The sequence below is a fragment of the Amphiprion ocellaris genome, chromosome 21 (genome assembly GCF_022539595.1).
Source record: "Amphiprion ocellaris isolate individual 3 ecotype Okinawa chromosome 21, ASM2253959v1, whole genome shotgun sequence".
Taxonomy (NCBI): Eukaryota; Metazoa; Chordata; class Actinopteri; family Pomacentridae; genus Amphiprion; species Amphiprion ocellaris.
In genome coordinates this window covers 2,092,798-2,236,976 of record NC_072786.1, presented here as the reverse complement: position 1 = coordinate 2,236,976, position 144,179 = coordinate 2,092,798, and the positions used below count along the sequence as shown (strand labels likewise).

The 144,179-nt window shown below is 36.9% G+C and overlaps 8 protein-coding genes and 1 long non-coding RNA gene across 12 annotated transcripts in view; 7 read left to right on the top strand and 2 right to left on the bottom strand.

The window, feature by feature from the left end:
- Positions 1-2,645, bottom strand: part of grip1 (glutamate receptor interacting protein 1) — a 74,564-nt gene extending 71,919 nt beyond the window's left edge. The window contains exon 1 of one of the 2 annotated variants that reach the window (XM_055006766.1): positions 2,420-2,645. In XM_055006766.1, the coding sequence (XP_054862741.1) occupies positions 2,420-2,474 (55 nt within the window). In that variant the 5' untranslated portion in view covers positions 2,475-2,645. Of the gene's footprint in view, positions 1-1,747; positions 1,781-2,419 lie in introns of those variants that run through there. The other variant, XM_055006768.1, reaches the window with a different exon arrangement.
- A 1,810-nt stretch (positions 2,646-4,455) lies between these two features.
- On the bottom strand, positions 4,456-15,818 carry LOC129347920 (uncharacterized). Its single transcript, XR_008600266.1, has 3 exons — positions 15,764-15,818; positions 15,482-15,589; positions 4,456-7,759 (listed from the first exon to the last, which is right to left on the bottom strand). It is a non-coding gene; the product is annotated as an uncharacterized LOC129347920 (long non-coding RNA).
- cand1 (cullin-associated and neddylation-dissociated 1) lies at positions 13,239-37,474 on the top strand. The gene is made up of 26 exons (XM_055006763.1): positions 13,239-13,575; positions 16,967-17,042; positions 17,123-17,190; positions 17,321-17,475; positions 18,724-18,847; positions 20,405-20,492; positions 20,590-20,758; positions 21,893-21,998; positions 22,079-22,224; positions 23,120-23,271; positions 23,371-23,511; positions 24,758-24,899; positions 25,046-25,254; positions 25,335-25,503; positions 25,595-25,684; positions 25,768-25,921; positions 27,971-28,208; positions 29,813-30,001; positions 31,781-31,924; positions 33,551-33,686; positions 33,770-33,946; positions 34,080-34,175; positions 34,586-34,755; positions 35,320-35,484; positions 36,042-36,149; positions 36,325-37,474. Exons 1-26 carry the CDS (start codon positions 13,508-13,510, stop codon positions 36,547-36,549), a joined length of 3,705 nt encoding a protein of 1,234 aa, XP_054862738.1. The 5' UTR covers positions 13,239-13,507; the 3' UTR covers positions 36,550-37,474.
- Positions 37,475-46,089: 8,615 nt separating this feature from the next.
- Positions 46,090-63,563, top strand: LOC111586839 (ras-related protein Rap-1b). 2 transcript variants are annotated; one of them, XM_055006518.1, is made up of 8 exons: positions 46,090-46,191; positions 55,979-56,048; positions 58,957-59,025; positions 60,589-60,645; positions 60,735-60,875; positions 62,206-62,349; positions 62,437-62,529; positions 62,924-63,563. In XM_055006518.1, the coding sequence occupies exons 2-7, from the start codon at positions 55,992-55,994 to the stop codon at positions 62,521-62,523; spliced, it is 555 nt and encodes a 184-aa protein (XP_054862493.1). In that variant the 5' UTR covers positions 46,090-46,191; positions 55,979-55,991; the 3' UTR covers positions 62,524-62,529; positions 62,924-63,563. The 2 variants fall into 2 exon arrangements, with proteins under 2 accessions (XP_054862493.1, XP_054862494.1); XM_055006519.1 differs by having other exon boundaries at positions 46,139-46,191; positions 55,976-56,048.
- Positions 63,564-72,357: 8,794 nt separating this feature from the next.
- mdm1 (Mdm1 nuclear protein) lies at positions 72,358-88,563 on the top strand. 2 transcript variants are annotated; one of them, XM_055006859.1, is made up of 16 exons: positions 72,358-72,579; positions 73,641-73,740; positions 73,856-73,990; positions 74,226-74,387; positions 75,162-75,241; positions 75,318-75,434; positions 76,198-76,347; positions 77,045-77,166; positions 77,305-77,347; positions 83,579-83,805; positions 83,883-84,038; positions 85,258-85,340; positions 86,389-86,447; positions 86,527-86,785; positions 86,979-87,041; positions 87,122-88,563. In XM_055006859.1, the coding sequence occupies exons 1-16, from the start codon at positions 72,562-72,564 to the stop codon at positions 87,229-87,231; spliced, it is 1,884 nt and encodes a 627-aa protein (XP_054862834.1). In that variant the 5' UTR covers positions 72,358-72,561; the 3' UTR covers positions 87,232-88,563. The 2 variants fall into 2 exon arrangements, with proteins under 2 accessions (XP_054862834.1, XP_054862836.1); XM_055006861.1 differs by lacking the exon at positions 72,358-72,579 and adding an exon at positions 72,618-72,852.
- A 3,704-nt stretch (positions 88,564-92,267) lies between these two features.
- On the top strand, positions 92,268-97,327 carry il22 (interleukin 22). Its single transcript, XM_023293051.3, has 6 exons — positions 92,268-92,391; positions 92,474-92,703; positions 93,372-93,455; positions 93,539-93,688; positions 95,566-95,625; positions 96,889-97,327. Exons 2-6 carry the CDS (start codon positions 92,521-92,523, stop codon positions 97,015-97,017), a joined length of 606 nt encoding a protein of 201 aa, XP_023148819.1. The 5' UTR covers positions 92,268-92,391; positions 92,474-92,520; the 3' UTR covers positions 97,018-97,327.
- Positions 97,328-101,030: 3,703 nt separating this feature from the next.
- Positions 101,031-111,460, top strand: LOC111583812 (uncharacterized). Its single transcript, XM_055006342.1, has 7 exons — positions 101,031-101,157; positions 101,568-101,735; positions 103,765-105,538; positions 107,452-107,511; positions 107,793-107,933; positions 108,055-108,120; positions 110,924-111,460. Exons 3-7 carry the CDS (start codon positions 105,389-105,391, stop codon positions 111,014-111,016), a joined length of 510 nt encoding a protein of 169 aa, XP_054862317.1. The 5' UTR covers positions 101,031-101,157; positions 101,568-101,735; positions 103,765-105,388; the 3' UTR covers positions 111,017-111,460.
- Positions 111,461-122,482: 11,022 nt separating this feature from the next.
- ifng1 (interferon gamma 1) lies at positions 122,483-128,015 on the top strand. The gene is made up of 4 exons (XM_035958555.2): positions 122,483-122,821; positions 124,869-124,943; positions 125,772-126,047; positions 127,566-128,015. Exons 1-4 carry the CDS (start codon positions 122,696-122,698, stop codon positions 127,653-127,655), a joined length of 567 nt encoding a protein of 188 aa, XP_035814448.1. The 5' UTR covers positions 122,483-122,695; the 3' UTR covers positions 127,656-128,015.
- Positions 128,016-135,377: 7,362 nt separating this feature from the next.
- Positions 135,378-144,179, top strand: part of LOC118471830 (interferon gamma-like) — a 12,290-nt gene continuing 3,488 nt past the window's right edge. Inside the window, exons 1-2 of the mRNA XM_035958553.2 lie at positions 135,378-140,269; positions 141,878-141,949. Coding sequence (XP_035814446.1) covers positions 140,150-140,269; positions 141,878-141,949 — 192 coding nt within the window. The 5' untranslated portion in view covers positions 135,378-140,149. The remainder of the gene's footprint in view (positions 140,270-141,877; positions 141,950-144,179) is intronic.

The following is a 144,179-nucleotide window of genomic DNA, read 5'->3' as shown; positions in this document are numbered from 1 at the left end:
ATAAGAGGCCTAAACATGAAGGAACATACCAATTTGCAAATTATTAGCAAAGAACAAGACCTTAGACCTGTGTGGTATGTCAAAATGACAACAAAAACATCATCACTAAAACACTACACTGGGTAATCCCTCTGTGCTAAAGTGAGCTTTTTATGGCTAAATGAATCAAAATTTAATCGTAGTTGCAATTTGAGGCTGCCATTTTTGGATAAAACTCCTTTTTGGTGCTATTGAGATGACCCCGACCTATAAATCAGATTCCACGGATGTTAGGGATCGAGATTGTTGGGTACAAACTGCAGCAAACATCATACAACTACACTTAGATTTTTGGGTTTTTTTATCATTCCTACTGAAATCACAACACAATATCTATAAAACATAATTGCAATATTGCATATTGTTTATCCCTAGTTTGTTTACACCTTAAACAAGTTGCACAATAACCAAAACTACAGTCTATAAACCGTCTACTGAAGTCTCAAAATTATTAGCAACTCGTAAGCTACAAACACTAGAAATTCCAAGTTTTCTAATTTAAACAACTGTTTCCTGAATATGAGTAACAAACAGTTCCAGAAATGTATTTGGATTTACTGGATGTATGTATTATGGAACAGAGTCCTGCAGACCAGAATAGTACTATAAAAGCAACAACTATGTGTCTCAATTTGTGCCACGAGTGGTAGTGAGTTATGCTCAGGTGTAGAGTATGTATACGTGGAAACCACCTACTCCCATGTATGGAACGAAGTCATCCAAGCGGTACTACAGCAACAACTTCACATCCAAGCAAAATCAAGACTTAAGAGCCGTGTTATACTTTTCATGGCCGTGAGGGTCCATTTGACTGAGTAAATTTTGTCGTCTTGATAAGTCCATAACCATGTGTCCTTACGCAGCCCAAATTGGAAAAACTGCAAGAACAATAGCATTCAACCACTGAGCATGTAGACAAAGTTCTCCGAACAGCATAATAGTGACAACTACACATTACAGGATGCTGGAGTCTAATAAAACTCAACCAAAGTCTTTTCCTTTTCGTGTCCATGAGGGTCCATGTGATGAAGTAAGCGAAAGTCTATACGGCGACTTACGCTACACTAGCAATAGTAAATTTTATCGTCTTTCTAAGTCCGTAAGAGTCCAACAGAAATCCGCACGTAGCCCCAAAATTTCAGAATTCCGCTAGGAGAACAACAGTGTAGATGTATGGAATACGTAGACATCACCAACTGCACATGTGCAGAACGGCGCTCCAAGTGGACCAGAAAAGTGCAACAGTGTCTATTGGTGTCAACACTAAAATATAATAATAATAATACAATCTAGTGCAGCTACAGCGCCACTTTCTGGCAACATTACAGAGTTTATTACCAGTAACTACAAAACAGTTAATGGAAACAGGAGAACCTTGCACTGACATTCTTGCACTGCACATCTCTGCACTTTTAAACTTTATTTTTATTTTTATTTTTTCTGTTAAAAAATTTTGCCACCCTTGTATATATTGTAAATAAAGCTGCTGTAACAATGTAAATTTCCCCTGGAGTGGGGAGAAATAAAGAACTTTATCTTATCTTATCTTATCTTATCTTTTCCTGCTATTAGTAAAGTTTGGTGTAAATTTACTGGAGAGTTAAATGTAAACACAAACACAAAAACATCCCTTTAAACTGAACTACACCGTTACCGGACGGGCTGCACCGGATTTAACGGCAAACCGGGTGACACATTAATGCCTCACCTGTCAATATTCAGTCAAGACGTTCACGTCCACCCACCAAACCGGAGGATTTCACGGTACCGCCGGTAAACAGCGGCCGCAGTCCGGTGAAGGTGGTCGTTACACACACACACACACACACACACACACACACACACACACACACACACACGCAAGGGCAGACCCCCGGTTGACCAGCCGTTGTTCCTCCTCTCCCGATTTAACCGTTGGTTAGCCTGTTAGCAGCCCCCTGCTAGCTGCGCGGCGCCGCTCGGTAACCGGTGACCGGTGATAACAACGATAAACACACGACCGTAACGTCACCGTAACCTCAGCCGTTGCGTCAGATTAACACACACACACATACACACACGCACGCACGCACACACACGGTATCAACTTTCACTAATTTAACGGCAGCCACCGTGTGCGCGAGCTCTACCGGCGGCGCCAAAGCACGCTGCGCGCGAGAGAGAGAGATTGCACCGGCGATAATTAGTCCACGCGCTCACACACACACACGCACACACACACACACACACACACACACACACACACACACACACACACACACACACACACACACACACACAGGTATGTACAACACACACACATATACACACACACACGCACGGAGGGACGCACTCGCCGGTCGGTACGATCCTGCACGGACCGGTCCGGCTCCGCTCTTACCTCCCTCCTGGTCCGGTTGGAGGCAGGCCGGGATGTTTTTCTTCCAGCCGGGCATGATGCACCTCAGGGCGGATAGGGAGTCCAGGGCGGCCCGCTAGCAGACACACACCACCAGCAGCGGGAGGAGCAGCAGCAGCGGCGGCGACAGCAACATGGCTAGTTAGCTTTAGCCGGAGCTACGCTGGATCCACCTCCCCGTCCACCGTCTACCTCTCTCTCCCCTCTCTCTCCCCTCTCCTCTCTCTCCTCCTCCGCCGCTCTCCGCCGGTGTCTCTCGACCCCCTCCCCCCTCGGTAACTCTACCCCGGAGCCTCGCTGGTCTCTGGAGGAGGGAGGCAGGCGGAGACCGGCGGGGTGACGTGATGACAAGAGGGTCACCGGAGCCGATCACATGTATCGATCATTTTCCAATGAGGATAGTGGCGAGCACGCGCCTCCTTCATTCATTCATACATTGATTCATAGCAGAGACAGAGATAGAGATGGAGGGAGATCGATAATCTGTCAGTTTCTGCTTCGACAGCCTTTCGCAGCTCAGTCCTGCAAAGGCAGTCATGGATGCAGGCTAATGCCCAGCGGCCCCTGAGTGGTCCAGGGGCCCCATGTTGAAGAACAGTTCCAACCACACAAAGTGACAACCACACAAAACAACTGCCAACATCTAAAAGTGGCCAATAGCATGACTCTTCTTTATTAGTCTTGAATAGTGTGTAGAATGGTCTGATTGCACCTTGTTATTTTTTTAAGCAGTTATCACTAAAACGTGTCAAGCAAGAGCGCCAATGAAAACGTGTCAGAGTTGTATCAGTCCTACATAGCCATTCTCTAGCACTGTGTAGAATGGTCTGATTTTTTTAAGTGCTAGGAGACCCAGTTGTCACTGAAGTGTATACCAAGGAGAAGAGCCAGTAATAAAAAATGACCTGTTATGTACTCTGTCTTTATAACAGTGAAGTCAGATTTTTATGAAATTACTTTTGGGATTTCAAAAATTTGATGTCTCTGTGATGTCTTTGGACCAATATTGGTGGAAAATGTCTTCCGAAAAACTCTTCACAAAATTTAAAATCTGTCTTTTGAGCATTTTTATCCATTAATGTGACAGTTGAGACTCGTGTCGTGTTGGACGTGAAATGTTTCTTGGCCTGACCTTGTAGCATTGACATCACAACTTTAACAGAAAGCTGAGCAGGAACTTAATTCAAATATGAACCTGATATATTCAGATGAAGGTTTGCTTGTCTTTAATGTCATATTCTTAATAAAAAGATTAGTCAAAAGACAAAAAAAATCTAATAGTGTATTTTGTTCAGCAAAAACAAACTATTTCCTCAATTCAGCCTCTCAGATGTGAGAATTTGCAGCATTCTTCCATCGTACATGTTAGTAAATTCAACATTACCTGTTGGTTTCAATAAATAGTTCAGTTATTTTGTCTTAAAAAGCCCTGAAATAGCAAAACTTCCAAATTCAACATCGTTTAAGTCCAAAGATGTTTAATTTACAGTGAAACGGAAGACAACAAAGCAGCGTTTTGTCACATTTGAGTCGCTTGAATTGGCAAATGTTTAGCCCTTTAGCTTAATTAGACAACTAGACTAATCAGTAACTGACTAAAGGAATAGAGCCCCAGGGTGAGTCAGTTCTCTACTACAGTGCTGTACTGATCAGTCTAGAGATAAGATGAAAAAAATGGAATAATGGTGTCATTTCTTCAGCAAAAATATGACCTATGTCCTTGTTTCAGCCTCTCACATGTTAGAATTTGATGCTTTCCTTAGTCATACAAGTTGGTTAACCTTGTTTCTTTAAATATTTGAAGAAAATGTTTAGTCTTTTGCTCTCTGTGATGTTTTTTTTTTTTTTTTTGGTCAATCTTGGTACTGAAATGTGGAAAAAGTCTCCAAATCATGTCACACAATTTAAAGTATGCAAAATTGTATGAATCCTGAGAGAGCAGACAGCAGATGATTGTGCTTTTGTGAGTGATATAGATAGCTTTAGATGTCAACACTCCAGGAGGGCCACCCCGCACTGTTGTTGTTGTTGTTTTTGTTGTTGTTGTTTAAGACGACACACAGCTAAGCACCAGGAGACAAACTCGGCAAAACAGGAACTTGAGAAGAAAGAATAATGCATAATACAATATCAGCATTTCCAAAGAGTTTCACTTTTTTATGTTTACAAAAGCTGACAGATTCTATAAACTGTACGACAAAAAAACTGCGTTAATGAAACAGTTTTGAAGTTGCTGACTGTGTTATGAAAATCAGGAATCTTCCAGATTCACAAACTGAGGCCCTCTTAGTTTTTTTATACCATCTAACCTTAAATAAGTAGTGATTTATTCAACACAACGATATGTTCCAAAAGTGTTTGCAGTCTCACACAGTCAGACCATTCTATAGCACCGTGTAGAATGGTCTGACTGTACCTCATTATCATTCCGCCATAGGTGGAAGAAAACTCTGTGTAGCCTCTGTGAAAAAAATATGTTTTCACAGTGAAGCTTCTGATGTACACATTTTCAACATTTCTGGGAAATCTTTGAACATTTTTTGGTGGAAAATTCATTGGATTTTGGTTGATTTTTTCATGAATGTTCTTAAGAAACATTTTTAACATTTCTTTTTTTCAACCAAAAAATGTTCAAAAATTTCCCAAAAATGTTGAAAATGTGGACATAAAAATATTTTTTTTCCCACATTTTCAAACTTCGAAACGGGTCAATTTTGACCCGCAGAATGACTCAAGGGTTAAAGAGAAGTACAAGGGCAGTCTTGCATAGCAAGACAATTCTCTAGTGCTGCGTAGAATGGTCTAACTGCACCTCCTTATAATTCTGCTGTATGCTATAGGGGGATTTTTTTTTTTAAAAGCTGTGGCTTGTTTGTATGTCTTTAAACCGGTCACAGTTGTCTCGCATAGCCAGATCATTCTCTAGTGCTGTGTAGAATGGTCTGACTGAACTTCAGTGAAATTCTGCTGTATGCTATAGGGGGTTATAAAAAAGCTGTGATTTGTTTGTATGTTTTAACACTGACCACAGTTGTCTCACATAGTCAGACCATTCTCTAGTAGTAACACAGCTCCTTGTAGAATGGTCTGACTGCACCACATTACATTTTTTTGCCCTAGGGGGGAAAATACTCTGTTTGTATTTCTTGCTAAGAATCGGATCAGATGCTGCGACAGTGTTCACAGTAACGACTGGGGGATTGATTTGGTGGAACATTTGTGTGCAGGGAGGTAACTAATATCAGAGAAATTAACCGTAAAAGTGTGGGAATAACAGCAGGAACTAGTGGTGGTTTATTGCTGACTGGTTAAAAGTGTAGTCATACTTTCTTGGGGCTACTGGCTTCCCAAATGGAAGAATTTATTACAGGAAAATACTGTGTGACAGCGAGACCACTGCGACTTAGCAAACAGAAGTAAATACCGGCGTGTAATAAAGGCAATAAAGTGGATAAAAGACATTTAAACACCCAATAAGACACTTTGTAATTCGGTGTTGTCTCTAATAAGGCAGATATCTGTAGTATCAGCTTGTACAGAAAATATGATGAACACAGAACTGAAAGGACTCATTCTGACAGGCCACAGATGAACTACAGTAACCTGTGAGTCAAAGCGCAGGGCACAGTAGTGTTTAAAGGCTAATTCATGCCTTCTGGATCCCTGTGACGAACACATCGTCATCCACTTTGGCCCACAAAGGCCCTGCAGCCTAAAATCTGCAGCCACATAGATGGACCGTCTGGGTTACGAGCTCACATGAAAACCCTTCCAGGTCTTCTTCCTGCTGCCTTTAGAACAATAAAGTTTCCTCAAACAACCCACTGAGCTGCAGAGACGATGTAAAGAAATGAATTAAGCGCACACAAAACACACAAAATGCTTTCTGAAGATGCTTTGTTAACCTGGAGACCACACACACATAACAGCACACAGGTATTTGAAGGTTGGTTCCTGCCCCGACTCGCCTCTGAAGGTATTCAGCCCCCAACTCCACCCAGCTGCAGATTAAAGGGGCATTCTGCCAACATTCAGCCTTGAATTTTAAATTTTAAAGCAGCAACAACGACATTATGCAATAATGAAACGTATTGCTCCATTGTGTCTGGTTTTAATCAAAGTTTTGATGGGGGTCTAGATGTTGGTGTTCATGGGGGTCTAGAGTCTTTTTTTGCCTCACCAAGTGAATCCAAACATGTACTTGGTAGATACCTATGGGTGTTATAGTTCTAGAGATAATGAACCCTTAAAATAGCTTCATGTGTCAGACATTTTTTTTGGAAAATACTAAATTCTCCGGTCTGGAAACACATGAAAGTCTCAAAAGGCACACAAAATATTCTATGGAACTTAATATGGGGTATAGGATATAGGCCTCATAAAATTCCTGTAAGTGTATATATATATGGATGAATCCGTATTTCTACTAAAATACAGTCTTTGGTTGACATTTAGAGACCCTTAAAAACATTAATTTTTTTTTTTTAAAAATCAGGTTTTTCCAATGTACTGTGCTTCTTCAAGGGGTAGATGGCAGCAATTGGAGAATTAGTGCCACCATTTTCTTCTGGTAATTTGCTCAAAATTTTAGCAGAATATGTTTGCAAACTGGGCTGCACAGTGGTGTAGTGGTTAGCACTTTCGCCTTGCAGCAAGAAGGTCCCTGGTTCACGTCCCGGCTTTCCCGGGATCTTTCTGCATGGAGTTTGCATGTTCTCCCTGTGCATGCATGGGTTTTCTCCGGGTACTCCGGCTTCTTCCCACAGTCCAAAAATATGCTGAGGTTAATTGATCATTCTAAATTGCCCGTAGGTGTGAATGTGAGAGTGATTGTTTGTCTTTGTATGTGGCCCTGTGACAGACTGGTGACCTGTCTAGGGTGTCCCCTGCCTTCACCTGAGTCAGCTGGGATAGACTCCAGCCCCCCATGACCCTAGTGAGGATTAAGCGGTGTATAGATGATGGATGGATGGATGGATGGATGGATGGATGGATGGATGGATGGATGTTTGCAAACTTGGTGAAAGCATTAATATGTTGGTTAAAAATGTAAACTGCTGTGAAAACTGGTTAACAGACCGATAGGTTGGATGGCGTCTGCAGTGGACTGGATCTGATGACTTGACAGGAAGAAGGAAAACCCAGTGGGTCAAAACAAACCGGATCCAAACGGCCAACTGTCTGACAACGGCGGCGATTAACTGACAGCCTTCAGCGTGATGAGCGGCCATCTTTCATCCCCGGTGGAGTGGTGGAAGCGAGGCGTGGAGGAGGGAGTGGAGGAAAAGGAAGCAGTGAAGTGGAAGAATGAGTCTCTGCAGGCTACAAGACAAAAAGCAGAGACTGACCTCAATATGAAGACAAACAGATACAGTCAGAGAGGGACTCATGATTCCATCAGCGTGCAGCTTTACAGCTCTTCAAACCAAATGTACACTCATTTATTGCAGTTATTAATCATCATCTTCTGGTGGCTGCTGGATTCATCTTTATTAAGTTAAAGGTTCATAAAGATATTAAATGAAAGGAGTAAGAGATGTTTAAAAAGATGTGGATAAAGATAGAGAAAAGATGTATTGGGAAGCTTTTGAAGTTGATTCCAAACAACTGGACAAACTGCTGATGAAGCTCATGTGATCTGAGCAAAAGGTCCAGAACAGCTACTAAATGAGCCTCGATGAAGATTGGAACAAGCTCATACATGCTAACAAACATTATTTTCAGAGCACTTTGAGATTACAGCTGTTGAGATCTTGGTTTACAGATCATTTTCTGACACTGACAAATTGCTGTGTAGAATGACCTGCTGCACCTCATCATCATTCAGTATTTTGGTGCAGCTTTTGTCAGTGGTGTTTTCAATTGTTGTATCTTGTATTTCAAGACTACAACTTTGCTATTTTTCTGCAGTAATCTTGCGCAGACAGACCATTCTCTAATGTTGACATGAAGATCCTCACAGCTGAGTCTGGATGGAATTTTCTTTATCGCTCTTCATCTAGCCACCGCAGACGAGACAATGACGAATTTGGCAGCTGTAAGTCAAACAGAATAGCCTGTTAATGATCCTCTTCATCGCACCTTCATCACGCTCTTTCATCGTCCTCATCCTCATCATGATCGCTTCCTGAGAAATCTCTGAAGGAGGCAGCGAGTGTTTGTGATGCAGCTGCAGCCTCGTTTCATAGATTACTGTCAAATGCTGTCAATGCCTTAAAACACACACATGTGCAAATGCGCACGCACACATACACACACACACACACACACACACACACACACACACACTGGAATCCCAGCATGCATATGTCAGTGGCTGCATTATGTTTCAACAGAGAGAGAGCGCCTGGGGGTTTGTAAACATCCCACTCAACTGATCTGTGACTCATCACACACACACACACCTACACACACACACACACCTACACACACACACACACACACACACACACACACACACACACACACACACACACACACACACACCTACACACACACACACACACACACACTCGTACTTCTGTCTTTATGAGGACTCTCATTGACATCCACTTACTACAACTTCAACCCAAGGCTGCAGCATCTGGCGTGAACAGCGATAATATCAGTGATGATAATTGATAATTAATTAAATAATTAAACGACTGAAAGCCTGTCAGACCAAACTGACAGTGAAAAGAAGAAACGGAGTTAAACATGCAACATAGAGAATTTTTATATCATTAAATCAGCACAACAAAGATAAATTAATAGAAATATAATCATCAAAACACATCACATATAGAGGCTATTTAAAAAAGTCTAAGATTTGCCCAAGACAGTCTGAAACAATTCCTTAAAAGTTCTAAAACCAGGACCAAAATCAAACCTAAACCAGTCCAAAAAATGTTCAGAACCAGTCAGAATACAGTCTGAAACCAGTCCTCATCCAGGACCAGATCCAGAATAAAATAAATCCTAAACCAACTTTAAATCACATCCAAAACCAGGAGAACCAAAATGGAAACCAAGCAAAAACCAGTCCCAAGAAAGTCCAGAACCAGTCCAACATACAGTCTGAAACAGCATGATACTGCCACCACCATGCTTGATGGTAGGTTTCGTGTTCTTGGGGTTAAAGGCCTCACCTTCTCTTTAAATTTATGAAAATAACCAAAATGCATGATTGTTTGTTGTGACAAAACACATTGAAACATTTTCAATGATTCCATTATAGGAAATTAAGAGTTCTAGGGGTCAATGGAAATTCAAGACTTCCTTTGTATTTACAAATGAATGTAAACTTTAGCACACAGTTTTTAAGCCTGTAGACCAGGTAGACATGTGTTTGCGATACACTGCCCCCTGCAGTTTGGGAGCAGACGCCGCACGGAGTATAGATGCACACACGTTCTCTCGCTCGGATTTCCGTTCAGCTGATTTCCGCGTGGCTCGTTCGCGCGGAAAGTATATTCCAGCCTTTAGGCAGCGTCTCCCTCAGGTGGGTGTCGACCATGTTTACGGTCAGGTCTGTAAAGGGGGGAGGCTGCCACCCACCTCCCTGCCTACTCTCTACCCTGACTCCACCCAGACTCCGCCTTGGCTCCACCCATGTGGTCACTTTATTAACTGTGATGCCAAAGTACCCATGTTTTGTCTTTTTAAAGGTTTAATAACCTAATTAAATGTTTTGCATTTTTTAAAATGTTTAACATTCTTCTTGTTTAATTGTATTTTTTAAATGTTTAATTGTGGAAAATATTTTATCTGTAATTTTGAATATTTGTATTTTATCTCATTCAATATTTTGTCTGTTTAATAGAGTTAAACATTAAATTACATTAAATTATATTAAACAGACAAAATATTGAATGAGATAATTCAACAAGATACAATACATGTCATTATGAAATTAAACAGAATTTTTAAAATACAAATATTCAAAATTACAGATAAAATATTTTCCACAATTAAACATTTAAAAAATACAATTCAACAAGAAGAATGTTAAACATTTTTAAAAATGCAAAACATTTAATTAGGTTATTAAACCTTTAAAAAGACAAAATAATAAATTAAAAAATTAAATGTTTATTTAGAAAATTACATCTTAAATTTCTTAAATCTTTTTAATAATAAAACTTTTTAAAAGTTTTATTGTATTAAATTTTTTTCCTTTGATTTAATTGCTTTTTGTTATGTAGTTTATTTCTTTAATCTTCTTTTTCTGTCAAGATTTTAACCCCAACCTTAAAAATGAAATAAACCCTTAAATCACAATGAAAATACTTCTGTTGTCACAATCAGGAGTTAGTCAATTATTCAGTTTATCAATTCAACTTTATTTGTTTAGCACCTTCCACACAGATGACAAAACTAAACAAGCAAAGAGAAAAAACTGCTAAAACTATGATTAAAACTCAAAAACATAAAAAAAAAAAGATTTAACATGGTAATAAAATGTGTTGTGTCCAGGGGATGGAGGGAGTTTATTGAAGTCTTCTTGGGCTCACATGGTAAATCATTTAAAATATAAACTTGATATTCAGTCTAAGGAAACTGCAGAGCGACAGAAGAACCAACAATATCTCCTGTTTTCTCCTTTAATGAGTCAACTCTTCTTGTGCTTTCAGACCAAAGAACTACAGACTCTTCACAACCTGCTCAAACTCTTGGTACAGGACCTCACCACACGGGTCAAGAAGGTTTCTGTCTCATTTCTACTCTGAAGCTCACCTTCTCCTGCTCAAACTGCTGACAAATGTTTCTGCTGCTCTAAAGTCTGGTCTCCAGAACTTCCTAAAAACTCTCAAAGTCTCTTCTGCTGCAGGTTGGTTTGTAGAACTGTTCCAGAAAACCTCACTAAACCACATGGAGGAGCCTCAAGATAGTCGTCCAAATGAAACCATACAAAAACCAAACTAGCACAACCCAAACGCTAAAGTCTCCTGCAGCCTACCAGAGAACCTCTGAGAACAGAGAATCAGGACAGGAACTCTTACCTTCTGGACAATCAATGCTGGTTCACAAACAAGAATACAGAATGTGTCTGACCAGAAACCTCTGAAGACTCACTACAGCCAAGATAAAGACACAACTCAGCTGTACCAAATCCACTAATCACTGCACACATTAGCACCATGTGCTAACTGTGGCTAAAGAACCTCATTTACCAAGACAACTATCCAGTACAAAGCCCTAAAACACACCAAGAAACACATTAAAGATGATTTTACTGCTGGAAGCTGCAAGCCAACACCTAAAGAACAAACTAAAGCAACGGAACCAAACCCAGTTCACTGGTGAAGAGAAACAGAGGAAATGTTTGTCTGCAGCTAAATAAAGCAGGAAGACACTGAGCTGCTCAGGTGTTCCTGATAACACCAAGCTGCTCAGGTGTTCCTGATAACACCAAGCAGCCACCTGGACAACCAATAGGAACACAGCTTCCTGGAAGTCCAGAGGGCTGGGTTAGTGAAGGAAATTTAGTTTAAAGTTGAGGCAGAAAGTTAACAAAGAAAGTTGAAAACCACCTTCTGATACCTGAAATCTCTGAGTTTTCACACAAAGAACACCTGAACATGTCAAACTGGTTCCATAGTAGAACCATCATTGTAAAAACGTCATAGTATGGTGTGTTGCTCAAAAAACATTAGGACCCAGCTTTCAGGGGACAAACATGTAAGAAACATGAGAACAGAGAGAACCCAACCAGTAGGTCACAGTTTATCATCATCTAATCATCTCCTGAAGTCCATATGGTGAGAGACATCAGGATCTGGTTGTTCATTTACCAGAGGATGCTTATAATCATGCTGATGTGGTCTGTACTCTACAGTATTTTAGTGACTCAATAAATACCTAAGTTGTTTTTTTTAAATGCTTTTTAGTTTTTAATAAACATTTAACAGCCTATATGTAATCAATAAATGGCCTTTGCCTATCTTAAGAAAAATTCACTCAGAACTCTGATATGTTAACAGTACTAAATAAATCAATAAATACATGCATACACACAAAAATAAGTTAATACAATAACTGTGTTAAGATAAGATTTAGATTTTTAAAAAAGTTGTTTATGTTTTTGCAGAATCCAGTATTGCTCACTGGTTGGTCATTACATTTTATTAGTTTGATTTCACTGTTTAAAATGATGCCACCTCTTTTCAGACAGAACCTGTGATAATAAAACAATATAAAATGTTTAGTTCTGTGTTAATAAAGCACTTAAAGCTTTAAGTATGGCTAAATGCTTTTTTCAAAATTAAATATATCACTCCTTAGGTGGTAGTGGCCCCAAGTTCAGTAAAGTTGGAAAGATATTCACAGATTGGGACTTCCAGCATCAATAACTCATTAGATATAGGTTGTCAAAACATAAACGGTGCCTCTTTCCCATTGTTGCAAGGCAGACAATGTGCTACAAGCCCAGTTTTATCAAAAGTAGCTGTCTTTCAAGCTACAGGAATAACATTGGTGTCTATGGAGTGAACAGGGTCCGTCTGCAATTTGCAAAACCGCTGCAACAGTAAAGAGAGACAAATATTCAATAACTTCACTCTTATACATTGTAGTGTCACTAAAATCACTGCAGCCTTCAACTGGCTCCTGTTGACAAAGTGTTTTAACAGAAATGTAAATGCTGTAATTTGATTCTTTTAATGAACCATGTAACTTGAATGGATGTGATGCTGGTGTGACCACAGTGCACATGTCTGATGTTGCTCACAGTGGTCCAAGGGACGCTCAGGGAGTTTGTGTGTTTGCTCACACTCAGGAAAAATTACAGGGAACATTGCTCCCTCCGTGACCTCCGACCCCGCCGCGTCCAGCCCGCTAACCCCGCCCCTCTGCAGAGAGAACGGGAGCTCCATTCAAACACACCAAACTCGGCGGCCCGGGATGCGACAGTCGCTGTAGGAGCAGAGAAAGGCGGCAGCAGCAGCACCAGAACCCCGAACACACGCTTCAGCTCCGGAACCGGACCGACAGACGCACAGAGACCCAGAGGCAGCAGCAGCAGCTCCGCGGCCGGAACACACTCTCACCGAGCGCAGTTTGCTAGCAGGAGGCTAACGGCTAACCACCGACATGGCGAGCGCCTCGTACCACATCTCCAACCTGCTGGAGAAAATGACCTCCAGCGACAAGGATTTCAGGTAAAACGAAGCCCTTGTGGAGCCAACTCTCCGCCCGGATCTGTTTTAACCAGCTCCCGGTGTCTGTGTTTGGTGTCTGGAGCCGCCGCGGCGCCGTCAGGCCGCAGGCTGCTAAGCTAACTGCTAGCCTGCCACCTGTCTGATCATCGTCACATCGCTAGCCCGCTAGTTAGCCCGCTAGTTAGCCCGCTAGTTAGCCCGTTAGTTAGCAGACAGCATACGATGACAGCGCAGTGCTAGTTATGGGGCTAGTTAGGAGCTCGTTATGGGGCTAGTTAGGAGCTAGTTATGGGGCTAGTTAGCTACCAGTGTTGATGTTGGTTAGGTTTGACAGCGCAGGGCTAGTTAGTAGCTAGTTAGTTACCAGTATTGGTGTAGGTTCGGTTTGACAGCACGGTGCTAGTTATGGGCTAGTTAGGAGCTGTTTAGGGGCTATTTAGGTGCTAGTTAAAGGGCCAGTTAGGGGCAACTTAGGGGCTAGTTAGCATCTATTTAGGGAGTAGCTCAGAGCTGGTTAAGAGCTAGCTAGAGGTTAGTTAGGGGTTAGTTAGGAGCTAGTTAAGGGCTACTTAGCGGCCAGTTCGGAGCTAGCTGAGGCTAGTTAGGGCCTGGTTAGGAGCTAGTTAGCTACCAGCATCACTTCGGTTAGGTTTGACAGCACGGTGCTAGTTAGGGGCTAGTAAAGGGCTAGTTAGGGGTTAGGTAAGAGCTTGTTAGGGGCTAGTTAGGAGCTTGTTAGGAGCTAGTTTGGGGCTAGTTAGGAGCTAGTTAAGTTCTAGTTAGGAGCTAATTGGGGGCTATTTAGGGGCTAGTTAGCACGCCTAACTGCTGCACTGACAACTCTGTACCGCAACTAGCTGAGCAGCAGAAGGTTAGCGAGGCTAGCTAGCAGGGTGGTTGTGGGGGTGTGGTGGCCTCGTTAGCTCCGGTTCTACACACGTAAACAGTCGGAACAGGGATGCTGCTAGCAGAGATGCTAGGATTTTATCGTATTGCGGCTCTTTTTTAGTTAATAACTAAAGTCTCCATGAAGCTACTTTCAGTTTTTCATCCCAAAGAGGGTTGATTTCACCATGAGTGTGTAACTCCTGGTTCATGTGTGTATCGCTTTAAATTCAGGAAGAAAACTCCCACTGCATCTGTGATTGACAGCTAATATAAATGAGTGACGTGGGACCAGGTTGTTCTTCTAGTTTGTGCTATAAATGGTCGTTTTACTTGTAAATATCTCTAAATTCAGAGAAAATCTTTGTTTTTAACTGTTTTGTTTTTGATTTTGGTCGTGTATTAGTCATTTAATATAATTTTCAAAGTCATTTTGTGTCTCTTTGTCGTTGTTTTGTGTCTTAATGTGTTCATTTTCTAGTTTGTGCACTAAATGGTCATTTTACACGTAAATATCTCTATATTAACTGAAAATCTTTGTTTTTAGCTGCTGTGTAATATATTTATTGACGAAATAATTATCTGATTACTCGTCTAAATAAACTGCAGTAATAGAATAATTAACAGGTGTGGCTGTAACTGGAGCTGGTTGATTTTATAGTGGATTTTTTAAAAACTTATTTGTTAAAATAAATGAAACGCTGAGCTCCAGATGTTGATTTGTTCTGTTTTGAAGGTGTTGCCATCAGCTGATCGTATCTCTGTTAAATTACAGGAAGTCAGTGGTTTATCGTTATTTTCACATCTTTATGTGTTTATTTGTGGTAATTTTGTGTCTTTTTGGCTTCATTTCTGTATTTTTCTGAAGGTTTTGCGTCTCCTTGTGTTTAGTTTTTGAATAAATCGTCTTATTCTCTATATTTTATATTATAAACACACTTTAAACACGTCTGCTACTGAACATTTGAGAAGCTAACGGAGGAGAAAATGTAGAATTGTGTTGTTGTTTGTGTTTATTTACCTGAGGCCTTCATGAGCTCATAGATGAACGTTCAGCTCCACTCATCGTCCTTTTTCAGCCCAAACTCTCGGCTGACCTCAGATCAGATGTAAAGAAGAAGACAGCGGCCTCCAGGAGACAGAAAAAGAAGCATCATTTTGAGTTTTTACCACTAGAATGCAGGAAAAATAATAAAACGTTCTGGAGGTTTGATTAGTTTCAGTGAAGTTGGATTCAAAGCTAGTTTTCTTGATCAGATGTTGAGGTTTTAGTTTGTAGTACAGCTGAAAGTACATGCTGTACCTGCAGTATTTCTGGTACCGTTGTTCTCTGGGGGTCTGGAGCTTGTTAATACTTGTTACATGTGTGATGTAACCGCAAAGGATTGTGGGTGAAAAACCAGAAAAACAGGCAAAATCTCAGTGGATGTAGTTGAATATTCAGGTATTTCTGGAGTACTGCAGTTGATGTATTATTCTAACAAACAATATAGTGTGGAAGTGTGGATATTATCATGCACCGTTTGTGTGTATTTGTCGTCGTTTCTTGTCTTTTTGTGGTTGTTTTGTGTCGTCGTGTTTTTTTGTGATCATTTTAGATATTTTTGCAGTCATTTTTGTGTTTTTATGGAGCTTTACTGTGCCTTTTTGTTTTTTCTAGTTGTTTTTGTCCTTTTGTTGTTGTTTTGTGTGGTTTTGTTTTTATTTTGTGTCCTAATATGTTTATTTGTGGTTGTTTCTTGTCTTTTTTGGGCTTTTGTGGTGGTTTTGCATCCACTTGTGCTCATTTGTGATCATTTTGTGCCTTTTCAGTTTTATTTTGTGTCGTCTTCTTGGTTTTAGTGTCGTTTTGTTGTAGTTTTGTGTCCTAATGTGTTTATTTTTGGTTGTGTCATGTGCATTTGGCATCACTGTGTGTCTTTTTGTTGTTGTTTTGTGTCTTAATGTGTGTATTTGTGGTGGTTTCTTGTCTTTTTGAGGCTTCTTGTGTCATTTTAGGGTCATTGTATCATTGTGTATCTCTTTGATTTTATTTTGTGGTGCCCTCTGGGTTTTAGTGTCATTTTGTGGTTGTTTTGTTGTTGTTTTGTATCCCAATGTGTTTATTTGGGTTGCTTCTTGTCTTTTTTGAGCTTTTTGTATCATTTTGTGGTCATTTTGTCTCTTTCGGGTTTTATTTTTTGTTGTCTTCTGGGTTTTAGTGTTATTTTGTGATTGTTTTGTGTCTTTTTATGGCGCTTTGCTGTGTCTTTTTGTTTTTTATGATTGTTTTGTGTCTCTGTGGTTGGTTTTGTGGTTTTTTTTTAGGCCGTTTTGAGTGTCTTTAGCATCGTTTTGCATCTTCTTGTGTTTATTTAGGGTCTTTTGGTACCTTTGTATAAACATTTTGTGGACTTCTCTACATTTCTGTTAGATGTCTCTGAACTTTAAAGGCTCCTAATTAATTGATTAATCATCTCTAATCATTCGTCTGCAGGTTTGATTGATAAGTTTTGTGTTTTTGCAGGTTTATGGCGACAAACGACTTGATGACGGAGCTGCAGAAAGATTCGATCAAACTGGACGACGACAGCGAGAGGAAGGTTGGTTCAAACCGGTTTCACTGGATCATTGGTGCCGTTTGTGTTGGTTTCCGATCACTGATCAATACAATTATTGGCAGGTGGTGAGGATGATTCTCAAACTGTTGGAAGACAAGAACGGAGAAGTTCAGAACCTGGCCGTCAAATGGTAAAAACCCAACGACAACTGGTTTTTCTGGTTTTAAAGTGGGGGTGTTTATCTGATGGGTGCGTTTGTTTCGCCAGCCTGGGGCCTCTGGTCAGTTTTATTTGTCTGATGGGTGTGTTTGTTTCGCCAGCCTGGGGCCTCTGGTCAGTAAGGTGAAGGAGTACCAGGTGGAGACGATCGTCGACACGCTCTGCACCAACATGCTGTCGGACAAAGAGCAGCTCAGAGACATTTCATCCATCGGACTCAAAACTGTGATCGGAGAGTTACCGCCCGCCTCCAGTGGTACGAGTACTGCGGATAATACTGCAGATAATACTGCGGATAATACTGCGGATAATACTGCGGATAATACTGCGGATAATACTGCAAATAGATTCTTTCTGTGTATAAAATACTGCAAATACTTCACCTATCACCACTAATACACCACGTTATACTAACTACCAGCCACTGTAATGGTCAAATAGAATTTTATCTCCATATTATTTACTTTTTATCTCAGAGTTTCTGTTTTAGTCATAACTTTGACTTATTTCATAATTGTGACTTTTTATCTCTTAAATTTGACTTTTTGTCTCATAATTTTGTCTTTTTGTCTCATAATTTTGACTTTTTTCTAATAATTTTGACTTTATCTCATAATTTTGACTTTTTGTCTCATTTTGACTTTTTTCTATTAATTTTGACTTTTTTCTAAAAATTTTGACTTTTTATCTCATAATTTTGACTTTTAATCTTGCAAATTTCACCTGTTGTCTCTGTAAGCTGCAAAATTTTAACCTTTTATCATAATTTTTGTGTTTTACCTTTTAAAATTTGACTGTTAACATCACAATTCTGACCTTTTATCTCAGAATTTCTGTTTTGATCTGTAATTTTGACTTTTTATCACGTAATCTTTATTATTTTTACTTTTTATCTTAGAAGTTCTAAGTTTTACTTGTAATTTGACTTTTTAATCAAAAATGTCCTCTGTTATCACACAATTTTGCCTCTCCATGTAATGCATAATTTAGGCTTTCAGTTGCAAAATTTCAACCTTGTATTCCATAGTTTTGACCTTTTTTCTCAGATCTTCTATGTTTTATCTCATACTTTTGGCTGTTTATCTGCATAATATTTGCTTTTCATGTCAGAATCTTTCAGATTTACGATAATTTTGACTTTTTAGGTCATAAAGTTCACCTGTTATATCAATTTTTCCCGTAAATCACATCATTTTGACTGTTAACTGCAAAATCTTGACATCTTATCTCAGAATTTTCATCTTTTGTCTTTCAAAATTTGACTTTTAACTACAGAATTTCATCATTTTTTACCTTTTGTCTTGTCATATTTTTGACTTTTTTGCCAAAAAAACGATGCAAACGGAAACTGGAGCAGATTTCTGACAAAGAACGCAGTAAAATGTGTCTCTTAGTTGTAAAAATCTACTAATATTGGACTTAATTTTTACCTATTTGTGCTTCAGAAATGCCAGAATGTTTGCAGATTATGTCTCTGCTGATGTTCCACCGTTTCCCTCCTCAGGTTCTGCTTTAGCTGCCAGTGTTTGTAAGAAGATAACGGGTCGTCTGACCAGTGCCATCGCCAAACAGGAAGACGTGTCCGTCCAGCTGGAGGCGCTGGACATCATGGCCGACATGCTCTGCAGGTACGTTAGAGCACTGGTTCCCAACCTGGGGTCCGCGCCCCCCCAGAGGGGGCGCCAGAGATCTAAGGGGGGCTCGCGAAGCTTTGTCTGCTCTGAGGCTGTGATGTTATAAAAAATAGATTTTTACATTCTGGATAAAATCAGAGTAACAGACTCACTGTGTCATCACAAGTCTACTTCTAAAACATTTTAAAAACACATTTATTTGGTCTTTCTCCAGGTTGCCTCTAGTTCATCCAGATTCATTAGTTTGTGTTACAGTTAGAAAATTACTGACGGAAACGGTGTCTGAAAAACGCAAAACGAGTGAAGATTCATCAGTACCTAAAAACTCCAGCTAGACCTCCAGAGTTACCTTAAATTTGGTTTTATTAAAGGACAAAACAGAATTATGTTATTTTTGGTGAAATGCTCGTAAATGACAGCATGAAGCCAGCGAATTACGGCATCGTCGGGAAATAAAACACAGTTCGGTAAAGTCGGAAAGACATTCACAAATTCGGACTTCCGGCATCAATAACTCATGAGATATACGTTGTCTAAACTCTTTTCCATCGTTGTAAGGTAGACAATGTGCTACAAGCCCAGTTTAATCAAAAGTATCTGTCTTTCCAGCTGCAGAAATAACATTGGTGTCTATGAGCAGCTGGTTGTGAGACGAGTGAACAGGGACTGTCTGCAAAATGCAAAACCGCTGCAAACAGCGAAGAGACACAAATATTCAACAAATTTACTGCAGCCATAAACTCTCTCCTCCTCGTCAGAGTACAACTCTTGAACTCTTGGTTTGATATAAAATATTACTTTTTTAAAATAATTTTAGGGAATTTTCAGATTAGTAATACAATTCAATAACTTCCCTCTTAAGTTTTGTAGTGTACTTATGGGGTGTTCTTTGCTTTTTGTTTTTTTTGGGTTTTTTGGGGTTTTTTTTTGGGGGGGGGCTCCAAGCCAAACAGGTTGGGAACCACTGCGTTAGAGTGATGTCAGGTTCACAAAATTAACATCATTGTTCCAGCATTTTTACTCTTGTTTCACCATTCGTCATTTTGGACAGATTTTCTTGATATTTGAACAATTTTGTGCCCGTTTGAGTGACTGCACATGACCTCCAGGGAGATAGGAAACTCAAAGCTACTGGATGAATAAAGTAAATGCAGCACGGCTCAAAAACACTGAACGGAGGAGCAGGTTGTTGGAGATACATTCAGCATGGTGAAACATCTTTCTACTGATGAGGAGCAGAGACTTAAAACTGGACTAAAAATTGTCCAAAATTATTCAAATTGTCTGTAGAGACTCAAAGTTTTGACAAGTTTGAAGTTATTTTAGGTGAATTTTGAGTTAATTTGGACCATTTTTAGGCCATTTTTTAAAAACAATTTTATGTTACGTTGTTAAAATTTTTAATTATTTTGGACAACTTTAGACTGAGAGGAAAGTCCAACCTACTGGATGAATAAAATAAATGCAGCATGGCAGTAAAAAAGCCCAGAAACTCCATCAGTTGGAGCATTAATAGGAGCTGATTCATGAATTGTGTGTTTGTGTTTGCAGACAGGGAGGTCTGCTGGTGAACTTCCATCCCTCCATCCTCAGCTGTCTGCTTCCTCAGCTCACCTCCCCCAGACTGGCTGTCAGAAAGGTACGATCCACCTCCAGAACCTCAGACCTCCAGAACCTCCCACTCCGGCTGTAGTTCATGTAGACGAAGCTCTTGGTTCTTCTGCTTCCTCTTTCAGAGGACCATCATGGCTCTGGGCCACCTGGTGATGTCCTGCGGGAACCTGGTCTTCATCGACCTGATCGAGCACCTTCTGACGGAGCTGGGCCGCAACGACAACATGTCCACCACCAGAACCTACATCCAGTGCACGGCGGCCATCAGCAGACAGGCCGGACACAGGATCGGTGAGGTTCTTCACTGGAAAAAATGCCCCTCTCAAAACAAGAAAAAAACTTATTTCAAGCAACTTTTACCTTGAAATAAGTGAAAAAATCTGCCAGTAGAACAAGTGAAAAATGGCTTGGTAAGATTTCTAGAAATAAGATATGATATTTAGAATATTGAGATCTTAAAATTAGCTGGGAAAACTTATTTTAAGCTCTATTTTACCAGGATTGTCAAGTTTAGGTGTCTTAAAATAAGCCAGATATGCTTTTAAAAAAAAAAAAAAGGCAGTTTTTTACTCAAAAATAGATTTTGTCTTTCATGTAACCTCCTAATTTGAGATGCATTAACCCTCCTGTTGTCCTCATTTACAGGCACCAAAAAATATTGTTTCCTTGTCTGAAAAAAATCAAAAAATTCAGCAAAAAAATCCCCCAAATTTCTGAAAATTTGCAAAATCTTGAGGAAGAAAATTCCAATAATTCCTTTAAAGTTTCCCTTAAAAGTTTTATTTAAAAAAAAATCCCCAAAATTTGGCAAGAAAATTCTGGTAAATATTTTCAAAAAATGAGTAAAACCTTCAAAAAAAAAAATACTAAAAATATCTAGTGATTCCATATATATCAGTAAAACTTCTAATATTTTCTTTAACAACATTCACATAAAAATCAACCAAAATCCAGCGAAATTAGCTGGATTTTGGTTGATTTTTATGTGAATGTTATTAAGAAACGTTTCTTTTTTTCCACCAAAAAATGTTCAAAAATGTTGAAAATGTGGACATCAGAAGTTTCACTGTTAAAATACATATCATTTTCCACATTTTCAAACTTTAGAACGGGTTAATTTGACTCGCAGGATGACACGGGGTTAAAGTTATTTTGAGTTTTCTTGTAAAATTCAACTCAAAACAAGATAATTTCAAGATTGTTTGACTTAAGATATTTAAGATGCATTGTCTTAAAACAAGTCCCTCCATCTGCTGAAATGTCTCTTGTTAAGTGAATTTATCTTAAATCCAGTGGGATGAGACATTTTGACTAAAAATAAGACAAATAGGCTTGGTAAGATTTTGAGTTTTTGCAGTGTTGAGGTGTTTGAGTTTCTAGAAACCTGAAGCCCTCTCAGCTCTGACCCGCCGTTTCTCTGTTCAGGGGAGTATCTGGAGAAGATCATCCCGCTGGTCGTCAAGTTCTGCAACGTGGACGACGACGAGCTCAGAGAGTACTGCATCCAGGCCTTCGAGTCCTTCGTCAGGAGGTGAGACGTCGTAAATAAAGATCCACAGGACTGTTGAGGTGCTGCTGGTTGTTGTTTGATATTTTGGTGTTTGTTTACAGGTGTCCTAAAGAAGTTTACCCCCATGTTCCCACCGTCATCTCCATCTGCCTGCGCTACCTGACCTACGACCCCAACTACAACTTTGACGACGAAGACGAGGACGACAACGCCATGGACGCCGAGCAGAACGATGAAGACTACCAAGGTACTGAAGTAGAACCCAGAGCAGATTAGCTAGCTAGCTAACACCACGGACTAAGATAACCTGAGCTGCTGTGTTAGCTTAAACAAGATAACCTTAGCTGCTATGTTAGCCTAAACAAGATAATCTTAGTTATTATGTTAGCCTGAATGAGATAACTTTAATTTCAATGTTAGCCTGTACAAGATAGTCTTAGTTGCTATGTTTAGCCTGAACAAGGTAACCTTAGTTGCTGTTCTACCTTAAATAAGGTAACCTTAGTTTCTATGTTAGCCTAAACAAGATAGCTTTAGTTGCTGTGTTAGCCTAAACAAGATAGCTTTAGTTGCTATGTTCGCCTAAACAAGATAACCTTAGCTGCTATGTTCGCCTAAACAAGATAGCCTTAATTGTTATGTTAGCCTGAAGAAGATAACCTTCGTTACTATGTTAGCATAAACAAGATAGCTTTAGTTGCTATATTAGCCTTAACAAGATAGCCTAATTTTCTATGTTAGCTTAAAGAAGATAGTTTGTCACTATATTAGCCTTTAAAAGCTTATATTAGCTGCCGTGCTAACTTAAGCAAGATAACATTGTCTCTATATTAACCCTCACAAACTGACGTCAGCTGCTGAGTTAGTGATAACAAGACTGGATTTGTAACCTTAGACAGATAACATAAGCTGATATGTTAGCCTAAACAAGGTAGCATTAGCTACTAGGCTAGCCTGAACAAGAAAAACCTGACTATTGTTTTAGCCTCGACAAGATTAAGTTAGCCGCAATGCTAGCTTAGATGAAATGCGATTAGCCTGGACGATCTTAAAGCTGTTTTGTAAAGTTTAAGATCCTTAAATGAAATCCTTACATTTAGCTTTTGAAGGTTTAATAACATGATGTCTTTCTGTCCGTCCAGGAAGTGACGATGAGTACAGCGACGACGACGACATGAGCTGGAAGGTCCGAAGGGCGGCAGCCAAATGTCTCGACGCCGTCGTTTCGACTCGTCACGAGATGCTGCCGGAGTTTTATCGCTCAGTTTCTCCTGCACTCGTCTGTCGCTTCAAGGTAGCAACAAACTGTCGTCACGTCACTGCTTTAACTTTACTGTGAAGCTAACGTGTATAGATGGTGTATTTCTGACCGGACCTTCCTGTCTGTGTTCAGGAGAGGGAGGAGAACGTGAAGGCCGATGTTTTTCATGCCTACCTGTCGCTGCTGAAACAGACCAGACCAGCTCAGAGCTGGTTGGCTGATCCAGACGCCATGGAGCAGGGAGACACGCCGTTAACTATGCTGCAGAGCCAGGTAAAGGAAACGGGATGGATTCATTTAGAAAGGACTGCTGCATACACGGTGCACTAACTCTGCTAACACTGTTACCTCTATTATGTGCCAGGCTGAGCAGGGGTGATCGTAGCTACTAGCATTATGAGCATCACCCAACTGATGCTCTGCTACTGCTGCGCTACCCTAAAGAACATGATGTTAGCCGCTATGTTAGCCTAAATGAGATAAGGTTAGCTGATGTGTTAATTTAGACTGACAGCATTAACTGCTTTGTTTGCTCAGATAACATAGTGTTAGCCACTATGTTAGCCTCAGCGACATAACTTCAGTTGCTTTGTTAGCCAAAAGCAGATACCATTAGCTGAAACATTAGCTTGAATATGATAGCTGCTGTGTTCGCCTCGACATGGCAATTGTAACTGTTGCGTTAGCTTAAACAGCATATCATTAGCTGCTTCATAAGCCCAAACAAGATACTATTAGCCACTACATTAGCATAAACAAGGTAATTATAGCTGCTGCGTTAACTTGAACAGCATTACATTTCTAACCCTAAACAAGACACTACTAGCCACTATGTTAGCATAAACACGGTAATTTATAGCTGCTGCGTTAGCTTAAAGGGCATAACATTAGCTGATTTTTGAGCATAAACAAGATACCATTAGCCACATTAATACCATAAAAAAGTTAATTATAGCTTAAACAACATAACATTAGCTGCTTTGTAAATGTAAACAAGATAAAAATTAACCACTATATTAGCATAAACAAGCTAATTATAGCTGCTGCTTTAGCTTTAACAGCACTACATGAGCTTTTTTTTTTTTTTAAGCATAAACAATATACCATTAGCCATTATACGAAAGTTAAGGCATCAAAACAATTTTCAAGGTGTCATTTATTATTTTAAAGGTTATTATTTCTTCATGGTCCAGAATGGCAAAAATACAAAGACTGAACCCGTGTTTACTGAAGGGCAGGTGCTGCCCTGATAAAAGTAACCGTGGAGGATTTACTCCATTCTGGTGAAATGAAACATAAATAACTCTGAGGGGATAATAAAAACTCTCCAGGCGGTATTTCAGGATAGATGACTTGTAGAAACCACACCACAGAAATTATTGATCCATAAATCGGTGTGTTGCAGTTTGGTGTTTCGTCCAGCAGGTGTCACTATTGGACGGTTTTCAGAATGTTTTGATTTTATCGTCTTTACTCTCTCTTTTTGCCTCTATCTGTGGATGTCTCTCGTCCTCTGCAGGTTCCGATGATAGTTAAAGCTCTTCACAAGCAGCTGAAGGAGAAAAGCGTCAAAACCCGTCAGTGTTGCTTCAACATGTTGACTGAACTGGTGAACGTCCTGCCAGGAGCTCTGACTCAGCATATCCCAGTACTAATACCAGGTACTACTATCACTACCACTACTACTATAACTGCTACTCAAGTAAACCTAAAAAATTACAACAAACAGCCTTTCTACTGATTGTCCGATCAGATTTTTGAGGGTTTTCTGTGGTGTTTTTTTTAAGTCGTCTGGTTTGTTTTTCAGGCATCATCTTCTCTCTGAACGACAAGTCGAGCAGCTCCAACCTGAAGATTGACGCTCTGGCCTGCCTCCACGTCATCATGGTCACTCATCCCGCCCACGCCTTCCACGCCCACGTCCCCGCCCTCGTCCCGCCCGTCGTCGCCTGCGTCGGCGACCCGTTCTACAAGATCACGTCTGAAGCCCTGCTGGTCACTCAGCAGCTCGTCAAGGTGGGAATCGAACCTGAAGCCGCCTTTTCACGCTTCACTGCTGCTGGTGGTTTTATTCTGATTTGCTCCGTTTCCTCCAGGTGATCCGACCTCTGGACAACCAATCAGAAGGCTCCGACAGCTTCGACCCCTCCCCCTACATCAACGACCTGTTCACCTGCACGATCCGTCGCCTGAAAGCCGCCGACATCGACCAGGAAGTGAAAGAACGAGCCATTTCCTGTATGGGGCAGATCATCTGTAACCTAGGTAACCACCGCCTGTCCTCGGGTCACGTGATGTGATGTCATCTGTCATGTGATGCGACTTCCCTGTTCTGACTTCCTGTTTCTTGGTGCAGGTGACCGTCTGCCCAACGAACTTCCAGGAACGCTGCTGATCTTCTTAGAACGTCTGAAGAATGAGATCACAAGACTGACGACGGTCAAAGGTGAGTCCGACCAGAGAACGCCTCAGATTGGTGGCACGGTGTTTCACAGGCATGACGTTAATGACACGCGTGTTTACCCGCAGCTCTGACGCTGATCGCCGGCTCCCCGCTGAAGATCGATCTGAGGCCGGTTCTCCCCGACGCCGTTCCCATCCTCGCCTCGTTCCTCCGCAAGAACCAGCGAGCGCTGAAGCTCTGCACGCTGGCTGCCCTGGACATCCTGCTCAGAAACTACAGGTAAGAAACACCTGGATCAGTCTGGGGAGAACCAATCAGAACCTCCAACCTAAACCTCCTCACAACCATCTGAATCTTTATCTACAGTAACTTTAGTTTTACCTTCGTACTGGGAGTATTTCCAGAGTTCCAGGTCCTTGAAATCCATAGAGGTAGGTCCAGATTTATCACCAATTGACACATGACATTTTAGGGGGAATAACACATCTGAGTTCTGGTAAAAACTTCAACAAAAATAACTAAAGCTGGAAAATTACCACAAAAATGAGCAAAATTACCACAACAAGAAAAATGTCACCCAAAAAGAGCCAAAACTACCCTGAAAGCTTCAAATGTGCCAGGAAAAACACCCAAAATCAGCACAAAAAGTCCCAAAATTACCACAGAACAGGTGAAATTGAGACAAAAACTCAAGTTCGGCACAAAAAACTAAAAAAAATTGCCCCAAAAAGAGCCAAAATTACCCCCAAACGTTCAAATATGCCAGCGAAGACATGGAAAATCACCACAAAAATGGCCAAATTTCTCATGAAATGGACCAAAACTACCACTATACGGTGAAATTTCAACAAAAACTCAAATTTGTCCCAAAAACCTTGCAAAATAATCATAAAAACGGCCACGATTACCACAACAGGACACAAAATCATCTTAAACAGAGCCCAAACTACTTTGAAATGTTCAAATATGCCAGGAAAAACACCCAAAATCACCATAAAAAGGACCAAAACTACCACAAAAAACCCCAAAGAACCAAAATCACCACAATAATACATGAATATTCCACAAAAAGACCCAAAATAACCACAAAAAGATGTAAAATTACCCTAAAGAACCATCTGGTTCTTCATCTCCAGTAACTTTATCAATGATCAGAGTTCTACCTTCACACTGGGAATATTTCCAGAGTTCCAGGTCCTTGAAGTCCATAGAGGTGGATCCAGATTTATCAGTTTAATGGAGTTTTTCCATCATTTCTGAGCCTCAGAACTTCATCAGTCCAGCAGATAGAACCATGACATTTAGGAGGAGAAACACATCTGAGTTTTGGTTAAAAACTGACACCAGATCAGTTTTACATCCAGGTGTCACTAAAATCTGTTTTTTGTCGTTAGAAATCTTGAGTAATTTTTGCCACAAAAAGACTCAAAATCACCACAAAAATGGACACAAAGACACAATAAGTGATCACAAAATGACAAAATCAACACAAAAAGAGCTGAAATTGACAAAAGAAGGATTCATTTTACATCCATCCAGTTGTCACAATCTAAAGACTATATCTGAATTCTGTTGTTTTCTCTATAATCAACTTTGAGCATCAGTATTATGGGATGTATAGTAGTTTGAACAGTAAAACTGCAACAGTTTAATGTCTATGATTGTCCTCCAATCATTGGTTCCCTGGATGAGTTTATATTTGCTGATCATTCACCAGAGAAAACTTTAAAAAATGATTTTTGAACAAACTTTCAAAGGTTTTGTGTCTATTTCTGGTTATTTTGTGTATATTTCTAGTTATTTTGAGTCTATTTCTGTTTGTTTTGTGTCTATTTCTGGCTGTTTTGTGTCTATTTCTGGTTGCTTTGTGTCTATTTCTGGTTGCTTTGTGTCTATTTCTGGTTGCTTTGTGTCTTTCCTGACTACCAGTGAATGCATAGTCTTGACAGTGAAGCATGGAGGTGGGACTGTGTAGTTATGGGGCCAGAGAAAACTTTAAAAAGTGCATTCTGGGTAAACTTTAAGGCTCATATCATGATGTGTGGCTGGTCAGAACAAGTCCTAGAGAATGAAAGAAGAAACCAGGACCATCTATAGAGAGGACACTTTTTAATATTCTAACTCTGCTGAATGTTTCTTCTGGCTGTGAGATTTAGAAACAGAGATTGTTTGAGATTCTCCTCTGATAGTGTTGAGTTTTGGTTCCATTTGTTCTGTATCCATCCTCAGATTGTGATGTTTGTATCCATGATGATGCTTCGGGGACTCTAAGGGTTTTAATTCTTATCGTACGTCTAATTTACCCGTCTATCCGCCTCCCTGCTGCAGCTCTGCGGTGACTCCGGTGATGGTGGACGCCGTCCTGGCCGAGCTTCCTCCTCTGATCTCAGAGAGCGACATGCACGTCTCCCAGATGGCGCTGAGCTTCCTGTCCACGCTGGCGGTCACCCACCCGTCGTCGCTGGGTCAGCTGAGCGGTGGAAACATCCTGCAGCAGCTCATAGCGTTGGTTCGATCCCCGCTGCTGCAAGGAGGAGCGCTGGCCGCCATGCTGGACTTCTACCAGGTAGAACGCAACAATTCAGGGTTATTTTAATGATTATTGGCTGTAAAATGGTGGAAAATGTTGGTCGGTTTCTAAAAATGTCTTGTTTTGTGCAAAGATCTTCAGTTTACTGTCATAAAAGAGCAAAGAAACCAGAAAATATCCACATTTAAGAAGCTGCAATCCCAGAATTTAGACCTTTTTTTTTTTTTTTTTTTTAGACAAAACTACTTTCTAAAATTGTTGACTTATTTATAAATAATATATATCATAAATAAGTACATTTATCCATTAATCTGCTGGTGGTGACCAAAATCGGAGCTAATTAATTCATCTAATGTGCTTTAAATTGGAACTTTTTTTAGCGATTGGCTTTATAGTCTTCCTTTTATGGTTATTAATTCATTTGCTGCCAATACAAACTGGTGTGTTTGCAGCATTTTAGTTTTAATTTTTAGTTTTTCTTTAATAAAGGTAGTGCTGCGATTAACTGATTCTATTTCGGGATAAAAGTCCAGACAAAACATGCTGGAGGAGACCTAAAAATCAGGATTAATTCATCTGTCGGGCTTTAAATTGGAACTTTTTCCAAGGGACTTTGATGAAGATTAATTAATTAATCTGTCATTATTTATTCAATTAGTTAATCTGTTTTCTAACTCATCAATCAAAAGATCTTCAGTTTAGCGTCACAGAGGAGGAGAGAAACAGAAATATTCACATTTAAGGAGCTGCAATCACAGAATTTAGACTTTATTTCTTTAAGAAACTCCTCAAACTGATTATTAAAGTAGTTAAAGATTAATTTCGCAGTTGATGACTGATTGATTAATCTTTTATTCATGTTAATTTATTCATTCTCTGCTGCTACAAACTAGGAAAGAATCTTTACATGATAACTGATCTGACAAAACTAAATACTGATACAAAAATCTGCTGGTGGCGACCAAAATTGGAGCTAAAAATCAGGATTAACTCATCTATTGGGCTTTAAATTAGAACTTTTTCCAATTAAATTTGGTTTGATGAAGGTTTATTGTTGGGTTGCAGCTAATTTTTGTTATTAATCTGTCATTATTTTCTCAATTATTCAACTAATTGTTCTCTAACTCAAAAAAAAGATCTTCAGGGTTGTCACACAGAGGAGGAAAGAAACCAGAAAATATTCACATTTAAGAAGCTGCAATCACAGAATTTAGAAGTTATTTCATCTAAACATCACAACCGATCTGACAGAAATTCATCCTGATTGTGAAATTTAAAGGAGGTGACCAAAATCTGAGCTAAAAATCTCAATTAGTTCATCTTCCGGACTTTAAATTGGAGCTTTTTCCAATGGAATTTGTTTTGGTGAAGATTTATTGTTGGGCTGCAACTAATTATTTTAACTCCACAACCCAAAGTTTATTCAATTCAGTCACGTTTTATTTTGGTTGAAAGTTAAAACGTGGTTTCTGGTTCTAATAAATGGTGATTCTTAAAGATAACATCCCTTTAAACCTTATTGTTGGGTTTGTGGTTCACTAAAAAGACCATAATTCTTTATTTTGAGTCTAAGTTTTGGATTCTTGAAGTAGAATTCCCTGAACCTTGTTGCAAACGGTGTTATTGGTGTCTCTGTTCAGGCTCTGGTGGCCACAGATACTCCTGGTCTGGGCTACATGGACCTGCTGAGGATGCTAACGGGTCCCGTTTACTCCCAGAGCGCCGCTCTGCCTCACAAACAAGCCTACTGCTCCATCGCTAAATGTGTGGCCGCCCTGACCAGAGCCTGTCCAAACGAAGGCCCCGCCGTGGTCGGACAGTTCATCCAGGTGAGACACCTGTCCAACAACCTGCTGCTAGCTGCTGCACTAACGTTAGCATCCATAAACCTGCGGATAAACATAAAAATGAGACTTTCTAAGCAGATAAACGTCTTCTAAGTAGACTTTATAGCTCAGAAACAGAGAGAAACGACTTAAAAAACACTTAGAAGGCCTTAAAAACCTGGAATATTTTCAGTATTTTTTAAAGATATCAATACTTTATGGGGAAATTTAAGGTATCCTGTAGCTCACGTGTTAGATTCAAGAAAATCAGGCAACCAATGTGCAAAAGAACATCCAATTAACATTAACAAATTAACAAAAATTAACAAAATTGCAATAATATGTGATGAAAATATAACGTTACAGAAATCTGCTTGATAAGTGACGGAAACAACTAAGAAATTATCATATTTGCTGGGAAAAAAACTATAATTTTTAGCAGAATAATCCAAATTTACATATTTTTGCTGCTTATTTTGGTTTGGGTGACATTGAGGATAAATTCTGAACAGCTATAAATGCAATTTAACAGCAAATTATTTATTTATTTATTTATTTATTTATTTATTTATTTATTTTTTAAATCCTATATGGTGGTAAAAATCATCCTTTTATTAAATATACAAAACACTGATTCTTGTATGTTTATAAAAGTCTGGTTGTTTCTTTTTATGCATTTATTTTGGTTATTATAAGGACCAAACATATTTTTGTTGCTTTTCTTTATGCCGGAATAATCTCAGCTTTTCAAATTTTCCATTATTTGATTTAATAATACGTGCAGATTTTTCATATTAGGCTTTACATGAAGAAAAAATAGGTTTTATAGTAGTTTTATAGTAGATATAGAATAGAATATAGAATATTGTATTATTATATGAATTTGCAAAGATAAAAAGTAAATCCATCATTTTGTGTTTATTTTTCCCACAAACTTTGATGTAATTTCATAACTACATTGGTGACAAAGCAGAAATTAGCTCCAAAAACTTACACAAAAACAACTATCACAAAAAGCGCTGAAATTCTGCTGTTTATTTCGATTTTGCGTACATTATGAAACAAGGACTTTGTGTGAAAATGAGCAAGAAAATGAGTAAAAATGGAGGAAAATAATCTGTCTTAATATTATTACTTGAATATGTCTAAATATATCAGAAGGATCAATATAAAGGTCTATTTTGGGTTTTTTTTGTTGATATTTGTTGATATCTGTGCTAAAATGACCAAGAAAATGACTAAAAGTGCAGGAAATTGATCTGTCTTTATAGTTTTATTACTTGAGTGCATATAAATCTATGAGAAGCACCAATATAAAGCTCTATTTTGTGATATTTGTTCAATTTTTGTGCTAAAATAAGCTTATGAGCTTAAAAAAGTCATTTTAAAGACAGTGATGTCTGTGGAGATAATGCAGGTTGAAATTATAATTTAAATCTGACATTTTTCTGCACAGACAAGCGAACTGGCGTCATTAAAAAGGTGAAATCAGGCAGTTTAATGCAATTATGACTGAGTAGACGGGATGAGAATTTGCATCTCTGAGGCTCCGAGGATTAAAAGACACCAAACCTGTTGTCGTGTAATTAGATTTTCTGCTCGCTTTCTTCCTTTTAGCTCCTTTTCCGTTGGTTTTCCGGCTCATTTAACACCGGCGGAACGTTCACAGAGATGTTCACTGCAGCTGAAAGAACAAACAAACAAACCGTCTGCTTTTAATTGTCTCGGACCTCGTTTTTTTCACACCGTGTGGTTTTGTTGTTCCTCCCTCCGGGCCGGCAGGACGTGAAGAACAGCCGCTCCACTGACTCCATCCGACTGCTCGCTCTGCTCTCGCTGGGCGAAGTCGGACACCATGTGGACCTCAGCAGCCAACCGGAGCTCAAGACCGTCATCCTGGACGCCTTCTCGTCCTCCAGCGAAGAGGTAACGGCGTTTCATCCAGGAACCGATGGATCTAGATGTGGTTTTGGAAAGTTTGCAGCTTTGTTTAGTCTTTTTGTTAATCATTTAACGTCTAATTCCAGAATAAGTGAAGGCGAAACATGCAGTCGAGTGATTAAAATTAAGTTTTCAAGCTATAAATGTTAGTTTATTGCTACTTTTCTTCTTCTCACATGATGACAAATGGCAGAAACTTTGGGTTGTTTTAGCCTTGCACTGCTCTTCAGCTGTTAATCGGAAAGTTTGTATCATATTTAATACATTTATATAGTATATTCAAGTTGTGGTCAGGAACTGCACCTATAAAATGCAAGAACTATACCTGATTTAAATCTGGCACCTGTTGAAGTAGTCTTACACTGCTCCCAGTGCTCCTGCAACGCTCCAGTTCTGACCATTTGGTGCACATTTTTTATTTCACCCTAGAATCTCAAATTCACACAAAAAGCAAATGTTAAATTCTGTCAAATTTATCTGAGTTTCATGTTGGGGATCATCACTCATGATCAGAGTGACAGCAAAGAGACACAAAGTATCAAAACCAGACAATAAAATTACCCCAAAGAGACGCAAAATGACCCAAAAGATTCACAAAATGACCACAGAGAGGCACAAAATGACCATGACACAAAAAATAACCACAAAGAGGTACGAAATGACCACAAAGAGGCACAAAATGACCATAGAGACACTAAATGACCCAAAAGATTCACAAAATGACCACAGAGACACAAAATGACCACAAAGAGGTACGAAATCACCACGAAGAGACACAAAATGACCACAAAGAGACACAAAATGACCCAAAAGATTCACAAAATGACCACAAAGAGGCACAAAGTGACCACAGAGAGACACAAAATGACCCCAAAGACTCACAACATGACCACGAGGAGACACAAAATGACCACAAAGAGGCACAAACTGACCACGAAGAAGCACAAAATGACCACAGAGACCAGAAAATGACCGCAAAGAGACACAAAATGACCACAAAATGACCAGAAATTGAGACAAAATGACAACAAAGAGGCACAAAGAGACAAAAAATGACGACAACGAGACACAAAGCAAAGACCAAGAGATGCAAACCAACCACAAATTGGACTGAACAGACCAAAGAGAGGAGAAAAAAAGGGCCACAAAACATTTGGAAAGACACGCTAAATGACCACAAGGAGACACAAAACAACCACAAATAAAGACTCTAGTTGTCTGCAAGACCTGAGAAAAAACAGTAACGTGGTTGTGACACTTCTTTCTCAAAATGAAATTCCAGTTGAAGAGTTGTCGTTTTTACACCGTTTTTACACAGATTCAGCATTTATTGCAAAAAGCATTACAGGAGCACTTAGAGCAGAGTGTTGCTTTAATGGGGACGCTGGCTAAATTCAAATCAAGAACGCAATCTCTAAACTTTCTGATCGCCCCTGGTAGTTACAGTAAAAACAGAAAATGTGGGAAAGCAGTGGAGTATTCCGCCACAACAGTCTGGATGGCCGAGATTCCAACCAAGAACTCGTGAACTTTGAAGACGGTGGCGCCACACCAATATCTGTTTATTAACTGCCTGTTTGGTGGTCGTTAACTCAGCCGTTTGTGTTCCAGGTGAAGTCGGCGGCTTCATACGCTCTCGGCAGCATCGCGGTGGGGAACCTTCCGGAATATCTGCCCTTCGTCCTGCAGGAGATCTCCTCCTCCAAGAGGCAGTACCTGCTGCTGCACTCGCTCAAAGAGATCATCAGTGAGGACGGCAGCTCGCTCGCTCCATTAATGAACCAGTTTGTTGTGTTTGTCGGGTTTTAATTTGTGTGTTTCCGTGTGGAGGTTCGGCGTCGGTGTCCGGACTGAAGCCCTACGTGGAGTCGGTTTGGTCGCTGCTGCTCAAACACTGCGAGTGTCAGGAGGAAGGAACCAGGAACGTCGTGGCCGAATGTTTGGGAAAACTGACGCTGATCGACCCCGAAACCCTGCTGCCCCGCCTCAAAGGATACCTGCTGTCAGGTAAACACCTCCACCGATAGGAAGTCTTAAGAAGCTGCTCCCTTTTTTAATCAACAACACCTCTCGGCTCCTTAGTACTTCTGTTGTTTGATTGATTGATTGATTCCTGAATCTGTTTTTCTTTGTGTTGCAGGTTCATCGTACGCCAGGAGCTCCGTGGTAACGGCGGTAAAGTTCACCATCTCTGACCAACCTCAACCCATCGACCCGCTGCTGAAGAACTGCATAGGTAACCCTCCTGTTGCCCTCATTTACGGGAACCAAAAAATATTGTTTTCTTGTCTGACAAAATCCAAAAATTCAGCAAAAAAATTTCCCCAAATTTCTGAAAATTTGCAAAACCTTTGGGAAGAAAATTCCAATAATTCCTTAAAAGTTTCCCATAAAAATTTTATTTAAAAAAAAAAAAAAAAAAAAAAAAATCCCCCAAATTTGGTAAGAAAATTCTAGTAAATATTTTTTAAAAAAATAAGTAAAAATCTTCCAAAAAAAATCCAAAAAATATCCAAATGATTACATATAGATCAGTAAAACTTCTAATATTTTCTTTAAGAACAGTCACAAAAAAATCAAGTTGACTGAGATGAAGGTAATGTTTGCCCCGCTAACCATGTCTTCCGATTGGCTGTTTGTTCCCAGGTGATTTCCTGAAGACTCTGGAGGATCCGGACCTGAACGTACGACGTGTTGCCTTGGTAACGTTTAACTCTGCTGCCCACAACAAGCCCAGTCTGATCCGAGAGCTGCTGGACTCTGTTCTACCACAACTTTACAATGAGACTAAAGTCCGGAAGGAGCTGATCCGAGAGGTGAGCACTCATGCAAACGGTAACAATCAGGGAATGTTCAAGGAACCGTTCCCTAAAGGCTTGGCAAATGGTAATCTTCGGGGAACTGTAGGCGGAACGTTACCTAAAGGTTACTGGTTGCTGATTCAATGAACAAACAGTTACCATCGGGAAACATTCAGGGAGTGTTCCTTGTTGGGTTGGCAAACCTTAACCTTCAGGGATCCTTGATGGAATGTTTCCTGACATTCCAACATCAGGGAACATTCTCTGAAGATTACTCTCCGATGGTTCCCAAAACAAAAAATGCTGTAATCGTTAGGGTACCTCCAAGCCTGAAGGCCCCCTAAAGGTTACCATTTACTGGTTCTGTGAACAAACAAACAAAATAACCTTCAGGGAACATTCTCTGAAGGTTACTGTTTGGTGGTTCCCTGAACGCCTTTTGAAGGGTCTGCAAACTTGAACCTTCACAGAACTTTCACAGAATGGTCATGCACCCTGAGACAGGTGTTGGAAGATCAGGTAGATGTTGGTAAGGTGGATGTGGTTCAGGTGTGTGACTGATGTCCCGGTTCTGTACAGGTGGAGATGGGTCCATTCAAACACACAGTGGATGACGGTCTGGACTTGAGGAAGGCTGCGTTCGAGTGCATGTACACTCTGCTGGACAGCTGCCTGGACCGACTCGATATCTTCACCTTCCTCAACCACGTGGAGGACGGCCTGAAGGACCACTACGACATCAAGGTAGCCCGCAGGGGACACAGTCGAGGCCAACAAGTGGTCCTACGTTCAGTGTACATTGGGACTAACAAGGGGTCCAACAAAAGGGCCAGATAGGGACACAACAAGAGGGCGAACAAGGAGACTAACAAGGGGTTAACAAATGTACCAGAAAATGGGTCCAACATGGAATCCAATATGGAGCCGAACATGAGGCCAAATAGAGGTCCGTCAAGTGTACAAACAAGGGGGTCCTACATTAGGGCCAAAATGGGCCAGATCGGGACACAACAATTGGACCAACAAGTGGTTAACTAATGGTCCAACATGGGGCCCAACATTGTGCCAAATTGGGGTCCAACAAGTGCGGCAGCAAGGGATCCTACGTTGGTCCCTACATGTGGGCCAACAAGGGGTCCAACAAATGGCCCAGATAAGGGGCACAGCAAGGGGTTAAGAAATGGGCCAACATGGGGTCAATATCTATCTGTTCTATTTACTGAAGGAAAGAAACCCCCCATAGAAAAGCATTGAAATATTAATTAGTGTCAAAATGTGACTTGTTGTTGCTGTTCTGTTAGATGCTGACCTTCCTGATGCTGGCCAGACTGTCGTCCTTGTGTCCCAGTGCTGTTCTACAGAGACTGGACAGACTGGTGGAACCGCTGAGAGCCACCTGCACCACCAAGGTACGAATACAGAACCTCCTCCTTTCTGGTTGATGGATGTTGTTATTTGGACAAGCTTGTTTGCTCCAGTCCTGTTAGAATCACAAAACCCCTTTAACTCGTGTTTATGAACAACAGCCCTGTAGATGTTCGGTCCTCCAGCAGCGGAGTTTAAGAGTCTCTGGTGTCCCCGCAGGTGAAGGCGAACTCGGTGAAGCAGGAGTTCGAGAAGCAGGACGAGCTGAAGCGGTCGGCGATGCGAGCTGTCGTGGCGCTGCTGACAATCCCGGAGGCCGAGAAGTCACCGCTGATGTCGGAGTTCCAGTCCCAGATCTCGTCCAATCAGGAGCTGGCAGCCATCTTCGACTCCATCCAGAGAGACTCCAGCTCCGCCAACATGGAGTCCATGGACACCAGCTAAAGACATGGACTACAAACCCACGATGCAACATGGCACCACCCCGCTGCTGGAGTGCAAAACCCCGCAGCATGTTTCCATGACAACAGGACACAGACACACACACAACACACAAACACACACTCGTAGTGACACACCCTCTCCTAGCGATCGATCGTTCCATGATGCATTGCACTGAAATCAGCTGTTGGAAGAGAGAGACTGACAGTCGGCTTACACTTGGACATAACGGACAAAAACGACAAAACGAAAACAAAAAAAAATGAAGAAATTCCAGAAAAATAAGTTCCATACGAGGCTTGGAAGCTCCTCCCACCTCCTGTTTGTTTTTTCTAGCGAGGTTGCCTGATTGGCCGACCTCCCTGTTCATCATCATTCTTCTCTTTTTTCGTTCCTTTTTTTTTTTCTTTTTCGTAATTCCAGAACGTTCCACAGGTACTGTAACCTGATTGGCCACTGCAGAGTGACTGACAGTGGGCGTGTTATGAAAACTGACCAATGGGGGAATAAACGGCCTCTCCCGCCTGAGGCTGCGGTGACCAATGGGAGAAGGGCTCGCTCTGTTGTTTTTTTTTTTTCCTTTGGCGAACGATGTAGGCGACCAATAGGAGGCTTTGTGGAGTTGGCGGATGGGCGGGCTTTTACTGTTTGTGGACCAATCAGCATCTTTGTTTGCCCCCCCACCCGATTCGGTAGCTCCGTCCTCAACTCTCCTCACTGCTCGAAGGGAAGAGGACGGATCACTGGACCGGGTCCGGCCTCACCTCGCCAGACCGGACCGGCTGTTTCCATGGTAACGCATGAGTTTCCCACTCGTCTGGTTGGTTTAAGGTGGTTTAAATCCGGTCCGGTCCGATCGGGTCAGGACAATCCACTGTTGTTTATCGCCTGAGAAAAATAAAGAGGTCCATTTCTGCCTGCCTTCATACTCCGACTGCCTGCTTTCTTTGTGTGTTTGTGTCCTCGAGCTTCTCAGATCATCAAACAACTTCATGGTGAAATCAGTGTTTTTAAGATTAAATTCATTTCAGATTTAACGAGGGATGCAGCAAAACGTCTCCAGATAAACGCAAGGTGACAACCAGGAGAGGCAACGTCACGACAAAGACAATAAAGGGCGACAAAAAGATGCAAAGACACAACTACAAAAACACAAAACAACAACAGAATGATGCAAAGAGATTAAAGCAACTTCAAATTACTACTAACAGCGGTTAACACAATTAGAAACAGAAAATGACTTGGGAGAGACATGCAGCAGCTACAGAAAGATGCATGGACTACAAAGAGACGCAAAGCAACTACAAAGACACAAAATGGTGACAGAATCTGCAGACTACAAAAAGACAAAACAAAGACCCTAAGAGACACAAAATGACTAAAGAACATGCAACAGTGACTACAAATACTCAAGACGCCGATGCAAAGATACAAAAAGACAAAACAACTGCAGAAGAAAACAGACAAAAAGAAAGATGCAAAGATACAACAAAGATAAAATGGCTTCAAAACAACTATAAGAAGATGCAAAGTAGCTACAGAAATATGCAAAGATAGAAATGACTAAAAGACAAGCAGCAGCTACAAAACATGCAGTGACTACAAAGACACAAAAAGACAAAATGACTACAAAAAGATGCAAAATAGCTAGAGAAAGATGTGAAAAAACAGACAAGAATTGGTCACAAAGATGCAAAGATACAACAAAGACAAAATAATGACCAAGAAACACAAAACTACAGAAAGAAAAACTACGAGACACAAAAAGATGCAGTGACTACAAAGACACAAAATGAAGATACGCTACAGAGACACTACATGACTAAAGACACGTGGAACCGCTACAAAAAATCAGCAACTACAAAGACACAAAATAGCCAAATAAAGATGCAAGGTGGCATAAACAGCCACAGAAAGATGCAAAGACGCAAGACACAAAATGGCCACAGAAAGCTGCAAAGATACACCAAAGACAGAACAACTACAAAAAGACACAAAACGACTACAGAAAGACAAAAAAAAATTACAAGACACAAAAAGATGCAGTGACTACAAAGAGACAAAACAACAAAGAAAACAACGTCTACCCAAAGATGCATCCCAGAAGGAAGCAATGTGTCATCAAGGAGACAAAAGCAACGCTCATGAGACACAAAACCGTTGCAAAAAACTGCAGAGACAAAATTATTTGAGTCATGCAGAAACTACAGAAAGATGCAAGGATGCAATATGACTTCAGAGATACGAAACAGCTTTTATTATTCAAATTAAGTGTGTTCTGAGGATTTGCTACCTTTAATTAGAAAGATGTAAAATTATCCGTTTATTTCAAAACCTGCAATATGACTTTAACCAGCAGATGGAGCCACAGTTCAGTTTATCACTGTGGTGGAGCTGCATGAGTCCAAAAGGTGTTGATGATAGTTATAGATGAATATCTGAGGATAAATCAGAATACTGGCTGATGAGATGATGATGCCTCCTCCATGCTCAGTCTAAATTAATAATAAAGGTGGACATATAAAGTTTTGAAAAAATGTATAAACATTTGAATCTCAGAAATGAAATTTGATTTTGAGTTCCTACTGTGGCAGCTGAATTTTTATATAATAATCTAAACCAGGGGTGTCCAACATGCAGCCCGTGGGCCAAAAGCAGTCCTCCAGAGGGTCCAATCTGGCTCCCAAAGTGTAAAAATTCCAGAGAAGACATTAACTGCAGATTGTAAATTAGTAAAACTATAAATTTAAAATAAATTCTAGGCCATGACAAGTTGTTTTGATCATAAAGTAAAATACTAGATTGTTCATTGTTCTTTTGTCATTTTATGTCTCATTTTTGTAATATTTTGTCTTGTTTTTGTTATTTTTTGTCTTTTTTGTCTGACTTTTGTTGTTTGTCTCATGTTTTTGTTATTTTTTGTCTTTTTTGTCTGACTTTTGTTGTTTGTCTCATGTTTTTGCTTTTTGTTTCTCGTTTTTATCGTTTGTTTCCTTTTTGTCTCGCTTGTGTTGTTTTGTCTTATTTTTGTCATTTTGTTTTTTGCTTTATTCATAGTTTTGTGTCGTTTTTGTCTCGCTTGTGTTGTTTGTCTATTTTTTGCCATTTTGTTTCTTGCTTTTGTAATTTTTTGTCTCGTTATTGTTGTCTCATTTTTTGGTGTTTTATGTCTCGATTTTGTAATATTTTGTCTTGTTTTTGTTGCTTTTTGTCTGTTTTTGTGTCTGAATTTTGTTGTTTTTCTTATGTTTTTGTTGTTTTGTTTCTCGCTTTTGTCATTTTTTGTCTCGTTTTTGTCGTTTTGTGCGTTTTTGTGTCTGACTTTTGTCATTTGTCCATTTTTGCCGCTTTGTAGCTTTTACATTTTTTTCTTTTTTTTTGTCTTGTTTCATGTCATTTGTCTCATGTTTTTGCCATTTTGTGTCTCATTTTTGTAATGTTTTGTCTTGTTTTTGTTGTTCTTTGTCTTTTTTTGTCGTTCTGATCATAAAGTAAAATACTACATCATTCATCCACTGTTAAACTTAGAAGTAATCTGATTACTCTGAGGTGTTAGTTTAGTGTTTTAAGGTAAAAAGCAGCTTCATCCAGAGACACACAGCCGTCATTTTCTCACCTGTTCACCTCCAAAGGTAACAACTTCCTGTTCAAATGGCGACGCTGGCCTCTGATTGGCCACGTAAATGAGACAGAAAGCAAACAAACCAAATGACGCTTGCTGCTGTGGTCGCCTGGCAACAGCTGGATTGACGAGTTTGTATTAGAGTGTGTGTTTGTGTGTGTTTGATCATTGACATGCTGATGATTTTTCCACTTTGAAGTTCCGTAATTTATTCTTCTGTGGTCCTCGGCTGCTGCGATCAGATGAAGTCTGAGATTCAACCATTACATCTGTTTAAAAAGCGGTTGAAAGCTCAGGAAGATCAACAGGAGGAAACCATTTATCAGCAGCTGAGGATAAAACCTGTTTTATCTGAGGCGTTTTCCTCCTTTAACCTGATTTGTTCTGAGCTAAAAGAACCAATCAGCAGCCAGAATTTACCTGCAGGACAGAAAAATGAGCAGAACAACCACAAACATCGAAGAAACTACAGATACGTAACCTCAAAGAGACTCACAATGACTACAGAACAACACAAAATTAGCACAAAGGTACAACACAGCTACACAAAGATGCAAAGTGATGACAGAGACACACAAAACTACGACAAAAAGACACAACTTCACAGAAAGATGCACAACAGCTATTGAACGATGCAAAGTGAGTACAGACATGCAAAACAGACACACAAAGATGCAAGGAGACACAAAAATTAAAGAAACTATTTTTTAAAAAAAGGCAAAACTATTCAAAAAGATGCACAACAGCTACACAATGATGCAAAATGACTACAAAAAATACACAAAATTACAAAAAGTGACACACAATGACTACAGAACAGCACAAAGACACAACACAGCTCACAAAGATGCAAAGTGACGACTGAGACACACAAAATGATCTCAAAAAAGATGCAAGAAGACACACAACCATAAAAAGAAGACGCAAAGGGACCACAAAAGACACACAAAAGCTACAGAACAATTCAAAATGAGTACAAACACACAAAACAGATACACAAAGATGTAAAAAAGACATCAAATTCTTCAGAAGGGACGCACAACACCTACAAAGCACAACAAAGTGACTAAAAAGAGTTGCACAATGACCACAAAGAGACACACAGTAGCTACATAAAGATGCAAAGTGACTACAAAAGGACACAAAACTATTAAAAGCGACACACAACAGCTACAGAATAATCCAAAGTTGGTGTAGAGACACAAAACAACTACAGAGACACAAAACAACCACAAAAAAGACACACAAAAAGACACACAATAGCCACAGAACAATAAAAAGTGATTACAAACACACAAAACAGACACACAAAGATGCAAGGCGACACAAAAAAGATGTAAAAAAAGGACAACTATTCAAAAGAGACGCACAACTACAAAGCACAACAAAGTGACTACAAAGAGATGTACAACAGCTACACAAAGATGCAAAGTGATAAAAAAATGACAGTACTACAAAAACAAAACAAAAACACAGCTACACAACAATCCAAGGTGCGTACAGACACATAAAAAAAAACGACAGAGATGCAAGGAGACACACAACAACTACCGAGCGATGCAAAGTCAGTACAGACGCACAAAACTACCAAAAAGAGACTCACAACAGCGACAAATAATGCACAGGGACAACAAAGAGACACAAAACAGACACACAAAGATGCAAAGAGACACACAAAAGTTAAAGATGTTAAAAAGACACAACTATTCAAAAAAGACACACAACAACCACAAAGCAACACAGTTACTACAAAGAGAAGCACAACAGCTGCAAAGTGACACACAAAACTACAAAAAAAATGTCCAAGGTGCATACAGACACACAAAACAACTACAAAAAAAAAGAAACAGCCACACAGGAGACACACAACAGTTGGAGAAAGATGTAGAGGGAATAGAAAAAGACACACAACTATTAAAAAGAGACACACAACAAGAACAAAACAATGCAGAGTGAGTATAAAGCCACAAAAGAGCAACAGAACAATGCAAAGTGACAAAAAAACTACTAAAAAGACACACAACAACTACAAAAAAGCTGAAACACACAACAGTGACAGTACAAAGCAAACACACAACTTTTTAGCTTGTGTCTCTTCCTCTTTGCGGTTCTGTTGCGTCTCTGCAGTCTTTGTGTGTCTGTTTTACGTCAGCTTTTGTTCAGTTTGTGTCTCTGTTTCGTTGTTGTGTGTATTTTGTTGCTTTGTGTGTCTTTGCCGTCATCCTTTTTGTGTTTCACAACAACAGACACACAAACTGTCGATTAAAGAAAGAAGGTGATGAAACACGTCTTCACATCAATACGACAACAGACACTACACAACCCCGCCACTGTGAGTCTGTCGTTTGAAACTCAGTTCCTTTGTGTACTTGAAGAAGTACGACAACTTGGAGTGTGTTCGACGCACAACGCTCTCAGAGGAAGTGTGTGTTGGTGGAAGGGAAGCTGGTTGGGTGGAGGGCGACTCTATTCTGGGGACTCCTTCCTGTTCGGGTGTGGCTTCACAACACTAGTAAACACTGTGTGTGTCTGTGTGGCACACAACGATGTGAAGAGGCGACAAACAGACACACAACAGCTACACAAAGATGTAAGGAGGCACAAAACAGCTACATAAAGATGTGAGGAGGCACAAAACAGCTACACAAAGGTGCTAAAATGACAATAAAGAAACACAAAAAGGCTACACAAAGATGCAGAGACACAACAGCTGTAAAAAGATGCGAAGAGACACACAACATCTAAAGAAAGATGCAACAAGACACAAAAACTACACAAAGATGCAGAGACACAAAACAGCAATATAAAAATGCAAGGACACACAAAACAGCTACAGAAAGATGCAAAGAGACACAAAACAGTTCAAGAAAGATGCAGAGAGATGCAAAATAGCTGCAAAATGATGCAGACACACAAAAGTTAAAGATGCAAAGAAGCACAGAACAACTATAGCAAGATGCAAAGAGACACACAAAACCTGTAAAAGATGTGGGGACACACTACAGCTACACAAAGATGCAAAGAGACACATTACAGATGTAGAGCAGCTATAAAAAAGATGCAGAGACTCATGACAGCTACACAAAATGATGCAAAGAGACACACAGCAGCTACACAAAGATGCAAAGACACAAATTACAAATGTAGAGCAGCTATAAAAGGATGCAGAGACTCATGACAGCTACACAAAATGATGCAAAGAGACGCAAAACAGCTACACAAAGATGCAGAGACACGCAGCAGCTACACAAAGATAGCAACTGAATCCAAAGAGACAACCACATCAGAATGATGCAAACAAAAATAAAAACTAAACTTGCGTCTCTTCCTCTTTCTGCTCCTGTTGTGTTGTTGTATCTCTGTGTCTGTGTCTGTGTGTGTCTGTGTGTGTTGCTCGTGTTGTGAGGACATAAATCCGTCACGTTGTGTCAACTGGAATCATTAAACTGAGATAAACACTTGGTTTAATTGAAGTGATGCAAACACTGAGTGTGTTTTGTGTTGCTGGTGTTATGGAAACACGGCTGTGTGTGTGTGTGTGTGTGTGTGTGTGTGTGTGTGTGTGTGTGTGTGTGTGTGTGTGTGTAGGCATGTTCTCATCAACACGCTCTGAGACGCTCTGCTGTTACAGTAACACACACAGCCGAACACGCTGCTGTTTCTGCTGCTTCCTCTTTGACCTCATTAGTTCCTTTGACCTTTGACCTCCAGGGTCGCTGGAGCCAATAGGAGAGGAGAAGACGCATGACATTACGTGACATCATCTGCTCAGATCACAAGTCAAACTGGAGAAAAAAACCATGAAGGGCTAATTAGAAAAAGTCTCAAATGAACTGTAGAAGTTTGAGAGATATAAAGTTGTCGTCTGCAAAGAGACGGACTTTTAGTCAGAATAAAGGCAAAATAAAAACATTAATGGATCAAAACTAGAGCCCTGAAGAGCTCCTTTACTAAGAACTCTCTGGTATCAGCTCATCAGATGTAAATGTTTGGTAATTTCCTGTTTTTCTGTGATCGTCATCACAAAATTTAGCATCATGAACATTTGGATATTCATATTTGGACTTCAGGGAATTTTAAACATTAAAACAATAAAATCTGTCACTTATTAAAGAAACTAATCCTCAGAATGAATGTTTGTTTGAATGTTTTCACCCTAGCATGTTTAAATATTTAGATTTTATCTCAGAATATTTCTTATGTGACATGGAGCTGATTTCAGATGGTGTGATGTCATGACTGTCTGCCATTTTACATTTAATTTTACTTTTATGTTTTTAAAAACAGAATTAATATTTACTATTCACTTTACTTCAGTACAAACAGCAGTAGAAATTGTTTCTACTCTGCAGGAAGCGGGAAGCAGCTGTGTGAGGCTGCAACTTCACCCGAAGAAAAAAAAAATAAAGGTGCCGTGACTTAGTAAGTGCGGGTCGCCTTCAAAATAAAATATAAGTGTACCGACTACATCGCTGAAAGATGTCAGTGAAGGTAGTCGATGACATGTCAACCAAGCATGAATTAGATGTTGTATCTGAGGTTAAAACAGCAGCTTAGAATCTGTTATTATTTATTTATTTATTAATTCTTCTTCTTCTTCTTCTTCTTCTTCTTCTTCTTCTTCTTATTATTATTATTATTATTATTATTATTATTATTATTATTATTATTATTATTATTTTATTTTAACCTCTGTCATGTAAAACTGTGACAAAGTCCTGAAATCTAATCAATGCGTCACTTTAATTTATAAAAATTAATTGACAATGTTGAAGTAATCGGAATTTCAAGTTGAAAAGTTGTAGTACAACATTGTTGGGTCTTAATTCTAATATTTAAATTAGTTATGCATTAAAAAACTATTTATATACCTATGTAAAGTTTTAACAAAAATTAGATACCTTTTAATTTCATAGAATTGTTTGAGTCTCAAATTTAGAGTCATCAGATACATTTGCATAATCAGTAAATAAATAAATAAATAAATAAATTAGAATACAATAAATAATATTAAATAATTTCTTAATGTTTAGGTTATATTACTTTATAGGGTTTTAACCTTAATATTTAACCCACTAAGGTCAATTTTCATTTTATTTTAATTAGTCTTAACAATAATATTCTAATTTATCAGATAAATTTGAATTTCATAAAAGTTTTTGGGTCTAAAGATTAGACAAATTCATCTGTAGGTTTTCACCTTTATATTTAAATTACTCTGGTAAAATTCTATGCGTTACTATTCTGTAAGGTCCCTAAATCTATTAATTAAATTAATCAAGTAAATTTTTATAATTAACAATATTGTAATATCTTAACCTTAATGTTTACATTATATATACATTTGCACAACGTAGTATTTTTTTGTGTCAAACTTAATATTTGAATTAATCACTTAAATTTACATGATAATTCATATTGTAGGTTCTTGGCCTGAATATTAAATTTATTATGTAATATAATAAATAATGTTTATTTAATATTTAAACCCATCAAGTAAATTTGTAACATTAATTAATTAAATATCACAGTTGTTGTTTTAAATGTTCTGTATAAATAAAAGAAAAAACAGCAACTGAATTTTCTTCACATCAGCAAATTTATCTTTATATTCTAGTGTTTTGCAGTAAATGTTAGTAAAAAGTGAAATTTTAGAAAATGCTCATTTGTTTTTAAAAAAAATGGCTTTTTAATTTTTTTTAAAATTGGAAATAATGCCTTTTATTCTGGAGCTTTGAGTCACATATCATGGTCTTCATCTGTGAGAATTTTATTTATTTGTTTGTTTGTTTTACTGTTACAACCAATATTGTCATAATACTGATTTGTAATTTTAAATTTTATTTCACACTTGCTTATTGATTTGACGTTACTAGACTTTTATTTTGAAAGACGTAAGCGACGCGCTGGCGTGTGTCGCATCGAGCTTGACGTCAGACGCGGCGGCGGCGGCAGGAGGGAGCGGCAGTGGTCGAGCGACGCTCACCGACAGCGGAGGAGAGAGAGACGGACGGTGGATGACGGTGAGTCCCGCTTCTCTTCCTCACCTCCATTTTCCCTCTTTTCTCCTCTTTCCTCCCTCCATCCCGTAGCCGGACGGTAGCCCGGGACAGACCGGAGCCGGGGCAGACTCCGGGGAGGCGGGCGGGCAGCGGCGGCTGGCCGGTGTCGAGCCGTGCCGAGCTGGGTTGGGTTTGCGGAAGCAAGCGACCGGCGGACAGACAGACGGACGGACGGAGGGACGGGGAGGCAGACAGAGGGACAGCGGCTCAGTTAGTGGGGAGGTAACCGGGGATAGACAGCTGGAGGCGGCCGTGTGTCCCTCCGTGTGCCCGCTCCGGATCTGCTGATAGTTTGTGTCCGGTCCTCCAGAGCAGCGGGGCCTGCTGGCAGAGCTGGCCGGGTAGGGAGCATTCTGAGGCGGCCACTGAGCTGCGAAACCCCCGCTGCTCTTCTGGAGGAAAAAACAAAAAAAGGCTTATGACAGACTGTGGAGTTAGTAGCAGCCTGTCTGCCTGTCTGTCTGCCTCCCTGTCTGTCTGTCTGCCTGTCTGTAGACTCAGACCGGGCTCGTCTGTTGTGCTGTCAGCAGCCAGCACTGACAGGCCCCACCTAGTTCTGCTTGACTCAGGATCTTTAGTCCATCTTTCTCCTCAGACAACTTTACTTCAGCAGATTAACATCAGCACAGGTCCAGACTGAGTGCACGAAACACTCCAAAAAACACATTTACTGGGGGTCCCGAGGAGTTAGTGGTGCAGGAAGGAACAAAATCTACAGTAAAACTTCTAACTACATGTGTACATAACTCATAAGTTGATATTTATGTCATTCTTTAATGCAAGCCTGCAAGAAAAGACAATTTTCATTACAAATACCATGAATTTATTAACTATTTTGTTTATATGAAGACTAAAAATAGTTAAAAAATGGGAATATTTGGTTTTTAAACGGTTATTTGATGATCAAAAACAGTTTATTTCATGAGTCCTATAATTGTTGCAGGTTGAAAAAGAAAGATTTCTCTGTTTTAGGTGGTTCAGTGGACTGTTATTATGTGATGATCTGCGTTGGTGTGTCTGTCTGTCTGTCTGTTCGCAACATTACTCAAAAACGGATTAACGGATTTGGATGAAATTTTCAGGGAAGGTCAGAAATTACACAAGGACCAAGTGATTAGATTTTGACAGTGATGCGGCTTATAGACTGGATTCACGGAATTGTTAAAGATGTCTGTATCATTGCCAGATAGCAGCATGGCGTCACTGTAACCATGACAGCAAGTGAATGCTACATCAGCTGCCTGCTGACGATCACATGATTGTGATCCTACTACAGTCCACCACTGAGGACTTATCAGGGCTTGGAAATGATCCAAGGAACTTGTTAAATTGTGGGGGTGTTTCTGAGTCCCATCAATTCCCGCCACCCGCTACATATTTAGGCCACGTGATTCGGTATCCGTATGTAATGTACACATGCATAACACACGCCTGTGCTCAGTGCAAAATCATTTTGTTTGTGGGTACATCTATATTAAATGGACACATTCTATGTTGTTGTGATATCTGACATGACTGTCAAGATTTCATCTGTTGGAAATGATACGACTGAGCATCCTTGGAGGAGGACTGTGCTCTCTGAGTGCTTTTCTTGTTTACATTATGGATCAATCTGCGTGTTATTTTCATAATTTGAGGGAACGTTGTGCTGTTAGATTTATTGTAATTTATCTGTAGTGGACCCAGACTAGAGCCCTGTGGTACTCCATCGCCAAACAAACCAGTGAAGTAGTTGTTTTATGTAATTAAGTTGCAAGTAAAGATATTTGTCATTACTGACTAGTCTGATCATGAGTTTGCTGATTGTTTAGTTTATAAGAAGACTAAAAATAGTGAACAAATGTTTGTTTTAAAAATGATTACTTGACTATCAAAACAGTTTAATTTATCATCTAATTGTTGCAGCTGTTTGAGATGGAGTTTTTAAAAGAACAAACTGTTTCACAAAGGACTATTATTTACGTCATGGGTCAAACTGCTTATTATTTTCTTAATTGATTGGTTGAATGTTTTGTTTTTAGATTTAACCGTAGTGGACCGAGACTAGAGCCCTGTGGTACTCCATTAGCAAACGTTCTCTGGTACCATCTAATGAAGTTGCTATTTTATGTAATTAGATTATAAGTAAATATATTTGTCATTACTGACTAATATGATAATGAGTTTATTAATTATTTTGTTTATTTTTAAGATTAAAAATATAGATAAATGCCGTTCATACTCGTGTTGTGTTCTTTGCAAACCCAAAGATATTCCCTTAACAGAAAAACATCAGATCTTTACATTTGACAAGCTGGAATGAGCAGCTATCTGTTTTGTAGTTTAAAAAATGATTACTTAATTACCAAAACACTTTCTTTAAGTAAATGGTTGAATGTTTTGTTGCTAGATTTAACGTTATTTATGTATTATATAAACACTAGTAGACCGAGAGTAGAGCCCTGTGGTACTTCATCGTCAACAGTTCTGTGGTATCAGCCGATGAAGTTGCTTTACTGTGTCATTAAATTTCTCATGCATTAACGCAGGATTGCAAGTCAAGATAATTTTCATCCCTGATTTAAATTGACCACGAGTTTATTCATCTTTTTTGTCCAAAGGAAGATTGAAAATAGCAAAAAATGCCCTTTGTAATCGTCTTGTGGTGTCTAAAACCCAAAGATATTTAATTTATTATAGCAGAAAAACATCAAATCTTCACATTTAAAAAGCTGGAAACCAGAAAATGTTTGCTTTTTTATTCTTAAGTCAGAATATCATTAGGATTTACTGTTGTATACAGCTGGAAATGTGATTCAATAATAAGTAATTGTAGGTCTCCAAAAATGACAATTTATAGTTTTAATCAGGTTGTACATTAGGCTTTTAAAAATAATTTGGCTCAGTAAATGAAAGAAGACGAAAATGTTATCTCAAAAAAACACATTTTGCAAAAGAAAAGATAATATTTACATCCATAAATTCTCTTTTAAAAGACTTTAAAAGTATTAAAATTTAATTATGTTATTGTTATGTTGTAAAAGGATCCTTTTTTCATGAAGTCACAATGCCTTGTAAGATTTGTGCTTGTTCGGTGAGGGTTTTCTTAAACATAATGTTTGTTTCTCACATTTTAAGTCACTTTTTTAACAGAAGGACATTTTTTAGATCAGCTCTGACTTGTTCTTTTGCTTCTTTGTTCTGCTGCTGTTGCGTATCTACGGTGGCATGTGCATGTGGCTGCTTATGTTCAGTCAAAGTATTGCATCAGGAAGCTTCTGAGGAAATCCAGATCCAGTTGTACTGATTCAGGTTCAGATTTGTATGAAGAAATCATAAAAAACCTCAGAGAAGGAAGTTCGGGCAGGTTTCTTCATCAGTTTGATGTGCATGAAACAGAAAAGTTGTCAGAGTTGGTGTTTGAGTTTCAGCTCTTCCAGCTTTCACTTCATTGGCCTCACCTCTGCTGCTTCAGTCCCGTTTCCTGTGATTTGTTGAACTCGTTGGGACTTGTTGCATAAAACTGAAGACTGACGCAGCCAGGCAAGCCCTGTTCATACCTTCAGGCAATGAAATCCATCTCTGCCGATGCCTGCACTTATCGTTGGATATATTATACTCCAGGTGTAAACGCCTCTTTGTGTCCACCCGGTCAATTCATGCACAGTTTATGTAAGGATCATGGTTAGAGAGGGATTATTAAATCATAAACACTGTTACAAGAACCAACACTTCACCTGTAGAAGCTGTAGGTACCATAGATGCTGTAGGTACTGTAGATGTTGTTGTTACCGAAGATGTGGTAGATGTCGAAAATGTTAGATACCATAGGTGTTTTAGATATCGCAGCTGCTGCAGGTACCAAAGATGTTGTAGGTACTGTAGATGCTTTAGGTTCCTTAGATGCTGTAAGTACTGTAGATGGTGTTCGTAACGAAAATGTGGTAGGTGTTGAAGATGCTGTAGGTACCATAGATGTTTTAGGTACCGTCGTTGTTGTATGTGCTGTGGATGCTGTATGTACTCTAGATGCTGTTGGTACCATAAATGCTGTTGGTACTGTATATGATGTTCTTACCGAAGATGTAGTAGATGTTGAAAATGTTGTAGGCCCTATAGATGTTTTAGGTACTGAAGATGCTCGAACACACTGTAGATGTTTTAGGTGCCAAAGATGCTGTAGGGACTGTAGTTGTTGTCGGTACTGAAGACACCATAGGTGCTGGAAATGATGTAGGTAATGCAGCAGATACCATAGATGCTGTAGGTACCGAAGATGTGGTAGGTATGGACGATGTAGTAGGTACTTTAGATGCTGTCGGTACTGCAGATGTTGTATGTAGCAGAGATACTATAGGTACCGTGAATGCTGAAGATACCGTAGGTGCTGGAAATGTAGATGCTTGAAATGCTGTTGGTACTGAAGATGCTGTAGGTGCCATGATATTGTAGCTACCATAGATGTTGTAGGTACTGTAGATATTCTATGTACTGTAAATGCTTTAGGTACTGTAGATGCTGTATGTATCACAGAAGCTGTTACTGTACATACTGTAGGTACTGTAAATGTTGTAGTTACTGTAGATGCCATAGGCACCGTAGATGCTATATGTATCACAGAGGCTGTTGGTACTGTAAATGAAATTTTAGATACTGTATTTAGTAGGTGCTGTAGGTACTATTGATACTGTAGGTACGAAGATGCTGAAGTAACTGTAAATGTTTTAGATGCCGAAGATGTTGTAGGTACCAAAGATGCTGTTGGTACCATAGATGTTGTTGTTACTGTAGATACTGCAGTCACTGTAGATACTGTAGGCACTGTAAATGTTGTAGTTACTGTAGATACTATAGGTACCATAAACGCTGTACCTATCACAGAGACTATATGTACTTTAGATGCTGTCAGTACCGTAGATGCCTAAGTAACTGTAAATGTTTTAGATGCTCAAGCTGTTGTCGGTAGCAGAGATGCTATAGGTACCGTGGATGTTGTAGATGCTGAAGATACTGCAGGTACTTGAAACGCAGTAGATACCGTAGGTGTTGTAGGTACCATAGATACTAGTAGTACCATAGATGTTGTAGCTACTGTAGATGTTGTACATACTGTAAATGCTTTAGGTGCTGTGGATGCTATATGTGTCACAGAGGCTGTAATTACTTAGATGTTGTAGGTACTCTAGATATTGTTGTTACTGTAGATACTGTAGTTACTATAAACATTGTAGTTACTGTAGATGTCATAGGTACCATAGATGCTTTATGTATCAAAGAGGCTGTCGGAACTGTTCATGCTATATGTACTTTAGATGCTGTAGGTACTATTGATACTGTAGGTTCCATAGATGCTGAAGTAACTGTAAATTTTTTAGATTCCGAAGATGTTGTAGGTAGCAGAGATACTATAGGTACCATGGATGCTGTAGATGCTGAAGATACTGCAGGTGCTGGAAATGCAGTAGGTACTGTGGATGTTGTAGGTACCAAAGATACTATTGGTATCATAGATGTTGTGGCTACTGTAGATATTGTACATACTGTAAATGCTTTAGGTACTGTACATTATATATATATATATCACAGAGGTTGTAGTCACTGTAGATACTGTAGGTACTGTAGATGTTGTAGTTAGGGTAGATGCTACAGATACTTTCACAGAGTCTGTAAGCACTGTAGATGTTGTTAGAACTACATATTGTATGTACTTTAGATACTGTAGGTATCCTAAATGTTGTAGGTACCAAAGATGCTTTAGATATTGTAGATGTTGTTGGAAGTGGAGACCCTGGACAACATACCATAGCAAGTTTTACATCCTGAAGTACTACCTTTACTGTGAACGATGACAGCTGTATCTGTTGTAAAAGTTTTACACCCACCATGTTTATAACGGTTAATATTAGCTTTTTAAAACCACAAACTCTATTTAAATATAACTTTACTGTTCAGTCGGTTGGGTTTTATTTTGTTGGGAGTCAGATTTGGAGTCAAGAATCGTTGAATCTGAACATTATTGGTTCTGACATCATGATATCCCACATGATGACTCGTTACCAAGAGTTCCAGTTTTGTGCTCATTAAACCAAAGACTCGATCAAACTGAACTTTTGTCTCCGTGGGTTCGTAGTTTTTATTTGCGTCGTGCTGAAACCAGGGATTGTGGGTAAAATAACGTTAGACGTTAGAAAAGACGGCAGTCAGACAGAAATGTTAATGTTCGTCCTGACAGCTGCCTCGCCACACACACTTATCTCATCACCATGGCAACCACAGCAGGCCCTCATTAACACACATGAGATGCTCGGGGTGTGTGTTTGCTGTAATGGCTGTCTTTGTGAGGACATTCTCAGGAAACTTAGGACAAAGTCACGAATACAGATGAAATATTTTCAAAATAATACACCAAAATATCAATGATCAGTAACAGAGATAATGAAATAACAATAATAATGTATTTATAATGCTGCATGTTTTTTAGGTCTTTTATAGCCTTTCTTCTTTTTTAAATGTGCAAATTCCTCTAAAATTACAGCATCTTCTTCTGATTTTAAACAATAATTCACTTTAACTCTACTGCTAATTTGAGCATTTTGAAGTTAACCACAAGTCTAAATGTTTAACTCTTTGATTTGATAAAAAAGACAGTTTGTTGGTTAATGATTAAATGCTTTATGACACTCTTTTGAAGTATTAAAATTGTATTTTTAGGGTATTTGTGTGTATTTCCCCACAGTAAGTCATATTTAGAACTCTTGTTTTTGTTTGTACATGAAGATAGAAATAATGAGCAAGCCCTTTGGAGCTGTTTATTCCTCAACATAAACATTATTTTAGTCTTGGTTGATATCTTTATCACATAAGAACACAAGGAAATCTACAGAATGCAATAAAATAACACTACAATACATGCATTTACACATAATATAATATCTGATAATAATAATAATAATAATAATAATAATAATAATAATAATACGGTATATTAATAATAATAATAATATCATTTATTAATTTGTATTATTATAAATTTATATAAGAATAATATTGCATATATATGTGTATATATATGTACACACATATATATATATACACTACTTTGAGCATTTATATATATGTATGTATATAAATAATATTTATATATAATATATAAATAATATCATAATATTATATAGTATGTTAATAATACTATAAGTTATTAGTTTATATTATTATAAATTGATATAATAATAATAATAATTATTATAATAAGATAATACATATATAATCAATATATTTATATATAAATATTAATACTATAATATATTGTTATATAGCATATTACTATATAATACTATAAATTATTAATTTATGCTACTATAAATTCATATAATAATAAGAATAAGAAAATGATACATAGATAATAAATATATTAATATATAAATATTAATAATATATTATTACATAGTATATTAATAATATATAAAATACTAATTTATGTTGTTATCAATTTATACAATAATAATATTAAATATATAATAAACATATAATAAACATATGAACATAATAATAATATAAATTTATTAATGTATAAATAATATAAATTATGTAATAAAAATGTATTTTTAAAAAATAAATGTTTCATTATCATCTGATCTTTTCTGACAAAAGAGCTCCTATTGTAGATTAAATATTAAATTAAATGGTAAAACATCGGAAGAAAATATAAATAAAATTCTGTGCATTATTAATATTTTTTATGTTGCATGTTGTGTTAAAATGTTGAAAAATGTTAAAATCTTTGCTGTTACTAAAACCCTTGTGAGGAATGCACAAATAAGTCAACATTTTGAAAAAATCCTGCAAATAATAAGAATAATTGATGAATATGAACAGTACTTCTTTAATTAATTTCCTATAAAACATCAAAAACCATGAATTAAATGCATTATTATATCTGATTAACAGCCAAAACCTAAAAATATTTGCACGTGGGCAGAAAATTCTTGATTTAACACAGTTTCTGCAGCTCTTATTTTGAAACCAATCAGTGTTTTCTTGTGTTTTCTTGATGTTTGTGTGTATTTGAGTGATTCTAGCTGTGAAACAAACTGAAAACACTCAGAAATTAGTTGTGGTTTTAGTATTTCTGCATCTTGTCAGTGGGGGTCCTCACAAACACAGAAACGTGTGTGTGTTTGTGTCCTCCGTCATGTTGCTTCTTGTTGCCGTGACACCCGGGGGGCTGCACACACTCGGCGAGGCATGACTGGTATGCACACACACACACACACACACACACACACACGCACACACACACACACACACACACACACACACGTCGGCGCATAGCAACAGTAACCAGGAAGAATTCCACAGCCGTGACATCACCGCCAGCTGTGCGATCACGTGACCTGGCTGGTTCCATTAAGTGGCCCCGGTGCATGCTGGGTAATTATCGCCCCCCAGTGAGTCGGAGGAGGTCCTCATCTGGGTTTCTGGGTTTCTGTGAGGACTGGTTTGATCTTCAAAGAGCCGTTTGAAGGTTAAAAGTTGATCAACGGAATTAATCGATGACTATTTTTACTGCTGATGAATCATTTAACACGTCCAGGGTAGGATTTTTATCTTGCATCAGGAGGGAAATAAGCGCTTCCATCCTGAAACTGCAGCACGTCGATGACAAAAACAACTTCAGACTTCCTGTTTCGTGTTTCACAAAATTAAGGAATTGATACCGTCAGCTTCCAGGATGATGGTTTTCTGTAACATTATTCCCCTTCAAAATAAAATTACCAACATATATGACTGAATTACTCCAGTCCTGTGCAGTGTAGAGTTGTTTTATAGTGAGCTGGTTTAGAGGAAGCAACGGTGTTAATGATTGCTTGGAATCATCTATGTGAATAAAAACATCATTAATGGATATATAGCTGGGTGGTTAACATGATTGAACTGCTTTAATGGCAAATTTTACGTTGATGTTGACAATGCAGTATAAAGTGGCTTAAAAAAATAAATTTTAAAAAGTGCAAAGATGTAGCAGTGCAAGAATGTCTGGGCAAATTTTATCATATATATATATATATATATATATATATATATATATATATATATATATATATATATATATATATATATATATATATATATATATATGATAAAATTTGCCCAGACATTCTTGCACTGCTACATCTTTGCACTTTTTAAAATTTATTTTTTTAAGCCACTTTATACTGCATTGTCTTACAGTGTGTCAATACTGTACTATTTCATCCTCATTTCTCACCCCTGTATATATTGTAAATATTATTACTACTGTTCTATTATTATTTTATTCCTATTACTATGTCTATTGCTACATAAGCTGCTGTAACAATGTGAATTTCCCCTGGCGTGGGGAGAAATAAAGGATTTATCTGATTGTATTGTTATTGTGATGACGTCGTGTTAACGCTGTGTTGACGTGTTGATATTGTGTTGATGAGGTGTTGTGTTGATATTGTGTTGATGAGGTGTTTTTGTTGTGTTGACGAAGTGTTGTTGTTGTGTTGTTATTGTGTTGCCGAGGTGTTTTCTGTCTTTGTGTTGGTTTATTTTAGTTCCTGTGTGTCGTCAGCGTCGGTCCTCACAGTGATGAAATTCCAGACGGATTCTAATTGGTAGTTTTCCAGCCGCAGGTGTAGCAGGAGGCGAGGCTTCCTGTGCTGCTGCTCTGTGATTGGCTGCCGTGTAGTGATGTCATTCGTGACCTCTCTCTCTCTCTCTCTCTCTCTCTCTCTCCCAGCAGACAGACAGTCAGGATGCGTGAATACAAACTGGTTGTTTTAGGATCAGGAGGCGTCGGGAAGTCCGCTCTGGTGAGTCTTTAATCCTCCAAACCGTCTTTACGCAGCTGTTTGTCAGAAAACACGTCTGGAGTTGTTTTTTATTTGTCTTGTTGTCAAAAAACCTGATAAAAAACAACAAAATGACACTTAAAACTTAGTTATTGTCTTAAAAACCCATAGACACACTGTTAATATTCACTACAGCACCAAATGTGGAAGAAAGTCGTCCTTTCTCCGAGAGACACATAAATTTATTATATAGAAACAAACTATATAAACAAAAAGAGAGGAAAATAAATTATCTTTATAATAGAAAACAACTAAATTCTAGAAATTAATTAATAAATATTTAAATAAACAACACAGAATGAAAATTAAAGATAAACTCAAAAAATATATACTCCAAAATAAAAACAAACAAGAATGCGTTGAGCTATTTTTTATGATGTTGTTGACGATTGTTTTTATTATGATTATTGTCACTATTATTATCATTATTTATTTTTATTATTAGTAATAGTAGTATAGAAAAAACATTTCCTTTGAAACTAGAAATAAAACAAATGGACAAATAAATAAAAATTAAGTAAAAATGAAAATATGATTAAATATTGTTATAGTATTATGTTATTAATTAATATTTAATTGAATATAAATATTAAATTCATTAAAATAAAACACATTTTAAAAAGGCAAACAAATAAGTAAAAAAAATATACATGAAATTCTTTCAAACCAACAAAAATGTATTTAAAAAATTATTATTGTTAAATATTATTTAATTACAACATTATTTAAGTATTTAATATTTAATTTTATATTAATGTGAAATTAATGTCAAGTAAAACAAATTTAAATACAACTAATTTTAAAAAGACAAATAAATTATAAATAAGAGAAAAAATAAAAATTAATATCAGGAATTTATTTCAAACCAACAAAAATGTATTTAAAAAATTATTATTGTTAAATATTATTTAATTACAACATTATTTAAGTATTTAATATTTAATTTTATATTAATGTGAAATTAATGTCAAGTAAAACAAATTTAAATACAACTAATTTTAAAAAGACAAATAAATTATAAATAAGAGAAAAAATAAAAATTAATATCAGGAATTTATTTCAAACCAACAAAAAAATCTTTAAAAAAAATATTATTATTAAATATTATTTAATGATAACATTATTTAATTGTTTAATATTTAATTAATATCAATATTAAATTAATTAAAATAAAACTGAATCAAATTACAAAAAGTTGAAAAAGTAAAAGTAGAAAAATAAATATCATTATTAAATATTCAGGGATGAGAATTTTCCGTGGCTCCGTGGAATTCCGAGTTTTTTTCCGCCGAAAGTATAGTTTTTGTGAATCGTGTAAATCCGTTGAGAAAATTGTAGGGGGGTAGGGGCAGTCAAGCGGCCGGCCGGCCGACGCGTCATTCTCATCCCTGAATATGAATTCATTACAATATTATTAAATTATTTAGTATTTAATTTAATGTAAATTTTGAATTGATTAAAATAAAACAAATGTAAATAAAACTAGTTTTAAAGAGGCAAATAAAAAATAAGTTAAAGAATTTTTTTTTATATATATATATATATATATATATATATATATATAAAAATTTATTTCAAACAAACAAAAATGTGTTTTAAAAAATATTTGTATTAAATATTATTTAATTATAACATTATTTAATAATTTAATATTTAATTGAATATAATAATAATTAATTAATATTAAATAAAACTAATTTTAAAAATCAAATAAATATTAAATATTAACTAGGTGAAAAAATAATAATAAAATTGAAATCAAGAATTTATTTCAAACCAACAAAAATTTTTATTATGACATTTTGACATTATTTAATTTAATATAAATATGAAATTAATTAAAATAAAACCAAATAACGCAAATTTTAAAAAGGCAAATAAAGAATAAAATTAAAAGTAAAAAAAAATCATTAAATATTAATTAATTATAATATTATTTAATAATTTAGTATTTAATTTAATGTAAACATTAAATTGATTAAAATAAAACAAATGTAAATAAAACTTGTTTTAAAGAGACAAATAAAAAGAATAAATAAGTTAAAGAAAAATTATATATATATATAGAAATAAGGAATTTATTTATTAACGTGTTTCAAAAAATATTTTATTAAATTTAATTAATTTATTAAATGTTATTCAATTATAACATTATTTAATAATTTCATATTTAATTGAATATAAAATTGATATTAAATATAAGTAATTTTAACAAAGCTAATAAATAATAAATAAATTATATATGTGTGTGTGTGTGTGTGTGTGTGTGTGTGTGTGTGTGTGTGTGTGTGTGTGTGTGTGTGTGTGTGTGTGTGTGTGTATGTTATTTTTAAACAAACGAGTTATTTAAAAAAATATTAAATACAATTTCATTGTAATATTATTTAATTTGTTAATATTTAATTTAATGTAAATATTAAATACTTATTATTATTTGAAATGAACTTTAATGTGTTTTGTTGAATAAATCAATAAATTCTATCTTGAATTCAGGAATATTTTAAGAGCATTATTAACTAATTACTTGTTGCTTTCCTTGTAATTAGATTTGTTCCAGAGTTTTCTATATTTTTAAAGAATAAAGGGTAATTGTTGAATAATGAATAGCGACTCATTCCTCGATGTTTGAGGTCCAGATTAAGTTTGAATCTTTGAACTCACTGGAATATTTGAGCCAGAATTCCCCGGAATGAGTTGGACTGAGGTCGGCCTGTTTTCTGTGAATTATGTCAACACAATGCCGGCCTTCAGTGTGGAGGATATAATGGAGACGTGTCAGTGTGTCACATTAATTCCATCCCAACGACCTCCAATAGATCCAGAACAGAACTCCATTAACGCCGCTGTCCTACTTCTGTTTACCCTCCAGACGGTCCAGTTTGTTCAGGGAATCTTTGTGGAGAAATACGACCCGACGATAGAAGATTCCTACAGGAAGGTATTTAAACATGACCTCCAGGCTTTATTATCGTCTGATCCATGTCACGTTTAGATCATTTTAGATTAAATGCGACTTTATTTAGCACCAGTAGCTAATTAAAAACACCATTAAGACAGTATTCAGTGTTTATTTTGGCTGCTTTGGTGCATTTAACTCATTATTTTAATGTTTTTTTCATTACCTTAAAATACTTTGCTAATGGATGTCATCTGTTTATATTAATCTATTCATTACCTTTAGCTAACTAATTCAATATTTTAACTAATTATGTAGCACTTGTAGCTAACTATTTTTTCAACTATCTAGCTAACTATTAATTATTTTTAGGTCACCATCTAATCTGTTATTTTAGCTAATTATTATTACTTTGAGATAACCATCTAATACATGATTTTAGCCAATTGTTCATGACTTGTTGCTAACTAACTAATCCAATATTTTAGCAAATAATTTTGTACTTTTAGCTAACCAATGAGTCCATTATTTTAGCTAGCTATTTATTGCTTTATGCTGTTTTAATATAGGATTTTAGCTAACTGTTAATTACTTTTAGCTATTTAATCCAGTATTTATCAGAAATTTTTACTAATTATTTCAGTATTTATGACTTACAACTAACCATTAAAATCTGTTATTTTTGCCAAACATTTATTTACATGATTTCAGCCAGTGATTACTTTTTTTTTTTTTTTCAGCCAGTGATTACTGTAAACTATTTAGGGCTGCAACAACGAATCGATTAAATCGCTAAAAATCAATTATTAAAAGCGTTGGCAACGAATTTCATTATCAATTCGTTGTGTCATACGATTCATGCGTCACTCGCCATGTCGTGGAGCCGTCGACTCCACCTGCAGAGCTTTGTCAGTGCTGGCCGATGGAAATAAAGTTTAATACAAAAACTCCACCTGCAGAGCGAGTTGAACAGAACGAGGTGGATGCAGAGGAGGCGGTATTTTCAAAGGAAAAGTAAATTCAACAAATGAAACATGACCGGCACGGAGAAAACAGATTGACCGAAGTCCTCATAAGTGTGGCAGCATTTCACGCTTCACAAAACATGCAACATGCACCGTGCAAAAACAATAGATTGTACAAGGAAAATCTGCAGTCAAGTGCCATTTGTTTACGTTGCCACGGCTCCCGGAGAACCTGCCGCCTGCTGAAAAAAATCCTAGAGGAAACACTGCTTCACTACAATGATCTTATTTGCTCTGTCAGTCCAAATCTATTTCCGAATAAAGAGGCAAAAATTAAAAATGTGTTGAAAAAATAAATAATCAACTGATTAATCACTTATTAAAATAATCGTCAGTTGCAGCCCTAAAACTATTATATTTGTAACGGTAGTTTTTGGTCCAGATTTGTAAACAAACACACAAAATAATGTTAAAATATGGAGGTTAAGTTAAAATCAGGAAATACAAAGTGAAAGCTGTAAATAATAAACTTCATAATAATGCCCTCGTGATGAGATTGTACTTGAATTAATTAAAAAAATGTAAATTAAGGCGTGTTAAAGTTAAATACTAAAGATTCTCTGTGTTTGTTTCTCTGCAGCAAGTGGAGGTGGATGGACAGCAGTGTATGCTGGAGATCCTGGACACGGCAGGAACAGTAAGAATGGAGCGGCGTCCACAAACTTCTGGTCGTTTTCTACCCGTCCGTCTGTTTGACCGTCTGTCTGTCTGTCTGTGGTTCTGCAGGAACAGTTCACAGCGATGAGAGATCTGTACATGAAGAACGGTCAAGGCTTCGCTCTGGTTTACTCCATCACCGCCCAGTCGACCTTCAACGACCTGCAGGACCTCAGAGAGCAAATCCTGAGAGTGAAAGACACCGAGGACGTAAGAAAGAACCCGAAATGAACAAATAAAATGTGTAAATCAAACAAACAACAACAGAGGAAACCAGATATTTCTGTCAGAATGCTTCAAACCTTTAACTGTGTCGCCTCCTGCTGGACGTCAGAAAGGTTCACAGTGAGGAAACTAAATAGAAATATGTTATTTTCAACAAGAACATAATAAATACATTCAGAATTTTAAATTCATTTTCAACATATCAATAATTTAATGAATAATAAGTACATTTCCAGTCAAATATTCATTTTAAACAAACAAAAATAAGGGAAATAAATTCATACTTTTAAAATTTAACAACATAAATTTCCTCTGAAACTAGAAATAAAAAATAAGACACAATAAAAATGTATTTAAAATAAAAAATATTAAAAACAAATATATTTTATTTTAAATTTAAAAAGATAATTAAACCAACAAATAAAATTGTATTATTTTAAACAAAATGAAAAATATTATTTAAAAATATGTAGACATATGAAAGTTATTTTAAAGAAAAAAATGTCTATTTCAAATATATTTGGAGCTAGAAATATATTGTAAATAGTCATAACTAAACTGAAATTGGGATTTATTCATAATTATTTATTGAACAAATAAATAAATTATTTGATCAAATTTATTCTTATGAAGCCAATAAATAAATAAATGAATGCAATGAGAATTTGGAAATAATTTTCAACAAACAAAAAATAGTTCAGAAATAAATGCTTATATTTAAAATTATATTTTATACAAGAAATTATCCCCAAAAAGCATAAACTTTGTAAAGTAAGTAAATAAATTTGAGATCAGGAAATTATTTCAAACAAAAAAAGTAAAAAATAATTAAAAAACAAATCTTTTTTTATTTGAAATGAAAAGAATAATTAAACAAAGAAATATAATTGTATTTTAATTTATTTTGAAGATAAAGAAAAGGCTAATAAATATATTCAGAACGAGAAGTTTATTTTTGGCCGCCGCAGTCATAAATTTGCATTTATTCTTTATTCTGCAGATGAATAAATAATAAATGCATTTGAATTGATACATTTATTAATAGAAAGCAAATAAAGTAGTAATAAAGGAAAAAATGTGCATTTATTTAAAGCAAACAGACAATTTAATGTATTTGTGATGTGGAAAATATTCTAAAAATGCACCAAAGCTACAAATTTAATGTCCTAAAGCAGCTTAGAGCTCTAGATTTGATTATATGGGACATTTGTACATTTATATTTGTATAACAAGGCCTCATTAAACTCATTAAATCATCCATCTCTGAAGTCTGGATGTGACTTTTGGTTTAAATGTGAATATGCGGTTGTTTCAGGTCCCGATGATCCTGGTGGGGAATAAATGCGACCTGGAGGTGGAGCGAGTCGTGGCCAAAGAGTCGGGCATCGGCCTCGCCCGCCAGTGGAACTCCTGCGCCTTCCTGGAGACTTCGGCCAAGAGCAAGATCAACGTCAACGAGGTGAAAAGCAGTTCCTACGTTCTCTGACCGGGACGGAAACGTCTCAGAGTTCAGGTTTATTTCACTCGTGTTCCTTCCTCTCTGCAGATCTTCTACGACCTCGTCCGACAGATCAACAGGAAGAGTCCAGTTCCAGGAAAAGCTCGTAAAAAGCCGACCTGTCAGCTGCTCTAATGACAGGTGGCTTCAGTTTATTTACTATAGTACATATGTGGTATAATATATATATATATATATATATATATATATATACATACATATATATATATATATATATATATATATATATATATATATATATATATATATACATACATATATATATATATATATATATATATATATATATATATATATATATATATATATATATATATGTATATAGTACATATATAGTATAATCTATATAGTATAGTACATTTACAGTATAGTACATACGTAGTATAGTACAAATTATTTTTAGTGATCGAATAACTCAAGGAATCGCTTCAGCTCTAGTTCAGTACATGTTGTCACGCACACGTGTGTCATACGTGTTTACATTCACATGCTTTGCTTCTCCTTCTCTCCACAGTTTTCTGCTCACTCAACCAACAGCCAACCAACCAACCAACCAATCACGGGACATCTTCCAGCTGGCCACGCCCCCTTTATTAACACAACCATGTCATCATCAACATCAGCCACCTCTGACCTCTGTTACCATGACGACCACATCCTCCCCATCCCCTCAACACACTGTCTAACGGAGACTGTTGCCTTGGAAACATTAAAACCAAACATCAAAAGACTGCAATGATGATGATGATGATGATGGTGGGGATTCTGCTGGGTTTCTCCAAATAACTGCCCGAAATGTAAACTCCGGCTCCCATCATGCTCTCTGCTAGGCCGTTCTGCGCTGGGGAGTGGCTTCTCGCGTTTTTTATTTTTCATTTCAACTGTTTCTTTCCTTCCTTCTGCTTTCTTTTTCCAGCGGCGCCGAGCCACGGACGCAAAGTTTAACCGCGGTTGTCACAGCGACGGCTGCGCGTTCGTGGCTCCAGTTGAACCTGTGGATCCATAAAGCGATTATTATTATTATTATTATTATTATTATTATTATTATTATTATTATTATTATTATTATTATTATTATTATTATTATTATTATTATTATTACAGTGGTTATGATTATAGTTCTGTGTGAAAAGATATAAAAGTCATTTAATGTTTTTGATTTTGATTTTTGGATTGGGGAGGGGCGGTCAGGATGGGAGGGGGAGGGGCAACAGGTCATGATGTCAGCTCGCCGTGGTGATAGCATTAAGCTAACTTAGCTAACAGCTAACTGAGCGAATGATAGGTAACGTTCAGAGCTAAGTATTCAAATTTGCCGAAATGTCTCTTAAATGTCACAACATTCTAAATTATACCACCTTAAAAACTTAAAAACAGACAGTTTAGATTTACAATTTTTAAAAAATACAGACCCCACAGTAGAAACAAAAGTCCTTTCTTTACCGAGATTCAGACATTTATGTCCAGAACAATTCACTGTGGTAGTCAAACGTTGTCCTTTTTTTTTTTTAACTTTATATGCCCACCTTTATTCTTGATTTAGACTGAGCATGAAGGAGGCATCATCATCTTAACAGCCAGTATTATCCTCAGACATTCACCTAATAATGTCTCTGTATCATCACACCAGGACGACCACAGTGAATGTATGGTCCTGACAGCAAAGCATGGAGATACTCCGTGCTTCACTGTCAGGACTATACATTCACTGTGGTCGTCAGAAAAGACACAAAACAACCAGAAATAGACTCAAAACTACTAGAAATAGACAAAATAAGTGTTTTTATTTGTTCTTAATTAGAAATGTTCTGTTGTTCATCTTAGAGATGATGCAGTTACTGTGAGGTGATAGAAATTTGAATCTTTTGATGTTTAGTCTACATTGAATACAGTCCAAACATTGCGAGCAGATGCTGTTTGTGGGGTGTTAGCATTGACAGCATATTCCTAATTAAACTGATGGTAGCCATTGGTTTTTGGGTTGTTAGCTCGTAGCAGCAGTATGACATAGCAGATGAAATGTTAGGAGGAAATATAGCCAATGCTAACACACTGTGGAGCTTTCGTTAGCATTTTCTTTGAGAAAGCTTTGGTCTACTTGTTAGCATAATGGCACAGAAAGGAACAGGCTAGCTGCTAGTCCCAGAAGCTAATCAAAAGCACTGGTAGGAGTGAATGCTAACTGTGCTAACGGGCAGTTTGTGACATTTTTAGCCTTGTTAGCATTCATTTAAAGATAGTAATGTATAGCTTCGGGGTGCAATACGAACAGTGGCACTGGTAGGAGTGAATGCTAACTGTGCTAACGCGCAGTTTGTGAAATTTTTAGCCTTGTTAGCATTTTTTCAAAGTAAGGTGTAGCTTTGGGCTACATTAGGAACATTAACAGTTCTGTAGTGCCGTTTGCTAGCTTCTAGCCGCAGTAGCTGATGGAATGTATTAAGTGTGTGGTGAGGAAATGCTAACATTTTGTCCACACATCAAGTTAGCGAGTTAGTTTGCCACTTAGGACAAGCTAACAATGCTAACACGTGAGGACTTTTGAGATATCAGCAGTGGCCCCTGAGGGAAGTATTAGCTAACTGTGTTACGCTCCCAAAACAAATGAGTAGCTGTGAGTTAGCTTGTTAGCTTAGCATCGCCGCGGGCTGACCTTTGACCTGCTGCTCAGGGCAGACATGTTGCCTTTTGACAGCAGACTCACACTGGTCCTTAGCTCTGTGTGTGTGTGTGTTTGTGAGTGTGTGTTTGTGAGTGAGCTGCATAGCAACAACGAAACCTGGCCAGTTTCTATGACGACCGGCAGCGTTGTGTTGCATTTACCGAGCGGAACAACCTGTTGTGTTGTTTCTGTGGTATTATGATTACATGATTATTAGTTTCACTAACACAACAAATCTGAGGGGGAAACGCTGAATGAAGCCCTTTTCGGACACGTTTCGGCTTTGTAGATCTGTTAAAGTGACGGCATTCTGTCGTTCGTACGAAGGTCTGTTTTAGTCGTCCTCATGGCTTCGTTCAGGCTCCAAGGTGGCGGAGAGTTTGTATTATAATACTTGATAATTTACCAATAAACAAGACTAAATCTAAACTAATCAACATGTAGCTAGAAACCTGACAGATTCTCTCCATATGTGACGATAGTTTAACCCTCCTGTTGTCCTCAGTTACAGGCACCAAAAATATTGTTTCTTTGAAATTAATCCAAAAATTCTGCAAAAAAATTCCCCAAATTGCTGAAAATTTGCAAAACCTTCAGGAAGAAAATTCCAATAATTCCTTAAAAGTTTCCCTTAAAAGTTTCTTTTTTTAAATCCCTCAAATTTGGCAAGAAAATTCTTGTAAATATTTTCAAAAAATGAGTAAAAATCTGTCAAAAAAATCCTAAAAATATCTACATTGATTACATATATATCAGTAAAACTTCTAATATTTTCTTTAAGAACATTCAGAAAAAAATCAACCAAAATCCAGCGAAATTCGCTGGATTTTGGTTGATTTTTTTCTGAATGTTCTGAAGAAACATTTTCAACATTTCTTTTATTCCACCAAAAATGTTCAGATTTCCCAAAAATGTTGAAAATGTGGACATCAGAAGGTTCGCTGTAAAAATATATTTTTTCTCATATTTTTAAACTTTTAATTTGCAAAACCTTCAGAAAGAAAATTCCAATAATTCCTTAAAAGTTTCCCTTAAAAATTTTCTTTCAAAAATCCCCCAAATTTGGCAAGAAAATTCTTGTAAATATTTTCAAAAAATGAGTAAAAATCTTCAAAAAAAATCCTAAAAATATCTAAAGTGATTCCATATATATCAGTAAAACTTCTAATATTTTCTTTAAGAACATTCACATAAAAGTAGATTTTTTTTGTGAATGTTCTTAAACATTTTTAACATTTCTTTTTTTTCACCAAAAAATGTTCAGACATTTCCCAAAAATGTTGAAAATGTGGACATCAGAAGTTTCACTGTGAAAATATATTTTCAAACTTTAAAACGGGTCGATTTGACTCACAAAATGACACGAGGGTTAAATATTAACAGTAAAATCTAAATATCTGATGACCACAGTGGATGAATAGTCCTGACAGTGAAGCGGACGATGCATCCACTGTGGTCGTCCTTGGCAGGTTCACACCAAACATGCGGGACTCCAGACAAATTTATCTTCATCTGACCAAAGAATGTTCTCCAGCATTCATCAGGGCTTCTTTTCATGTTCTTTAGTTTCATCTGGAAGTTTAGCTCTGAGCAGCAACCAGGTTTTGTTCTTGTCCTCTGTCTATAGAGGTTGATGTTCTTCACTGTCAGATCTTCACACTAACTCTGGTTTCCACTGATAACTCCTGGACCAAGTCTGAAGCAGCTGTGGTTTGGTTTTTACAGCTAGATTGTGAAAGTAGTTCACTGTCTTGACCACTGCAGGCATGATTAGTGGTACTACGACTCCTTCTATACCTCTTGGTTATCGCTGCAGCTGTGTTACTGATTTTTAGTTGATCTTCTTGGATCCTTTTCCGTGTTTTTTGGAAGTCTTTACAGATTTTTAAGCCGCTCTCTTCGATTCTTTTCCATGTGGAGCCACGATGTAGGCATAGATAGACAGTCCATAAGTCAAAAAATAAGAAAGTTCTGATGTGCAGTTTGACCAGCTGAAAATCGCAGTTTAGTTTCGGTGATCACAGGTTTTCTGACTTTTGTTGCAGTGAGCTTCACTGTCAGGACTATTCATCCACTGTGGTCGTCCTGGTCAGGTTCAAACATGCTGGACTCCCCACAAATTTATCTTCATGTCACCAAAGAATGTTCTCCAACATTCATCAGGTTCAGCATGAAGTTTAGCATTTCAGTTGGTAACATGTTAAATGGTTGACTGTAGAGAACGAGGAAGTCAAACTGTCTTCTGGGCTAATATTGGCAATGAACTGTGGAAAAATCGTTAGCGGAATATTACTCGATCCGACCTTGCGACTTTTATGTCATTTTCAGATAGATGCCGTCAGTTTAACAGGAAGTCATCTGAAAGGGGCTTTATCGGTCCAGTTGGCTCTTTTTAACTGATGGGTGTATAAAGCATTCAGGTATGGGGGACTGAACTCGAGTCGGTTGCCTGTACTCTTGTCATTTTGTGGTATTTGACATGCTAACACTTTAGCGCATGCTAAGTCGAGTGGCTAGAAAGCTAACATGCTAAACTGTTAGCATGGAGTGCCATTATTCTCGTTAGTTGAGGACGAATTTAAATGCCAGTGTTTCTGACCAACTAGAGGGGGTGGGGCTTAAAGCAGGAGCCCCGCCCCTTTTCTATGAGAGGCGTGGCTTGAGAAGCGGCCGCCACAGGAAGCCTCTGAGTAACTGTTTGTAACGTGAGCGTGATGAGAGGCGGTGACCTCTGTGAGTACTGCTGTGTTGTACTGTGGGGAGTACTGCTGTCAGTATTCTGGTCCTCCTCCTGGTCATGTAGCATGTTGATGTTTCCGTCAGTCTGACCTCCAGGAGGCGCTGCCACAGTTTGCATGCCGAGCAGAAGCTTCCGGGTCGCAGGTCTGTTTGCAGCTCGGCGAAGCGACAGCGACGTCCAGTACATAAAGTTTAAACTTCAAGCGCTGTGGATGCACATTACTGCCCCTAGTGGTCGGAGTTGGGAAAACACCCACTGCTGCTGTTGTAAACAAGCCAAAATGTGCTATTTATCAGTGTCTTACAAGAAAAAGACTTCGAATTTAGCACTTCTAAACAGTATATAAACATTTAATTGATAGTTTGTGAAACTATAGTGCAATTATTAAGTGCTCATTTATCTTTTAATGCAGCAATGAGCCCCTTCGACTATGTTTATCAGTGCTTTGTTAATGGATATTTAAGAAACAAGACTCCAAACATTTAATTAAACCTCCTGTTGTCTTCATTTACGGGCACCAAAAAATATTGTTTCCTTGTCTGAAAAAAATTCAACAAAAAAATTCCCATAATTTATGAAAATTTGCAAAAACCTTCAGGAAGAAAATTCCAATAATTCCTTAAAAGTTTCCCTTAAAAGTTTTCTTTAAAAAAAAAAAAAAAAAAATCCCCCAAATTTGGCAAGAAAATTCTTGTAAATATTTTCAAAAAATGAATATTTTCTTTAAGAACATTCACATAAAAATCAACCAAAATCCAGTGAAATTTGCTGGATTTTGGTGGATTTTTTTGAGAATGTTCTTAAGAAACATTTTTAACATTTCTTTTTTTCCACCAAAAAAATGTTCAAATGTGGACATCAGAAGTTTCACTGTGAAAACTTTTTTTCCCCCCCACATTTTCAAACTTTAAAACGGACGACACGAGGTTTAATAGTTTAAAAAACACTGTAAACTAATTGTAAAGCGACATGAGGACATTATTAAGCGTTTATAGGTCGGTTAAAACATATATTTAGCTTCAACGTTAACTGTTGACCCTGAAAATTACTCTGATTGTATAAATAGGTCATTAATAAATACAGTTATGATAATAATAGTGAATTTATATTGGTAATAAATAGATGTTTTGTAATGTATATTCAATTAAAATATGTAATTCTGTGGATTATAGTTGTTCAGTTGCAGATAAACACTTAGAAATGTCCTCATATCTCTTTAGAATTACATTAAATTGAATGATTGAGTGTTTAAATGGAGCTCAGACCAATTTCTCGAGGTTTTTCTTGTTGTTCAGCTGACCCGACGCTGCGTTCAGACCTGTCCGACCTCCAACAAATACTGAGGCTGCAGCAGCATTCGTCATTTTGTGTCACTTTGTGTTTTATTTTTAACAGAGCCAACGGCGTCCATGTGCTTCAGAAGATGTAAAATGTGATTTTCTCTGATGTCAAAGTTGTTTTAGCCATTTGAAGACATTCGTAATGACGCGCTTGAACAGAAGCAGTCGAGAGAAGAATGAAAAAAGCAAACCTGGCCTTAATTTCACTGTAAAGTCGGTGCGATTGTTGGTTTGTCTTCTTCGGAAAGTTCAGCTGAAGCATACGGAGGCCTTCCAGGTTGTTCTAGCAGGTCACACACTGCTTTAAGTTCCCATATTTAGCATTAAAAGCATTTATCAACACGCTATAATGTTGTTTTGAGCAGATGTGAGTCTTTATGTGAATTTATTTGTTTTATATTCTCACGTAAACGTCCTCATTCCTGCTCACAGCTACATTATAATGTGTTACAGGACTTATGTTTCATGTTTATACGTACTACTTAACCCTCCTGTTGTCCTCATTTACGGGCACCAAAAAATATTGTTTCTTTGTCTGAAAAAATCCAAAAATTCAGCAAAAAAATTCCCCAAATTTCTGAAAATTTGCTAAACTTTCAGGAAGAGAATTCCAAATAATTCCTTAAAAGTTTCCCGTAAAAGTTTTGTTTTAAAAAAAAAAAAAAAAAAAAAGAAATCCCCCAAATTTGGCAAGAAAATTCTTGTAAATATTTTCAAAAAATGAGTAAAAACCTTCCAAAAAAGCCTAAAAATATCTAAAGTGATTCCATATATATCAATAAAACTTCTAATATTTTCTCTAAGAACATTCAGGAAAAAAAATCAACCAAAATCCAGCAAAATTCGCTGGATTTTGGTTGATTTTTTTTCCTGAATGTTCTTAAAGAAAACATTTTTTTCATTTATTTTTTTTCCACCAAAAAATGTTCAAAAATTTCCCAAAAATGTTGAAAATGTGGAAATTTTCAGTGTGAAAATATACTTTTTCCCACATTTTCATACTTTAAAACGAGTCAATTTGACCCGCAGGACGACACGAGGGTTAAGGTGATGTGTCACTGGCTAGCAGTTTCCCTTTGTTTCCAGTCTTTGTGCTAAGCTACGCTAATCACATCCAGACCCTGAAATGTCGCCGTGACGATTGCAGCTGCAGCCGAACAGGGAGAAGAATCGATTTTCCATTCCTGAAATAAACCTGCTTCTTTTCTCTCTCTATGGCATGACGACCAGTGAAATGTAAAAGAAACCAGTTCAGCCAGTCGAGGTTGAAGAGGTTTAAACTGGTGTGGAGATGGTCCAAGCTGGTTTCCTTCCAGAAAGCAGCAGCGGGAGGCAAACGGGGGAGGGAGGGGAGGGGAGGGGGGCGAAGCCAAATGTAAAGTTAAAACTAAAAAGCCTTAAATGAATAAAGTGGTGCAATTTTGTAACAGCAACCTGCCATGTGGAGTCTTTCTGAATGAGATACGCAGAACTAAAGGCAAGAACAGACAAATTATACGAGTTAAAAGTTTAAAAAGTCAAATCAGTAATTTATAAACCACATATTAAACAAGACATTCAACTAAAGTGCAAAGAAATAAGATTAATGTCACAAAACAAGTTTAATATTTATGTTAAAAGTCTGCTACATTATATGTTATCATCTATTATTGTTATTGCAGTGTGGTAGTTATGCAGTATTGTATAAAATATAATGCAAAACTCGAAGAGTTTTTGGACTTTTCACACATATAGGTACAATTTATTGTATTATATTTGATTGATTATATTATATTTTTCTATATTATATCTGACTAAAATTAGGTTTAAATATAATAACATAATATATTAAAATGTTATTATTATTCATATTATTGTATTGTTATTATTTTTACAGTGACATAGTTCTGGAAAAAAAATAGTGTAATTTTTTGGTCTTTTTTTTTTACAAATCTAATTTTATCAAATATAGTATTATTTAGAATAAATGTAATTGTTTACAATTTAAATTAAATTAAATTAATTAAAATTAATTTTGGAAATAACGAAAATCCAACAATAGGTGAATACAATTAAATAAAAATTTTAAATCAATAAACACTTCTTTAAAAAATTAATTTAGTCCTTTTAAAGTGTTTTTAAAAATAGAAACATTTATGTTTAATTTTTATATTTATTTATGGATTTATGAACTCATTTTTTAATGAAATTTTACAGACAACTTTATTTCATAGAAATATTTATTTATTTATTTATATAGAATTGATTTAATTACATAAATTGACTTAAGTATAATAATATATTAAAATGTTACTATTGTGTTTTTTATGTATTTTTTTTACAATGACATAATTCTGAAAAAATATAAATACGTAAATAAAAGTGTAATTTTATTTATGTAATTTTTTTTACAAATGTAAGTAATCAATCCAGTTTTGTTTAGAATAAATTAAAAATTTTAAAAATTCCAAAAATCACAGGATACATCCATCCATCCATCCATCCATCCATTATCTATACACCGCTTAATCCTCACTAGGGTCATGGGGGGGGCTGGAGTCTATCCCAGCTGACTCAGGTGAAGGCAGGGGACACCCTAGACAGGTCACCAGTCTGTCACAGGGCTACATACAGAGACAAACAATCACTCTCACATTCACACCTACGGGCAATTTAGAATGATCAATTAACCTCAGCATATTTTTGGACTGTGGGAGGAAGCCGGAGTACCCGGAGAAAACCCACGCATGCACAGGGAGAACATGCAAACTCCATGCAGAAAGATCCCGGGAAAGCCGGGACGTGAACCAGGGATCTTCTCGCTGCAAGGCAAAAGTGCTAACCACTACACCACTGTGCAGCCCTCACAGGATACAATCAAATTAAATTTTAAATCAATATATAGATCCTAAAAAAATAAGTGTAGTCCTTTTACAATGTCCTTTTAAAAATATAAACATTTTCAGTTATTTTTTATATTTATTTAGGGATTTATTTACTCATTTTTTGAATTAAATGTTACAGGCAACGTTATTCATTTCATAGAAATATTTATTTCATATTGAATAAAAATTGCATTTGGTGTAAAATACCTGTTTTTATAAATTTATTTATTTACATTTAATTAAAAACGTAAAAAAAAAAAAAAAAAACAGGAAAGATGTGCTGCTTACGTTGCTTGTCAACAGTCTTGCTGCCACCGCGTCTGCGCATGACGCTGAGCTGCCATGGCAACGGCTGCAGCTTGTCACCACCGGAGCCGGAGGAGAAGCGGAGCCGCCAGTTAGCTACATATATATCTACGGTTAGCTCGTCTCTCAACTCAGTTAACGAGTTTCTGCCGCTTTAAAGCCGCTAGTTAACGAACTCAGGACGCAGCGGAATGACGGAGGAGTGAGTTCTCGCGTGGTTTGGTTCGCTGCGGGAGCGCCATGACGGTCCGCTTCAAGGTAAACAACAGGTGTTAGCTTTAGCATCGGGCTAACCAAACAAAGTGATGCTAACGGACACCTGCTGACTGTTTATAGTTAGTTAGTTAGTCTGTTAGTGAGTCAGTCAGTGCTGGTTAACCCGGTTATTCTGCCTGAGACAGCAGAGTCCGGATTAATATGGATTTAATCTGATTGATCAGTTAATCCATCAGCTTCATGAGAACAAACCTCAGCTACTAGTACACAAAACTACACAGTAACGGAGTACATCTACTCTAATACAGCTCTGAGGTACTTTTACTTCACTAATTTAATATTAAACTCGTTCATAACACATGGTGCAGGATCTTTTAGCTGCTTATTCCACTCACATAGCAGTAAAATATAATAAAATACATCATGATATGGGATGGTATGAATCTATACTTTATATGTTAGATGTGACTCATTACATGTCATTGAAGGAATCACTGACGTTTTTGTGCTTTTCCATGTGGATCCTTTTTTTATTTTTAATCAGAGAGGATCAATAAAATAAAGTTCTGCAAGTAAATAGAAAAAAATCTGACAAAAAAATATTACTTCAAGTACTTTTTTTTTTATTAAAAAGAGGCTCAAAGACTTCAGAAATGTTGTTGTTGACTTTGTAAAGTGTCCAAATTCCAGAGAAGACATTAATTGCAGATTGTAAATTAGTAAAACTATAAATTTAAAATAATTTCTGGACCAGCACAAGTTGTTTTGATCAGAAATTAAAATACTAGATTGTTTCATTTTGTGTCTTATTTTTGTAATATTTTCTCGTTTTTGTTGTTCTTGTCTGACTTTTGTCTCACATTTTTGTCTTTTTGTAACTTTTTTTAATCAAATATTTTGTCTTTTTTAGTTTTGTGTTGTTTGTCTCATTTTTTGTCGTTTTGTGTCTCATTTTTGTAATATTTTGTCTGAATGTGGAACTAAAAGTTTCACACCCCTGGAATAGAAGGTGAAAAAAATACTGGTTGCAGTAAACAAGTGAAAGTAGAGACTCTTGTTGGCAACACAAAGAGCTAAATCTTACTTTTGTGTGTTTGTTTCAGTGTCAGAGTGAATACCAGAGGAGTTATGGGGCTCATCGGTCCAGAAGTGTTTCTCCTCAGCGCTGCACGCCGTTAGCAGGACTTCGATCCGATCAGATGGGTAAGAAACGTGATGATTGAGGAAAATAGCATTTGTAGAAACACGAGGAGGCCTCAGCAGACAGCCTGATCCTGCAGAGACAAACCTTCACGATCTGAACCTGTTTGTCTCTCAGTTCTCACCAGAGAACCTCGTCTGCAGCGCCGCAGGAAGCTCGGTCCGGTCGGTCCGGCTCGGTCCTGCAGCTCTTTGCTTTGTCCAGCCGACGTCCAGAACTCTGAGGCTGAACCGGCTGCTCGCTCTCACACCGGTAGGAAGATCAACCCGATCATTTAGGACAAGATGAGATGAAACTTTATTCATCTGGAAGGAAATTCTTCTGCCAGAAAAAAATCATAAGAAATGCAGCATTTTAAAAGTAGAAAAGCAATAAAAGAAGCTATTATTTAACATTATTGTAACAAAATAAACTATTATACATCACATATATACATAGCATATTAGCATGCTACACTTGGCACATAAATGATTCTTAAACTTACCAGCTTCCAGAAGCCACTCGGCCGACGCCAAGGAACCCAAACCTCCGACGCCTCCTGAAACTCCGGCCGGACCTCGACCCGCTGCAGACCCGAGACCTCCAGAACCTCCAGAACCTCCAGAACCTCCAGAACCAGCAGCAGAACCAGCATCTGAGGGGAAAGCTGGTAAATACTCAGCACAGGACTGGTTTTTATTTATCAGTTAATTTTGTATGAAAACAACACACTTATAAAGCAGATGTTCAGCCAGAAAGTAGTTATGGGCTTCGTTTATTTTATATTTAGCCTCTGGGAGATTTTCTGATGCGGGAATGAAGCACAGCGATGAATATTTCGTCCTTAAAATCAATAAAAACGGTGATAAATATTCATGTTTATTGTTATTTTGGCCATAATTGTGCCACTTCAGTCAGTTTTGTGGAAATATTTCGGCTACAAAAGAAAAAACGTTGATCAAAAACATTTCTTTTTGTTAACTATATTTGCAGAAACTCTGCATGAGGAGTGAGAAGCCGAATCTGAAGATGAACCAAAGGAAAAGAATATATATTTTAGATTTCTTTGCTAGAGTTATGCCACATGTGAAAGGTTATAAATTTGTAAATTCCTTTTTTAATACTATTTGTTTTCCTCTGCAGATACTCTCACCTACAAAGTCATCTCCAGTCATTCTAGAATGATTGTTTCTTTGCTAATCAAGTTATTCAAGTTAAATCGTGAAAATTCTTGTTGGTTTTTTTTGTTGTTTTTGACCTCACAGATAAACAATATATCATTTTTTTGTGAATTTTTTCCAGTATCGTGTAGCTTTCTGTCTTTCGATTTTTAGTGAATCAGATTCTACCCTGATGTTAGAAGAATCTAAAATTCGACGATCAGTTTTATAGTTTTTTACAGATTTCTCTCTTTGGTTCATTTCTGCTGCCTCTGTCTCCTCAGCTAAGCCCCGCCCCTCGCAGCCCAACAGCCAATCACAGCCCAGCCGACCTCCGACAGCAGCACCTGACGGACGGCAGCAGGTTAGCCTCCTAAAACCTGCCGTAATGTTTAATATTTTAATCTAAAACCCTCCGACTGACTGAGTTTCTGCTGCAGGAGGATCGAGTGATGCGATGGAGGGCGGGGCTTCGACCTGGAGGTCAAAGGTCAGAGTATCACCGACAGTTCAGCTGGAAGAAAAACGTCGCTTCACCTTTACTGAGCGCAGAACAGGTGAGAAATGACCTGAAAGCTCACCTGGGCAGGTTCACCTCCAGCTAATAGCTCCAGGTATCACTGTAAACACATTTTGAGTCCAATTATTTACACATTTTCACAGTTTTTGCAGCTTTCATTCATGGTTTGGCCTACTTTATTCTTAAATTATAGAATATTTTGTTACTGTAACATTAAATTATAGTTTACTTTGCTACTTTATTGTTAAATAATTGTTTATTTTGTTACTGTAATCTTGAATTATAGCTTATTTTGCTATTTTATTGTAAAATTATGGTTTGTTTTGTCACTATAATGTTAAATTATAGCTTATTTTGCTATTTTTTTGCTTAATTATAGTTAATTTTTTAACTTTATTGTTAAATTATAGTTTATTTTTTTACTATACTGTTAAATTCTAATCTATTTTGTTAATATAATGTTAAATAATACTTTATTTTGTTACTATAATGTTAAATTATAGCATATTTTGTTATTGCAAAGATCCCAAAATTAAAAAACTCCTTTCCTCCTCAGAGACTTTATCACAGTCATATCATTTCACCGAGCTCTGATTGGTGCTTAAAGATGTTTAAATACGTGTTAATCTGTTATCTTGACCATAACCTGCTACAGAGGTGGAAGGGAGCCATATTTGTAGTCCAAAAACCTCCAGAGTGAAACCTGACATCAGCTGTAGTTCGTCTGAGTGTCCAGCAGGAGGCGGTGGTTCCTCCAACAGGTCAACAGACAGTAAATAAACTCTGACTCCGTCCTGCAGGTTCTGAACTCCGTCCCTCCCTTTAAGAAAAACCTGGTTCCCATGGAGACGGAGTACAGGCGGAGCTTCCTGGGTCAGGCCCCGCCCACAGGGCCACGCCTCCGGAAACACTTGGAGCTCCAGAGAGTCCCGCTGTTCCACACTCACACGGTAAATACACAACACACACACACACACACAATGTTTGTTTTTACTGAACTTCAGCACGATCAGCTGCAGTTTTTTTTTACCAGAAAGTAAATCAGAAATACACAAAGCGATGACAAAGCGATGACAAAGAGACACAAAATGATCACAAAAAGACAAAAAATGATCACAAAAGACACAAAATGACAACAGAGACACAAAATGATCACAAAATAACAACAAAGAGACACAAAACAACCACAAAAAGACACAAAATGACCACAAAAAGACACAAAATGATCCCAAAAAGACACAAAATGACCACAAAACGATGCAAAATGATCCCAAAAAGAAACAAAATGACCACAAAAAGACACAAAATGACCACAAAAAGACACAAAATGACAACATAGAGACACAAAACAACAACAAAAATATGCAAAATGAGCACAAAATGTGTGAGACTGAAAGATGATAACAGAGAAGGCGTCTTTACTATGATCAGCGTCTCATCATTGGGTAAGTATTGTTGAACCTGAAGCAGGTTGCCTAGCAACGCAAGCAGCAGGTATTCTGGGATGCAGGAGCTTTAGAGTATCAGGATGTTTATAAACTTCTGATGCTCAGACGGACACCTACGTTACCCAGAATGCACCTCCACACAGCCAGGTGCATTCTGGGCCGTTGTACATGTCACCTGACTCAAGAGTTTTACCTGCAGACCAACTGGAGGAGGGAGGAACCACAGAAGAAGCTCCGCCCCGAACAGGAAGCTGCTCAGAGAGACGACGCTGCATCACCGCTAAAGGCCACGCCCCCTCCTCAGGTGCAGAGAGGACACAGGTGTGTTTCTCTGTGTGTGTGTGTGTGTGTGTGTGTGTGTGTGTGTTAATGTGTGTTTCTGTGTGTGTTGTTGTGTTTGATGAATCCAGTGATGAGTCGTCTGTGTGTCTGACAGGAAGTTCTGTTTTCTCTCTGCAGGAACCCAGAAGGAGGCGGAGCCACGGAGGGCGACACCCACCAGGTAGATAAACCAGATAAACTCCATTTCCCAGGATCCCCCACAGGCTGGAGAAGGAGACGTGTGTATCTGTGTGTTTATGTGTGTCTGTCTGTGGTGTTGTGTGTTGTTTTGTTACTACTGTGTGTGTTTTAGTGTTTGTGTGTTTGTGTTGCTGTGTGTTTCTGTGTAACTTTGAAATTTGGACAAAATAGGTTAGCATTTGTTTAAAATGTCTCCTAATTTATCCAGAATGTCTCAAGAACCGTCCAGAATGACTTGAGAACTGCCCAAAATGCAAAAACTTGTCCAAAATTTATCAAAATTGGTTCAAAACAAGTTATAATTTGTCCAAAATTCCTGAAAAATCATCCGAAATGTCTCAAAATTTGTACAAAATTAGTCGTAATTTGTCTAAAATTACTTGAGATTTACCTTTAAAGCAAAAACTTGTCCAAAATTTGTCCAAAATGTCTAAAAAAATCACTCAAAATTTTAAAAAAATTGTCCAAAATGTATCCCAATCCTGTAAAATTACTCAGAACTGGTCCAAACCAGGTTAAAATTTGTCCAAAATGTGTCAAAATTCATCCAAAATGTGTGTTATTGTGTGTTGTTGTCTATTATTGCGTGTTGTTGTCTATTATTGTGTGTTGTCTATTATTGTGTGTTATTGTCTATTGTTGTGTGTTGTTGTGTGTTATTGTGTGTTAAACCACAGAGCTTCAGTAAACAGCTCTCAGTGAGTCACTCAGGTTTATTCCCACCGTTGTCGTGGAAACAGCAGCTGAGGTTGTGACTGGCGGCAGACACACAAACTCAACACAACAGACACACAAAACCAGCAAATTAACACAGTTGGAGCTGAAACCACAAACTTGTTCTCTTGCAGTTTTCACTCTGAAGGCTGCAGTATTGTGTGTGTATTATTGTGTGTGTATTATTGTGTTAAGTGCAGCATAAATACACATGTGAGCCTTAGAACTCAGACTCTGCTGAACGTTTAGTTTCTAGAGTGTGGATGTGATTGATGTGATGTGGTTGAAGCTGATGCAGCAAACTGTGATGTAGTTAAAAGTTCAGTTTTACATCCTGAGGTGGAAACAGCCACGTTATCGAAACATCCATCAAACACCGATCAAAAATCAGCCAAAATTAGTCCAAAACAGGTTATAATTTGTCCAATATGTCTCAAAATTTGTCCAAAATTCTTTCAGAATTTGTGCAAAAATGGATAATAAATCATCCAAAATTACTCATAATGTGTCCAAAATGTCACCAAAATCACCCAAAGACTTGTCCTAAATGACTTGAGAATTGCCCAAAATACAAAACTTTGTCCAAAATTCTCAGAATTTGTCCAAAATAAGTTCTAATTTCTCCAAAATTACTTAAAATAGGTTAGAATTTGTCCAGAATTAGGCAGAAATCATCCATAATTATAATTTGTCCCAAATAACTTTAGAATAGCCCAAAATACAAAAACATGTCCAAAATGTCTCAAAATTTGTCCAAAATATGTTATAATTTGTCCAAAATGTCTTAAAATCCACCCAAAATAGGTTGCAATTTGTCCAAAATGTCTCCAAAATCATTCAAAAATTACGTAAGAATTGTCCAGAATGTAAAAACTTGTCAAAAACGTCTCAAAATTGGTCTAAAACAGGTTATAATTTATCCAAAATGTCTCAAAATTTGTCCAATGTTACTCAGAAATCATCCAAAGTTACTCAGAATTAATCCAAAATAGGTTATAATTTGTCCAAAATGCTAAAAATATGCCCATAGAATTTGTCCAAAGTGTGTCACAATCCTTCAAAATAACACAGAATTTGGCCTAAATAGTTTAGTATTGGTCTAAAATGTGTCATGAATCATCCAAAATATCTTAACATCTACCCAAAATGATTTGTAGTTTGTCCAAAATGTCTTAAAAACCATAAAACAGTTTATCCAACTTGATAAAAACTCGTCCAAAATGTCTTGAGAATTGCCCAAAAAGCAGAAACTCATCGTTGTGTTTCAAAGTTGTGTGTTTAGAGTTTTCATTATTCTGAAAATTATCCTTTGGTCTGAATCAGTGTTTTGGAGACCGTCATCAGTAAACTGCTCACCCATGTAGTTCTACTGCTTATTTTACCCATAAAGTGGCCTGAAGTATCTAAAAACCAGAGTACAGACGTGTTTAGCAGGTAGAAGTGTTTACAGATTTGGTTTCTATCTGTGGTTTGCAGATATTCAGTGACATCCAGGCAGATAAAACCACACAGATTGTGTCTGGAGGTGGTTTTTTGACCTTTCGATTAACTCTCTGTTGCTGCAGCGAGTCGACCGACGTCAGCAGGAAGCAAAATGCCTCAGAGCAGCGTCAGACGTTAAACCTGCAGACGAGCTGAGGTTGGCGCTAATGACGGGTCAGAGGCAGGTTACCACAATATAAAGATGTATCAAAATTGGTCCAAAACAAGCTATAATTTTGTACAAAATGTCTCAAAATTTGTCCAAAACTACTCAGAAATTGTCCAAAATGACTTGAGAATTACCTTTAAAGCAAAAACTTGCCCAAAATTTGTCCAAAATGTCTCAAAAATAGTTAAAATACATCCAAGATGAGTTGTAATCTCTACAAAATTACTCAGAATTAGTCCAAATTAAATTAAAATTTTCTCCAAACTGAAAAAAATATGTCCTTTAAAGCAAAAATTTGTCCAAAATGTCTCAAAAAATCCTTTACAATTACTTAAAATCAAATATAAGTTGTAATTTGTCCAAAATTACCCAGAATTTGTGCAACATGTATCTCAGTTTGCAGCATTCAGAGTCTTTAGATTCTCCTCTGATCAGTTCTGGTTCCGTTTGTTCTGTTTCCATCCTCAGATTGTGAACAACAGTGATGATGTGTCGTCTCGGTATCAACACTTGACATATAAGCTCACATTTTACATTGTGCAAATCTTAATATGACAATATTAACCATGAATGCACTTTTTAAAGTTTTCTCTGGCCCCAGACCATCACATTCCCACCTCCGTGCTTCACTGTCAGGACTATGCATTCACTGGTAGTCAGAAAGGACACAAAACAACCAGAAAAAGACACAAAACAAACAGAAAAAGACACAAAACAACCAGGAAAGACACAAAACAACCAGGAAAGACACAAAACAAACAGAAAAAGACACAAAACAAACAGAAAGAGGCACAAAACAACCAGAAAAAGACACAAAACCATGAGAAATGTTTCCATTTCTAGCTAATTTTAGTTGTTTTTTCCCTTAATTCATCCCAATTAATGTGTTCTGTTATTGATACTCTATTTTACATCCATGTCTGTGGTTTAATGTGACTTCAAGGCAGTAAACGTGTATTTAAATTGTACTGTGTGTCTAAAAGCTCAACCAGGAACACGACCTGACAGTTTGCTTTAAACTGTTGGTGAACTATGATAAAATCCATCTTCTTCATCAAACTGCTGATTGACTCAGAAAGCAGCAACGTGACGAGACAGAAAGAGTCTGCCGGGTGTGGAAACATTTCCTCCAGAAGTAGGACAAAGGATGATGAAACTGTGCAGAAAGTGTGTTGGGTGTTGCCTGAAGTGACCACATTACCAGACGAACCAGGTGAGACCCAAACAGAGGAAACGCTGAACAACAACTTTCAGGCACTTCTGAGAAATGATGGAGAGGTTTGTGGTTTTACTTTTCTGTTGGGTCAGAAAATCAACCAAATCTGAACAAAAAGTTCCCCCCGACGTCCTCAGAATCCGCTGGTTCTTTATCTACAGCAACTTTATTTAATAAGCAAAGGTTTACCTTCATACTGTGAATATTTCCAGAATTACAGGGAGTTAAAATATTATTTTTTTTGCTTTTATTGGACTGTTTCCATCATTTGTGAGCCTCAGAACTTCATCAGTCCAGCAGATAGAACCATGACATTTAGGAGGAGAAACACATCTGAGTTCTGGGAAAAACTGACACCAGATCAGTTTAAATCCATCCAGGTGTCACAGTCTGAACACTGAATCTGTTTTCTGTTCATTTTTTCTGTAGCCAAGTTTGAATGAACATTAGTATTATGGGATGTATTGCAGTTTGAACTGTAAAACTGCAGAAGTTTAATGTTCATAGTAGAGTCATAGACGAAAAGAGTTCCAAAATGCCCCATAACTTCTCTAAAATACGTTAGAGGTACCTATAATGCCTCAAAGCTTTTCCTGAATGATTTGAAACATTTCCAGATTTAATCACCCTGTCTAGAATGATTCAAAAATGACTAAACGTATCCAAATGCCTCAAAGAATTTATAAAATTACTTAAAATTTGACAGAAATGACAAAAAAACCCATCCAAAATGGTCCAAAACCTGACCTAAATGAATTTAAAACTTTAACAAAATCACAAAAAACTGTCCAAAATGACAAAAAAAATTTCACATCATTTTATTACCAACTTTGCGCATGAGTATTATGGGATGTATCATAGTTTGAACAGTTTAATGTCTATGACATAAAGTCGTAGAAACTATCATTGAATGTGTTTCTGTTTTGTGATCATTCAGAGAAAACTTTAAAAAGTGCCTTGTGGGTAAACTTTCAAGGCTGGTTTTGTGTCTACTTCTGGTTGTTTTGTGTCTGTTCTGACTACCAGTGAATGTATAGTCCTGACAGTGAAGCACAGTGGTAGGAAAGTGATGGTATAGCACCAGAGAAAACTTTAAGAAGTGTATTCTGGGTAAACTTCAAGGCTCACGTCAGCATGTGTGATAGCTGGTTGGTCAGAACAGTTCTAGACAATTAAAGGAGCATTAATTACTAAATTTGATACCGGAATCATCTAATTTCCAGACACGATTCCTTCTATGTCAACCGTATTTTTTTCAGTATAGTCACATTTTGACATTTGCATTTGAGACTGAGAGGAAAAACAAACCTACTGGATCAGAGGAGCAAGTTGTTGGAGATACATTCAGCATGGTGAAACATCTTTATATAGATGATGAACAGAGCAGAGAGGAAAAGTTAGTAAAAATGTAAATAGTAAAATATTTATGGACTTTGTATTAGAATGAAAAATGAGCCCACAGTTGTTGGGGTTTTAGAGGGTTCAGTATCTGCCAGATCATCATCAAGGTCTAAAAATAGTTGCTGCCCCATAAACGTTCCTTCTCTTGTGGTTTTACTTTCCGATGGTTGACAAACCGTCGTAGGTGTTTTCTTCTTACGTCTGTTACCTCGGTGACCTTCTGCTCAGGACAAACCTGCTCATCAGGCAAATATCTGAGAACTAAAGGGAAAGGTCAGTTAGGATTCAGCTCCTGGAGGCCATCCCCATGTAGAACTAATGTCATGGCAGTCTGGTCTGTAACTGTTGGGGAAATATAGCGATATTAAGAATATAAAGGAGGTTGTGGTGGGGAATTTTTTTCAGTTTCTACCTCTTAAGAAGTCCCTCCTCCTGTGGCTGAACTTTCCAACAGTCCAGTAAACGTTGTAGATGTTTTCTCTTTGATCTTGTTCACATTCAGAAGGTGCTGCTACACAACTTGTTGTCAGCTACTGAATAATTAATAAAGGAAAAAAGTTGTCTGACTTTAGATTTTTAAATAGGTTTTGGAATGTTTTCTGGTTTACCTACTACTTTATCACAGCAAAAATACAACACTTTGTCATCTTGGACTTTAGGAAACCTCAATATTTTTCACCATTTTCTAATACTTTTGGGAACAAACAGCTGAGAGAAAATAATTGACAGATTCACTGACAATGAAACCAATGATGAGTTGCAACCTTTTTTCTTTAGAACCTCTGCATTTTAGAGCCACTACTGCAATTTGCAAGCAAATAAGAACATGCAAAACCTTTGTTTGTTTGCTCTTAAGAAGCATTTTGGAACTGGTTGATGATGAAGTCATACCTGTATACTCAACTTGTTTTAATACATTTAGACTGTCCGAAGGTCATTAAGCCTCACAGAAGTCTTTATCATGGTGCACCTTTACTAGCTAAACCCCCATAATTAATTAATCAAGAAAAAAGTAAAACTAATCATGAGTTGCAGCCTTTTTCATAATCTCCCTGTTTCAGAGCCAATGCTGCAATTTTCAAGCAAAAAAGAATGTCCAGAGTTTACACGTGGTCATTAACATTCACAGAAGACTTTGTCATGGTGCCCCTTTACTAGCTAAACCCCACAGTAGTTGAAATGTGTTTTATCTAGGTCTAGTTAAAGACTTTCTGTTCGATCCCATCCAGGTGAAGGAGTTGAGGCAGCAGGCCTTGTCATACCGCCAACGTGCCTGGGGAACCAACTTCTCCAGAGGCCACCTGAGCCAGCTGCTCTCTGAACACAACTTCCTGTGGGAGCCGTCGGACACCACCGATACACCGGCCGACACCGCCACCCCCCGACCGACCGCCGACCTCCGTCCTGAGGTGGACAGTCGCGGGTCTTCACATGTGGAGGTCCTGGACCTAGCCAGGTGAGAGACTTGGCAGGCAGAAGGTAAAACCATCATCTCAAAACTCAGATGTCTGACGATCTATCTGTCCACTCCAGTAACTCCAGTAAGACGCCGTCGGTTGTGGGTTCAGGAGAAAAATGTTACATTAGCAAGAAGACACAAACGAATCAACAAACACCTCCAGGTCCTCCAGCTGAACGACGTACAGCCTGGGGAGAAGAAGAAGAAGAAGAAGAAGAAAATACTGATGAGTATGTTTCTCTAAAGATTCCGACCAAACTCTTACAGTATTAGTATATAATGTTTGATACTGATTTAACTATATCCCAAGTTTGGTTATAACAGCTGATTTTAAAGAGTCGAGAAGTCATCCTGCCACTGACCTTTTAAATTATAGTTAACCCTTTGACTTCCAAGCTGTTTCTGGGTGTTTTATTTGCTCGTGTCACATTTTTACTCACCGTTGGCTCATTTTTCTTTGCAATATAAAGTTCAGAATCTCTGTGGAAACAGAACAACCATGACTAAGGACAGAGAACTCTGGAACTTGATTTCCATAGGTGTGTCCAGTACTGGAAAAAAATGTCGCCCGACACACTATAGATATTTAACCATCTCCACGTTTCCTCTCCAGACTTTTCCTCTCTATTCTGCTCATTATCAGTAGAAAGATGTTTCACCATGCTGAATGTATCTCCAACAACCTGCTCCTCTGTTCACTGTTTCTGAGCCATGCTGCATTTATTTATTCATCCAGTAGCTTTGACAGAACTGTACATCATGTAGGATATAGTAGCAGAAACATGAAAATCAAACAAGTTGTTGGAAAAAACATTCTGCATGGTAAAACAGCTTTCTTGAGTTTAAGTGTATTTAACATTATGGACAAATTACAACTTATTTTGGACACATTTTGAATAATTTTAGGTAAGGTTTTGCATTTTGGGCAATTCTCAAGTGATTTTGGACAAGACTTTTTCTTGTTGGACATTTTCTGTGTAATTTTGGATGATTTTTGAGACATTACAGAGAAATTAAAACTTATTTAGAACAAATTTTAGGTAATATTGGATTTTTTTTTGAGACATTTTGGACAAGCTTTAAGTAGAATGACCTCCAATCATCTTTATTATGGCTCACAGTGTGTTCCAACGTTACTTTTAGCTGCTGAGGTTCCATAAAGTTGCAGATGGAAACAAACTTCAGTGTCCTAGATGGAGATTTGAATGCAGTTAGCAAAATGTCTGTTACAAGCAGCTTATTTCCAGTATTGTTACCACCTGTAATGATGCATTTAAAAAACACTTTTGACCACAACAAAAGACGAATGTGATTTCAGTGTGTCTGAAACATTTCTGGTTAAAAGAGAAAGTGTGTCAAACACCTGAATCTGTGTCGTCCCACCAAACCGACATCAAAGCAGCTTCTCTGGAAATGACTGTGTTTTCTGCTGTTTTGGTGTTTGTGCAGAGAGGAGGGTCGGCTGCCGACTCCCAGGCTGAGAACGAGGCCTGTTCAGAGGACTCACCATGACCTCACCACACCCGCCGCCGGTAACCAGCAGCAGACACGATGACAGAACTTCATTCACTTCCTGGAGATTTTCCGTCACCTCAACCATAAAACAATTCATCCTAAGTGTAACAACAAACACTCTGGGTCATAGTGTTTTCCCAAAATTATCCATTATCTATACACCGCTTAATCCTCACTAGGGTCATGGGGGGGCTGGAGTCTATCCCAGCTGACTCAGGTGAAGGCAGGGGACACCCTAGACAGGTCACCAGTCTGTCACAGGGCTACATACAGAGACAAACAATCACTCTCACATTCACACCTACGGGCAATTTAGAATGATCAATTAACCTCAGCATATTTTTGGACTGTGGGAGGAAGCCGGAGTACCCGGAGAAAACCCACGCATGCACAGGGAGAACATGCAAACTCCATGCAGAAAGATCCCGGGAAAGCCGGGACGCGAACCAGGGATCTTCTAGCTGCAAGGCGAAAGTACTAACCACTACACCACTGTGCAGCCCCTTCCCAAAATTAATTCATCATTAATTTAAAGCAGAACCTTTAAGAACCATTATTTTTCTGACAGTAGCGAGCATGCTAACTGCTATCATACTCACAAGTTGTGAAAATGCTAGTGTTACATACTTCCACCTGTTTTCTGTATAATAAACTGCAGATTGGGATTCATTTTATTCAATATATAGCTCCAAAGCTTCGAAAGCTAACATGCTTGCTAGCTACTTTACAACTGAGAGCTAGCTTACAGTTAGCCACCTAGTTAGCTTATGCTTCACTCACATCATATCAAAGTCACCAATTTCACCATTTGTACGCAACTTTTAATTTAACATCCAAAAAGAAAATGCTAATTGCTTCCATTGCCCACTTTGTCATGAACAAACCTGCTGAAGAAGTGATGAGAATCCTAAAGATGATTGTGATAAACTCACTTTTATTACTTGTGCATTTCTTCAGTTTGACCCCACACACAGAAATGTAAAATAAATACCATACGATGGCTTTATTTCATCGATCTCAGTTGGAGCTCCACAGTGTGACAGATCTGACCTGTTTGTCCTCCAGGTGGCGCCATAATAGTTGGAAAACTGAAGGGTGCTGATGATTTGTCTCCATCCAAACAGGTAATAAATCTGTAAAGAAACATTAGTTCAGTTATATTTTATTATGTTTCGTTACTGATTTTAATCTTTCTCCGTTCAGAGATCTGGATCCTCCGTTTCCATGGCAGCGAGGGCGGAGACTGTCACCGACCTGCCAGTCAAACCGAAAGAGGCGTGGTCAGATAATAACCCTGCCTCCATATACTCCTCCCCTAAGCACAAACCAGCTTCCAATCCTCTGTCTAAACCAATCAGGACGAAGCAAACGCCTCCGTCCCCTGTGGCTCCGCCCCCTCTGGTGCCGCCGCCTCAGCACTGCATCCAGGGAACTCTGAGACACCCAGACTTCCAGCACAATGGTGAGCGTTACGACTGGGAACACTGGTAGCGATTCAAGGGCCACAGTTTATTAAATTACTGCTGATTGATGAGCTGAGTAACATTTATATATACATACAGACACACAAACATAATTCACCAGGAGAGTGAACCACAGGCAGAAAGAGGTGAAAACGTTTCCCAGAATGACCATGTTGGTGGGTTCGTCCTCAGGTGAGCTCGGCCTGAGGTTCAGGGAGCTGCCGTGTCCAGGTGGAGGCTGTGGATCAGATGAAGGTGAATCTGCACAACAAACATCCAGAAAACACTTTTCTAACTGACAGAAACACCCTTTAACCAAACCTGTCGTTGCCTAGACGACCGGCTCTCGGTGATGTCGTGGCGTTCGGCCGCCTCCTGCTCCATGGCGTCCGCCGTCCTGGAGCGCGCTCAGAAGAGACGGGAGAACTTCTGGGGAAAGAGATGACGTCGCCGTGGAAACTAGCGTGTGCTGTTTGTAGAGCTGAGTGGTTCATGTGTCCGATGGATGTGTTTTTACACTGAGACCAGTTTTTATAGAAGAATCCAGGATGTAAATATCGACTCACACTTTATGTTGCTTTTTATGTGAATGTGAACCAGTTTAAATGGAGGTAATTCTACATAAAATCAACCAAATCTGAGGAGGTCAGGTTGGAAGAACTGGTTTATTTTTTATGGGATGGTTTTTTCACTGCTTGCCCCGAAACGTGGAAGTTGTTGGTTGTAAACAAACACAACTTCCACTCATGTTGAGCTTTAAAGTCAGCTGCAGTTTGTTCCCTCCTGAGACTGTTGTTTGACCGGAATACTTCCTGAAACATTCTTTACAGCGTCTGGAACTCCAGCAGTAAAGCTTTTCTATGTTCACGTCAAATGTCAGATTTTAGTTTCAGCTCAATAAAGTAAACTCATGGGCTGCGTTTCCACTGATATTCCCAGGAACTTCTACTTGTACCCACCCATGAAAATTTCCACGGAACTACAGATTCCTTTACTACCATCTAAGTTTGTCTAGAGATTATTCAGCAGACAGACGTTTCATGAAACAGCAAAAATGACCCTGAAGGAGAAGAAATTAAACATGTAGAATGAAGTGATTTTGATGAAACAGCACAAATTAAATTTAAATTTTACTACGTTTTCCAACAGAACAGCATGTTGCGAAGGAGTAGTTCAAGAATTGTCAGAGTTGAAGTAGAGTTGATTTGTCGACCCGTCCATCCACCCCAACCTCCTCCTGTCATATTTACTTCCACCACTAGAGGGCGCTTCACAAGAACACATAGCTATGGATCATTAAAAAAAACAACAACTGCACAACCTAACATTAAGGGCATTTTTTATGGGAAGAAATTCAGAAACTAGCAATTATTTTATATTATTGATCAATCTGTCAGGTATTTTATTAGTTATTTGTCAATAAATGTTCATATTTAGAGCTAAAAGGTGCTTTGCTAAGGTTAGAGGACCTTTGTTGTCATGGTTACAGTAATAAACATGCGGTTTTAAAGTTTTAAAGTAATGCTGACTGTCACTTTAAAACAGAAACCATAGTAAAGTCCTGCTGAATTGTTGACCTGTCCATCCACCCCAACCTCCTTTAACAGTTATTTTTGTATTATTGATCAAACTGTTGGGCATTTTTCTGTTATTTATTAATGATTTGTCAATACTGTGTTGGATTAAAGTCTTGTTTGCAACAAAAGAACCCAAAGAAAAGCAGCGTATCATCTCCATTTCACTTGTTATACTTAATAAATATGCACTTTTTTATTAATTGTGCAATTTTTCAGCTCATCTTGTTGTTAAAACAGGTAGAAAATGTAGTTTGTGTTGTCATGATGCTCTCTGCAGGTTTCTATTTTTAGCCATTAGCTTTATTAAACTGGGAATTAACAGCAAAAGCCCTGAAAGCGTCTCCAGTCCACGCCTCGTTCTTTACTTCCTGCTGTGTTGTTTGGATTCTCTTTTGAAAGGTGACGGAGGGACAAACACCGTCGTCATGACTTCCTGCAGACTGACGGGCAGCAAACACTCCGGAGCCGAGCAGGTATGAAACACCTGAGCGGTGAATTCCCCTCATAACAATGTACAGCTGAGCAAACAATGTACAGCCGGGGGCGTCGACTCTCCTGAGATTTAATACGACCAGCTACACAGGGAAAACACAAACAAAACACAATGTGGGGGGGAAAAATCTGAAAAAATCCCTGTTTAAATATGAAAATTACACAATAAATGCATGTTTTATGTCTTAAATTAGATTATTCCAGCTGATTTTTCATGTGCACATCATATAAACTACACTTAAAAAGCTGATTTCATTAAAAAAGGTGCAAATCTCGAAATCTGTAGCGTTCAAAGAGTAAAAACAATAAAAATAAGAAATATCTATAAAATAATAATAATTTAGCTGAGTTATATGCAGTAAAAGTCGCACATTGTAAAAGTATGAATTGTGAAAACACAGATTCTTGACATGGACGTCATGCTGTTATGTTAATTAAAATGTTTCTATTTTTTTACTATTTATTTACCATTTATACATTTGCTTTTACATGTTCATTAGCTTCTCTCCCTGATTTTAGCCGTGTAGTTAGCTTCTCTCTATGACTTTAGCCGTGTGGTTAGCTTCTTCTAAGACTTAAGCCGTGTAGTTAACCTCTTCTAAGACTTTAGCCATGTAGTTAGCTTCTCTCTATGACTTAACCATGTAGTTAGCTTCTCGATGACTTTACCTGTGTAGTTAGCATCTCTCTATGTTTTTAACCTTGTAGTTAGCTTAAAGTTTAAATATTAACATTTGGACCATAGAATATTAAATAAAATTCAAATTTAGCTTGCTGATTTAAATATTAAGATTAAGACTAAGCAATATTCTATCTTAAGCTTTGATGTTTTGTTAAAGTTTAAGTAACTTGTACAGTTTAACTTGTTCAGACTAAATGATCACTTTAAATATCAGTTTTATGTAAATTAGCTTCATATTGCTTTGGTTTTTTCATCTAAAATAACTCAGAATTACTCAGTTTCTTGGCCGCCGTTAATAATTTTCTCCCTGAAGCTTGAAATAAAGACTCAACAAGCGACATGAATCCATTTTTGAGTAGCTGTGGTGGAGAAACGACTCGGTGAACCTGGCTGTGGTTGTTTCCCGTCATGTTAACCGGGTGTTCTACTTCAACATGTCACAACAAAGTCATGTTGAAGGTTCTGGTGACGAAACCTGATGTGATGGAAACCAAAAAATCCTGCAAACTAAGCAGCAGTTTGAGCAGAATGTGCTGCTGCAGGCAGAAACACGCCCGCTTAGATGAATTCTGAGCAGAAAATAAAGTAGAATCACCCTTGGAAGCTCCGACTGTTGTATCTGTGCAGCTTTTAATCCTGTTATCAGCCTCCCAGGGACTCTCACACCCTCGTCCAACACAATAAATGAAGCAGAAATGCGATCCGGCCACTCGATCCTCCAACTAAACCCGGAACGAGAATCAGTTAAAGGCTCGGATGCAACAGATAAAGTCGAGGGAAAGTTGAGCGTCGGCATTAATCAATGAGGCCGTTTTACTTTCCTGCAGTGTCATAGAGTCCCTCAGGGATCTATACTGGGTCCTCTTTTATTCCCCTCAGATAATTTATTCATCGGCTTCCCTCGGGAGCTATTGTTTGCAGCCACGGTACTAATTTTTATGGCAATGCGGAAGACTCGCTTCTACTTTTTGCCGTTTCCTCCTTTCCTTTATTGTTGCATAACTGCTTTTAAGTGCATTTATAAAGTGTGTAAAATTGGGTTTCGAGAAATTTTCAACACTTCTTTTTGTCATTTTGCATTTTCAGGTAATTTTGAACAATTTTCATGTCTTTCCGGACAAGTTTCGAGTCACTTTGCACAAATTTCAAGTCATTTTGGGAATGACAAACAAGAAGTAACCATTTTGAACAATTTCCAACATTTTTTGTCGTTTTTTAGACATGCTGGACGTGTTTCAAACCATTTTGGACAATTTTTTAGTCATTTAAAAACATGTCCAGCATGTCTCATGAATGACTTGAAATTTGAGCAAATCGATTCGAAACGTGTCCGGAATGACACAAAAATTGTTCAAAATGTCCAAAAACGTATCCAAAATGTCAAACAAAACCAAGAGTGGCTTAAAATGTTTACAGACTGACAAGAAAAGTGTCTAAAACTGACTCAAAACCCAAGTTTGCAGACTTTACACGTGCAAAAAAAGTCATTTTGGCCAATTTTCAAGTAATTTTGAACAATTTTTAGTTGTTCTGAGTAAGTTTTGAGTAATTCTATGCACATTTTGCACCATTTTTTAATGGTCATTGTGCACAATTTTCAAATCATTTTGGGCAATTTTTGAGCCATTCTGGACTTCTTTAAAAAAATTATTTTGGAGAATTTTTTTTTTGTTGGAGGTGGAGAGTACGTTCATGCTCCCCAGATGATGAGTTCAGTTCTTGCTGTGAATGCTAATTAGCAAATATTAGCATGCTAGCCTGGTACAATGGTGAAATTGGTGTGTTTCATTAAAATTTTGTTAAAATTTGCTCCAATTTTGGATGGAAAACTTGATGATTGTCTTTTGACATCTTGTTAACATAAAAAATCAGCTGGACATGTTTAAAAGGCAAATTATCTTTGTTTGTTTTTTATATCACCAAAATGGCACCATTTATCAGCCAGAAACTGTGAAACCAGAAAGAATCATCAGATTTTCAACTTTCTAATGTTACTTGAATGCACCATCGGTGTCTAATCCTAAAAATAGAGGATTTTCTTTCAAATTACAGCAAATGTCTGTAAAATGATATTTTTTGCTGATTTAAATGCAGTAGAATGAGTGCAATGTTGTACATGGAAGTTATTTACAGTTTTAGTCTGTTTTTTAACGTGAATTAATACTTTATTCTGTTATTTTACTACTTTTTTAAATCTATGATTTAACAAAATGTGTGAAAACCAGTAAAATGACAGTAAGTAGTTCCAAAAAAGAAAATTAGAAGAACAAGAAGTGTGAAAACAAATTAAAAATGCAAATATTTAAACATCTGTAGCATGTGGAGCCCAGGGTTTTTAACACCTGTGGACTCAGGAATAACTTTATAACTTTATATTGCAAATGAAACTGCTTTAGATGGAAATAATTTAGCAGAGACGATTAGTTTTTTTAGTGTTTGTAGCTGCTGTTGCATTATTAAGTCACACCTTCGCTCCTGCAGCTGAACAATAACTGGTTCAGTGGTTCAGTGTTACATAAGAAGACAGTAAATCTTCCGGTCAGACGTGCTTTGTTTTTTTGTTTTTTTTTTTTTTTGTCAGGGAAGTTACTCTAACTTCCAGTTTTTAATCCACCGGGGAACTCGCCCTCACAAGGAAATGACGCCTCCGGAGGATTAAAACGCTCTTTTATCAAACTGATGACAAACGATATATTAGCCTGACAGTTAATTTCCTCTTTGTGTTGCAGCCAACAGACTGTCTGAGCTCAGCGATGGGGCTTTTCGGTTGCCCTATATTCAGCCGAGGGGCGGAGGGTTGAGGTGTATAAAGAGTCAGAGATCACAGACGTCTTCACACCAGAACCTCCAACAGGTCGGAGAACTTTCTGAGGCTGCAGATTCATTAACTCTTCCACCTCCGGATCCGTCACTCATCGTCTGTTTCTGCTCCACAGGTTAAAACTCCTCCTCGCTGTGAAAGGATTAAAAAACCTCCTGAAGTATGAAGCTCAACGCCTTTGCCTCCATCCTCCGTCAGGTCGCTGCCGCCACTGTGCTCGTCCTCCTGCCGCTGCTTCTGATTGGCTGGACCGAGCCGGCGGCGGGGCATCCGTTGGACCAATCGCTCAGCGGGCCGCTACGAAACCCGCAGACGTACCAGGACATCCAAGACGTGTCGCGTCACGTGAGTCCAGACTTTAATGTTGCAAATGGAAATTAGATCAGATTTGGTATGAAAAGACTTTAATCAGTGGCTAAAGTAAAGAAAAGCACCAACTTTTTAAAATTTAGCTTAAATAAAAAATAAATAAAAAAATAATATTGACATCAATAAAATGAATTATGAGTAATATTTAGAATATTCCTACACATGTATTAAACTGCCAGATGTATTTAAAGTTGTAGTGGTGAAGCTACTTTACTTTTTTGTGTTTTTTTTTTGTTAGTTTAGTTAATAATAATGCAGCATATTTGAAACAGTTGACATATATTTAGAAAGTCTGAATGTTAAACTAAAAAGTACAAAAATAAACAGTTTGATTCTAAAAATCTGAGTTTGAAGCTCAAAATTTCAATTTTAACTTTAAATAAAATAACAGTTTTGATTTTGGCACTAATTGTATTCCATAGCCTGTATTTTTTGTGCTATTTTTAGTCATGAATAAATAAATATTTTAGTGTTTTTAACCTGATATAGTGCAGAAACTGAGACATTTATGGTTTATAAGAGTAAACTTTAAACTAAAACACTTTCAATGACTAAAATACAGATATTTTAGAAGTTTTATTTTTGCTTTTTTGCTTCAAATTAAAAGTCGTGATTGTGGTTTTAATCATTTTTTCTGTTTTCAGGCTCAGGGTGTTCAGACGGAGGAGGACGCCAGCTTCAGACTGACGCCGAGATTCAGCCACGACCACACGATGACCTTTTCTCAGGTGAATTTTCATCACAGTATTTTTACTTATTGATACTTCTACTGCAGTAAGAGTATTTCTCACCTCTGACCTCTGACCTCCAGGACCAGCTGAAGATCTGCTGCCTTCACGCCAACATCCTGGACTTCTACCTTCACAACATCCTGCGTCATGCCGACAACATGCATCCCAGCATGCACCGGCTGAGGACCGACCTGCACCGAGTCAGCCAGGACCTGAAGGATCACGGCTGCGTAAGTGTTTGCTACGGTTAGCGTAGCTTAGCATAAAGACTGGAAACAGATGGAAACTGCTAGCATGACCGGTTGCTAACTTAAACTTATAAAATTTACAAATTACATATTTTTTTCCCACATTTTTATTGGTGAAGGCTAGATCTATTTTTTCTTGGAAAATACAGATATTCAGTTATCAGCTAGTTACCATAGATTAGCATAGAGATTTGAATCAGATGAAGTCTGCTAGCATGGTTGGTTGCCTACTGAGACTTACAAACTGTACTACTTCAATTATTTTTTCACTTTTGAGGGGGAGAACTAGACCTATTTTTTGTAAAATACAAAAATTCCATTAGCACCTGATTAGCCTAGCTTAGCATAAATACTGGAGATGGGTGGAAACTAATAGCATGGTTGGTTGCCAGCTTACACTTATAAAATTTATTAGTCTCATATTTTTTTCCCACATTTTTATTGGTGAGGACTAGATCTGTTTTTTGTTGGAAAATACAGATATTCAGTTAGCAGCTAGTTAGCATTGCTTAGCATAAAGACTGGAATCAGATGGAAACTGCTAGCATGACTGGTTGCCTACTCACACTTATAAATTTTGCTACCTCACCGATTATATTCTCACATTAAAGGGAGGAGAAGTAGACAGAATTTTTGTAAAAATAAAAAACTTCCATTAGCAGAGGGTTAGCCTAGCTTAGCATAAAGACTGTAAACAGGTGGAAAATGCCAGCATGATTGGTTGCCTACGTACATGAATACATTTTACTAATTAACACAGTAGTTTCTTGTTTCAATAAAAAATGCAAAGAAATAGACCTATTTGCTAAAATATGAGGCTTCGGTGAGCAGCTAGTTAGCATAGCTTAGCATAAAGACAGGAAACATGGTGAAACTGCTAGCCACATAAAATTTACTAAACATTACTGATTTATGCAATATTTTCTCACTTTTAAAAATGTTTTCAGTGGGAGAAATAGACTTACTTACTTTACTTAAATATTAAGCTTCAGTCAACCTCTAGTTAGCTTAGCTTAGTATAGCTTAGCATAAAGACCGGAAATGAGGGAACTGCTAGCTACACTTACAAATTTTACAAATTAACACATTATTTTCTCACTTGTTTAGTCATTTTCAGTGGAAATATACTTATTTGTTCAAATCTGATGCTTTAGTTAGCAGCTGGTTAGCTTAGCTTAGCATAAAGGCTAAAAACAGAATTACTAGCCTTACTTGGGGGAAAGATTTTAAAAAGTGCTTAAAATGTACTAATTAACACATTATTTTCCCACCTGTTTAGTCATTTTCAGGAGGAATAGGCTTGTACGTTATAATGTGAAACTTAGGTCAGCAGTTGCTTAGCTTAGCTTAGCATAAGGATCAGAAAAAGTAATTGATAGAAAGCTATAAAAATGACCCTACTTGAACTCGTAAATTTACGAAGTAACGAAATGCATCTCATTTGTTCGATCATTTAGCATATTTGCTAAATAGGAAGGTGCAGCCAGTTAGCTTAGCTTAGCATAAAGGCTGGAAACAGCTCGCATAGATGCAACTGCTCATTTGCTGCACTGTTTCTTGGGTTTCCTACACATCATCCTTCATACATCGTTTTTATGCTTACAGAGTACGGAGAGCTATTTCCAACCTTTATGCTAAGCTAAGCTAAGCTAAAATGTAAACAAATAAAACAGAAACCGATTTGTTCTTGTTTAATCCTCTGAGGGCTTTACCGTTGCTAGGAGACGGAGTTGTTGTTGCTTAGCGTTTCCAAGTGGTATCGCTGTGGTCGATCCCAGAATAAAGATAAAGACTTTCTGTGGTCTCAGAGGTAGAACCGATAGCGGCCGCTAACCTACAGAACCTTGATGTTCCTGCAGAACGTGACTCATTACCACGACCATCAGCACGCCGTGGAGTTCCGCAAGAAGCTCGCCAAGGTAGGAGCTCAAATCCAGACGTCAAAAACACATTTAAATCTGCAGACTTATCCCAAAATAAAGATGTAAACAAACAGTCATTTATACCGAGGAAACATTTAAACCACATCACAGAACATAACATCATAATTCATGATGTTTTTATTTCATATTTTTCATATTGTTGAGAAGAACTGAGGTTAAATTACTTATTTTATCTTTTAATTTATTCTTTTTTGGTTCTGTTAGCACCAAGTTTAAATTTTAATGCCACAAATCTGCCTTTAAATCTCAGTTTAAACTCAACTTTAATGTTTTAAAGCTTCTCAAATGTGCAACTTTTGCAAAACATGCAAAATGTTTGGCTTAATCCTATAAATCAACATATTATTTTGAAGTTTGATAGAACTAAAAACTCTATTTGCCTCTAAATCAACTTTTATAAAATAGAAAACTTTATTTTTCTTGAAGTCACAGTGACGTGTTCAAACAGGGTTTATTTAAAAAGGAGGAAACTGTGCTTTTATTTGGGACTATTTTCAGTGGCGAATTGATACATGTTAGCATAATTAGCACATCTCTATGCCAATACTGCAAATTTTCCTGATGTTTAATTGGATTATTCCACTTGATTGTTGATTTTGGAGTTATTTTCCAGAAGTAAATTGATTATTTTAAATTTTTAAACATTAACAATTTGTCCAATATACGAAATTTATACATTTTCCACTAAAATAAATAGCTTTGAAAAATTTGCTGTTTTGGCACTAATTGTATTCCACAGTATTTTTTATCTATCAAAACGCTTTAAAAACATGCCACAAATACAAAACTTAATTTCAATCAAAGTCACAGTGACGTGTTCAAACAGGTTTTATTCAAAAAGGAGAAAACTGATTTTATTTGGGACTATTTTCAGCAGCGGATTGATACACGTTAGCATAATTAGCATATCTCCACACCGAAACTGTAAATTTTCCTGCTGTTTAAGGATTATTCTACTTGATTGGTGATTTTTGAGTTTTTTTCAAAGGTAAATTGATTATTTTAATTTTTTTAACATTAACAACCTGTCAAATATTCAAAACTTGCACAACATTTGCCACATTTTATTCAAAAATCAGACTTTAAATCTCAGAATTTCAAATTTAGCTTAAAAAAAAGGTCACTGTTTTGGTGCTAATTGTATTCCATAGTATGTTTTGGCTGTCAAAAACACTTAGTTTGGTTTTCCGGTGTGTATTGCGTCTTTGTGTGTTTCTAACGTGTTCCTGTTGGTTCCAGATGGACGGAGAACGTGGAATCACCAAAGCCATCGGGGAGATCGACATCCTGTTCGCCTACCTGCAGGATTCCTGCGTCCAGCCGAGCAACGCCACCGCCGACCCCTCCGCCGCCGCCGCCACCCTGTGACGCCTTCCACCGTTTCCACTGACATGACTTCCTGTTTATAATATTTATCTGCCACTTTTATACCAACAGCTTTTATACCTCTATTTATTGATTTATTTAACATTGGAACATATTTACCATGTTGTTTTTTAAAAAGTAAAATATTTATATTGATTTATTAATTTATTTATTTATCGGAATGTTTAATGAACTCCGGTGTGGATCCTGTTGCCATCTTCTGGCCGATTATTGTTCTAAAATTTGTTGCAGTATTTAAAGATGTCTGAGGTATTGTTGAAGTTTTTCAAATAAAGAATTAATTTAAACGTGATTTACTCCATTTATTATTATAAGGCAACAAAAACAACAAAAATAACAACAAAAACCACGATTATGTTGGAAAAACATCAAAAAATGCAGCAAAGACGAAGGATGTCGTGAATTTACAAACGACTTTAAGACATAAAAGTACATAAAACCAATGAAATATACATTTACAACTGAACAAGTCCAGTAAATGTAGCATTAGAGGGTAAATGTGGTATTAGAGGGTTAGCAGCTGGTTAGCGTAGCTTAGCATAAAGCTTTGGAACAATGCTAACTGCTAGCCAGGTTTATAAACGCTACTAATTACCATGTCATTTTCTTACTTTTTCAATTATTTGTTGGTGTAAAGGCAGCTTATTTGTTAAAATATAAAGTTTCATTCAGCAGATGGTTAGCGTAGCTTAGCACAAAGACTGGAAACAAAGCTAACTGCTAGCCATGATTATGAGCATTACTAATTAACATAATTTTCTTACTTTTTCAATTGTTTTTTTAATGTTAATTTCTCATAAAGGCTCAGTGACGTCCTCAAACAGCTGGAAGTTTTACTGAAACAGGAGGAAACTATGCATTTATTTGGGACTATTTTCAGCGGCGGATTGATACACATTTGGTCCTATGGTGTATATTTTGCTTTTGTGTATTTCTGATGTGCAAAAAAGTTCTATCAAAGCTCTTTTCACAGTTTTCACAGTTTTCATTTTTGGCTCCAAAAAAGCTCCAGATTTCACAATTTTTACTCGTATTTTTTAAAAACTGAAAACGACCGACTGAATTTTTTTCAGTAATTTATGAGTGTGTGTTATTTTTGATGATTCTGTTGGGTATCTGTGTGCTTGTATTTTTATTATCATCAGTCTTGACAGTGAAAATGATGTGAAAACTCAGACATTAAACATTTTCAGCAGTTTTTTTTCAGTGGCAAAGGAGACATTCAGATCATAATCCAGGAGTGGAAGTTCTGCCCGTTGAAGTAAAAATGGAAAAGCCCCATCAGCAGAACGTTAAGGTTGAAATCGCCCACGTCTGCTGCCAACGTCTTCATGCACCAGAACTCACCACTGGCCTATTTACACATCCAGTAACCTTTAACCAGCGAGCACCAGCTCAGATGCTGTACAATGTCTGGAATCTGAAATTGATTTATGACGACAAACTTTAGTAGATAGAAGCAGAAGTTCTCTCAAACGCTGGTTCAAAGAGCCTTTACTGACTGAGGAACTTCTACATTCAGAGGAAGGTTCTTCAGGTACTTAATGTGGCTCTTTAACCCTTGTGTCATCCTGTGGTTTGAATTTGTGGAAAAAAATATATTTTCACAGTGAAACTTCTGATGTCCACATTTTCAACATTTTTGGGAAATCTTTGAACATTTTTTGGTGGAAAAAAAATGTTAAAAATGTTTCTTAAGAACGTTCACATAAAAATCAACCAAAATCCAGCGAATTTCACTGGATTTTGGTTGCTTTTTATGTGAATGTTCTTAAAGAAAACATTAGAAGTTTTACTGATATATATGGAATCACTTTAGATATTTTTAGGATTTTTTTGGAAGATTTTTACTCATTTTTTGAAAATATTTGCAAGAATTTTCTTGCCAAATTTGGGGGATTTTTTAAAATAAAGCTTTTAAGGGAAACTAAGGAATTTTTGGAATTTTCTTCCTGAAGGTTTTGCAAATTTTCAGAAATTTGGGGAATTTTTTGCTGAATTTTTGGATTTTTTTCAGACAAGGAAACAATATTTTTTGATGCCATAAATGACGACAATAGGAAGGTTAAGAACCTGCTTTTGCTAAAGTTCTTTGGAGCGCTATTGATGGTGTCTAAAGGAACCATTTTTGGACGATTCTATGAGGCATCTTTAGGGATTCTTCAAAGAATCTCTGGCTAAAAGGGTTTTTAAATACAGTCAGTATTTTAGGTTCCAGTTAGCACCTTTATTCAGATGATGTTCTGCTGGGAAACTTTGGGTCCTGCATTCATGTAAAATGTGGAATTTCAGTTTTATGTGCAATATTAGTTCAGTTTTATTGCCAGTTCTACTTCTTGCTCTTCTGTTGTCGTCTTATTTTAGCTCAGAATTTTAATTTTACTAATGAATCGTAGATTAGACACTGCATTTATTATGTTATTGTGATTTTTCTGAACAATATCATGTCTTATGTGATCTTATATTGTCTTATCTGATCGTATTTTGTCTTATCTGATCTTATGTTGTCTTATCTGATCGTATTTCGTCTTATCTGATCGTATTTCGTCTTATCTGATCGTATTTCGTCTTATCTGATTGTATTTCGTCTTATCTTGTCCTTTCTCATCTGACCTACTCTCGGTGTGACTCATGACTTTAACTGGTGCAGAATAGTGCAGAAACCGCCGGTAGATGAGACCTACTTGCCTACTTTCGATGCTGTAGGTTCAGTTCCAGCTCGGCCTGTTGTGCGTTTGCACGTTTCTTGGTTGTTGGTGTGTTTGTTGTGTGGTGGGGAGGCTCCCTGCAGACACTTCATGATCTTAAACTAGTTTATGTTGCTGCAGCTTCAGTCACGAAAAGCCTGAACCTGAACCTCCAATGAGTCACAGTTAAAAGGTTGTTTTTCTGGTTGAAGCTTCTCCAGTATTTGGATTCACTGATGCTAAATTTAAAATCTACTAAAACTTCTCCCTTCCTTCAGAATGAAAGTAAATAAGCAGCTCAGAGACGTCTTTTTGGATCCCTGTGATTTAAACAGCAGAGTTTCTCCACTGATGAACAATCCAAAACAAAAATTAGAAACTTTATATTGAAAATTTAGACCTCAAAGTAGAGACTGTATGCAAGAATAGTAGATAGACCTATGATTTCTGATCCATCTAACCGTGTGAACATGGTTCTAAAATGAGCTGTGACTACTGATGTCTGCATCATGGCTCCACATAGAAAACAATTGAACAGAGGAAGTGAAAAATATGATTGCAAGGCTTCAGAAAGATGGAAAAAGATCCAGAAAAACTCAGTGAAACACAGCATCAGCAGTAATCAGGAGGTATAGAAGGAGTCATATCGCGTAGTAGTAAACAGACGGCAGCTGCTTCAGACTCAGTCCAGGAGTTATCAATGGAAACCAGAGTTAGTGTGAAGATCTGACAGTGAAGAACATCAACTATGGATCCATGACGACAAAAACAGTCAACTTTTCTAAACAACATGAAAAGAAGCCTGATGGATGTTGGAGAACATTCTTTGGTCAGATGAAGATAAATTTGCTTGGCTCAGATGGAGTCCAGATGTTTGGTGTGAACCACAGTGGATGCATCGTCCTGATAGTGAAGAACAGAGGTGGGAGTGTGATGATATGGGGATGAATGAGGGGAAAATCTCTTGATGACATTTATAGATACACCATAATTTTCTGAAGATTAGCTAAACAACATGTTATGTAACCCACCTAAAGATTACTATCTTGAAATTTACCAAAACATTTCATGTGTTTTGCACGTTTAAAAGTTCATTTGAATAAATTAGTATGATTTTGTTAAATATTAAATATGTTAAGTATTTCAAGTAGATAAAATAGTAGTAAGTCATCCAGATAATATGTGTTTCCTATTGCACTATATAAACAGACACAAAATTCCAGGTGAAGTCATTTATTTCTTTTCATATGAGCTGTTGTTATTTTCGACATTTTGCAGCAGTGACAAACGCTTGGCGGTAATTTCCTGTAGGTGGCAGCAGGACTGCGTTGCTGTAGAGGGAGATAGACGTAGCGTTAGCTCTCTGTGAGGAGAGGAAACGGGATCCAGACCTGGAGATTTTCCAGCAGTGTCTGAAACTTATTTGTTGTAATAGGTAAGCTCATATGTATCGTTTTTTTTGGTCATTTTTATTCTGTTTAAAATTTAAATGCTACTGTTTAGCCACAGTGAATATTCTGAATTTGCTGCACTGTTTATCTCAGACAGCGTGTGTTTCAGTACATGAAATGTATGTGGATTGTTGTTACATATAACTTGTTTAGACGTTTTGAAAGTTATGTGGCCAGTGTTTAATGGGTTAGCTGTGTGTAAGTTGAATTTTAGCGTACACGTGTATGTGTAGCATGTTTAGCCTAGCCTGTCTGACAGCTGTACACACGTTTCTTTTCCATGCTGCTGTAGAGGGAGACAGACGTAGCGTTAGCTCTCTGTGAGGCCAGGAAACAGGATCCAGACCTGGGGATTTTCCAGCGTAGTGTCTGAAACTTGTATTTGTTGTAATAGCCTGCACTGTGTGAGGTGTCTCGGTTTGAGGAGGGAGCTGTGTCTGCCGCTCTGAGCCGGTTTCTACCGCCAGCAGTGACCGTGGCTGTGGACGACCATCGTGGATTCTCTGTTCTTATGCAGGATTTGGATCGCAGACCTTCTCTGTCAGTAAGATTTTTCCTTCAGGTGAGACTGGGAAGACAACTTTCAAAAAGTAACACTGGACTGAGCTAACGTTGTGCACAACTGAACTAAGAGACTAAAAGCTGCAGCAAATCTATTACTCTGGCCAGATACTTTTTTTTTTTTAAAGGGAAACAAAATAATATTTGAATGTGCTTTTGGGAAATTTAAATAATAATTTTGGTCAAACAACACCAGTGATTTGAGTCTGTGTTTCATTTTCTGTGTGGAATCACTCCTTTTCTACTGCCTAAAACTAAGAAGTTATTCTGTGTAAATATATGGTCTTCACCTTCGAACCAGGACATCACTAAATAACTGTGGTGATCCCAGACCTTGAGATTTATTTTTGCAGTTTTGTTTAGACCTGGTTACATTACACAGCAGCAGCAGTAACCAGGAGGTATAGAAGGAGTCGTCGTACCACTAATCATGGCTGCAGTGGTCGTCCTCCTAAAAGGACCAGGTGAAACTTTTTCTGAAAGAAGCCCTGATTAATGTTGGAGACCATTCTTTGGTCGGATGAAGATAAATTAGTTTGGCTCAGATGGAGTCCAGCATGTTTGAATCTGATCAGGACGACCACAGTGGAAAAATAGTCCTGACAGTGAAGCACGGATGTGGGAGTGTGATAATATGGAGGTAAATGAATGGAAAACATTTATAGATGGATATCTGAGGTCTGAAACCAGTTTAAACCATGTTTTTCTGAAACCAATTTAAAACCAATTTGAAACCAGTTTAAACCATGTCTGAAACCAGATTAAAACCATGTCTGGAACCAGTTTAGTCAGTGCTAGACCAGTCTAAACCAGTCTGAACTGGATCTGAACTGACTGGGTTTCAAACTTTTTTTTTACTTGGTTTTGAGCATAGAAAACGAACTGCTGCTCTCTGGATGAACCAACGACCTACTTTTATCTGAAGTAGGTTAAAAACTTGTCATCAAAACGTCTCCTCAGTCAACAAAGACGTTAAAGGTTTGATTCAGGCGACAACTGATCCATAAATCTGTTCCTGAATGAAGGAATTTAGTTTATCTGGTGGTTTTACCCAAATTTTGGCTGTTTTGTGTCTTTTTGTTGCTGTTTTGTGTCTCATTGTGGTTGTTTTGTGTCTCTTTGTGGTTGTTTTGTGTCTCTGGTAGTTTTGTGTCTCTTTGTGGTTGTTTTGTCTCTTTGTTGCCGTTTTGTGTCTTTGTGGTTGTTTTGTGTCTCTTTGTGGTTGTTTTGTCTCTTTGTTGCCGTTTTGTGTCTTTGTGGTTGTTTTGTGTCTCTTTGTGGTTGTTTTGCTTCTCTTTGTGCTAACTTTGTGTGTCTATAATAATCTATAGATTTGTGAGGTGTGTTTAATGATGGATGTCTGTTATTTCTCATCATATCATTGATTCAGAATCTGCAATGTTGGACAAGTCGATCAAATAATCTCTAAGGGTGAATTGAATTATGAGAAAAAATGTACGTCGTCATGAAAAGGTTCATCTTTGAACTCAAATTAACATAAAAACTGATCATGCAGAATCAACTCGTGATATTTTCTGAACTATCTGGAGCTGCAGGTCACAATAATACAAAACTAAACATGTAGATAAACTTTAATGTGAAATATTTGGTCATAAAAATGGAAAAGAAAAATGGTTTTATTGGAATTTTCACGGCTGGTTGAGCAGGTTTGAGAAGTTGCACCACAGAAAGTTAAATATCAGTCAATGGTCTGATCCCAGGACTTCTGTCGGTTTAAAAAGTCTCATAATGTTGCTGCAGAAAAACAAAAACCAAACTTCAGTTCAGCTTTGTAACGTTGAACTTCAGTTTTTTCGTTTCTGAGCTTCAACCTTCGATCAGACTCACCGTTCAGAAGTCACCAGATTTGGGTCAACGACTGAACCGAAGCCCAGAATCGCTGATTATCTAAACGTGACTTAGTGAATCTCTGTTTCCCAGCATGCACTGCGTCTGAATCTGCCTCTAAATGACTCGACAGAATCCTCGGTCGATGACTTTTTTCTCTCTGACCTGCTTCTGACTTCCAGGAACGCCTCAACCAGTTTTCTTTGACTCAGACTCTTCTTCTTCTACGCCGTCAACCTGCTGACGCCGTCGTTCCGCCTCTATCTGGGTCGACGGCGACTCTGAAACCTGCCGAAGCGGAAAAAAAGCAGAAAAAAACCAAAAACAACCTGCAGAGTCAAAGATTCTTCGGCTGCGATGCCATAACCCAGTTTTAATCCGACCGCAAAGAACGAACGCCAAGAAGCAGGTTCAACCCGAAGGATGACATCAAGACGAGTCAGCAGGAAGAGGAGCGACGAAGAGGAGGTGAAGAAGAAGATGATGAAGAAGATGCAGGAGATGAAGATGGAGGTGATAAAGAAGGAGGAGGTGATGAAGAAGATGGAGGTGAAGGAGTAGAAGAAGAAAAAACACGAAGAAGGACAAGGAGGTGATGAAGGAGTAGAAGAACAAGGAGAAGAAGGAGGTGATGAAGGAGAAGAAGAAGCTGAGGAGATAAAATATTTACGGTAAAACAAAGGAGGAGTTTTGAGGAAAACGAAGAAGAAGAAAATGGAGGAGATGATGGGAAAGGAGACAAGGAGAAATGAGAGAAATGGGGAAGACATGAGGAGAAGGAGGAGAAAGATGGCAGGAAAAGAGGGCAGGAAAGAGTAAGAATCAGAAGGAGTCAAAATGAGGAAAAAGAAGAGGTGAAAAGAGGAGAGAAAATGTGGGAAGAAAGGAGGAGAAGGAGAAAAACTGGGAGGAAAAAAGGAGGAAAAGGAGATGAAGAAAAGAAAGGAAGGATGTAGGAATCGAGGAGAAAACTGATGAAAGATGTCAATAAAAGAGGAGAAGAAAAAGGAGAATAAAGGAGGAGAGAAAACTGAAACTGGGAAAACCCAGGAGGAGGAAGTTTGAGGGAAGAAATAGGAGAAAGAAATGTGAAAGGAGGAGGTGAAATATGAGAAAAAAGGAGAACAAATGGACAAAATTAAGGTGTAAAAAGGAGGAGAAACAAAGGAGAAATAAATGAATGGGGAAAATAAGAGGAGAAGCAGGAGGTGATGTCAGGACGGAGATTCCTCAGGAAGAAAAGAAAATAAAGGAGGTGATGAAGGACAGAGGAGATAAAAGGTGAAGGTAATTTGGGGGAAAAACTGAAGAGAAAGTAAAAGAGGAGGATCAGGTGACGTCCAGAATCTGGAAGTTTTCATCTGCGGTCAAAGAGAAGAAGAAGAAAAGAGGAGGAGACTCAAAGAGGAGGAGATAAAAAGCTTCAGAGGAGGAGAAGAGCAGCAGTTAGAGAACCGGCACGACGGAGAACATCTCCAGAACCTCCTCAGAACATCACCAGAGCATCTCCAGAACATCTTCAGACCTCCAGAACGTCTTCAGAACATCTCCAGAACATCTTCAGATCTCCAGACCTCCAGAGCATCTCCAGAACGTCTTCAGAACATCTCCAGAACATCTTCAGATCTCCAGACCTCCAGAGCATCTCCAGAACGTCTTCAGAACATCTCCAGAACATCTTCAGATCTCGAGACCTCCAGAACATCTCCAGAACATCTCCAGAACATCTTCAGACCTCCAGAACATCTCCAGAACGTCTTCAGAACATCTCCAGACCTCCAGAACATCTTCAGAACCTCCTCCATCATGTCGTTGTCGTCGCTCCTCATCAGGACCCTCCTCTGCCTCCTCCTCGTCTCCACGGCGACGGCTGAGCTCACCTGTTGGCAGCAGGTTCCACCTGTTCTGATCCGAGACCTGTGGAACCAAAGCAGACTTCTGATCAACGACCTGCCGGTAAGATCAATACATCAATCAATACTCTGGATCAATACAGCCTTTAGATTAAATCACTGATCAGTCTGATAATCAATACTTTATGACCTTGAAAATTGATGTTTCCTTTAAATCCAAAAACCTTCTGATCAATATTTATGATCAGAACTGAAAACTAATCAATAAACTTTCTTACAGACAGTTCAGGTTCATTGATCCATTACAGCTTATTGATCAATACCTTTATTTGTCAGTTAACTGTCTGTCAGAGCCCTTATTGATTAGTTTAATCTTCAATAATAAATGAATAATCTGTTAATCAATATTTTATAATCGTCACGTCAGTAATAACTTCTATTGATTCTTTTTGTTTCATAAAATTCACAACTCTCTGATCGTTTCTGAATTGTCAATAAATCTGATCAATATTTCAGTGTCTACTAATTGATTGAAACTCACAAAACACGGATTAAAGCTTTTATTTTGAAACCAGAAACTTCACTACACTGTAAAAATAAATCTGAATAAAATGTTTTAAAAAGCATCAAATGCGACGTAACAAAACTTTGAAAAGCAAAAAACAAACAACAAAAAAACTGAAAATATCTCATAATTTTTTAGCAGATTTTAATGTAGTAAATTATCCATACTTTAACAAAAAATAAATAAATTCTGTAAAACAGCTGTTTAAAAAATAATTTAACATTTTACAGCCCTTAAGAAAAATATTTTTCTTTCAAATGATAATAAAATAATCAAATATCTGTTAAAAAAAAAAAGTTTTATCATATTGAAATACAGCAAAACTGTGTAAAGAAATTTAGATTTTTTTTTACAGTTTTGTTATTTACTGTTTTTTTTTTTACTGTTGACATTTAATCTACCTTTTTGTGATTGTACTAGAAATTATCAGTAATTTAACAAAACACAGAAAATCTGTGAAATAACAGTTAAATTTTTTTTTCAGGTTTTAATATACAACAATTTTCTCTCAAATACCAGAAAACATCTTTAAAATATTTGTGTTTGATTATTAAATACAGTTTAAATAAAAGTAAATTTTATGGTCAAATGTTGTCAAAAGAATTAACTATTATAAATGTATAAATACATTTTTTTGGTTGTGACATTATTTAGTTTTTTGCTTTTTAAAAAAAGGTCAAATAAAATAAGACTTTTTTTTTAAAGATATTATCTGTAATTAAACAAAACTGGGGAATTTTGTAAAATAACAGATAATCAGAGCCATTTTTAATAAAATAACTCAAATAATGAACATAATGTTCCTTTCAAATGAATTATAGTAAATAGTTTTGCTCATACATAAAAAGATGTAATTTTATGATCAAATGTTGAAAAAGAACAAATTAATATTTCTAAATATATAAATATTTGATGTTGACATTTGCTGTTTTCTTTATTCTTTTAAACAATAAATTCTAAATTACTTTTTTGTGGTTTTTACTAGATAATATCTAGAATTTCAACCCTAAATATACATAATTGTCTTTTAAATTATTTTAATAACAGAAAAAATATGTAAAATAATCACATTTTTGCTGATTTAAAAACAGTTAAAGGTAATTTATGGTCAAACACTGTAAAAGAACAAATTATTAGTTTTTAAAATACTAATTTTGTCTTTTTTTAAGGGTTAACATGAAATAAATTAATGCTTTTTAAATATTAGTAATTTAACAAAACAGGGACAATCTGTAAAATAACAGTAAATAGTTTACAAATCTACATTAATTTTTTACAGTGTATTTCCAAATTATTATTATTATTATTATTATTATTATTATTATTATTATTATTGTTGTTGTTATTGTTAAACTCTTTCTCAGCTGAATTTGTGATTAGAAAGTTGATTAGAGAAATAAAAACTAAATTAATGATAAATAATAAACATTTTGTCTCCTGATTGTTTGCAGACAGAAAACTCGTCGGTTCAACACAGATTCCTGCCAAACTTCTGCACCAAATGTCCTGAGGTGAGTAAACATGACCTCACCTGAGTCACATGACCTCACCTGAGCAGCACCTGAGCTAGCTGGAGTTTCACCAATGTGGCAACGCAGAAGTTCATGGCTTTCCGAACAGGAAGTCGGAGAGTTTCTGTTTTTACCTGCTGGAGTTTCATGGAGTGACTTCACCTGATGACATCATCAGAACTACATTCATTTGTTTTTTTTTTCCAGCTGCACTTAGAGCTAGCATGCTATGCTAACATGCTATGCTAACATGCTATGCTAACGCGCTGTCGTCTCCTCAGCTTGTGATTGGCTGGTCGGACATGAAGGCTTTGATTGACGTCTATCAGAGGAGTGTCTTCAAGAGATCAGCTGTTCAGAAGCTCCTCCCACTTCACTACCCGGAAATGATGCACCGCCTCCAACACACACTGCAGCGCTGCGTAAGTACACAACTGCAACACAACTGTAACACACACTGTAAGACACACTGCTACACAACTGTAACACAGCTGTAACACACACTACTCATACCCACTCTAACTGTGTGTACTTTGTATTCAGGTTTCTTCCTCTGAAACTCCAAAACATTTGAAACTCATCCAAAAACGTGAACAAAAAATAGAAAAGGTAAACATTTATACTGTTGTACTACTACTACTACTACTACTACTACTACTACTACTGCTGCTGCTGCTGCTGATACTACTACTACTACTAATACTACTACTGTTCCTGTTACTACTGCTGCTGCTACTAGCTGCGACTGTTAGTGTTGTTTTTACTACTAGTACTGCTTGTCTTGCTGTTAAATCTACTACTAGTACTGCTGCTACTACTACTATACTATATTTGCTACTATTACTACCACTAGTGTTGCAGTTAATGCTACTACTGTTCCTGTTACTACCACTATTGCTACTAGTAGTTTTGTTAATGCTACTACCACAGTTAATGTTGCTGTTTATGTTACTACTATTACTACTCCTATTGCTATTAGTACTACCGCTGCTGCTGCTAGTGTTGCTAGTACTAATAGTACTACTGTTGTTTCTACCACTACTTCTACTGCTCATGTTTTTATCGCTACTCGTACCGTCAGTGTTGGTGTTTATGATACTACTACTAGTATTCTAGTATTGCTGTTACTACAACAGTTACTACTGTTAATGTTGCTGTTAATGCTACTACTACTGCTACGGTTGCTTTCTACTATGACTATTTCTACTATTACCACCACTGACAGTGTTGTTGCTAATGCTACATACTAATACCACTAGTACTGCTAGTATTGCTGTTGCTGCTCATACTACTAGTATTGCTATTCCTACTATTACTACTACTACTACATCTATTGCTGCTGCTGCTAGTGTTGATACTACTACTAGTACTAATATTGCTATTACTACCTCTACAACTGCCAGTGTTGCTGATTATGCTACTATTGCTAGTGTTGCTACTACTACCACCATTGTTGTTGCTGCTTATACTACTACTAGTACTGCTGTTCCTACAATATTACAAGTACTACTGCTAATGTTGCTGTTTATGCTACTACTGCTGTCGCTAGTGTTGCTACCATGACTAGTACTAGTACTGCTGTTAATACCACTGCTACTGCAAATGTTATTAATGCTACTACTACTACTAGTGTTGGTGTTACAATTGCTACATACTACTGCTAGTGTTTTGAATGCTACTAGTACTGCTACTGTAGCTGTTTATGCTATTACTACTACTTGTGTTACTGCTGTTATGACTACTACTGCCTTTCTGTCATCGTTGGAATTTGTTTATCCAACACTACAACTGTTACTACTAGTACTGCTAATGTTGCTGTAATGGTAACCGCCATTACTACTGCGAGTATTGTTATCAATGCTACTACTACTAGTACTAGTGTTTCTATTGCTGTCATTTCTACTGCCAGTGTTGCAGTAAATTCTACTACCAGTAGTGTTGCTGTTGTTTCTTCTTCTACTACTACTACTCATGTTTTTATTGCTACTAGTGCCATCATTGTTGCCGTTTATGCTACTAGTAGTACTGCTGTTACTACAACATTATAAGTACTATTACTGCCAGTGTCCCTGCTTATACTACAACTAGTACTGTTGTTATTATAATATTTTAGCTACTACTACTACTAGTACTGATGTTGCTGTGAATGGTACATACTACTACTATTGCAAGCATTGCTACTACTAGTAGTACTAGTGTTGCTGTTACTACCACTGCTAACTACTACCAGTGTTGATCTTACTTCTACTGCATACTAGTTTTAAATGCTACTCCCACTGCTGTTGCTGTTTATACTACTACTACTACTACTTGTGTTGCTGCTGCTATTAATAATATTACTGCTACTAGTAGTGTCAATAATGTTCCTACTTCTACTAGTACTGCTGTTACTAACACTATTACTACCATTACTGCTACTGTTGTTGCTGTTTATGCTATTACTAGTACTAGTGTTGCTATTACTACCACTACTACTGTGGGTGTTATTACTACTAGTATTACTACTACTACTGCTACTGTTGCTGTTTATGCCACTACTACTCCTTATATTGCTGCTGTTACTACTTGTATTACTACTACTACTACTACTATTAGTGTTAGTAATGCTCCTACGTCTACTCGTACTGCTGTTACTGCTAGTGTTACTACTACTACTGCTACTACTAATGTTGCTGTTAATACTACTACTGTTAATGCATTTCTGCTAATGCAGGTACTAGTATTGCTGGTAATATCACTGCTACTGTAAATGTTATTAATGCTACTACTTCTGCTACTACTATTACTACTACAGCTACTACTGCTAGTGTTGGTGTTACTTCTACTCTATACTACTGTTAGTGTTGTTTTGAATGCTACTAGAACAGTTAATGTTGCTGTTTATGCTACTACTAGTAGTACTAGTATTTGCTGCTTGTATTACTGATAGTACTGCTGTTACTATAATGTTATAGCTACTACTACTGCTGATGTTGCTGTTAATGCTACATACTACTGCTGCTAGCATTTCTGCTAATACAAGTACGAGTATTGCTGTTAATACCACTGCTACTGCAAGTGTTATTAATGCTACTAGTACTACTACTACTAGTGTTGGTGTTACTTCCGCTACATACTACAGTTAATGTTGTTTGGAATGCTAATAGCTATGCTACTACTACTACTCGCATTAATAATGCTCCTTCTTCTACTAGTACTGCTGTTACTACTAGTATTACTGCTAATATTACTACTGCTACTGTTGCTGTTAATGCTGCTACAACGTAAACAACTTCATAAATGTATTTTTATTGTAATTTTAAAACTTTGTTACCCAGCTAGTGTTGCCTCAAACATGCAGTATAACATTATACTACATGTACTTTCACAATTTAAAGTATTAATACCACAAATACTGCATGACTGTCTGCAGAGACTCGGAGACAAAGGAGCTCTGAAGGCCGTGGAAGAGTTGGACTTCGTCTTCAGCTGGATCGATGAGCTGCTGCATCATCGCGTTCAGTAAAACCTCACAATCAGTGACGTCATAATCGTAATCAGTGACATCATGATCGTAATCAGTGACATCGTAATCATAACCAGTGACATCATCGTCCTCGGTGTCGTCATCATCACTCTGGATTGTTTTTATTATAGAAGTTAGTGTTAAGTGAATTTTTGAAGTATTTAAAACTGTATTTTTGCAGCTTTAATCAGTTTTGTCACTTAAATAGTATTAATTAGGATTTTATTAATATTTCAAACTTGTATCAGTGTTGCTTTATATTTTTTATTTATTCGCATTGAAGTATTTAATGAAGGAAAACTTGAGAACTTAATATATTGAATACGTAAACGAATGAAGGAACATATTTTTATATAAATTAATGCTTTTATCTGTATTTATGTTAAGTTATATTGAATTCGGCAAATTCTAGTAGAAATAAAGTAGATTATTTTTTTTATCTTCCTCACGGTTTCCAGGTGTTGGTTTGTATCTGAGAGTAGAGTTTTGTCTCCCTCTGCTGGCCAGGATGTGGTGCTACATGTTGATGTTTATAAAAAATATTTTTATTGGACAACAAAAACCCCGACAACATCAGCAGCATTTGTTTAGATTTAAATGCAAAATGTAACTTTACAGTGATAGAATGAAGCCAGAAATTGGAGTCAAATCTGTGTAAAATGAGTTTATGAATATATTTTGTTTGCAAAAGATGCATTTTGTGGCAGATTCGATGGCCTTTGACCTCCTAAAAGATACTTTAGTCTCCTTAGAAACTCTTCTTTTGACAGGACTTTAGCTAAATGGTGTCTTGATTCAGTAAATTCTGCATATTGATACAGCTGCTGTTCTTTTTTTCAGTGACTAAAGCTTGATTTATCTTTTGAGGCTGAAAAAGCTCCTCTTTGCTCAGAATAACGATCCGATTTGTGAATCTTTGACTTGATGCCACGTTTTTGATGATGATAGAAATATTCTGCTGGAAACTTGAGTCAGAACCATGTTTCTAAGAGAAGAACAATATCTGCAGGTTGTTTTTTGCTGATGGAGAATCAGATTAGTCAAACAAAACCAGTGTTTCAAGGGGATCCAACCTTCGTACAAGAGAACTCAAACATTCTGAGATTTTAGTGGACGTATCGCAGTAGGATGGGACGAAATGAAAAGACTGAAAGGAAACATTGCAAGAAGCAGAAGAAATGCTGATGAATGCAAAATCAGAGGAGAGTTAAGTGGAAGGATTAAAGGAAAGGTTCAGTCACTGAGTCACCTTCTTCTTACCTGTCAGTGGAAACTCTTATGAAGACTTTTGTACGACCAGCGAAACCCACAACATGATCTCCGCCTCCACGCGATGACGCAGCACCGAACTTGTCACCGACACCATCGTTTTCACGCTGAGTCAACACGGTCGCAGAATTCTCACCCAGGATTAGAAAAATCAGAGCAGGCCTTGAACTTTTTAGCCTGTTTTGCCTCCAAGTTCTGGTATTTTTGGCAGATTTACTGATTCAGTCTCGACAAACTTGACGAAAATAACAGTTCATCCGAAATTCACCTGCAGCCATTTTTACTTATCGACTCTCAAATACAGGAAATGCTGTGAAACCAGCATTATGACTTACACTCATACACTCTTACACTGTGTACATGTTCGATTTACGTAGAAACCGCTATAGTCCTTTTCAGATTTGGCTTATGGAACATTTCTGGGTTTATCGGTCTTTTAAGGACTTTGGGGAGACCAGTCTAAATTCCAGCTGTGTCCAAGATCAACCTTCTGCTGATGGTTTTAGGTTTTCCTGAAGAATGTGGAGGGAATCCTCCTTCTTCATTATTCGATTTACATTTTAAAGAGTATGATGCTTGTTTTGGTGTTTAAAAAGACCCGGCCAAGACGGTCAGAAACCAGTCTTTAACCCTCGTGTCGTCCTGCGGGTCAAAATTGACTCGTTTTTAAGTTTGAAAATGTGGGGGGAAAAAAAGTTTTTTCACAGTGAAACTTCTGATGTCCACATTTTCAACATTTCTGGGGAATCTTTGAACATTTTTTGGTGGATAAAAGAAATGTTAAAAATGTTTCTTCAGAACATTCACAAAAAAATCAACCAAAATCCAGTGAATTTCACTGGATTTTGGTTGATTTTTATGTGAATGTTCTTAAAGAAAATATTAGAAGTTTTACTGATATATATGGAGTCACTTTAGATATTTTAGGATTTTTTAAAGATTTTTACTCATTTTTTGAAAATATTTACATGAATTTTCTTGCCAAATTTGGGGGATTTTTTTTTTTTTTTTTAAATAAAACCTTTAAGGGAAACTTTTAAGGAATTATTGGAATTTTCTTCCTGAAGATTTTGCACATTTTTTTGCTGAATCTTTGGATTTTTTTCAGACAAGGAAACAATGTTTTTTGGTGCCCGTAAATGAAGACAACAGGAGGGTTAAGTTAAGACGCCATTGATGCTGATATGGATCCTGCTGCTGTCTAATGCTTGAAGTTTTAAATAAACTCAGAGGAAAAAGTCTTAAACAGCTGGAAGCAACAAACATCAGCTCCTGTCAGGATAGAATCTGAAAGATTTACTGTAGGACTAGAAACATTAAACTATGTTATAAAGACCTGAGGGAAACAAGGACATGCACAAAAATCAACCGTTACTCATAAAGCACATTTAAGAAAACAGCAGTTGCATCAAAGAGTTTTCTACTAAAAAAGAATATAAATGGTGTGAGCAAGTTTGGATATTTGGGTAAAGACCCTACAGTGTTATCTATGATGTGAATTAATCGGAGTAGTTTAAATGTTAAGGATTTTAACCCAACAAAAATGATCTAAAACCCTACTTTATTAGACATAATAAGGCTGCTGAGATTCTAAATTTGGTATTAATTATGGAGATTTACCAGAAAATTGAATGAAAACCCAACAAAACAAAGGATTCCCTGGATCTCATTTGAGCAAACTTAGTTTTTCGTCTTTATTTTGGTTGTATACGATGCAACCAACCTGATTTTTTACATTGTTTTGAGAAGAAAACACATATTTTCGCCACCTGGGATGGACATTTAGTGCATTATAGATCTCCGTCCAGGGAAACCTGATGTCTGACCAGTGTGACTTTCTAAAAACTCAACAGTCGATCACGTCATCATCAGTGTTGGTTAACATACGTCTACTGTTGCAACATAAAAACTGGATTTCTCCTGTGCAGAGGTTAAATTACACAAAACAATCAGCCAAACCATCTGATTCTCCAATCTGAGTGTCTGTCGGTGGGAAAGTCAACCCTCCGACTCACTAGAAAGGATGTGGTGCGTGTTAGCGACGGTTGGCCCACAGGAACAACAACAAAAAAAAACTACTGGGCTGAGACTTCAAGGAAACACACTCATAGAGTTGGTTTTAAATACAGCAGACAACACGTTCATTCCGGTTGAAGACTCATTTACCTGGAAAGCACCAGTCCATGTGTCAGGGTGCCAAACTGATGTTCTGCTTAACCGAAGCAAAAAGAAATGCTGCAGGAGCGTTTTACCTTCTCAGCATGCAGTCCTTTGATGCATCTTTTCACACTGGCAGGAAAATATCCTGACTTTTTACGTATACATCTGCAGAATTCTGTCTTGTGCACTGTAAAAATAAAAATGAAACCGCATATGTCGACAACTGGAGCACCAGAAACGCTGGATAATATTTTTTCATAGTTAAAATATATTTTCCAGCCTTAATTAGACATTTTTTGGCCGATTAAGGAAGGATATTTAAGTGTAAAAAATGCAAAATTACCTGTAATATAGAACTACTACGTATATTATTAGATATACAATGATAAATAATACATTAAATAATGAAAACAGTATTTTGTGTGATTACCAGTGCTTATAAATGTTGTACCCTGATTAAAACAGATTAATTCGACAATTTTGCTATTGAAACTTGTGCAGCTACAAAAGTTCTTTCTCATTTAACAAAATAATCAAATTATAGTAACAACACTTCTTTTTCTGTTCATTGTCATTCATTTGACCTAATTCTAGAAATAAATTCAAAGCATTAAACTTGAATTAAAGTTTCAAACATTAATAGGGGATATCCGTGACATTGTGATATATTTGCAAATTTGTTTTAACTGTTTTGTTTGAAAGTATTTAAATATTTTATTTTTTTTTAAAAGAGTTTTTGGTTAATCAAAGTGATGTTTTAAATGTTATTTTACATTAGTCATATAAATTCAGGATCTGTTTTTGTGAATTTATTGATATTTTTGTGTACATGAAACATGCAGTAAATCTGCGAAATGAAGAGGGGAAAATTTTGTAAAATTACAAATGATTTTTATTTTTTAGAAGAGCCAAAGATATTGTCCAAAATTAACAGCAATAAAATCAATATAATTTTCTTCAAAACACCAAAACCAAATGACAAGGCCTCAAAATAAAAACCTTCACCTCCTTATTTTATCACATAATATCAGACAATATTCAGATGACACACGATTCTATATGTATAAATCTGTTTAGCCTGATTTTACTACCTCTTTCATCAATGCGTATATTTCGGTTAATCACACATTTAATGTTAACTTGGATCATGTTTACTGTAGTTTTTTCTTAACTTGACACTTTAATCAAGGTTGTAGCTGCAAAGAAATATGATGCTACTATATAATCCAAATCTGCACTATGAGGCCTGTTTTTCCATCCTGATTCCTTGGTAAGCTGGTCAAGATGTGTCATACAGTTAAAGGAAATTTAAAACCAGAAATAGAGAAGAAATTTTCCATTTTGTAACTAGCAGCACTCCTGTTGTTGCTATGGTCACTCAGTAACCGTGGTGACCTGGAAAAACCCAGATTTCATTTTAAGAGTAGATTTCCTTGAAACACTGGTGTCTGGGTGCCATTCCTAAGAACTTTTGAGCACTAAATACTTCATTTCCTGCATTCTGATTAATTTTAAATATCAATTTAGGCATTTTCTGCATCACTTTGTGATAGAAATGTCTTTTTTATACAAGAGAAAACACAAAACGGCAGTTTGGTTGTTGTAAATATTGACAGGGATGTATCCCCTGCATCACCCCTGAAATCTAGACCAATGGGTATGAGAGATAGTATAGTAAAGATAGTGTTATTGAAGTGGACAGTCAGTGTTGATTGCTCAGTTTCATTATGAAGAGCTATAAACTATTAAACTACTCACACTGACTCATCTTTGGATTGAAGGTTGAATTAATTTTATTGGGAAATCCCTAGAAATAAATTTTCTATTTAGAGTAATGGCATTTCTAGCCGCAGTGATGATTCAGGTTTCGCCTCGCGGTTGCGTTTCCACCAGCGGAGATGCTGCCGGGACGGTTATACCTACTATAACCTCCACTGATCGTATTTCCACCGGCGCCGTGGTACTTCTACCCACAGTGCTGAACACAGTTCTTCCTGCCGCATTTCTTCATTAGATGGTATTAAGATGGGCATCAATGTGCTGCTGTCATGAGGAAGTTTGTGACATTCAACCATGATTCCAGTCAGATTTATTTACAGGACACAATGAAACCTCAGATTATTCAAAACTGTATGTTTTTATCATCACTGCACACCAAAACACTCCTAAGTAGCCTCGGAAACTTAGCATGGAGGGAACCAAATGTTTTGAGAGATTATTTATTGAGATGTTCTTTGTTGGAGTAGTTGTGTTGCTCTACCTTTCTCTTTAACCCTCGTGTCGTCCTGAGGGTCAAATTGACCCGTTTTAAAGTCTGAAAATGTGGGGAAAAAAAATAATTTCACAGTGAAACTTCTGATGTCCACATTTTCAACATTTTTGGGAAATCTTTGAACATTTTTTGGTGGAAAAAAAATGTTAAAAATGTTAAGGAACATTCACACAAAAAAAATCAACCAAAATCCAGCGAATTTCGCTGGATTTTGGTTGATTTTTATGTGAATGTTCTTAAGAGAATATAAGTTTTACTGATATATATGTAATCACTTTAGATATTTTTAGGATTTTATTGGAAGATTTTTACTCATTTTTTGAAAATATTTGCAAGAATTTCTTGCCAAATTTGGGGGATTTTTTTAAAATAAAACTTTTAAGGGAAACTTTTAAATAATTATTGGAATTTTCTTCCTAAAGTTTTTGCAAATTTTCAGAAATTTGGGGAATTTTTTTGCTGAAGTTTTGGATTTTTTTCAGACAAGGAAACAATATTTTTTGGTGCTTGTAAATGAGGACAACAGGAGGGTTAACATACCACAAAGGAGTTTTGTTAGATTGGAATCAGGACACATGCTGTCCTGGTTGTAGTTTTCACTTTGTTCTTGTGTAGTTTGGTTCTTTGGATGGTTCTCCTGCTGGAATATTCCTCTTTTCAAGCTTCTGCAGTCTGGAAACCATCTTGTCATCCAGTATTCCGGTTTATCCACAGATGTTCATCTAAAAATGTCACCTTTAGCACTCATTCACCTCCATATCATCACACTCCCACCTCCGTTCTTCATTGGCAGGACTATGAATCTCCTGTGGTCGTCCTGGTCAGGTTCAAACATGCTGGATTTGACTTGAGCTGAACAACTTTATTTTTAGTCTCATCTGACCAAAGACTGTTCTTGAACATTCATCAGGCTTCTTTTACTCTTTTTTCATTTTATTTATTCAGTTTTTGTTTTACAGTTTTGTACCAAACAGTGTTTTTTTGTTTTCTTTTGTCCTCCGTCCATAGAGGTCGATGTTCTGAAGCATCTGATCTCCATTGAAACTCTGGTTTCCACTGATAACTCCTGGACCAAGTCTGAAGCAGCTGCCGTCTATTTTTCATGGCTAGACTGTGAAAGTAGTTCATTGTCTATGGATTGATTTTAGGAGGACGACCACTGTAGACATGATTAGTGGTACTAACTTAACACAACTTTACCTGTAGGCCAAGTTTAAAACCATGATAACAAACTACTCCTCTCATTCCACGTAATTGTTTTTAGATGTTTGTTTTTCATTAATTATGTTGCTCTTTTGCGACATTACTGAAAAAGAGAGCACGCCTTCAACGATTCTGGGTTTGGACTGAAAAAACTGAACTATTTTAGGTGCTGCTTTTGCTTTGCAACCATAACACATCAGACTAAGTCTAAATCTAAACCACTGCACAGAGGCTGAGCAAATCTGAACTAGATTTAACTGAGATGCTTTAAAACACCTTCTCTGAGGTCTGACACCTTTAAAGTAGCTGTGAAAAAAGTAAAAATGCCGTTATTTGTCATGTAAACATCACAGCTTCTGGGGGTCCACACATCTCCAGAGTGAAAGTCTTTCCCCTTTAACACTAGCTGTACAGAAATGACTGTTTAATGTCGTAACACATCATCGCCCTGCAAAAGCAAAGGAACATTATAGCATGATTCAGTGGTTTTAGAACTATTGAATGAAAGCTGCCGTCATCTTTTCTTACTTTTCTTCATTCAGGCTGAAGGACGTAAAGTTACTGCTGTAGTCGGGTGTTGATAAGGAAACTGAAATCATATTTTTGATTCTTGTGTTTTAGTAACTAACGTGTGAACTAACATGCGTTGGAGTTAACACAACGTTGACATTTGAAAGTTATTCACTTCACCTCTCAGTGGTTTTAACGCTGTTTAGAAACGATTAAAAGCAAAACTAACGTTGTCGCCTGCTGGGTTTCGAAGAGCTGTGACTTGATTTCAGTCAGTGAAAAGGTCAAACTTCAACTTAAAGTTGGTTTTGTGGTGCACTGTTAGACTAACAATGAAATGTTTGGATTTTCACGCGTTTTAATGGGGTCTAAGTCAGGACTTTGGTCCAGTCTAGAACCTTCATTTTAGCCTGATGGAACCATTTCTTTACCACATCTGATGTGTGTTTGGACTCATTGTCTGGTTGAAATATCCAACTGTGTCCAAGATCAACCTTCTGCTGATGGTTTTAGATTTTCCTGAATAATGTGGACGTAATCCTTCTCCTTCATTATTTACTTTGTGTAAAACTCCAGTTCCACGGAGCATGATACTGCCACCACCATGCTTGATGGTAGGTTTGGTGTCCTTAGGGTTAAAAAAAAGTCTAAGACCTTCCCAAGACGGTCTGAAACCAGTCTTCAAAAAGTGTAAAACAAGGACCAAAATCAAACCTAAACCAGTTCAAAACTGTTCAAAACCAGTCAGAATACAGTCTGAAACCAGTCCTAAAACAGTCAAAAACCAGTACAAAATCTGCATCAAAACCAAACCTAAGCTACTCCTAAAAAGGTCCAAAAACTGCCCAAAATACAATCTGACATCAGTCCTTGACCGGTCATAAAAACCAATAGTAAACCAGTCCTAGAAAGAGTCTGAAATCAGTCCTAAAAAGTCAAAAACCTGTACAAAATCAGGACCAAAACCAAACCTAAACTACTTCTAAAAAAAAAAAAAATCCAAGGCCCACTTAAGACAGTCCTAATACCAGTCCTCATCCAGGACCAGATCCAGAGTCAAATAAATCCTAAACCAACTTTAAATCACATCTAAAACCAGGAGAACCAAGACTGGAACCAAACATAAACCAGTCCCAAGAAAGTCCAGAACCAGTCCAACATCCAATCTGAAACCAGTCCAGAAGCTATTCTAGAAAGCCCCAGAACGTGATACTGCCACCTCCATGCGGGTTTGGTGTTGTTGGGGTTAAAGGCCTCACCTTCTCCCCTTCTTGACTCTGAAATACAGGAAATGCTGTGTAATGAACATTATGACTCTTCTTTTATGCTGTAAATGTTTGGTTTACGTAGGAACCACTAGTGCCCTTTTCAGACATGGGTAATGGAACATTTCTGGGTGTTTCAGTCTTTTACAGTGACGGCGGTCTGTTCCTCAGACCAAGGAAACTTTTCCAATAATGTTCCCCGTAGTTCACATGAGATTAGACAGTTCATCTCTGAAGTGAAGAAAAGTTTAGTTTAACCTATTGTTAGATCGTGATTCATGCTGTCTCCATGTTGGGGATAATTTTTAATTAAAACGAACTAAGCGATTTGCTGCTGTTGTTGTGTAAAAGCACAAAGCTCAGTTTGGAGATGCTGCTGCTGTTTAATAAACTCAGAGGAAATAGTCCTAAACAGCCAAAAGCAACAAACTAAACTCTGATTCTGGGTAATAATCTTTATTATTCCTTTTACTTTGTCTAAAGCTCCAGTTCCACAGAGCATGATACTGCCACCAGGTTTGGTGTTGTTGGAGTTAAAAAAAAGACCCACCCAAGTCTGAAACCAGTCCTAAACCAGTCCAAAAAAATGTTCAGAACCAATCAGAATGCAGTCTGAAACCAGTCCAAAACAAGAACTGAAACCAGTTTTAGACACAGACCAAAACCAGTCCTAAAAAGTCAAAATCCAGTACAAAATCAGGACCAAAACCAAACCTAAACTACTCCTTAAATGAGTCCAAGACCCGCCCAAGACAGTCTGAAACCAGTCCTCATCCAGGACCAGATCCAGAGTCAAATAAATCCTAAACCAACTTATATTCACTCCGTTATTTATACTGTATATATGTAAATAGACTGTTTTTTGCACTACTTTAAGATTTCCTTGCACTGTAAAGGAGAAGCTCTGCAATCTCGTTATACATTGTATAATGACAATAAAGAATATTCTATTCTATTCTTCTATTCTAAATCACATCCAAAACCAGGAGAACCAAGATGGAAACCAAACATAAACCAGTCCCAAGAAAGTCCAGAACCAGTCCAACATCCAGTCTGAAACCAGTCCAGAAGCTCTTCTAGAAAGCCCCAGGGCATGATACTGCCACCAACATGCTTGATGGTAGGTTTGGTGTTCTTGGGGTTGAAGGCTTCACCTTCAGTTTTTGTTCCCTCTGACCACAGAACTTTCCTCCAGAAGGCCTTTTCTTTGTCCATGTGATCAGCAGCAGACTTGAGTGGAGCTTCAAGGTTCTGCTTCTAGAGGAAGAACTTCCTTCTTCATGGATCCTCTCAGCTCATGTTGATGTAAAACCCTGTGGACACTGACAGCTGTGTTCCAGCAGCTTCTCATTCATTCAGACCTGCTTTCTAATGATTCTTGGTTGACTCTTGACCATCCTGACCAATGGTCTCTCAGCAGCAGGTGATAGTTTGTGTTTTCTTCCTGATGGTGGCAGTAACACAACTGAACCTTGAACTTTAGACTGACAAACAGATGATTCTGGATCTGAAGCTGCTTTGAAATGGCTCCAAGTCACTTTCTGACTTGTTCAAGTCAATGATTTGCTTTTTCAGATCTTTGCTGAGCTCCTCAGACTTTCCCACTGTAGTGTTTGAGTCTAAGATGGATCTAATGGGTTCTATTTAAATAAACTCAAAGGAGTCAGCAGCTGTAGTCGATTGTAACCACTCTAAAGAAGTTAGGAGGCCATGAAACGAAGACAATTTGAGAAACAAAACTTTCTACATCAACAAAACTGATCATTCAAGTTGCTGTTTGTATATTTTGGATGATTTTCAGAATAAAACTGTGAAAGAACCAAAATACTGGATTGATTTTAGACAAACATTCATGTGTTTGAATGGTTGCATCGGAGAAACTTCAAAATTCTAGGAGTCATTGGAAACTCTTAACACGATTTCAACAGTACAAGCATACTCATATCTATAAGTAAAGTCATGAACAAAAGTTTTTTTGTTTATGACTTATAGATATGAGTCTGAGTCTAATAAGAAAATAAAATTGAATCAGAGGAATCAGCAGCTGTAGTCAAACGTAATCACTCTAAAGAAGTGAAGAGACCACGGAACCAAGAAAACTTGATTAAAGCAACTTTCTACGTCAACAAAAGTGATAATTCAAGTTGCTGTATGTATATTTTTGGGACAATTTTCAGAAGATCTTTAATGAAACTATAAAAGAACCAAAATGCAGGATTGTTTTTAGACAAAGATTCACGTGTTTCAACGATTCCTTCAGAGAAAATTCAGAAAGATGGTATATCCTGGCAGTCAAACTCATCATCAGTGAATCTTTGTTCAGAATCATTGTTGGGGTTTGAGTTCCCAATGACTCCTAGAACTCTGAATTTTCTATGAAGGAATCACTGAAACGCATGAATCTTTGTCACAAAAATAATAGCAACGTATTTTGTTTTTGTTGTAGATTCATTAAAGTTTTTCTGGAAATATGACACAATCTCCTGCTTTAGTGCACTGTAGCACCTTTAGCTTTAGTGAAACTAAAATGCTGAATAATGAATATTAACATAAGAAGGAAAAGAGATTTTCACTGAAGAGATTTTATCAATCTGCTGCACTTGCAGATGCACAAGCTGCAAAAATGCAGTGTCAGACAGCTTACATGAGGTTTTGTGCACCACTGGAAGGCTTCTGATGAACTGGTCTGCCTCCAGTTCAACCACTCAGACCAGGGAGTCCCCTTTCTTCGTACTGCTGGATGGGAGTGAATGGAAACCTGACCAGGGAGTCTCCTGTCGGTAACATTTAGCAGCAGCTCAGTGACTTTTAGAGGAAAACTGGTGTCGATGCTGCTGTTTCTGCTGCTGCTGAAAGCCCACAGACCACAGAGATGTTCAACCACACGAACAGCAATGCAGACAGCTGCATAAATAGATCCACGGGTCAACGCAGAGCATCTCACAACCAGACGAGACTCCATCTGAGAAGAAGCTCCTCGCTGCTCTCTGAAGCTCCACCATGTTTTCCTTCGCTGGTTCAGTTTGTCTGCTGGTCCTAATGGGAGTCGTGTTGGCGTCGGCCGGTCCGGTCCAGTACATCTCCGACGAGGTGAAGAGAACGCAGGAGTTAATTGCAGGAGAACTGGTGAGTTTCCTGGAGGCGTTCCTCAGGGATCGAATCTAGATCCTCGGCTGTTTAATTTTAACAGCTTTTAAGTTTATATTTAAGCCAAATGAGAGAAGAGACGGTGTTCAGGCTTGTTACTGTACATTAAAATTAAGATGTCATAAGATTAGATTCAAATTAAAAACACCTTCACACTTTCATTTATGCACACTGTAAAAATATAATAAAAAATTTGAATTTTTCAGGAATTTTTCCTTTTTATTTTAGACTTTTCGTGTGTTTTCTAAAATACACAAAAAATCAGTAATATAAAACTAAACTTTGAATTTGCATATGTTTACATGAAATAATAATAATAATAATAATAATAATAATAACAACACTTTTAAAAATGATGTAATTTTAAAAATATTTTTTTTAAATCTGCTGTTTTGAAATATACAAAAATATCTACAACTACAAAAATAAACTGAATTTACACGTCTCATGTTAAAAAAAACACTGGAGGCATCCCTCAGGGATCAACTCTAGATCCTCGGCTGTTCAACTTTAACGTCTTTTAAGTTTATATTGAAGCAAAATCTCTTTAAGATCATCAAGGCTTGTCACCGTACATTAAGATTAAAATGACATAAAATTAAATTCAAATTACAAACACCTTCATATGTTTATTTACTGTAAAAATATAATTCAAAATATTGTGATTTTTTAAAAGAATTTATCCTTTTTGAGACTTTTCTCCGTTTTTTAAAATACACAAAAAACATCAAAAATATTATAAAACTAAGCTTTGAATTTACGTAAAATAATTTTAAAACTAAAAAATTTGTAATCTTATTGATAATTTTTTCTATTTGTTCCCATATTTTTGAAATATACAAAACAGACTACAAAAATAAACAGAATTTTTAACATGTGTAATGTTAAAAAAAACCTTTAAAAAAATAAATAACCGAATATCCATAAAATTTAGTTGTTTTTAAATAAACTTTTTGTCACAAAAACTTGAAAAAATAATTTTAGATCATTTTACAAATATTTACCTTTTTTTTGACCTAAATGGACAAAACTACTAAATTCAAGTTTAATACTGTAAATATATTTCTAGAATTACATTCAATTAGTGATAATTAACAGAAAAAGAAGTCCCGGTTCCGTAATTTTATGTATATTTAATTTTTAAAAATCATAACAAAAAACTAAAAAAAACAACACATAACTTCTTGTAAAACTAGGACCAATAAATTCATTTTAATGATGGAAAATTAATGTTTTTTTTTTTTAAATGGTTATTTTCCTTTTTTTAAAAATGTTTTTGGTGCCCAAGCCGGTGGAATATTACCACTTTTTTAAACGTTTTTCATTTAAAGTATACTTTTATGGAACTATGATGACTTTATTAGTGTAATAACATGACATGGAATCGACACGTTACCAGAAAAACGTCGACGTCACGATTAATTTGTTATTTTTTTAAAATAGAGTTAAAGTGAAACTCATCAGTCTGTGGTTTGGTTTGATTCCCACCACTGAGATGAGACGTCATTATTATTCTGTTTTATTAGTTCACCTTCAACGCCTCAGAGTTCTGATTTTACCATCATTAAATCATCATCTGACTGTTTTAAATCAGTCATTTCCTCTAAAAGCAGCTTTAATCGCTTTTGTCTTCATTTCTGACTAAACCGATCAGAAATCTGATAAGAGGTTAAATTTATCAACTGCAGCTGCTCAGAACACATAAATGCACGTTTTTTTCCTGTTTATGTTGCTTTAAAATGAGTTTTATCTTCAGTGAAGTGACAGAGCAAAAATTAACATCTGATTCTGTGTAATTTGTGCCTTTTTGTGTCTCATTTCTGATTTAAACGTCTTTAAAAGTCCATTGTGTGTCTCATTTTTCCGTAATATACTATTTTAGACCCTTTTTGAGAGAAACATATGCTGTAAATGTGAAATATTTGTGTTTTTAACATCTGCAGGGTCCTCAGATTTAAATAAATCACTTCACATTGTGCTTGTTGACATTTAAACGTAATAAAATGTGTTTTTTTTGCGTTTCCAGGGCCTGACGAAGGCATCGATCGGCAGCAATCCTCTGTTCAGTTCAGTCATGAGGAGCATCAATACGTCCTGCCAGGTAGGAGCTGGTTTACGGCTTTAAAAACGTTAAAAAATGCAAAACTTTACATCGATGACATGTTTCTGGAGAGTTTAGGTTCATTATTTATGCATCTAAAACCTGCAGCCGGCTATCAAGGCAAAGAATTTACGCCATTTATAATAATCAGATTCTGTAAAAATAGCAAAAAAGTTTACGTTTTTTGGCGCAACAGCAACGATTTTAGTGACTCGACTGCAGCCAACGGTCAGGGAGTTTTCAGCTGAACTGCAGACCGTGTAGACGAGCACAGAAATAAATAAAAAATATACGCTGTTAAAAAAAATAAAAATAAAGGCAGCTGGAGTACAAAAATCTATATGTATATAAATGACCATATAATTTAAATAATTAGAATAAAATATATTTTCTAGCCTGAATATTTGTCTTTTGTCACAAATTTGAATTTTTTTTAAAGAAAAATTGAATTATTTTGCATTACACGTGTAAATTCAAAGTCTATTTTTGTAGTTTTATTCATATTTTCAAAAAACTATCTGAATAAATATTCAAATATTCACAGTAAATGGAGTTAGCATGATTTCTAGTGTTGTATATGTTGATTTAATTAGATTTTTGTGAAATAAATAATGAAAGAAGTTCAGTTTTTTAATGATTTCTGTCGTTATAACTGTATATTTTGGTAAAAAATGAGGCAAGAGAATAAAAAGAGGATTTAAAAACTACATTTTCTGGACATATTTGAAGGTTTTTTCCATTTTCTGGGTGACTGCATCAGATTCAGCGACATCAGTAAATAATAATAATAATAATAATAAATAAAATAAATCGTTTTTCTTCCACCAGAGAGGAGAGAACCTGCAGCTGATGAACGCCACGCTGGATGTTTACACCCGGATCTTCTCCAGCATCCTGCAGAACCAGCAGCAGCAGCACCGTGGAGCCGGAACCGGAACCGGAACCAGAGCCTCGGCTCTGCTGGACCAGCTGCCCGACGGCCGGCGCTCCGAGGTGGAGGAGGCTCTGATGAAGCTGCAGCAAAAGATGGAGAACCTGAAGAACCACATGAACCCGAGGAACCACAACCGAGACGACGTCCTCAACAAGCTCAACAAGATCCGGGTGGGTCCCGTCTCCCAGCATGCACCGGGCCCGGCCGTTTGTTCAGAACCTCTCTGTCAAATGTTTAAAAAGAAATGTTTGGTTTGACTAAAAACAAAGCTAAAACTGGGTCAAAACAGCCACAATGTGAGGAAAAAAAAGACAGAATTACGTCAGCTAGAGCAACAAAACAACAAAACAAACTAAAAAACAAAACAAAATAAATAAAAATACAGCAAATTTAAAATACATTTTCTAGCTTTAATTTTACATGAAATCGGGTGTTTTTTTTGTGTGTAAGAATAGAAAGAATAAATAGATGCTTTGTAAAGTGTAAAATAAAAAAAAATGTAAATATTCTGGCAGCTTTCTCACCAAAAACTACTACAAACAGAACGGGAAAGCAATGATTCACAATAAAAATACATTATCCTACACTTTAAAGTATTTCTGGGCATTTTAACGCATAAAAAAAGTACATTTACATGTATAAAAACAATACAATCTCTAATAAAATATAAAAATATACATATTTACAATTCAATAAATCAAAATAATGATAAACAATGTATATAATAATTTGAAAAACTTTTATAGATATTATACACATTTATTCAACCTTTTTTGCTGCTAAAACGTCCATAATTCTACCAAATATTTCTCATTTAACAATGAAATGTTTATTTGTCAATAATAAATAATATATATAATAATATATAATATATAATAATAAATAATAATAAAAGGCAAAACACTAAGATATTAGTCCATGACGTTGTGTTTTCAAGACAAAAACTGAAGTAAATATCAATGTTGTTGCTGCAGCTAATGCTAATGCTAATGCTAGGTTAGCTCATTGGTCAGTTTTAGTTGCTTCTGCAGATCAGATTGAAACCTGTGACCCGTGATTAATTCAAAGACCGTCGTAAAGCTGAAAATCTGATCATCTTTTTTGATCATTTTGATCATCTTTATTACATTATTTATCAGCCAGTTTTGGAAAACTGGCTGATAAATAATGTAACTTTATATGTAACACCGTTCTGTATGTTTATTTCATGAGGATAAACTGCATTATTTATTCATCTGGAGGTAAATCGTGAACAATCACGCACCATTTGATCAGAAAAACATCAATTAAAAACAGATTGTTAACTGAGTTAAACTAGTTTTTGGAATATATTTAGAATCTGGTGCCTCCAAACGTCTAAACTTCTAAATTCACATATTTATACTTTCGTAAATGTGACACAAAAGCTGTGAATGATTCTAAAAGCTGCATTTTTAGACTGAAGCTGTCGTTTAATGAGGTCCTCCAGCCAACAGGGGGCGTTGCAGGAAGGAATATAAAAAAGACAACGCAAAAGTTTTGTGAGACAACTTAAAAACTTTGCGATTTTATGCAAAAATTTGTGAGATGACGTAAAAGTTTGGGGATTTAACAGTTATTTTAACGGTCTTTATTATTACTAGTGGGATAAGATCTGATAAATATTTCTTCCGATCTGCTGAACCGAACAGATTTTTGTGTGTCTGCAGGTCGACGATCCGACGGTTCAGAAAAAAGCTCTGGCCGAGTTCACCGAGGTGTTTCAGACGGCTTCTGTGATTGGCTCCCGCATGTGTTGATCCCGCCCACATCACTTCCTCACTCACAGCCTCCAATCAAACGAGGGGTTTCCACGGCGACTAGACCTCCAGTTTAGTCACATCCTCTAGGTTTATCTTTTGTTCAGTGTTTTTATTTATGACATCATGTTTTTATTTACAGTTCACATATTTATTGTGTTTATTTAAGGGGTTAGTTTTGGTCACTTCACTAAACCAGTTCTTCATTTAACTGAGTTATATGTATGTTCATGCGGGATAATTTAACATGTTTTATTTATGATTTATTTATCCTTATTTATTTTTCTTGTGAAACTGCATTTATTTTTGGTTTGTTTTGAATAAAAGCAGAAATCAGCATCAAAGAAAAGCTTCATTTTTGCTCTTTTTAAAACAAATTTATACAACAAATACAAATATTTACAGGAAAAGACTCGACTCTTCAGTACGGAAGCCTCTAATATAATAATAAAAACTAATCTGCATTTTTATTTTCTCTATTTTTTCAAAAATCACTCCTTAAAAATATTAAAACTAGATAAACCGGCAGTGTTTTTAATAGTTTCGGGTCATTAAACTCCTTTTAGTGTCGATGTTAAAATGGAAACGCAATTTTTTTTAACTATTTGAAAACAGAAATGGCATTAGATACTTATTTATTAAAGATTTAAGTCAATCAGATTTTCCTAAAAGTGACTTAATGACAGATTCACATAAAATTCTCAGCAGGTTTCGCTTTTATTTTGAAAAACTGCCTGGAAATGATGAAATATGCTGAATTTCCACAGTAGATCATAATTTTATGTAATAATAATTATATTATTTATGTAGCAACTTTTTTAAAAAGAGCTTCCAAATAGAGCTGAAGAAGAGTAAAAGAATTTCAAAATAAAACATTACAACAACACCAGCTGATAGAATAAAAGCACCAAAAATACCACTTCCAAGTAACGAAAAAGAACAAATGGAATTTTAAAAAGAAAGAAGTAAAATCATAAAGACAAGGATGAAATAAATATGTAAATAAATGAATAAAGGGTAATATAGAATAAAATTAACAAAATAAATCTATTTTTGCATGTGAAGACAGAATATGTTCTTAAAATAAATAAAAATGGATCGAAAAGAACAAATGGAATTTAAAAAAAGAAAAGTGAAATCATAAAGACAAAGCTAAAAATAAATATATAAATAAGTAAACAAAGGGTAAAATGAAGATTAAAGCTGCATTCTCTCTGACAGCCAGCAGGGGGCGACTCCTCTGGTTGAGAAAACCTGTAAATCTATCAGAAAATTCATTTGATTTGTTCCCTCAGTAAATATTTTATTCATCAGTTTATCGTCTCAAACACTCGATTCAAGTCTCAACATGATCTTGAATTTAATTTAATTTTTGACACAAAACAGCCACAAACAAACCTGAGTGTTTGTTTATTTATTGCTGATTTCTGTCTGTTTAGCTTCTATTTCCATCTGGTTTCATCTTCTGAGTGTCTTTGCAGCTGTTTTATGTTTTCTCAAGGTCGTTTTGAATCTATTTTTGATTGATTTTCATCTTTTTCTCGTAGTTGTTTTCATCTATTTTTCTCCATTCTGTGGATCTTTGTTGTTACTTTGGTTATTTATTGTAGTAGTATTGTAGTATTGGCAAGGAAATATAGAAGTATTGTGAGTAAACGTGGTAATGAGGTAACACAAAATATTACAAAGTGAAGCACAAGTTATTGTGAGGTAACGACGAAATTATTTAGAGGTAAAAGTTTTACAAGAACAAAAACAGTGCGAAGGCTTTGGAATTTAACTCAAAAATCTTGTAAGATACGTAAAAGTTTTGCGATTTAAATTTTTTTGTCAGATAACATGAAAGTTTTGCGATTTAACACCAAAGTTTTGTGATTTAGTGCAAAAGTTTGGCAATTTAACGTAATAATTTTTTGAGATAAAAGTTTTGTAATTTTTTGCAAAACTTTTACAATTTAGCGCAAAACTTTTTGTGATTTAATGCAAATATTTTGAGATAACATAAAAGTTTTACAATTTACCACAGAAGTTTTGTGGGATAATGTAAAGTTTTACGATTTAATGCAAATTTTTGTGAGATAAAAGTTTTGCAATTTACCGTACAAGTTTTGCGATTAAACGCAAAGGTCTTGAGATAGCATAAGGTTTTGTGATGTAACGCAAAAGTTTTGTGAGATAACATAAAGGTTTTGCAATTTAACACAGAAGTCGTGAGATAACATGAGGTTTTGCGATTTAATGCAAAAGTTTTGTGAGATAACGTCAAAGTTTTGCTATTTAACACGAAGTGTTGCAATTTCACACAAAACTTTTGTGAGGTAACATAAAAGTTCAACAATGTACAGCAAAAGTTTTGTAAGATAATATAAAAGTTTTGTGGTTTAACGGAGAAGTCTTGTGACATAACGTAAAAATTTTGTGATTTAATGCAAAAGGTTTTTAAAATAACAAAAGTTTTGTGATTTACTGCAGAAGTTGTGTGACATAACACAACAGTTACTGTGAGAGGACGTATAAGTTTCTGCAAGTTTGTATGAAATTCTTGCAAAATAACGCAAAATCTTCTGAGACACTACAAACGTATTCTGAGTAAACTAAAAGTTATTATGTCAACATAAAAGTGTTGCAATGGAAAGCAAATTAAATATTTCTCTTCGGGCATTTGCAGGCCTCCGTATTTTCTCCTTGATAAATGGTTGGTGGATGATCTACAGTCAACAACTTGTTTGTTCAGGAGACAGATCAGAGTTTCTACAAAGTTTTGAGTTTTTCATGTTTCTGCATCTGAACTTTAATAAACACATGAAAAGAAGAAACTGCAGAACAGAGAAGTCAGAGATGGACACAGTGAAGAGGAAGGAAGAGAAAAACGAAGAGGAGGAAAATGAAACTCCGTGGAATTAACTCTGACCTCACCTGCTCTGCACCAATCGTACGGAGGGATTTCCCCTCCACCGTCTGATGTCATCAGAGATTCACAGGAAGCACCAGTGACATCATTCAATAAAAAACTAACTTATTTAGGCAAAATTCCTCAAAATTAAACCCAAAATGTTTGGTTTTCTGGAACTTTGACAAAATAAAATTGATTAGAATCAAAGTTTCTTTTTAACAAATCAGATAATATGGAGGTTTAATATGAGAAAATTCTAGAAAACTCATCAACAAAACATATTTGCATAGTTTTTTTTAAGGTTTCAGAAAGAAAAACGCCACATTTGGCTCCGTTTTCTGTCATATTTCATATTTTAATTCAGTTCTAACGTTTCAGTGACAGCAAACGTCTAGAAAAACTAATCCGAGCAAACGGCAGCTGCAGCGTTTCTCTGAAGTCAACTCTTTACTTTCACTTTCTACCTGCGGCAGGTTCAGGTGTGAAGTTCGATCTTCAGCAGGTTTAAACCTCAGACCAAAACCCAACGGAGGGATTTTACAGCAGAAAAGGTGACGAAGGCCGGAGACAGAAATCTCCAGGTTTAGTCCAGAGTTTAGAAGAACTGAATCATCCGCCTGACATCTGGAAAAACTGAACTTTTAGAGTCAGTGGGTGCCGACCTCTGGACTGGAGATTAAATGAAATTAAAATGGATGCAGTGTTTGATCTGCTTGATAATCCCTGTAAAATCATAATTTACTCCCAGATTTATGGTTTTGGTTCAATAAAAAAGAAAACTGCCGTAATTTCCGGACTATTGAGCGCACCTGAATACCCACTAAATTTAAAAAGAAACAAAGTTTTGTACATATATAAGATGCACCTGACTATAAGCCACAGGTGTCCATGTTGTAACATGAGATATTTACACAATGTTTTTTTAAAAACTTTTAATTAAATACATGCTTTTTCCGAACAGTGTCTGTAACATCGCCGTAAAACACATTGAGTCAGTTCTTCACGCTGCCGACTCCAACGTCTCACCATCGATTCATTGATACCAAGCTGACGTTCAGCAGCTCTATTTCCTTCTTCCACAGGCAGATAACCTGAAAGCTGTTACCGACCTGATTCTGCCGCCGATCCGCGGTTGGGCAGCCTCGGGTAGCGCTAGCCTGCTTAGCTTAGCGGGGCTCGTTAATGGTAACCGCCAGATATAAGTCCGGACCAACTTTGCAGGGGGAGAACGAGGCACTTTATTGAACCAGCAGCAAACTGTCCACATTTACAGTTGATCCAGGGAACACTGGCTTCTCACACTGGTCCTCTATGACTGGATATAACATCATGGTGCATCTCACTATGCCTCCACTTCCACACTCAACTCTGCAACACACACACACACACACACACACACACACACACACACACACACACACAGACACACCGCAACCTGCCAAGGGTAAAGGAGAGCAGACTCGGCCTGCAACAGCTGCATCATATGCATTTCTTTGTGTGTTTTCCATGATGAGGGTGTGTGCATGAAGCACAAAATGATGATTTGAAGAATTTAGTGTGAGTGTGTTTGATTTTATTCGGACAGTTTCATTGGTCCACTGTGACCTGTTTGGTAATTTCATTGGTCTGATGTGACGAGGCTAAATGTATTGATGGCATGAAGCTCACCTGTAAAAATCTAAACATTAGCTGCATCGTTGTATAAGCCGCAGGGTTCAAAGCGTGAGAAAAAAGTAGCAGCTTATAGTCCAGAAAGTACGGTATTAGTTTTTGCTGCAGTTTTTCGGATCTCACATCATTTCCATCCATGCATTTTTCTTCGTATTTGAAAAAACTTAAATGAAACGTCAACGTTCAATCAAAACTTCCCCAGTTTTGCATTTAAATATGATTCTTTATGATCACTAGAGATGCTAAATGGACTGTTTGGGAGATGGAGACACCTTTTCAAAATAAAACCTGATCACATGCATGGATCAGGTGTTTGTTTTGTTGTTTTCGTCCCCAAACAGCATAAAATACCAGCAACTGTAAAAGAACAACAACTTTCCCACTTTGAAAACAGTTCAATAAGGCATCCTTTAATTCTATGTCGTAGACAAAGTTTTACTGGTTTCTTCTTAGACATATTTTGGTGTTTTAGCTGCAGTTTAGCTGAAAATCTTTGAATTTTTGGAGATTTTTTTTTCCATGGATCATCTGTTTGTTTTGTTGTTTTTGTCCCCAAACAGCATAAAATAGCAGCAAACATGAAAGAATTATTACGATTTTCCAGATTTAAAATAGTTCCTGAGGATTTGTCTTCCATTTTATCTCATAGACCGACAAAGTTTGACTCATTTCTTTTTCTTCTTGAAGATTGTTCGGTTGTTTAGCTGCAGTTTTGCTGAAAACATCGGAAGTTTTGGAGATTTATATGCATAGATCAGATGTTTCTTCTATTGTTTTTGTCTCCAGACAACATAAAATCTGTCTGATACCAGCAAACATAAAAGCATAATTGCAACTTTCCCAATTTGAAAACAGATTCTTAAGGCTTCTTTTAATTTTATCTCATAGACGGATAAAGTTTTACTTGTTTCTTCTTCATCTTCAGATTTTTTTAGCAATCTGTCTGCTGTTCGGCTAAAAATCTTTACATTTTTGAAGATTTTTTTATTTGTTTTTTGCAGTAATACATTTTTAGTTGTGCCGGTTGGATTGGATTGGAAAACTGTTTATTTTGGGGGCAAAGTTTTCAATAAGACTTGTAGAATAAAACAATTTCAAGCTTAAATTTGGTTAATTTAAAAACAAAGCATACGATTAGTTCAAGGTCTATTGGAAAGTTCAAAAACTGACTTATTATTTTGGTGTTTTTGCATTTTTTCGCTCTGAGGAGTTGTGTTATTGGGGCAGATTTTGGGGTTCAACAGAAACGTTGCTGTAGAATGGTCTGACTACACCTCATTACCAGTGACCACAGACTGCTGTTGATGTTGTTGAAATATTTCTGGAAACTAACTGAAACTGAAAGAGAAGAAAAACTTCATTACTTGCAAAAAGTTGTATTGTGATCTGGCTGATGTTTCAAAAGAAACTGCCGTGGCTTTCACAAAAGGCAGCCGAGACAAACTTCCAGCTGTGAAACCCCTCCCAGCGTTTGTGGTGAGATCAGGGGATACCCAGACATGTTGACACCAAACCTGCCTGTCCGCCATCCTGTTTGTCTTCTTCTGGTTCTTAGAGGGTTCTTCAGAAAACCTCCTGGTTCTTCAAAGCACCATCACCAACCAGAACCTGTTTATTTCATCGATGGGACCAGATTTTCTTCACTTTTATTGGAATTACTTGGTTTGGTGGAAGTTAGCAGCATTAGCTTGGAGCTACTGCTAACTATTTTTAGTGTTTAGGCCATTATATTTGCTGAATCATCAGAAAGCAGCAAGAAATTCCCATCACAATTTCTTTAATCCCAAATCTCTGTCCTTTGCCAATGGTTAGCAATCTGCTAATGCTAATTATTAGCATCTATATCTGAGAAAATGAGTTTAGCTTCATAATTACAACTTGGATGGCAAATTAAAAGCTGTGTACAAGTGGGGAAATTGATGACTTTGATATGATGTGAGTAAAGCATAAGCTAACTAGGTGGCTAACTCCAAGCTAGCTCTCGGTTAACAAGCAGCTAGCAAGCTTGTTAGCTTCCAGAGTGTTTAAGCTGCATATTATATATATTTGGAATAAACTGATGCACAATCTGCAATTTATTATACAGAAAAGAGGAAGCGTGTACCACTAGCATGTTCTAAACTAAATCACTAAATGTAAGCTAACTTTCAGTTGCCAAGCAGTTAGCAGACTTGTTACCTTCCAAAGCTTTTAAGCTACATATTAACTTTATATGGAATAAGTTGATGCACGATCTGCAGGTCATTATACAGAAAACGGGAGTTAGTATGTAGCATTAGCATGCCCCCTACTTGTGACCATGATAGCAGTTAGCATGCTAGCTACTCTAAATGTGAGTTTAGCATCAAAATTACAATTTGGATAGGAAAAGCTGTGTCCAAGTGTGGAAAGTGGTGACTTTGATATGATATGAGTGAAGCATAAGCTAACTAGGTGGCTAACTCCAAGCTAGCTCTCAGTTAACAAGCAGCTAGCAAGCTTGTTAGCTTCCAAAGATGTTCGCTACATATTAACTTCACATTGAATAAAGTGACACACAATCTGCACTTTGTTACACAGAATACAGAAGGAAGTGTGCACCACTAGCATGTTCTAAACTCAATGGCTAACTGTAAGCTAGCACTCAGTTGTCAAGCAGCTAGCAGGCTTGTTATCTTTCATAGCTGTGGAGCTATATACTGTCTTCAGCAGAAACAGTAAGAAACTCCTGACGCATAATATTAATTGTTAGCATGTCTATGTGACAAAATGTGAGTTCAGCATCATAATTACAACCTGGATGTTAAATTAAAAGCTGTCTATAAGTGGTGCTTCTGCTAAAATGTGAATGTGATGAGCTAACTAGGTAGCTAACTCCAACTTAGCACTCAGTTGTTGGCATGTTAGCTTTGAAGCTTTTGAGCTTTATACTCTCATATGAAATAAAATTATGCAAATCTGCAGTAGACTGTTTGTTATACAGAAAACAGAAGGAAGTACGTAACACTAGCATGTTCCCAACTTGTGAGCATGATAGCAGCTAGTACTGCTAGCTACTCCCAGAAAAACAATGGTTCTTGAAGGCTCTCATTCTTCAAAATGTCATCACCAATTTAAAAGCCTATTTATTTAGGTGGTTCTTCATGTACTTTGTGAAACTGGTTTCTCTGACTAAATGAAGCATAAGCTAAATTGGTCGCTAACTCTGAGCTAGCTCTCCATTGTCAGCATGTTAGCTTTAAAAGCTTTTGAGCTGTATTCTATCTTTATATTAAATAAAATGATATACAGTCTGCAGTAAACTGTTCATTATACAGAAAATGGAAGAATGTAACTTTAGCATGTTTTCAATTGATGAGCTTGATAGCAGTTAGCATGTTATATACTCCCAGAAAAACAATGGTTCTTGAAGGTTCTCTTTCTTCAGCTTGTTTATTTAGAGGATGGTTCTTCATGTACTTGTATGAAATGGGTTCTCTGCTCTGACTAAATGAAGTATAAGCTAAATGGGTTGCTAACTCTTAGTTGTCAAGCAGCTTGCAAGCATGTTAGCTTTCGAAGCTTAGGAATTATATGTTATCTTTACATTGGATAAAATGATGCACAGTGAACTGCAGTGAATAGTTAGCTACACAGAATAATATTTTATCACTAAATAGTCTATTTCACTTATCATTCCATCTATTCATCTATATAATTATATATATAATATCATCATATACTATTGGTAATTTCATAGTTTGTGAATAAGCATGTAAATGTTTCAGCCTTCATAAAAAAACATCACAAACAAAACAAAATTTACAAATTACTGAGATGGTTTTCTCACTACTTTAAAAGAATATTTTACTTTATTTTATTCAACAAGCAGTCACTGAAGACTAGAATACAACTTAACTTTACTGCCAATGAGACAATATTTTTATGTAGTCAATTCAAAAGTCATATTTTATTCATATTTTGCTCCAAATTTCAAAGTGCCACTCCCACCTATTTACAATAAAAGCTTTTCTCTGAAGCACAGACCCTCCTCTGGTTTCACTTGGCAGGTTTTTTCCACCTGCTGCATGTTGCAACAATATTTTTAAGCTTCTCTGCTACTCAGGAATTCATTTGTTTTTCACATAATTGTGTCACTCTGTGTATTTATAGATAAATACATGTGCAGCTGACAAGAAAAGCCTCGTATGTATACTTGTATATTTAATCCGTTTCCTATAAACTGAGCAGGAGACTCGATCTGCTTCTAGAAACTCTTCACAGCTGAATCAGCTTCGTGAGTTTATTTCCTGTCTTGCCTGCCAGCCTCAGTTTTATTCTAATTTATTGCACCTTGTGATATGTTTCCTGAAATGCTGCTAGCTTAATGCATCAGTTCACATGTGATACAGATGCATTATAGAAGAATAAATCAATGTATAGTGTCAGTCCATTGTTTTAGATCTTGCATTAGTCCAGAATGTAACTGAACCTCAACTAATAAACTACATCATTGTTTTGTTTTAAAGCCATAAGAAGTACGTCACACCCATATTAGGTTATTATATTTTCTCTGGAATGTTCTAACAGAGTGTTAGTTCATGAATGTAAAGTCAGCTAGACCGTTGCTGTGGTTTCTTTTTTAAGAAGTCTGAAAAGCAACGTTGACAAAAATGAAAAATTACTAGAAAAAACAATAAAGTATGTCAAGTATGAAACCCATAGGTCTGTCTTTCAGTTGTATGACAAGAAATGAAACACCATTTGTATTAAATCAACTTCTTCTCCTACAAGAAGGGCCTGGAATTTATAATCAGTCCAACTCAGTGGATGTAGATCTGCAGGGGCACCATCCCTGTATCCTATGCTGAGCCTCAAGAAAACTATGACTGTGTTAAATAAATACAAACTATTAAGAATATTACACCGTAAATTTCCCCGCTGCTGGATCAATACAGGTTTAACCCTTGTGTCATCCTGCGGGTCAAAATTGACCCGTTTTAAAGTTTGAAAATGTGGGGAAAAAAATATTTTCACAGCGAAACTTCTGATGTCCACATTTTCAACATTTCTGGGAAATCTTTGAACATTTTTTGGTGGAAAAAAAGAAATGTTAAAAATGTTTCTGAATAATCCAGGAAATTACGGTGTTGTTAAACACTTTTCAAACAGAGCTCCGTTTTTGGTTACCTGTATAGATTTATGCGGTTGAGACATTTGTAATCCCTAAATGATGATGAGTCAGACCATTCTACAAAATAATGGTTCATAAAGGGTAAAAGATGCACAATCTGCAATAAACAGTTCGTCATACAGAAAGCAGAGAAGAACATTTCAGTGGTATGTTAGCATGCTAACTACTCTCAGAAAACACTATACTACATAGTGTATTTTACAGTGTTAAGACGTATTTTATTGTGTTATGATGTATTTTGTAGAATTAGGATATATTTTCTGACATTGATACTACTGGTTTTTTTTTACAGCTTTAAGACATATTTTCTAGTGTTGATACGTATTTTATAGCTTTAAGATGTATTTTATAGCGTTAGATGTATTTTCTAGATTTAATACATATTTTGTAGCATTAAGATGTGTTTTCTGGTGTTGAGATGTATTTTCTATGGAATATATCTTTTTCTTATGTGTCACTTGTTGAAATATCAACAGGATCGACACAAATCCGTGAGTTAAGGCACTTAATATTAGAAGTAAAAGTAATGATTTGTATTGATATGTTTAATGGAAGTAGAGCGGTGTATCACAACACAAAGAAAGAAGAAAAATTATTTTCAGTTCTGGATAATAATTTTAAAATGCATGGTTAGTATAATATGAATTTACCACAAAAATGCTGGTCAGTTCACAGCTACATCGATCCGATATGTTTTAACTGAGCGACAGTAGTGACGGAAATAACACCGATACTTGAGTAAAGTCTGAAAGTTTGCAGAGGAGCTTCGTACATAGTTCACTGTATAGTATTCATAGATAGGAAGGAGATATAAGTGGATGATTTCGGACAAAGCAAACATATTTGGTGCCTCAAGGCCATGTTAGTCGACCTTTAACCCCTGAAGCCAACACCTCTACGCTGATGACTCCCTGTTTTACATCTCAAATACCACTATAGGAAACCATGACAATCTGCACTTTCTACAAAAGACTGGATGGCTGCTACTTTCCTTGTACTTAACACAGATTAAACTGAACTTATTTCACCTTGGATCACAATCAGCAAACAAAACATTCAGCCACAAACTCCAGATTTATTGTCTCCCAAAACCACAAATTCAATCAGCTCACAATGCCTCCAGAATTCAACCTCAGATTCTCTCCATTGCCTTTAAATCTCTACATCTTCTGGCTTCCCTGTGCACCTGAGAACCTTTAACACTTTATTCTGCACCTCAGATCTGAGCCAACAGTGCAGAATTAAAACAAACTGACTGTTTTAGCTCCAACAAACTCCTTGTTACAGTCAGAACAGCAAACCTCATACACTACCGTTCAAAAGATTGGGGTCACTGAGAAATGTTCTTCTGGAGTTAGCATTAAATGAATGATAAATCCAGTGTAGACATTGTTAATATGGTAAATGACTATTCTAGCTGGAAACAGCTGATTTTTAATGGAATATCTCCATAGGGGTACAGAGGAACATTTCCAGCAACCATCACTCCTCTGTTCTAATGCTACATTGTGTTAGCTAATGGTATTGAAAGGCTAATTGATGGTTGGAAAACCCTTGTGCAGTTATGTTAGCACATGGATAAAAGTGGGAGTTTTCATGGAAAACATGAAATTACCTGGGTGACCCGAGAAATTTGAGTAGTTGTGTAAGTCTTAACTAATGTTTTATTGTCTCTTTTTGAACATAAAGTATGAATCTCTTGTACCTTTCTGCTTTGGTGAAGACATTTTACTTTTGTGGATTCTGTCAACTAGAAATTACAGTTTGTCTCTACAGTATGTCCACCTTTTGTCAAACTATTTTGATACAGTTTAATTTAAAATCATATTTTACATTATACACCTGGGTAAAGTGAATATTTAAGTTGTCAGATTTAGTTGCAAACTTCATTTGAGTCGATCTAACTTGAAACTGTGGTATTAAAGTAAATTTAGTTGAACTTTATTCAGTTGCATGTTACTAAATGAAACAATTCATTCAAATTGGTGCAACAGTTCTCAGTTTTTTTTTAGTATACTTTTATGTTTTGTAAGGTATCTTGTATGTCTGGTTTATTATTTTTACTATTATTAAGTTTCCTGACCACTTGTGGATGTTTACGAACAATTTGAAAGTTTTTTTAATGCATTGCTCTTGTGCACATACATCGGATCGATCTTATTTCAGCAGCTCTAAAGTGCTTGAGGTGTGTTTTATTTTGGACTATGGCGTCAGATTGGGGGTTGGTTTCGGGAAAACTAAATTTAAAATGATTCTGATCGGATTTTGGGGGAAAGAAACTTGAGGGGAGATCCCGACCATCGGCGATGGTAATGGTTTCCATGACTGGATCTGACACTTCCAACGCAAAGTGTCGCGTTTTCCTCCTCTGACACCCCATCGATTCCATTCTCGGGCCTCCGTTCTGTCCAGCAGAGCTCCCAGTCTGACCAGTAGGACCACTGCTTCCAGTAAAGCAGCTGGGAGGAGTGAGGCTGAGCAGTGGGCAGGCGATTTGTGTTTGACATGCGTGAGTGGGAGACCCCTGAGTGGCTTCTATGAAGTTTGGTGATTTAAAGGAAACAGCACAACCACAGTTTTCACACCTAGATCATCGCTGCTTCACTCTCTCGCTATAAAAGCTTCAGCTCGGGTCGAACATTCTGAGTTCAGCTGTCAGCCAGTCGAGACTCTGATCGGTCTCTCGAAGCCTCCACAGCCGACACCGGTGGAATCGAGGATCGGGAATCGAACCCACGACTCTCCGGACGTTCCTGAAGACATACAAGCGTTGCTAGGATGGTTGCCACGGCAAGGACGGCAGTCTGCCTGTCCCTGTTCTTGTTGATCTGCCAGGTCAGAGGGATCTACGTTTCCCAGAGGGTGAACGAAACCATCCAGAACCTGCTGCGACACTATGTGAGTAGAAGAAGCTGTTCTGCTTCAGACTCCAGCTTCCTCCTCTGGTCTGTTTCACATATGATGCTCTCACCGCAAACACAGCAGCCTCGTTCTGCATGTAGCCTGTGGTTAAAGGACCTCTGTGTTTTAAACTGCTACATATCACTAAGGAAGTCATAGTGCAGCTAGCAGGGGCAGCAATGTTGTGTTTCATGGTGCATTCAAAGACACTGAGTGGGTTTAAGATGAGAAAGTATTTCCATTAGTTGTACTGTCCTAGATGAGCAAAGAAACCACAAAACATCCACATTTAAGAAGCTGCAATCTGAATTTGGGCTTTTTCATTGAAATGAATCGCTAATGTTGGTTCATTTACCACCACAGACTGTCATACTTCCTGAGTTTTAGTTTATTTATAAATGTAGCTGCTGCATAAGAGGAAATCTAAACTGGAGGTCTCCAAAACAAACATGACATGACAACCGATTTCACTGAAATTCATCCTATAATCTGCTTGAGGAGAACAAATTTGGAGCTAAAAATCAGGATTAATACATCTTCCAGGCTTTAAATTGGAACTTTCTCCAGTGAACTTTGGTTTGATTTAGGCTCATTCTTGGGCTGCAGCTCATTATTTAAATTCTTAACTACACCCATTGATTATTTTCTCAATTACTCGATCAGTTGTTCAGTCGATAAAAATGGTGTGAAATGTCTTGTTTTGTCCAAAGATGTTCAGTTTACTGTCAGAGAGGAGGAAAGAAACCATAAATATTCACATTTACGAAGCTGCGATCATAAAATTTACACTTTTCCATACAAATGACTTAAATTATTACCAAAATAGTTGACGATTCATTCAATATTTAATCAGTTTCTGTAGCTGCAATTTAAAAGTTTTTTTTAACTACAGAAATAAGCTCTTTACTGGTTATTTGTCAACTGATGACATCTTGTCAATGAAACGTTTTGCAGCACAATCAAATCCCAAATGCCGGATTGTTCTTGAATGCACCGAGAAGACAATCAAGGAAATCTACCACAAGAAACCAAACGAACACCAAACAAAAATTATCATTCAGTTGTTTAATTTGCAAATTTGTATTTGTTTTCAAGTATTGGTTCAAGTACAGTTATTCAGATGTCAGACTGTCCTTGAATGCACCATTCATGACAACAGCTAGTGAAGTATAATCGCAGAAGCAAAACTAATTTTATCTTTTGAATCTATTTAGCAACATATTTGAGTATTTTTTGTCTCTTGTTTATGATTTGGTGATTTTAAAAAAAGCAACATCGATTAAACTCTGATGCCCGACAGTCCCTGAACGCACCAATAAGGAACCTTTTCAGGACATTTCTTGATCTGTTTCACATTTACATTGGATTTAGAAAAAAGTTGCTCTAGACCAAACAGTTTGTGCAATCCTTTAAACAGAATGAGACAAAACTGAAAATGTCTGAAATCTCAGCTGTCTGACTGTCCTTGAATGCACCACAGAGGCCTGTTTTCAAAGCTGTCATTTGCGTTTATGGACCTCGTCTTTGGATTTTATTCTACCTGAATTAAAACGTCCACATGACTGTGATCAAAAACTGAAAATATTTGTCTTTCTGTCTTTGTAGAAAATTTCAAATAGAGAAAAATTTTCCGGGAAGCCCATCTTCCCCAGAGACCCACCGGACGGAAAAAGAGAAGTAAGTAAAACTCCTGATGCAGCAACAAAACAAACAGTTTTCAGAACAACTTTTAAATTCCTCACATTAAACAGTCGGGATTCAGGTGAGCTTTAGAGGCATTTTTCTGGATGTTGGACAAAGACCGGCTAGCTGTTTTTAGCTTTTATGCTAAGCTAGGCTAACTGGTTAACATCCTGACATTACATTAACTCTCAAATATAATTTAAAATTTAATATTTATTTATGTAGTTTCTGGATTTTTTTTTCTTCTATCACAAGCTGACATTTTGTTAAATGTAATAAAGATTTCCATCTGAGATGCTTTGGTTTGTTTCTATGAGGAACTTTAGCAGTTAAACACGTCGGTACATCACCTCATGAACCTTTATGAGGATGACTACTGGTAAAAACTGTCTGAAAAACTTGACCAAAGCGACTTGAAACTTGTATAATATTGTTCAGAAATTGTCCCAAAGAACTCAAAAATCATCCAAAATGACACAAAAAAACGCCCAACATGACAACAACTTGCTGGGACTCAAAAATTGGCCATGAATGTAGATTTTGAACCATTTCCATGTTACCAGCCTCGACAAAGATCATCTGTAGAAAGATGTTTCTCCATGCTGAGTGGATCTCCAGCAACTCGCTCCTCTGTTCGCTGTTTCTGAGCCATGCTGCATTTATTTATTCATCCAGTAGCTTTGATTTTCCTCTCAGTCTCTAGAAAGTTCTGAATTTGAATTTTCGTCATAGTCGAGCCGCTAATGGTGTCACGGTTGCGCCAAGGGGAGCAGAGTTTTTATTTTTTTAGAGAATCTGGTGCAAATCCTTTAATTTTGTTGAGTTTTTAACCCTCGTGTCGTCCTGTGGGTCAAAATTGACCCGTTTTAAAGTTTGAAAATGTAAAAAAAAAATTTGTTTTCACTGTGAAACTTCTGATGTCAACATTTTCAACATTTTTGGGAAATCTTTGAAAATTATTTGGTGTTTTACTGATATATATGGAATCACTGTAGATATTTTTAGGATTTTTTTGGAAGATTTTTACTCATTTTTTAAAAAATATTTACAAGAATTTTCTTGCCAAATTTGATTGATTTTGAATTTGATTTTAAGTAAATCTTTTAAGGGAAACTTTTAAGGAATTATTGGAATTTTCTTCCTGAAGGTTTTGCAAATTTTCAGAAATTTGGGGAATTTTTTTGCTGAAGTTTTGGATTTTTTTCAAACAAGGAAACAATATTTTTTGGTGCCTGTAAATGAAGACAACAGAAGGGTTAAATGAGTCATGTAGAATAAAGTGGTTTTAATGCGATATTCTGATTTTGAGCTTGGATTTGTTTTGTTTTTGAACTCGACGTCACATATGATGCATTCAAGGACAGTTGGAAAGTAGATAATCCAACACTTCTGTCTGTTTTTACAGTTTCTTTAATGGTGTACAAACTGCACTAGATGTTGTTTCTTCTCTGTTTACTTCCACCGTCTTTAACTGACCTGTAAACACTGAGTCAGCAGAGACTGCCTTCCGTCTTCTCCAGGTTTCAGGTCTTTTGCGGCAGCGCCAGACTCTGTGAACAGTTTCTGGAGTTTGTGTTGAGGTTTTTGTGTTGTTTTGTTTTTTCTTTGCTCGCTCTGCAGAGTGCAGCCTCTCTGCAGCTGCTGTCAGACTCCGAGTTAAACTTTCACTCTTCACCTACAATCATCGGTTTCGAGAGCTGAGCAAAGAGTCTGCTGTTTGGTTTGCAGCGTTCGACTCGCTGCCTTCTGGTGAAGCTCCGTGCGGTTTACAAGATAAGATAGTGATCGGTGTCGGGTTTATAAACGAGGACTGGAATGGAAAAGCTAATTAGCGCCTGTTTCTGTCACACGACAAGTGATACTACTACACAGAAAACATGTCGACTTTTTTAAGTTTGTTGACTTTTTTGTTGTCTGGTTTGAAGTCCTAAAGCAAAAGTAGTAAAACTAGTTGGACTCTGTCTGGTAGAACGTTGGAGAAAAGTTTTGGCAATGAAGTTAAGTTGGGTTAAACTTAAGGCAACTTTGACCAATTTTTAGTCAGTTTGGATCAAAGAATATGATGTTCTGTTCGTCCAGATCAATTACTAGACTAGTATTGTGTTTCCTTTGGTTTCAAAGGGATCTTATTTTGTGGTTTTCGTCATATTTTAGTGTCCCTGGTGGTACTGAAGGGTCTTTAGCATAAAGACCACGTAGTTTTTGCCCCACTTTGGGTTTTCCC

Bases quoted from the DNA above. Each gene is read 5' to 3' on its own strand.
- LOC111586839 (XM_055006518.1), top strand. From the start codon at position 55,992: ATGCGTGAATACAAACTGGTTGTTTTAGGATCAGGAGGCGTCGGGAAG. The intron at 56,049-58,956 runs GTGAGTCTTTAA...TTTACCCTCCAG, and splicing joins GCGTCGGGAAGTCCGCTCTG to ACGGTCCAGTTTGTTCAGGG. The intron at 62,350-62,436 runs GTGAAAAGCAGT...TCCTCTCTGCAG, and splicing joins GCAAGATCAACGTCAACGAG to ATCTTCTACGACCTCGTCCG.
- mdm1 (XM_055006859.1), top strand. The intron at 86,448-86,526 runs GTAATAAATCTG...TTCTCCGTTCAG, and splicing joins ATTTGTCTCCATCCAAACAG to AGATCTGGATCCTCCGTTTC. The intron at 86,786-86,978 runs GTGAGCGTTACG...GTTCGTCCTCAG, and splicing joins CCCAGACTTCCAGCACAATG to GTGAGCTCGGCCTGAGGTTC.
- il22 (XM_023293051.3), top strand. From the start codon at position 92,521: ATGAAGCTCAACGCCTTTGCCTCCATCCTCCGTCAGGTCGCTGCCGCC. The intron at 93,456-93,538 runs GTGAATTTTCAT...TCTGACCTCCAG, and splicing joins ACACGATGACCTTTTCTCAG to GACCAGCTGAAGATCTGCTG. The intron at 93,689-95,565 runs GTAAGTGTTTGC...ATGTTCCTGCAG, and splicing joins ACCTGAAGGATCACGGCTGC to AACGTGACTCATTACCACGA.
- LOC111583812 (XM_055006342.1), top strand. From the start codon at position 105,389: ATGTCGTTGTCGTCGCTCCTCATCAGGACCCTCCTCTGCCTCCTCCTC. The intron at 105,539-107,451 runs GTAAGATCAATA...GATTGTTTGCAG, and splicing joins TTCTGATCAACGACCTGCCG to ACAGAAAACTCGTCGGTTCA. The intron at 107,934-108,054 runs GTAAGTACACAA...CTTTGTATTCAG, and splicing joins AACACACACTGCAGCGCTGC to GTTTCTTCCTCTGAAACTCC.
- cand1 (XM_055006763.1), top strand. From the start codon at position 13,508: ATGGCGAGCGCCTCGTACCACATCTCCAACCTGCTGGAGAAAATGACC. The intron at 20,759-21,892 runs GTGAGGTTCTTC...TTCTCTGTTCAG, and splicing joins ACAGGCCGGACACAGGATCG to GGGAGTATCTGGAGAAGATC. The intron at 33,687-33,769 runs GTGAGGACGGCA...TTCCGTGTGGAG, and splicing joins CTCGCTCAAAGAGATCATCA to GTTCGGCGTCGGTGTCCGGA.
- ifng1 (XM_035958555.2), top strand. From the start codon at position 122,696: ATGTTTTCCTTCGCTGGTTCAGTTTGTCTGCTGGTCCTAATGGGAGTC. The intron at 122,822-124,868 runs GTGAGTTTCCTG...TTGCGTTTCCAG, and splicing joins AGTTAATTGCAGGAGAACTG to GGCCTGACGAAGGCATCGAT. The intron at 126,048-127,565 runs GTGGGTCCCGTC...GTGTGTCTGCAG, and splicing joins ACAAGCTCAACAAGATCCGG to GTCGACGATCCGACGGTTCA.